General features: G+C 49.9%; 5 protein-coding genes and 2 long non-coding RNA genes across 15 annotated transcripts; 4 read left to right on the forward strand and 3 right to left on the reverse strand.

Moving 5' to 3' along the window:
- Positions 1–18233: 18233 nt before the first annotated feature.
- LOC138823972 (uncharacterized) lies at positions 18234–33862 on the reverse strand. The gene is made up of 3 exons (XR_011370966.1): positions 33692–33862; positions 21297–21386; positions 18234–18438 (listed from the first exon to the last, which is right to left on the reverse strand). It is a non-coding gene; the product is annotated as an uncharacterized lncRNA (long non-coding RNA).
- LOC138823970 (KRAB domain-containing protein 1-like) lies at positions 20495–39658 on the forward strand. 5 transcript variants are annotated; one of them, XM_070017525.1, is made up of 5 exons: positions 20495–20584; positions 36512–36592; positions 37302–37428; positions 38026–38139; positions 39455–39658. In XM_070017525.1, the coding sequence occupies exons 2-5, from the start codon at positions 36563–36565 to the stop codon at positions 39547–39549; spliced, it is 366 nt and encodes a 121-aa protein (XP_069873626.1). In that variant the 5' UTR covers positions 20495–20584; positions 36512–36562; the 3' UTR covers positions 39550–39658. The 5 variants fall into 5 exon arrangements, with proteins under 5 accessions (XP_069873626.1, XP_069873625.1, XP_069873623.1 ...); XM_070017524.1 differs by lacking the exon at positions 20495–20584 and adding an exon at positions 33676–33900; XM_070017522.1 differs by lacking the exon at positions 20495–20584 and adding an exon at positions 34091–34192.
- On the reverse strand, positions 28114–30287 carry Cyp8b1 (cytochrome P450 family 8 subfamily B member 1). The gene has a single exon (XM_070017520.1). It carries the CDS (start codon positions 30121–30123, stop codon positions 28624–28626), a length of 1500 nt encoding a protein of 499 aa, XP_069873621.1. The 5' UTR covers positions 30124–30287; the 3' UTR covers positions 28114–28623.
- A 2426-nt stretch (positions 39659–42084) lies between the features above and the next one.
- Gask1a (golgi associated kinase 1A) lies at positions 42085–56481 on the forward strand. Of its 2 annotated transcripts, XM_070017528.1 has the most exons (6): positions 42087–42439; positions 50638–51178; positions 51482–51828; positions 53136–53258; positions 54904–55007; positions 55337–56481. In XM_070017528.1, exons 1-6 carry the CDS (start codon positions 42398–42400, stop codon positions 55545–55547), a joined length of 1368 nt encoding a protein of 455 aa, XP_069873629.1. In that variant the 5' UTR covers positions 42087–42397; the 3' UTR covers positions 55548–56481. The 2 variants fall into 2 exon arrangements, with proteins under 2 accessions (XP_069873628.1, XP_069873629.1); XM_070017527.1 differs by having other exon boundaries at positions 42085–42439; positions 50638–51828.
- A 1074-nt stretch (positions 56482–57555) lies between these two features.
- Positions 57556–59628, reverse strand: Pomgnt2 (protein O-linked mannose N-acetylglucosaminyltransferase 2 (beta 1,4-)). The gene has a single exon (XM_070017529.1). The coding sequence runs from the start codon at positions 59533–59535 to the stop codon at positions 57649–57651; it is 1887 nt and encodes a 628-aa protein (XP_069873630.1). The 5' UTR covers positions 59536–59628; the 3' UTR covers positions 57556–57648.
- Positions 59629–79288: 19660 nt separating this feature from the next.
- On the forward strand, positions 79289–84439 carry LOC138823975 (uncharacterized). Its single transcript, XR_011370967.1, has 3 exons — positions 79289–79326; positions 79486–79523; positions 84317–84439. It is a non-coding gene; the product is annotated as an uncharacterized lncRNA (long non-coding RNA).
- Positions 84440–101094: 16655 nt separating this feature from the next.
- On the forward strand, positions 101095–136820 carry Snrk (SNF related kinase). Of its 4 annotated transcripts, none has more exons than XM_070017530.1 (7): positions 101095–101296; positions 114564–114625; positions 116586–117283; positions 126217–126358; positions 130314–130526; positions 132149–132283; positions 134236–136820. In XM_070017530.1, exons 3-7 carry the CDS (start codon positions 116695–116697, stop codon positions 135518–135520), a joined length of 2364 nt encoding a protein of 787 aa, XP_069873631.1. In that variant the 5' UTR covers positions 101095–101296; positions 114564–114625; positions 116586–116694; the 3' UTR covers positions 135521–136820. The 4 variants fall into 4 exon arrangements, with proteins under 4 accessions (XP_069873631.1, XP_069873634.1, XP_069873632.1 ...); XM_070017531.1 differs by lacking the exon at positions 101095–101296 and adding an exon at positions 102119–102254; XM_070017532.1 differs by lacking the exon at positions 101095–101296 and adding an exon at positions 109633–109915.
- Positions 136821–139443: the final 2623 nt, after the last annotated feature.

Genomic DNA, 139443 nt, shown 5'->3' on the forward strand with positions numbered 1-139443 from the left:
GGGGCTCACAGGGGTGGGGGAGAGGAGGGTCACAGGGATGGGGGAGAGGGGTTCACAGGGGTGGGGGAGAGGGGCTCACAGGGGTGCGGGGATGGGAGGGGCTCACAGGGGTGCGGGGATGGGAGGGGCTCACAGGGGTGGGGGGAGAGGGGCTCACAGGGGTGGGGGAGAGGGGCTCACAGGGGTGGGGGAGAGGGGCTCACAGGGGTGGGAGGATGGGAGGGGCTCACAGGGGTGGGAGGATGGGAGGGGCTCACAGGGGTGGGAGGATGGGAGGGGCTCACAGGGGTGGGAGGATGGGAGGGGCTCACAGGGGTGGGGGGGAGAGGGGCCCAGGGGTGGGGGAGAGGAGGGTCACAGGGATGGGGGAGAGGGGGCTCACAGGGGTGGGGGAGAGGGGCTCACAGGGGTAGGAGGATGGGGGGGCTCACAGGGGTGGGGGGGAGAGGGGCCCAGGGGTGGGGGAGAGGAGGGTCACAGGGATGGGGGAGAGGGGTTCACAGGGGTGGGGGAGAGGGGCTCACAGGGGTGGGGGAGAGGGGTTCACAGGGATGGGGAGAGTGGCTCACAGGGGTGGGGGAGAGGGGTTCACAGGGATGGGGAGAGTGGCTCACAGGGGTGGGGGGAGAGAGGGGCTCACAGGGGTAGGAGGATGGGGGGGCTCACAGGGGTGGGGGGGAGAGGGGCCCAGGGGTGGGGGAGAGGAGGGTCACAGGGATGGGGGAGAGGGGCTCACAGGGGTGGAGGAGAGGGGGTTCACAGGGGTGGGGGAGAGGGGCTCACAGGGGTGGGGGAGAGGGGGAGCCACACGGATGAGGGGGAGAGGGATATCCACAGGGGGGATGGGAGGGGCTCACAGGGGAGAGGGTTTCCGCAGTGGTGAGGGGGGTCCACAGGGGCAATGGGAGGGGCTCACAGGGGGGAGAGGGAGGTCCAAAGGGGTGAGGGGGAGAAGGGGGCCGCAGGGGGGATGGGAGGGGCTCACAGGAGTGGGGGGAGAGGGAGGTTCACAGGGGTGAGGGGGAGAGGGGGATCCACAGGAGGGATGGGTGGGGCTCACAGGGGAGAGGGGGATCCACAGGAGGGATGGGTGGGGCTCACAGGGGTGAGGGGGAGAGGGGTTCATGGGGTGAGGGAGGGGGGGTTCACAGGTGAGGGGGACTGGAGAAGGAAACTGCTGGACACCCCCTGAGGGGCCCCCCCTTCCTGCAGGCACCCCCCCTTGGGTTGTGTGGGTCCTGGAGCGGCCTGCCCTGGGGATGTTACAGACTGACCCACCTGTCCCCTCTTCCTCCTCCTTCCCCTCCTCTCCCCTCTCTCCTCCTGTCCCTCCTCCTGTCCTTTCCCTCTCTCTCCTCTCCCTCCCTCCCTCCCTCTCCTCTCCCCCCTGTGGCTAAACACATCTATCCTTTCTGGCTCTAAACTAAAGGATGGCTTGTCTCACCTCTAGGCCTTGATAGGGGGGTGGACAGTGCCCATCACCTGGTTAGGTACCAGGGTGGTTGTCACAAGGTGACTTACTGAGACCTAGTCTTTCTCTTACTTCACTCTCCCTCTCCTTCCTATCTCTGTCTGGCTCTCCTTTTCCCCTTCCTTCCACTCCTTCGTCCTTCTCCTCCTTCCCTTCTTCCTCCTCTCCTTCCTTTCCCCTCCCTCCTTTCTTCTCCCTCCCCTCTCCTTTCCTCCTTCCTTCCTTTCTCCCTCTCTTCTCTCCCTCCACTCCCTCCTCTCCTTTCTCCCACCCTCCCTCTCTTCCTCTTCCCCTGTGTGTGTGTGTGTGTGTGTGTGTGTGTGTGTGTGTGTGTGTGTGTGTGTGTGTGTGTGTGTGTGTGTGTGTGTGTGTGTGTGTGTGTGTGTGTGTGTGTGTATTAGTACTTGAACTCAGGGCCTGGGCCTTACACCTGAACTTTTGGGCACTCTACTACACAGGGCTACTTCCAGCTTTTTGCTGGTTCACTGGAGATAAAGAGTCTCACACACTTTTCCCACCCAAACTGGGCTTCAAACCACACCTCTTTTGCTCCAGGAGAGGGCTCTGCCACTTGAGCCACAGCACCACTTCCAGTTTTCTGGTGGTTCACTGGAGATAAGAGCCTCACAGCTTTCCTGTTCAGGCTGACTTTAAACCACGATCCTCAGATCTCAGACTTCTGAGTAGCTAGGATTATACATGTGAGGCACCAGCATTGGTCTGGCTGAAAAGGCATTTAAAAAAAAATCTCTAGTTTACATAGTCCCTTATTTTTATACCACTGGTTCCGTCAACCATGTGAAATATTTCTTTTCCATTTGTAAACAAAGTGACAGTAGGATTGATGTGTTTTATGGAGCAGGAACAAAAATGTTAGTGTTTAAATATTTTAGTCTGCAGTTGATCTTTTTTCCACTGATGTTTTAGGGTGATTTATTAGTGTTGGGACAGTGGAACTCTAAATGCCAATGAGGGTTAAAAAAATATGTAGTGTAAGCTGGCCCCCAGTGGCTTATTCTTGTAATCCTAGCTACTTAAGAAGCTGAGATCTGAGAATCACAGTTCAAAGCCAGCCTGGGCAGGAGAGTCTGTAAGACTTATCTCCAATTAACCAGCAAAAAACCAGAGGTGGAGCAGTGGCTCAAGCGGTAGAGCACCAATCTTGAGCAAAAAAAAGCTTAGAAACAATAACCAGGCCCTGAATTCAAGCCCCAGAACTGTGCCCAAAAATGTGCAAGTAGAAATGTGGCTCAAGTGGTAGAGCAGCAGCCTTGAGCAAAAGAACTAATGCACTGTTACAAGGCCCTGAGTTCAAGCCCCAATCTTGGCTTTGTAAGTCATGCAACCCAGAAGTATAAGGACAGCAACAACAGCGTTTGGGATATAGTGGACACTCAGTAAGTACATGTTGTAGTCTCTCCAACCTTCTTACTCTTGCTGCCTTGTCTTTAAGCAATAACCAGTCATACAAATTCAGGAAGATCACTTTTGGGCTGGGAATATGGCTTAGTGGTAGAGGGGTTGCCTAGGACGCAGGAAGCCCTGGGTTCGATTCCTCAGCACCACACACACAGAAAAAGACAGAAGTGGTGCTGTGGCTCAAGGGGTAGAGTCCTAGCCTTGAGCAAAAGAAACTCAGGGACAGCGTCCAGGCCCTGAGTTCAAGCCCGGGGACTGGCAAGGAAAAAAAAAAAGACTTTTTGTTTAGATGTCACTGGATTCCTTTTTTTAAAAAAATCTCTTTCCTTCCTTCCTTCCTTCCTTCTTTCTTTCCTTTCTTCGTTCCTTCCTTCCTCCCCTTCTCTTTCTTTTCTTTCCTTTTTTTTTTTTTTTTTTTTTTTTTATTGTGCCTGTACTAGGGATTGAAACTCAGGCACTTAGCTTTTTCACTCAAGACTGGTACTTCACCACTTGAGCCACAGCTCCACTTTCAGCTTTTTGCTGGTTCATTGGAGAGAAGAGTCACAGGCTTTGCCTTCCTGGGCTGGCTTTGAACTACAATATTCTGAGCTCAGCCTCCTGAGTAGCTAGAATGCCAGACAAATTAGCATGTCATATAGGTAGGTGCCAAGAAGGATTTGGTGGGGCTTGAACTCGGCCTGGGCGCTGTTCCTGAGCTGCTTTTGCTCAAGGCTAGTGCTCTACCACTTGGAGCCACAACGCCACTTCTGGTTTTCTAGTGATTCGTTGGAGATAAGAATCTTTCGGACTTGGGGGGGAGAGGGGGAGTGAGGGCTGGCTTTGAACCACAATCCTCAGATCTCAGTCCTGTAAGTAGTTAGGATGACAGGTGGGAGCTCCTGTGTCCTGCTTGATTTCTTTCTTTTTCTTTTTTTAAATAATCTATTTGTACAAGTATGAGTCTAGATTGTAGGACAGAAAGAGCCAAAGGCTCTTGCCAGTTGAAAGAACAGACCTATATACATAGATACACATACCCCACCCCCCACCCCACACACATATGGCTTGGTTCCTGGTACCAGGCATGTTGGCATAATGTTGACTACGGTGCTTATGGGTGGAAATTGCATTATCAGCCTTCTAGACACAGCACCCTTGTTGAATCCATCATTAGAGCTCCCACAGAGCCTGCTAGTGTACACCCCTCAGGAAACTTCCCCTGCATGCCGAGCAAATAACTGTGATTGCCTCTCTCTGCACAGGCGGTGTGATGGGAGCTGAATTCAAAACGCCTGGAGTTTCAGGGGCCTTGTTTTTTGTGTGTATATTTCAAGCCAGCACTGGGGCTTGAACCCAGAGCCTTGCACTCCTGGTTAGCATTTTCCCCCTCTCTAAGCTGATCACCTACCACTTAATGCCACACCACCATTTCTGGCTTTTGTTGTTGTTGGTGGTGGTTAATTGGAGATTAAGTCACTAGAAGCTGGGTACCACCGGTGGCCCACGCCTGTCATCCTAGCTGGTCAGGAGGCTGAGATCTGAGGATCACGGTTCAAAGCCAGCCTGGGCAAGAAAGTCTGTGAGACTCTTATCTCCAATGAACCACCAGAAAACTGGAAGTGGTGCTTTGGCTCAAATGGTAGAGCACTCACCTTGAGCTGAAGAGCTCAGGGACAGCACCCAGGCCCAAAGTTCAAGCCCCATGACTGACCAAAAGCAAAAAGTCACTTGGATTTCTCTGCCTTGCCTGGCTTTGAGCTGCAGTCCTCAAAATCTCAGCCTCCTGAGGAGGATGACAGGCACAAGCTACCATCACCCTGTACCATTTTTTGGTGTTTTTATTTGCGGGGAGGAGAGGGGAGTAGGTTTGCTAGAACTGGGGCCTGAACTCCAAGGTTTGATTTCTGTTCCTTAACTTTTATTCCCACTCAAGGTTGGCACTCTGCCACTTGAGCCACAGCTCCTCACCTAATGCTGGCTCATTGGAGATAAGAGTCTCACAGACTTTCCTGTCTAGGGTGGCTTCAAATCTTCATCCTCAGATCTCAGCCTCCTAAATAGCTGTGATTATAGACATGAGCCATTGGCACCTAACAAGCATTTTAACCTTCCCAGTCACCTACCATTTACAGGGCTTTCCTTCCAGAACCTCTTTCTCTTTCTATCTGTGAATAAGGACTTCTTCCACTGTGCCTCTTCCACAGTGATTTAGGGTGATTTTATTTATTTTTTTTTTGGGGGGGGGAGGTCCGGTCGTGGGGCCTGAACTCTGGGCCTGGGCGCTGTCCCTCAGCTCTTCAGCTCAAGGCTAGCACTCTACCATTTGAGCCACAGCCCCATTTCCAGCTTTTTTCTTTTTGCTTATGTGGTGCTGAGGAATTGAACCCAGGGCCTTGAGCATGCAAGGCAAGCGCTCTACCACTGAGCCACCTTCCCAGCCCCATAGGGTGATTTTAATGGTCTGCTAATCCCCTGAATAGGTGGCACTACATACTCAATGGTGATTGCAAGTAGATTTTTATTGACCCTCTCAGCTCTCCACCTCTTTCTGCCCTTGTAGCCATTAGAGGAACCATCTGCCTGCCATGGGAATTTAATGAATTGAGGGGTCATAAATGGAGCTGATATCTAAATTAGATCTGAATGACAGCAAGGGTGTGCTTTGCAAGGGATGAATGAGCAATTACTTTTATAGCTCTAGAAGAAAAGTGGATTATGCAAGCAGATACTTCTGTGCAAATTGGTGACCCTGATATGTCCATCTAGGCGAATGCTTTTGCTCTGAGACTAAAGCTTGCAGAGATTTGTGTGTGTGTGTGTGTGCCAGTCCTGGGGCTTGAATTTAGGGCCTGGGTGCTCTCCCTTAACTATTTAACTCAAGGCTGGTACTCTACCATTTGAACCACAGCTTTTTGGTGGTTAACTGGAATTAAGAGTCTCACCAAGCATGCTGGACGCTGGTGGCTCACACCTGTCATCCTAGTTACTCAGGAGGCTGAGATCTGAGGATCACAGTTCCAAAGCCAGCCCAAGCAGGAAAGTCCGTGAGACTCTTATCTCCAATAAACCACTAGAAAACTGGAAGTGGCTCTGTGGCTCAAGTGGTAGAGCACTCACCTTGATCTGAAGAACTGAGGGACAGCACCCAGGCCCAGAGTTAAAGCCTCACGACTGACTCCTACTACCCAGGCTGGCTTCAAACTGTGATCTTCAGATCTCAGCCTCCTGAGTAGCTAGGAATTACAGGTATGAGCCACCAGTACCCACTTGGAAGAGTTTTTTTAATTTAATTTTTTACATCTACTAAAATACAAATAAATGATGCCGGGCATGGTGGCTCACACCTGTCATCCTAGCTACAAAGGAGGCTGAGATCTGAGGATCATGGTTCAAAGCCAGCTCGGACAGAAACAACTGTGAGACTCATCTCCAATGAACCAGTAGAAAACTGGAAGCAGTGCTGTGGCTCAAGTGGTAGAATGCTAGTCTTGAGCTGAAGAGCTGAGGGACAGCGCCCAGGCCCAGAGTTCAAGCCCCATAACTGGGGCTTGAATGTGGCTGGGAATGTGGCTTAGTGGTAGAGTGTTTGCCTAGCATGCATGAGGCCCTGGGTTCGATTCCTCAGTACCACATACACAGAAAATGCCAGAAGAGGTGCTATGGCTCAAGTGGTAGAGCACTAGCCTTGAACAAAAGCATCTCAGGGACAGTGCCCAAGCCCTGGGTTCAAGCCCCAGGACAGGCAAAATAAATGAAAAATTAAATGAAAACCCAATGTAATCTCTGCAGTTTGGATCTTCTCCAGAAACTTCTGTGGGTTGCTGTTTAAGACTAGTTTCCTGGTAGTTTTAAGGGGCTGGGCACCAGTGACTCATACTTATAATCTTAGCTTTTCAAGAAACTGAGATCTGAAGATCATGGTCAAAGACAGCATGGACAGGAAAGTCTGTGAGACTCTTACCTCCAGTGAACAAGCAAAAAGGTACAAGTGGAGCTGTGGCTCAAGTGGCAGAGCACCAGCCTGGAGCAAAGAAAAAAACAAAGCTAAATGACAGCAGCCCTGAGTTCCAGCCTGAGTACCAGCGCAGATTTCATTTTTATATATATATATATATATATATGCATATATACATACATGCATATATACACACATATATACATATATGTATATACATACATGTATATACATATACACATATATGCATATGTACATATATATATGTGTGTGTATATATATATATATATATATATATATATATATATATATATGACTTGGTTTCCAGCCATTACCGACTTTAAAATCCTCAGAATGGAGGTTACCAGCCTCCATTCGAGGACATTCTCCCCGCCTCCCCCAAAACCTCCCATCAAGGAATTCGAAGTGAGGGAAAGGTAAATTACTTTTAGATATCACACACCCACCAATATTCCCCCATAAAAGAAGCTATAAGCCTGAAATAAAAGGATCAAACCACAGGGACAAAGGAAACAGCTCAAGTCCTAGGCTCTAATCCCACTGAGATAGGTCAAAGGATGCTTTGATTACATTTTTTTTTCTTTCCTCAAGCCACCTGTATGAAATTGCTCGTGCGAGTGGAAGGTCTCCAGATACAAGACTTGGAAAAGTTGCTGGGCAGGAACCAGTGCTCACACCTAGAATCCTTAGGAAGCTGAGATCTGAGGACCACAGTTCAAAGCCAGCCCAGGCAGACAAATCTGAGAGATTTTATCTCCACTTACCCAGCCAAAAAAGCTGAAAACGGAGGTGTGGTTCAAGTGATAAAGCAACAGCTTTCAACGAAAACACCAAGAGGCCCTGAGTTCAAGCCCCAGTACTGCCAATAATAATAATAATAATAATAATAATAATAATAATAATAATAATAATAATAATAATAATATTTAGAGAAATGAGTGCCAGTTAGACACATTCTATGTAATTAAGGATAAAGACTGAAGATATTTCTGGAGCAAACTAGATCTTTCTTACTAGGAATATAGTGTGAGGACAAAGCTTATCAAGCCAGAATATATACACTTTTTTCCTAGTAACCTGAAAATAGTTTTGTTACTTTTTTTTGTCAGTCAGGGGGCTTGAACTCTGGGCCTGGGCGCTGTCCCTCAGCTCTTCAGCTCAAGGTGAGCACTCTACCGCTTGATCCACAGAGCCACTTCCAGTTTTCTGGTGGTTTATTGGAGATAAGAGTCTCTCGGACTTTCCTGCCCCGGCTGGCTTTGAATCTTGATCCTCAGATCTCAGCCTCCTGAGTAGCTAGGATGACAGGCATGAGCCACTGGTGTCTGGTGAGACACGTATTTCTTCTTCAAACTTCTCAGAGTGTGGTGTACCTGGACTTTGGTAGCAGCATAGCATTAGGAAAATTACTGTTTATATTTTCTGCTAGGTGTGTCAGCTTTCAAACAAGGTTTGCTGGGTGCAACCAAAGTAATGTTTGTGGACTTCAGGCAACAGGTCTTGTAAGGCTGATGACTAAGAGTTCTCAGAAATTCTCTTCCCAGCTGATGCCAGTGGTGCACACCTGTAATCCTAGCTACGTAGCCATCTGAGATAAGAGGATCAAGGTTGGAAGCCAGCCCAGGCAGGAAAAGTCCATGAGACCCATCTCTTAAGTACCCACCAAAAAACTGGATGTGGAGGTGTGGCTCAAGTGGTGGAGCTCCAGCCTTGAGAAAAAAAAAGCTAAGCAACAGTTTGAGGCTCTGAGTTCAAGTCTCAGTATCAACACACACACACACACACACACACACACACACACACACACACAAGATCATACACTTTAATGTAGAGAGTCATGATTTAGAATGGGTTTTTTTGTTTGTTTTTTGTTGGTCATGGGGCTTGAACTCTGGGCCTGAGTGCTGTCGCTCAGCTCAAAGCTAGTGCTCTACCACTTGAACTATAGCGCCACTTCTGGTTTTCTGGTGGTTTATTGGAGATAAGAGGTTCACAGGCTTTCCTGCCCAGGCTGGCTTTGAACCGAGATCCTCAGATCTCAGCCTCCTGAGTAGCTAGGATGACTGGTATAAGCCACCCATGCCCGGCTTAGAATGGGGTTTTGCAGCCAGAAAGATCTGGGTTCAAACCTTAGCTCTATCATTTGCAAGTCAAATTACCTGGCTCTTATTTCCCTCACCTGTGCAATACATGGACTATCACTGAGCACTTTATTTCATTTATTTATTTATTTATCTATTTATTTATATTGTGAAAATACCATACAGAGAGGTTACAATTACATGAGCAAGGTAATGAATACATTTCTTTTTGTTGTTGTTGTTGGTCTGGGGCTTGAACTCTGGGCTTGGGTACTGTCCCTGTGCTCTTCAGCTCAAGGTGAGCACTCTACCACTTGAGTCACAGAGCCACTTCCAGTTTTCTAGTGGTTTATTGGAGAAAAGTCTCATGGACTTTCCTGCCCAGGCTGGCTTTGAACCGTGATCCTCCGATCTCAGCCTTCTGAGTAGCTAGGATTACAGGCATGAGCCACCGGCACCCGGCAATGAGTATATTTCTTATCAAGCATTGTTGCCTCCTCCTTTGTTTCCCCTTACCAACCCTTCCCATTCCCCCCTCCCTTAACTCCCCTCCTTTATTTTATTTTAGCCAGTCCTGGGACTTGAACTCAGGGCCTGGGCAGTGTCCCTGAGCTTCTTTTGCTCAAGGCTAGTGCTCTAGCCCTTGAGCCACAGCACCACTTCTGGCTTTTTCTCTGTGGTACTGAGGAATCGAACCCAGGGCTTCTTGCATGTTAGGTGAGCACTCTTACCTCCAAGCCACCTTCCCAGCCCTCTACCAAACACTTGTAGTAAAGATAATTTCCAATCCCAGCCTCCCTATGGCCTTCCCTCCCTCTTACTTCCTACCTCTCTTATCAGAGTGATTCTCTGACCTCAGCCTTTAACCTATTTTTGAGCTCTGACTCTGCACCCAGTCTCCAAAATTCACCCAGCACCAACAAGAGGCTCCAAAGAGAGGCCACGGGAGCGGTCCCTATGTGAAATCTCAGTGTGGCACTTCCTCATTTGTCCACTAGATGGGGGTCGTGTATAGTCTACTTGGGCTGACTTCAAACTATCCTTAGATCTCAGCCTCCTCAGTAGTTAGGATGATAAACTTTGTGTGTGTGTGTATACATGCACACGTGCATATGCTTTATGGCTGGCCCTGGCGGCTGGAGAAGCCTGTAGAACCATCATAGAATCATGTTTTAAAATGCCTGGGATGAAAATATATATAATTCCTAGAGATCTGATTGAAATCCAGGGCCTGGGCTCTGTGCCTGACCTTTTTTTTTTTTTGTTTTTTAATTGCCAATCCTGGGGCTTGAACTCAGAGCCTGGGTGCTGCCTCTGAGCTTCTTTTTAACTCCACCACTTGATCCACAGCACTACTTTTGGCTTTTTCTGTGTATGTGGTTCTGAGGATTCAAACCCAGGGCTTCGTGCATGTGTGAGGCAGGCCCTCTATCACTAAGCCACTTTCCCAGCCCCCTGAGCTCTTTTGGTTCAAGGCTAGAGCTCTATACTCCTGGTTTTTTGGTGGTTCATTGGAGATAAGAGTCTCATGGCCTTTCCTGCCCAGGCTAGCTTCAAACCACGATCCTCAGATCTCAGCCTCCTGAGTAGCTAGGATGACAGGCGTGAGCCACCGGTGCCTAGCTCAGGACTGGATTTTTTTTTTAAATACTGTGGTATGATGTGTATGTTGTAAATAATGTGTCTTTTTTAAGTCTTAAATTCCACAACCAGACGTGTTTCTGGAGAGAAAAAATAATTATGTCCAGGAAGTGGTGAACGTAGCCAAATGATCAGCTCTGATTGTGAAATGACACCAACGGGGGATTTATTGGTGACAAGAATCACGGGTCACATTCCAATGGAAGGAAGTGTTCAATTGCTCCAAGATTAGTGGTGGGATGTGATCTTGTTCCCACAGCCAGAAGCTTCCAAAACTCTTCCATATTAACATAGGGGTCCACTGCTGTTCAAGGGGTACCGGGTGGAGACTTCCTGAGTCTCTTGCCCCTTATTTGTCTCCTCTTGTTCTCCAGTGCTTTCCTGGAAACCTGCTTGTAAGCTGATAACTGAGAAAGAGGGCTGGGTGTGTGATAAACCCCCAAATAGGCTAAACAGGCAGAAAGTCAGTGTTTGGGAAACAACAAAAAAGTAAGCCTGATTATGAGTGAGTAGAAAAGTAGCATGGTGGACTGGGAAGGTGGTTTAGTCTAGCATGCTGGTAGTCCTGGGTTCGATTCCTTAGTACCACAGCCATAGAAAAAGCCAGATGTGACACTGGCTCAAGTGGTAGAGTGCTAGCCTTGAGCTAAAGAAGCTCAGAGACAGTGCCCAGGCCCTGAGTTCAAGTCCCAATACTAGTGGTAGCAAAACAAACAAACCCTAAAGCAAAAAGGGCTGAGTATGTGGCTCAAGTGGTAAGAGCCTGCCTAGTAAGGCTAAGGCTCTTCAAACTCTAGTATCACCAGAACTCGATCAAACAATACAAGGGTAAGTTGCTTTTTTTGTGTGTTTGTTGGTCTTAAGGCTTGAACTCTGGGCCTGAGTGCTATCCCTGAGCTCTTTAGCTCAAGGTGAAGCGCTCTACCCCTTGAGCCATAGCACCATTTCTGGTTTTCTGGTGATTCATTGTAGATGAGAGTCTCATGGACTTTCCTGCCTGGGAGGTTTTGAACCTCGATCCTCAGATCTCAGCCTCCTGAGTAGCTAGGATGGCAGGCGTGAGCCACCAGCGCGGACTAATGTGTGAATTTTTTAAAGTTAATTTTTTTTTTTTTGGTGCCAGTCCTTGGGGCTTGAACTCAGGGCCTGGGCTTCTTTTGACTCAAGGCTAAGCACTCTAGCACTTGAGTCACAATGCCACTTCTGGCTTTTCCTGTGTCTGTGGGACTGAGGAATCGAACCCAGGGCTTCATGCATGCTGGACAAGCACTCTTACCACTGAGCCACATGCCCAGCCTGGGGAAGTTGCTTTAGAGAAACCAATCCTATAACAAAACACGCGTCAGGGCCTGTGAGGGAGGGGCAAAATGGGTGAAGCTCATAATAGCCCGCCCTCTCCTTACACAGGCCATACCCACCTCCATGCCCTTCCCCCAAAATACAGTCCCCAAACTCAGGAGATCATCTTGTTCCTGTTCTGTGCCAGTAATAAATAACCTGTTTCCAGAAAGATGGAGCCAAGATGCCCTCCAGGTGTGGGACTCTGTTCATTCTGCAGACCTTTCTCAACGCTACCCCCACCCCACCAGCCCCCCTAAATCTCCCCATTTAACATGTCTGCAACTCCTGAGGATGGACTGAAGCCCTGTCTTCCTGTGGCTCATCAAGGGGTGAGTCGGCTTTCCCTAACGCACACCTCTGTCTCTCCATGTGAACTATGGGGGTGGCTAGTGCGTGGATCTCACTTGAGACTCGTGGACTTTGGACCTGGGAATCTAAAGAGCCAAGTTCTTGGTTTTCTTCTGTCTACACAGCCTTCCGCACACCCAAGGAGGGAATATAGCAGGCGGTGACCTATGTAATAAGATTTGATTTTAACCAGTGCTCCTAGGCCCCAAACCCTCTCAACCTTAACTGGGTATGTGTGTATGTGTGGGGGGGAGGATGGGGCGGGGAAGTGGGGGACTGCGTCATCGCCCACCCCCCCAGGGCTTTGAGATCATCCCTGCCTGAGTCCACAAGCCCACACCCGTGGCTACTGATTCCAAACGTTGCTTCATTTCCAGTTTCTAGTGATTTTATTTTATTTTTTCCCCTTACCTCACATGTTATCCAATTGGTGCCAAGAACCAGGTTGGGGGTGGGGGGTGGTGGGAAGCAGGTGCAGCTATGGGAAGGGGCGTGGCTTGGAGGGAAGGGGCGTGGCTTGGAGGGAAGGGGCGTGGCTTGGAGGGAAGGGGTGTGGCTTTGGAGCATATGGGCGTGGCTTCCCCACCTGGAGGTTTTAGCTCAGTATCCCTCCCATTTGATTTATACTCTAGGGTGGGTGGTGTTCCTAGAGACAAGTTTTTGAGGGGCAGTTAGATACATGGCTGTCATAATAGGGGGGACATTTGGGGAGGGGTTGTCACCCTGAAACAGCCCCTGGAGACAGACTTGAGCTTAAGTTCAAGGGTGACTTTATACGGAATTGCCATTTGTATGTGTGTAGGTGGGTGAGTGTTGCCAGTCTCTGGGTTTGAACTCAGGGCCTGGACGTGGCCCCTTCACCTTTTTACTCTACCAACTTGTACTTCTGGAGATATATATATATATATATATATATATATATATATATATATATATATATATATATATATTATTAGGGCTGGGAAGGTGGCTCAGTGGTAGAGTGCCAGCCCAGCATGCATGAAGCCCTGGGTTCCATTCCTCAGCACCACATACACAGAAAAAGCCAGAAGTGGCAGTGTGGCTCAAGTGATAGAGTGCTAGCCTTGAGCAAAAGAAGCTCAGGGACAGTGCCCAGGCCCCAAGTTCAAGAGCCAGGACTTGCGCTCTCTCTCTCTCTCTCTCTCTCTCTCTCTCTCTCTCTCTCTCTCTCTCTCTCTCTATATATATATATATATATATATATATATATATATAATTAGCCAGTGCTGGTGGCTCATACCTGTAATCCTAGCTACTCAGGAGGCTGAAATATGAGCATCACGGTTCAAAGCCAGCCCTGGCAGGAAAGTCTGTGAGACTCTTATCTCTAATAAACTACTTAGAAAAAGCCAGGAGTGGTGCTGTGGCTCAAGTGGTAGAGTGTTAGCTCTGGACCAAAAAGAGGCTCAAGACCCAGGACTGGCCAAAAAATGATTATTAATTTATTGTTATTATGGAGGTGATATACAGAGGGATTACAAAGACGTGAGTCAGGTAATGACTCACAGTGTCTTCTGTTCCCTTCCTCTCTCCTAGTGCTTCTGGCTTTTTGGTGGTTTATTGGAGATAAGAGTCTCACGGATATGTCTGCCTGGGCTGGCTGTGACTCAGGATCCTCAGATCTCAGTCTCCTGATTACCTAGGATGACAGGTGGCGTGAGTCACCAGCACCTGGCTTTCAAGCATGTTTTCCCACAAGTCTGGCCTAACTCCCAGGCAAGATCTGGAGAGTATAATTTGATAGTGAAACAAATATATTGACTTCAAAGAAACGCAGTAGTACCAAGATAAAAGTTGAAGCAACACCCATTCCCCCAAGCCCTAAGCAAAAGGCCCTGGTGTGGTCAGAAGAGGAGTTACAAAAGGAGGAAAGGAGGAAATGGAAGAAGAGAGTTCCTTCCTGTCTCCACTTCCCCCCAGCTCTCTCCATCACTGGCGCATGCTCAGAAGACATCGGCTGAGATTCTGCACATTTCATCCAAGTGAGTAACTATGCTGCTGAGCTTTTAAACTTCAGGGCAAGTGTGTGGTTTAGAAATCACCGCGTGTAAGCCGGGCGCTGGTGTACTCACGTCTGTCATCCTAGTTATTCAGAGAAGCTGAGATCTAAGGATTGCAGTTCAAAGCCAGCCCCTGGTAGGGGGGAAAAAAAATCACTGGAGCCTCTTTAATTCCCAGGAACCAGCAAAAAGCTGAAAGTAGAGAGGATGGCTCAAGCAGTAGAACACCAGGCTTTTTTTTATTGGAAAAAGACAAGCAAGAGGGCAAGGCTGTGAGTTCAAGCCCCAGCACACACACACACACACACACACACACACACACACACACACACACACACACACACACGCACGCATGCACACACACACGCACGCACGCACACACAGAAGAAATTCAGAGTTTTTCAGACTTCATAGGGGAGAACTAGATAAAATGAACTGAATTTGGCCCCAGGAAGACAGAGAAAGGGGGATGAGGTAGAACCAACTCCACACTGTCCCCCCTAGAAGCCAGTCTGGGGGTGCTGTCTGGGTAAGCTGGCAAGCAAATCAGCTGTCTGGCCTCTGTCTTTACAGTTCCTGTTTTGCTTGGGGACCATGCCAGGTACTCTGTCCAAAATAACAAGATTCCCGACTGCCAGGAATTTGTAGTCTCATAGGTAGAAAGAGCTCAAAATTAATTCCCCTATGGGAAGGTGGCATCAGTGGTAGAGTGCTTGCCTAGCACGCATGAAGCCCTGGGTTCTATTCCTCAGGACCACAGACACAGAAAAGGTAGGAAGTGGCGCTGTGGCTCAAGGGGTAGAGCGCCAGCCTTGAGCAAAAGCAGCTCAGGGACAGCGCCCAGGCCCTGAGTTCAAGTCCCAGGACTTGCAAAATAATAACAACAACAACAATAATAATAATACCCATAATCCAAGCTCCTCAGGAGGCTGAGATCTGAAGATTGCAGTTCAAAGCCAGTCTTGGCAGGTACATCCGAAAGATTCTTCTATGGAATTAACCACCAAACAAATCAGAAGGGAGGTGTGGCTCAAGTGGTAGAGCACCAAACCTTGAGTGAAAAAAGCCGAAGGAGAATGCAAGGCCCTGAGTTCAAGCATGCACACACACACACACACACACACACACACACAAGCTTCCACTTTCAGTACTTGTCTCAGCTCCATTTCCAGAGCTGGCATTTTTCTGGCTCTTTCTCTATGTTTTGCTTCCCCTTGGAGTGGGCGGGGAACAGCTGGTCACCATCCCCTGGCCGAACATTATTCCCTTTTCCATTCTGAAGGAATTTAGGCAAGTAAAGCCAGCTTTGTCTGCGGCCTGAACACCCCAGTATTGTGGTAGGAAAAGACTAGAGCAGCCATGATTTCAGAGTATGAACTAGGCCGGGCGCTGGTTGGCTCACACCCAGTCATCCTAGCTACTCAGGAGGCTGAGATCTGAGGATCACAGTTCAAAGCCAGCCCAGGCAGGAAACATCCATGAAGATTTTTTTGATCTCTAATGAACACACACACACACACACACACACACACACACACACACACACACACACACACACACACACACACACACACACACACACACGCCAGAAGTGGAGCTGTGGTACAAAGCGATACAGCTGCTAGCCTTGAGCACAAAGAGGCTCAGGGACAGCACCCAGGCCTTGAGTTCAAGCCCTAGGACTGACAAAATCAATCAATCAATCAATCAATCAGGGAGATAAGGAGCCACGCAGACTATACTTTCTAAAACTCCCTGGCTGGAGAGCTGTGATTTCCCATTTCTGAAAAAGGGCCCACCCTTGCTGAGAAGATACCTTAGGGGATGTCCATAAAGACTGTGAAATCTCCCTCCCCCAAGTCACATAACCCGCAGGCCAGACAGCAGGCGTTTGAAGAAAGATGACGGAACACACAGAGGGCAAATGATGATCTCTCTGGTTACCTGTTATGAGGAAAATAGCTCCACAGGAAACAGATGGCTTGAGATGATTTCAAGAGCAGATAAGATCAGAGGGACCGATAAGAGAAACGGTGACAATCATGTTATTCTAAATTCCCCAAAAGGATGCTAGGCCTAGTAAGTGCAAAGGCCCTGAGGTCAGGCCTCAGCACCCTTGAAGAAAATAGAATTAAAGAAGTAAATATCCAGCAGCCTAGATTGAAATACATACGGAGGACTAATCCTTAATTCTTTTCTTTTCTTTTTGGTCAGTCGTAGGACTTAAACTCAGGGCCTGGGTGCTATCCCTGAGCTGCTTTTGCTCAAGGCTAGCGCTCTACCACTTGAGCTACAATGCCACTTCTGGCTGTTTCTGTGTATTTGGTCCTGAGGAATCAGGGCTTCATGCATGCTAGGCAAGCGCTCTACCACTAAGCCACATTCCCAGCTCTGCCTAATTGTTTCTTATAGTCAAATTCCAATTCCTAAATGAGGGAAAGAAGCCTCAGATTGGTGAACTCACGCCTGTCATCCTAGCTACTCAGGACACTGAGATCTGAGGATCACGGTTCAAAGTCAGCCCGAGCAGAAAAGTCCCCAAGAAACTCTTATCTCCAACCATTCAAAAAACCGGAAGTGGCTCACGGGTAGGGCCCAGGTCCTGAGTTCAGGTCCCAGGATCAGCACAAAATAAATAAATGGATAAATAAATACTAAAAAGTTGCCACGTGTGAATGACACACGCCTGTCATCTTAAGCTGTTCAGGAGGCTGAGATCTGAGGATTGTGGTTCGAAGCCAGTGTGGATAGGAAAGTCTGTGAGACTCTTATCTCCAGTTAATCACTGCCCCCCCAAAACTCAGTTCCCTGATGCCTGTCTTGGGGGACCCCACTGCCCAATGAAGACACCCTGGGAAGGACACAGAGAGTCATGGCTAGCAGATGCAGAAAGATTCAAGTTGACTGTGTGGCCCCGCCCACTTGCCATCATGGCCAATCAATATTCACTACGCCCCTTCTCTATCCCAAGGCAGATGCAGAGAGTGTCAAGGTCCCTCTGTTTGGCCCCGCCTACTTGCCATCATAGCCAATCAGCATGCATCATGCCCCCCCCCATCTCAAGGCCGATGCAGAAAGATTCAAAGTGACTCTGTGTGGCCCCACCCACTTATCATCTTATCCAATCATCATTCACCATGCCCTCTTCTTCCCCCGCCCCCTTCCCATCCCAAGTGCCAATCAGATGGAGATGAGTGAGGTTGAGATCCTGGACCACAGAGTTAGGTGAGGCAGGCTTCCCTGGCTGCTCACAGTTGACTGACAGTTCCATTCATTCATTCATTCATTCATTCATTCTTTTCTTTCTGCTCAGCCTTAGGTTTAGGCAAATGGACCGGATAATATATATTACTACATATTATATATATGTAATATATATTATATATAATTTTTATCTAGATGAAGGCGCAGATGACAAACCTGGCAGCTGGGATGGCAGCCGGGTGGGTGAGGGGAGGAGGGGAAAGCTTAGGCTTGGAGGTTCATGGGTGGGAGTCACAGCTGAGGATAGAGACTGTGGGTGGAGTGAGGACTGGGGGGAGGTAGATCAGGTCCTGTTGGGGGAAGGTCTCCAGGATGGGGGGGGGAAGCTCAGGAGAGCTGTTCAGGTGGGCGACCAGGGTGAGTCGAAGGCCCTGGGGTCTGGACATTGGGCTTTGGTATTTTTTTTTTTTAATTTAATTTAATTTAATTTGTGAACATACTGTACAGAGGGGTTACAATTACATGGACAGGATGGGCTTTGGTATTCTTTAGGCTTGGTTGTTGATGCATTCATCCCAGAGAGGCGGCTTGGAGGCTCCTAATTCCTGAAAGTCATCCACTCGACTTCCCTTGGGGACAGGAGGGGTGTTCCTCTCTGGTTTGGGTGTGTATGATGGGGTGTCATTTGAATTTGACTCACAGGTCAACCAGCAAGGCAGCGGATGGTTCTAGCAGGGGAGGGAGGCGGAAATCCAGGGAGGAGCACATTCCCTTAGCATTAAAGCAGGAAGAGCTCACAGGCTCACAGTCACACTCACTGGAGAAAGGGTGACTGGGATGACATCTCTCCTTCTAGCGAGGCTGGGGTGAACTCTTCAGGTGAATGGGCTGTCTCTGGAGGTAGGTGATGGCAATGTACCCCAGGAAGGGTAGTTTGGGGTGGCGACACAAGTACTGGAAGAGGGAGGGATGTAAAAATGGATTATTAGTATGTGTATGTGAGTGTGCTAGTCCTGGGCTTTGAACTCAGGGGCCTGAGCACTATCCTTTAGACTTTTTTTTTTTTTTTTTTTTTTTGGTCATAGGGCTTGAATTCAGGTTTTCTAGTGGTTCATTGGAGATCAGAGTCTCACAGCCTTTCCTACCCTGGGCTGGCCTTGAACTGCGATCCTCTAGATCTCAGCCTCCTGAGGAGCTAGGATGACAGGCGGGAGCCACCAGCTCCCCCCCCCCTTTTTTTTTGGTCCCCACTCAAGGCTGATGCTCTTATCATTTGGGCCATGGTTCGCTCCACTTCTTTAGCTTTTGGGTGGGAGATAAGAGTCTCACGGACTTTTCTTTCCCGGCCGGTGTTGTGGAATGGCGATCTTTAGATCTCAGCCTCCTGAGGAGCTAGGATAGTTGGCAGAGTCTGAGGATCTGAGTCTCCCCTGTCACAACTCCCCCCCCCCCCGGTCCCCGCTGACCCCCAACCTCTGTGGACTTGCTTTGTCCTCTGTCTCCAACAGTTCAAGGACCAAGCTGTCCCTGCGTGTCTTTCCATCTTGCCAAACAGCCTGAGCAAACTATCATTTAATCATTAAGTTTACTTATGCCACAGCTGAGCCTGGAGGGGATCCAATGGCTATGCCAGGCAATTGGTTAATTCTTATTAAAAAAAAAAACAACAAAAAAGCAAACCATCTGGAGTGAGGTGAGGAACAGCTGACTCAGAAAATCAAAGTAATGAACCCAGGGCTGCTCAGCCTACCTGTAATTCCAGGTATTTGGGAGGCTGACATTCGGAGGCTCACAGTCTAAGGCTGGAGTGAGCACTAACCACAAGACCCTACCTGAAAATAAACTAACATATGGGCTGGGGATGTGGCTCAGTAGTAGAGTGCTTGCCTAGCATACATGAAGCTCTGGGTTCGATTCCTCAGCACCACATACACAGAAAAAGCGGGAAAGTGGCGTTGTGGCTCAAGTGGTAGAACACTAGCCGTAAGCTGAAGAGCTCAGGGACAGTGCCCAGGCTCTGAGTTCAAGCCCCAAGACTGGCAAGAACAAGCAAACGAACAAACAAAGCCAACTAACTAACCATAAAGTGCTTTGTGACTCCTGGATGTTGTTATGATTAGAATTTAATATCTCATGTTTCCTCAGGAGGAAGGAAGTTAGGAAACCCAAACTCTTGTCACCAATTCTTCACAGGCAGGTTTTTCTGCCACAATGTTCAACTTCTCTAATCTCTGTGGAGATTTCTCCACAGCCACACACTACAGTTTAAATCAACTCTTTTTTCTTTTTTTCTATTGTCGGTCATGGGGCTTGAACTCTCAGCCTGGGCGCTGTCCCTCAGCTCTTCAGCTCAAGGCCAGCGCTCTACCACTTGAGCCACAGCGCCACTTCTGCTTTTTCTGGTGCGTTATTGGAGATCAGAGCCTCACGGACTCTCCTGCCTTGGGCTGGCCTCCAAACACGATTCTCAGATCTTAGCCTCCACAGTAGCTAGGCTGACAAGCGTGAGCCACGGGCACCTGGCTTCATTCATTCATTTTTTTCTTTCTCCCTAGCCACAACTGGCCAAGATGGAGGAGAGCGGGGGGCGGGGGGAGTTCAAGCCTTGAAGCTTCCCTTCTCCTCCCCAGTGTTGCCTAGAGCAAGCCAAGGAGCTTCCCCGGGGAAGAGGCCACAGGGCCTCTGCATGTGACTTGAGCATCTGAAGATCTGAGCCATCAGATTCCTTGGTTACCAAGGCTTTGGGCTGGCTTGGAGCCAGGCAAATAACTTCCAGGAGGAGAGTTCTGGTTTCATGAGTGTGGCTCTTGCTGTGGCCAAGTGGAAAAGCAGGGAAGGAAAAAATGAGGCGAGAGGAGGAGGAGGAGGAGGAGGAGGAGGGCGGGAGGCAGGGAGGGAGGGAGGCGCACGCGCCCAGGCTGATGAGTTCAACCGTTTTTCTGCTGTGATTCCCTAGGTGCCAATTCTAGGAACACAGTAGCCACCTTGAGGAGACCTAGATTGTAAGACACAGAGTGAAGCCAGGCGATCTCCCACCCTGTCCGCCAAAGACGGGCCCTGCAATCTGGAGGTGCACAGAGACTGAGCGGGTATCTGAGCTGTGAGTACCTTGTAAGGAAAAACTGAGGGTGGTGGGGGCAGGATTCTAAGAAGGAAGAGATTTAGCTGTCATTTGATTGGTTTCTTTGGATGGTTGGAATAATAATTATTATTATTAATATTACTTATTATTATTTATTATTATTATTCCCAGTCCTGGAGCTTGAACTCAGGGCCTTGGCTCTGTCCCTGACCCTCTCAGTGCTCAAAGTTAATGCTTTACCACTTGAGCCACAGCACCACTCACTTCTGGCTTTTTTTTTTTTTTTGAGTCATTTGTTTGGAGTTGAGAGTCTCACAGACTTGGCTTTGAACCACCATCCTCTAGATCTCAGCCTCCTGAGTAGCTAGGATGACAGGCGTGAGCCATCACCGGTGCCTAGTCACGGGTGGATTTTGATGATTAGTTATTGATTTATTTGGGGACTTCGTTACTCAAGGCCGCTTAGTTACTCAGGAGGCTGAGATCTGAGGACAGAGATTCAAAGCTGGCCCTGGGCAGACTCCTATCTCCAGTGAGCCAGCAAAAAGTTGTAAGTAGGGGGTACGGCTCAAGTGGTAGAGCACCAGCCTTGAGCCAAAAAAAAAAAAAAAAAGATAAAAGAGAGTAGAAGGCCCTGAGTTCAAGCCCCAGTACTGGTGCATGTACGTGTGTGTGCGTGCACACACACACACACACACACACACACACACACACACACACACACACACACATATTTTGCTTCCTGGCAGGTGGTCTGTCTTTTGAGCTTCTGCTGGTGAAATTCCTGTTGTTAAGTTGTTCTTCTTCAGTCTGGTCCTTCCTGGAAACAGAGAGAGAAAGTGAAAGAGAGAGAGGAGGAGGGGGGGAAGAGAGGGAGAGAGCACCAGCCTCAGAGAGAAAGAAATATGAAAACGAGGTGCTGGTCCCCAAATAGATCAATAACCAATCAGCAAAACCCATCTATCGCCAGGCTCTGGTGGTGGCTCACACCTGGCATCCTAGCTACTCAGGAGGCGGAGAGATGTGGAGGATCATGGTTCTGGGGCTTGAACTCAGGACCTGAGCTCTGTCCCTGAGCTTCTGTTTGCTCAAGGGTGGTTCTCTATCACTTGAGCCACAGCGCCACTTCTGGCGTTTTCTGTATATGTAGTACTGAGGAATCGAACCCAGGGCTTTCTGCATGCTAGGCAAGCACTCTACCACTGAGCCACTTTCCTAGCTTGGGCTTTTTTTTTTTAAAGTTCATTTCCTGCCCATTCAGGCGTCTGGAACTATAGTCCTGAGCTCTCAGGCTGCTGTGAGTAGTTGCTAGGATGTTGGATGTTGGTTGTGGGCCTTGGAAAATTGACACAGTGACCAGGCAGGTGCCTCTGGGCTGTCACGTGCACTGGGGTGAGCGTGATGGAGGGGTGTGGGGGGTGGCTCGCTGATGAATTGGTAGCAGGTTCAAGAGGTGAGCGAGGGAGTTCCACGTGGAGGGCGAATCTTCAATAGTGCTCTGGACTAACAGAGGCCTTACTGACCCTGACCTCCGCCTTTGATTTTATTTTTCTTTTCTGCACGTGTCAGACCCGATCGTTTGCTAAGGCAAAAGTCAGGGACGGGGAGAAGTTGGGTGACCATCAAGGCCTCAGGACTGGCAGCTCAGAGATCCACTGTGGTCCTTGTCGCTGAAGTCCTGTCACAGATGAGTCCCAGTGCTGATGGGACCTCCTTGCCCTCCCTCCAGTGGCTCTGGCTGCTCACACAATCCCACCTGCTGGGGTGGGGAGGCAGGGGGGAAGGGAGGGGAGTTGAGGCTTAAGGCCAGGAGACCCCAGGACCACAAAGAAAGAGGAGGCAGACAAGCAAAGAAAGGTATAAGACCAAGTTCTTGGGTTTGTTTTTGGGTTTGGGGCTTTGCCAGTCCTGGGGCTTGGACTCAGGGCCCCAGCCACCCTTCCTGAGCTTTTGTGCATAAAGCTAGCACTCTACCACTTCTGGCTTTTTGCTGCTTCATTGGAGATAAGACTCTTACAGACTTTTTTGTGCCCTGGCTGGCTTTGAACCATGAGCCTCAGATCTCAGCCTCCTGAGTAGCTAGGAAGACAGGTGTGAGCCACCAGTGACATCATCATCATCATCATCATCATCATCATCATCATCATCATCATCATCATCATCATCATCATTATTATTATTATTATTATTATTATTATTATTATTTTGTGCCAGTCCTTGGGCTTGAACTCAGAGCCTGACCACTGTATTTGAGCTTTTGTGCTCGGAACTAGCACTCTACCACTTGACCCCCAGCTCTACTTCCAGTTTTTGCTTTTCTTTTTTCTTTTCTTTTTTTGTGTGCCAGTCTTGGGGCTTGAACTCAGGGCCTGGGCACTGCCTCTGAGCTTCTTTGGCTCAAGCTAGCACTCTACCACTTGAGCCACAGCGTTGCTTCTGGCTTTTTCTGTGTATGTGGTCCTGAGGGCTCAAACCTGGGGCTTCATGCATGTGAGGCAAGCACTCTAACCACTGAGCCACCTTCCCAGACCACCTCTTCCTTTTGAATCAACCAATGAAATAGCCAAATTATTGACAAGGGTCAGCCTGAAGGAAGAGGGATTTACTGTCGAGCAATAAGACAAAATGGCTTAAGCCCTGTTCTGGACCAAGGTTAACTCCATTTAGTTTTCATGAGTCATCACAAACAAGAGAAATCTAGGCAAGAGCCCAAAAGAGAGTCCTGGATTGGTTTGACAAATAGTGAGAGTCCAAACAGGTGTTGTTGTTGGGTTTTTTTTTTCTGGAAAGAGTTCCATAGAGCAGAGATCAATAGGGAGAAAGACCTTGAAACGTATTACAGCATAAACAAGCCAAGTCTAAATTGTTCCTAGCATGCCAGGTATGTGCCCTAGGTGAAGAAAAGCTTGGTCCTTACAGAGGTCCCCCAAGATACTTATATGTAAAGAATAACAGAAGTGAGGGCTGGGAAGGTGGCTCAGTGGTACAGTGCTTGCCTGGCATGCAGGAAGCCCTGGGTTCGATTCCTCAGCCCCACATACACAGAAAAAGCCAGAAGTGGCGCTGTGGCTCAAGTGGTAGAGCGCCAGCCTTGAGCAAAAAAGAGCTCAGGGACAGCTCTCAGGCCCTGAGTTCAAGCCCCATGACCGAGAAAAGAACAAAGAAAAAGAGTGAAGAGAGGGCTGGGAAGGTGGCTCAGTGGTAGAGGGCTTGCCTTGCAAGCATGAGGCCCTGGGTTCAAGTCCTCAGCACCACGTAAGCAAAAAGAAAAAAGCTGGAAGTGGCGCTGTGGCTCAAGTGGTAGAGCGCTAGCCTTGAGCTGAAGAGCTGAGGGATAGCGCCCAGGCTCAGAGTTCAGGCCCCACGACTGGAACCCCCCCCAAAAAAAAAGAGTGAAGAGAAAGGTCAAGGATAGTACCCAGGCTCTGAGTTCAAGCCCCCGAACACTCTCTCTCTCTCTCTCTCTCTCTCTCTCTCTCTCACACACACACACACACACACACACACACACACACACACACACACATACACACAGTGCCAGAAGTAGTGGAGAAATAAGACCATGCCAATTATCACCACATTTTTATCCTTTTTTTTTTTTTTGCCATTCTTGGGGCTTGAACTCAGGACCTGGGCACTGTCCCTGAGCTTCTTTTACTCAAGGCTGGCACTTTGCCACTTGAGCCACAGCAGCCCACTTCTAGCTTTTTCTGTGGGTGTGGTACTGAGGACTTGAACCCAGGGCTTCATGCATGCTAGGCGAGCACTCTACCCCGAGCCACCTTCCCAGCCCTTCTTAACCATCTTTTTCTTCCCTTTTTCCCTCATGTCACTGCAGAATTCCCATACTGGGAAAGGGGGGAGGGCACCTGTATCTTCTCAAGATGGTCTCCACCACCTCCCCTCTGCCAGACACCCCCAACAACGTCACGTTTGTGAATCATTCCTTCTATGATTATGACTACCTGGAGGGCATTGAGTTCCTACTCTGCCACAAAGAAGATGTCCAGTCTTTTGCTAGAATCTTCCTCCCACTCGTCTACAGTGTGATCTTCGTGCTAGGCCTGATTGGCAACTTCCTTCTCCTGGTGGTCTTGCTTCGCTTTGTGCCTGGACCGCGGCGACGGAGGGCGGAAATCTACCTGCTCAACCTGGCCGTCTCTAACCTGTGCTTTGTGGTGACTCTGCCCTTTTGGGCCATTTCAGTGGCCTGGCATTGGATCTTTGGGAATTGGTTGTGCAAATTGGTGAGCGCCCTGTACACCACCAATTTTTACAGTGGCATCTTCTTTATTAGCTGCATGAGCCTGGACACGTATTTAGAAATTGTCCACCGTCAGCCCTGCTCCAGGCCGAGAACCCCAGGTCAGGGCCTGCTCTTCGCTGCTGCTGTGTGGGCTGTGGCTCTAGCACTTTCCATCCCCGATCTGATCTTCGTGCAGATCCACGAAGATCCCCCCCATGGGTGGAACTGCTATGCAGATTTTGGGGGCCACGCCACCCCCTGGAAACTTCTCCTGCGCTTCCTGCAGAACCTTCTGGGCTTCCTCCTTCCCTTCTCCGTCATGAGCTTTTTCTATGTCCGGATTGGGTGTGCTGTGATCCGGCTGAAGCCTGGGGGCTGTGGCCGGGCTGTCAGACTAACAGTGGGACTGGTGGTGGTTTTCTTCGTGCTGTGGTTCCCGTACAACCTGACCTTGTTCTTACGCTCCCTGCTGGATCTGCAGGTGTTCGGCAGCTGCGCTGTCAGCACGCATCTGGATTATGCCTTGCAAGTGACCGAGAGCTTGGCCTTCTGCCATTGCTGTGGGACCCCGTTTCTCTATGCTTTCTGCAGTCCCCGTTTCCGCCAATACTTGAAGGCTCTCCTGGCTACAGTCCTCAGAGAATCCCCGACCTCGGGGGACTCGGTCCACACCTCCTCATCCACCTGTGCTGTCAGTAGCAGACACACAGCCCTGGAAGACATGATCACCTTGGATGACCTTGAGAAGAGCCAGGCGGGAAATCTCCCTTAACAAGGTAGAAGGGAGAGACTTGGTGGAGTTCATGAAGCTTGATTGGCGGTGGGGGTGGGGGTGGGGTGGGACAATGGGTTGGAGATTTGTACCTGACATCTGCACGAGGTGGGCCTCGAACTCCAAGCGCTGTCCTTGAGGGCTGAGTGACTATCAGCCAGTATTGGTATTTTCTCACCCTTGCTATTTTTGCTACTTCCAGGATTCGGTGTTCTCCCTCAAGTTGCTGCAGTAGTTTGCATCTGTTATACACTGTACTTCTATTTTTTTCTCCCATTTCTGGGGCCTGAACTCAGTGCTTGGGCGCTATCCCTGAGCTTCTTTTTGCTCAAGGCTAGCGCTCTACCACTTGAACCACAGCGCCACTTCTGGCTTTTTTCTGTGTATGTGGTGCTGAGGAATCGAACCTGGGGCTTTATGCGTGCTAGGCAAGCACTCTACCACTAAGCCACCTTCCCAGTCCTGGTTTCTTTATTCTCCTCCTCCTCCTCCTCCTCCTCCTCCTCCTCCTCCTCCTCCTCCTCCTCCTCCTCCTCCTCCTCCTCCTCCTCCTTCTCCTCCTCCTCCTCCTCCTCCTCCTTCTCCTCCTCTTCCTTTTCCTCCTCCTCCTCCTCCTCTTCCTTTTCCTCCTCCTCTTCCTCCTTTTCCTCTTCCTCCTCCTCCTCCTCCTCCTCCTCCTCCTCCTCCTCCTCCTTTTCCTCTTCCTCCTCCTTCTTTTTTTTTTGGAAATTAAAAATAATACATGCTCCCCGGTGCACTGTCACCCTAGCTACTCAGAAGGCTGAGATGTGAGGATCATGGTTCGAAGTCAGCCCCAGGAGGGAAATCTGTACGACTCTTTATCTCCAGTGGAGCAGCAAAAAGCTGCAAGTGGCAGTGTGGCTTAAGTGGTAGAGCACCAGCCTTGAGCAAAAAAAACTCAGGGGTGATGCCCAGGCTACCATTTTGATTTTGACTCCCATTACTTCTAGGGGGTGGAGGAAATGTTTTTCTCCCCCCCCCTTCCTACTTTATCCTGTTCCCCTGAAATAAATCCATGCTCTAATGTCCACCTGGTAAGACTTTTTTTAAGTTTTTTTTTTGGTGAGACTTTGTGAACTTCTTTGCATTGGGGGAATCTCAAGTGCCTGTGTGTTTTGTGTGGAAAATGGAAAGCTAAGGAAGCTCCATCCTGGTCCCTCCCTCCCTCTCTTCTTCCCTTCCTTCCTTCCTTCCTTCCTTCCTTCCCCATTTCTTTCTTTGCCCTCTATTCCTTCTCCTTCTGACCCTCTCTCTCCTTTCCTTCCTTCTGTCTTCCCTCATTTTTTTGGCCAGTCTTGGGGCTTGAACTCAGGGCCTGGGCGCTGTCCCTGAGCTCTTTTTGCTCCAGGCTAGCGCTCTACCACTTGAGCCACATTCTCAGCCTCCATTTCTTTTTCCTAGATTCTTCCTTCTTCTGTCCCTCTCTCCCTCTTTTCTTCTTTCCACCCTTCCTTCCTTTTTCCCCTGCCCTTTCTTCTTCTCCTTCTTTTCCCCTTCCTTTTTTCTTCTTCCTCTCCCTTCCATTCTTCCTTCTCTCCCTCCCTCCTTCTTTCCTTCCTTCCTCTCTCCCTCTCTTCTCCCATTCCTCCCTTCTTCTTCCTCCCCTTTCTATTCTTCCTTCTCTCCCTCCCTTCCTCCATCCCTCCTTCCATCCTTCCTCCTTTCCTCCTTTTCCCCCTACCCTTTCTTCTCCCTCCCTTTCCCTTCCTCCCTCCTTTCTTCATTTCCCTTCCATTCTTCCTTCCCTCCCTCCCTGCCTCCTTCCTTCCTTCCTCATTCCCTTCCTCTCTCTCTCTCCTTTCTCACTTTCTCTTTCCTTTCCCTCCTCTCCCTCTTTCCCTCTCTCCCCTCGCCTCTGTGCCCTCTCACTGAACGCTTCCCAAGTGGACAGATGCTCTGTGTCACCAAGTGCCCTGTGTCCTGTTAGCTCTCTCCTCTGCTCCCTGACCCCCCCCCCCCCCCCCGCCCAGGGCCTGCTCATAGCACACATAGCACGAGTGTAGTGAACCCAGATGTCCCCTTGCTGTCATCTGAGTTGACTTTGGAGCTTTTCCAACACTGTGTCTTCTCTTAGATCCATCCCTGCCCTCCTCCCCACCACCTCTCATCAGGTACCTCCATCCCTCCCCCCCCCCCCAAAGCTCCGATCGCTCACAGAGCCTATGAGTTTGGAGACATGGAAGGTGACGTTTGATGGTAGAGCTCCTGAAATCTTGCCCACGAGGGACTTTTGCTCTGTTTACCTGACAGCTAGCAGTGATGAAACACAGACCCTGAACTCCCAGAGTCTCTGACTTTGTACCTGTGGTGCCACACATGGTAGGCAGATAAGGGACACCAGATGGTTTGCCAATAGCGTGTGTGTGTGTGTGTGTGTGTGTGTGTGTGTGTGTGTGTGTGTGTACACGTGCATGCGCGTATGCTGGTGCTAGGGCCCTGAGTTCCAGCCCTATGACCAACAAAGGACAAAAAAGAAAGACATCAAATGAAGGAGCGGAGACTGGTGGACATGGTTCTATCGTCTTTTTAATCTGGTGGGCTTTGGCTTGGGACAGGGGACAGAAAGAAGGCATCAAGTTGTTCAGAGCCAGGAGAGGCTGCACATGCTCAGTGACAGGGGTAGAAATGTCTAAGGAGACACAGAAGGGGCTTCTGGGATGGGAAGGTGGGGGGAGATCCAGGAAGGCTTCCTGGAGTAACTGGCCAGCAGTAGCAGGAGCAATCGCTGGGCTGGGAAGGTGGCTCAAGGGTAGAGTGCTCACCTAGCATACATGAGGCCCTGGGTTCAAGTCCTCAGTGCCTCATCCACAGAAAAAGCTAGAAGTGGCTCTGTGGCTCAAGTGGTAGAGTGCTAGCAAGTCCCTGAGTTCAAATCCCACTAGTGGTACCAAAACAAACAATGCTACAAAGGGGAGGGGTGCCACAGAACCAGAAGGAGGGGTGATCAGTTGAACATCTGGAGAGAAGACCAGGAAGCCCACTGTCTGTGGCCAGGACTTACGGCTGGCTTGGCCGAGATCACTGCAGAGGCTTGAGGCGATAGCGAAAAGGCACGTCGTACGTGGGTTGGGATGTCCCAAACCCCCAGCGCTCGGGGTCCAGCGGGGGCACGGCGATGTTGGCATCGATCAGCTCAAAGTCAAAGTAGGTCACCATGAGCAAGATGAAGAGTTTCATCTCACTGAGGGCGAAGAATCGGCCAGGGCAGATGTTGATCCCAAAACCCCAAGGCATGGAATAGTGGTGAATTTTTCTCCCTTGCTTGTAGAAGTCCACTTTCCGGCTCCCATTGGGGTTGAGGAAGCGATCATACTTAAAGCGATCGGGCTCGGGGTGGATGTCGGGATCCATGTGCACCGAGAGGTAAGGGAAGAGAGCGATCTTGTCCCCTCGACGGATCAGATACTGGTGCCCATTGGCCATGTTCAAGGTGTAGTCTTCCTGGACCACTCTGAGCAGGGTGGGTGTAGCTCCCAGCCTTAAAGTTTCTTCCATCACGCTATCCAACACTGGGGTTTGCTTCAGGGCACTGAACTTGAAGGTGAAGCCCTGGTTCTGCTCCAATCGGGGCTCCCCTAACACCTCCTTGGCTTCCCTTCTGACCTCCTGCAGGGCCCGGGGGTGCTTCAGCAAGAACAAGAGCGCCCAGAAAGACGTGGGGCCTGTGTTACCCTGAGAAGCCCAAAGCATCATGAAGTTGAACTTGTCCTGCATCGCCTGCGTCCTGCCCTCCTCTCGGAGCTGCTGGAGCATGTAGTTTAGCCAGACGCTCACACCTTCCTTGTCTTCCACTGACAGTGTCCGGTGGAAGAGTCGCTGGAGCCGATTGACGTCCAGCCATTCCTGGGGTCTCAGGATGGAATAGACAAACCTGGGGAAGAGCAAATCGAAGCGACGGAAGTGCATGAACATCTCTTCTGCTTGGAGCAAGGCTTGCTCTTTGTCTTTGCTGCTCCCGAACAGACTCAGGAGGCCGGCTTTGAAGACGATGTTGTAGCAGAAATGAAAGAGGCAGTCTTCCTGCCAGCCTCGGTTGTCAGGCCTCGAGCCTCCAGGCCCCAGCAGCACCAGGGAAAGACTCTCCAATAGGGCCCCATTGAGCTCCTCCAAACCATCACCCATCAGATACCTAGCACTGGCCGTGTGGATCATCTGATGATTTTTCTCAGTGGACTGGTACCCAAAGACCTTCAGGACCAGTTCTTGGGCATACTCCCTGAAGTCTAGCTTCTTCCGTGACTCCCTGAGGAGCGAGCCAAAAGAGAGAGGGTCCATGACATAGGTGACATACTGACCCCCGAGCTGCAAGGTAAACACCTCCCCGTGTTTGGCTCGCATGCGTTTCAGAAACTCCAGCATGTTCTTCCGGAAAGCCAGCGTGTGGCCCAGCCAGGGGATGAAGCCCTTGTCCAGAGGTGGCTCTTGAGATCTCCGTTGTCGGAAGAGTCCTGGGAAAGACAGGTAGACAGCCACCAAGGTGAGCAAAGCTACCAAGGCCGGAGCCCACAGGAACATCATGACTTGCTCGTGGCAGGCTGAAACTCAGCTCTGAGCCTGAAGACTGGGGGAGGTCTTAACAAAAATGTGATGGCAAAGGTCTCTGCATCTGGACCTTGATCTAGATCTGTCAACTCTTGTGCAAACAAGCAGCGAGCTAGCACCCAAGAGGACAATATTTCTCTGGTTTCATATGTTAACCATACTTGGCCCAGACTAAAGCAGAAGTTGCTGAGGATGAGGAAGAGTGCGCCAGAGACATGGGCTGGCTCGGATCCCACAGCCTGCTGTGGCCAGCTGGAGGCTTTGCCCTGACCTTTGACCCTGCGTTGGCACCTTAGGTTGACCTACTGACCATTCACTCTTTTTTTTTTTTTTCTTGGTGTTGGGCCTGGGGCTTGAACTCAGGGCCTGGGCACTGTCCCTGAGCTGCTTTTGCTCAAGGCTAGCACTCTACCACTTGAGCCACGGCACCACTTCTGGCTTTTTTTTTTTGGTAACTTACTGCAGAGAACAGTCTCATGGACTTTCTTGTCTGGGCTGGCTTTGAACCCTGATCCTCAGATCTCAGCCTCCTGAGTAGCTAGGATGACAAGTGTGTGCCACCAGCGCCCGGCCTAAGGTGACAAATTATTAAAGTAATTAAAATAGGGCCTGGTTCAGGCTAGAGCTTTGTATACATCAATTCTTATGTTTGTGAGTTTTTTTTTTTTGGTCAGTCATGGGACTTGAACTAGGCCCTGAGTTCTTGTGAAGCACTGTACCACTTTGAGCCACAGCATGATTTCTGGTTTTTCAGTGGTTCATTGGAGGTAAGAGTCTCACAGGGTCTTTTCTGCCTGTCTGGGCTGTGTTGAACCTTGATCCTCAGATCTCAGCCTCCTGAGCAGCTAGGATGACATAGGCATGAGCCATCAGCACCCAGCTCCAAGCCTACCTTGAAGCCTTTTCTTATACTTTGGCTCCCTCTTCTGGCCTTTGTGGAAGTCCTGTGTTTGGTCTTCCCCTCTGGTCTTTTTTTGTTTTTTGTCCATCTTAGGGCCTGAACTCTGGGCCTGGGAGCTGTCCTTCAGCTCTTCAGCTCAAGGCTAGAGCTCAACCACTTGAGTCATAGCACCACTTCTGGCTTTTTCTGCTTATGTGGTGCTGAGGAATCGAACCCAGGGTCTTACGCATGCAAGGCAAGAACTCCACCACTGAGCCACCTTCCCAACCCCTTCCCCTTTGTTCTTTCTGACTAGCTTAAAACTTTGCCCAGGTTCATGTCTGCTTCTAGCTCTATGAACATTAAGTCAAGATCAAGTGAAGAATCTATGTGTGAGCCACCATAGCTCACACCTGTTATTTCTTTCTTTCTTCCCTCCCTCCCTCCCTCCCTCCCTCCTTCCTTTCTTTCTTTCTTTCTTTCTTCCTTTCTTCCTTTCTTTCTTTCTTTCTTGTCGGTTGTGGGGCTTAAACTCTGGGCCTGAGTGCTGTCCCTGAGTTCTTCAGCTCAAGGCAAGCACTCTACCACTTGAGCCACAGTGTCACTTCTGGTTTTCTGGTGGTTCCTTGGAGATAAGAGTCTCATGAACTTTCCTGCCCGGGCTGGCTTTGAACCATGATTCTCAGATCTCAGCCTCCTGAGTAGCTAGGATGACAGGTGTGAGCCACCAGCGCCCGGTTAGATTGGTATTTTTGCTCTTAATTACTCTTGATGCTGTTACACTTTTTAAGTTTCTAGCTCTTGTTTAACGTTCTATGTTTTGGGTCCAACCTAGAAAATAGAAGTATCCTCATCAGGGAGCTGGGGAATGTGGCTTAGTGGTCGAGTGTTTGCCTAGCATGCATGAAGCCCTGGGTTCGACTCCTCAGTACCACAGACACAGAAAAAGCCAGATACTGGCACTGTGGCTCAAGTGGTAGAGCGCCAGCCTTGAGCCAAAGAAGTTCGGGAGACAGTGCCCAGGCCCTGAGTGCAAGTTCCAGGGCTGACATAAAATAAATAAATAGATAATAAACAGAAAGTATCCTTGTGAGGCTTACCTTGTTTTGTATATAGCCACTACTTGTGGTTTTTGCTTTTCTAAAAGCTTTGTGCAAGAGCCATTTGGGGCCGCAGGTCTTTGTGACCAGACTCTACCTGTGGTTGCTGACTTTCCAATCAAGACTGGCAATTCAACCTTTTAACTTGTGGCATCTCTGTATCTGGCTGATCAAATTGCCATTAAACAACCGGCATGAGCCACCAGTTGCTGGCTCATGTTGGTCATTTTTGTTCCTAGTTCTTGGGTTACAGGTCAAAGTGACCTTTTGTAATTGACCATAACCCTAATAGCTCATATCAGCTTGCTTCTGAAATAAGGAGTCCGGGTCCAACTGGCACCATCTTGGCCACGTGGTGGATGAGAAGGTATTGGGTTTAACTGTAGCCATCTTGTCTTTGTGGTGAAGGAAGGGAAGTTCCACCCCTTCCCCAGGTGATGGGCGTGCCTGAATTCCTAGAGGGAGGAGCAGGGACTTGGATGATAGGTTACTGGACCTGTCAGTCCTTGTGCCTTGAATTTGTGAGACTCTACTTGCAGTCGATAGCTCTCTAATAAAGACTCCCAATTCGACCTCTCAAAATGTGGTCTCTCCGTTCCTCACGATTAGATTCACATACAACACTTCTTCCCTTGAATAGATACCACATATTCTAGCAAGACAAGACACTCGACCCCATACAACCATACTTATACTAGGCACAGGTTAGTAGAGTACCCCTACTCTCTCCCAGATACAGGACTAACCAATCTATAATACACTGCTTAAGTTTTTGGAGGGGTGGGGGCTAGTCATGGGACTTGAACTCAGGGCCTGGATGCTGTCCCTGAGCTTTTTTTTCACTCAAGGCAAACGCTCTACCACCTTTGAGCCCACAGCTCCACTTGCAGTTTTCTGGTGGTTCAGTGGAGATAAGAGTCTCACAGACTTTCTTGCCCGGGCTGGCTTTGAACCAAGATCCTCAGCCTCCTGAGTAGCTAGGATGACAGGAATGATCCACCGGCGCCTGACTTACTTGTGTTATCATCCTTCTGAAGGTATTCTTTGTATATGTAGGTCCACGCACACATGTAATATGGATTTTCCTCAGATCTGTTGCATTGCAGAATGGATATATTATAGTAAACATATGTAATAAATGTTGTATATGTGTATCATCTTTCTGAAGGTATTCTTTGTACACGTAGGTCCACGCACACATGAAATACGGATTTTCCTCAGTTCTGCTGCATTGCGGAATGGCTATATAATATATATTATATAAAAATATATAATATACATTATATATAATATATAAAACATACATATTATATTATATTGTATTATATTATATATCTTGGATGAACAACTCCGTCTTGGGCTGGTGATTGTGCGGCTGTGGTAGGTGTGAAAGACACATTCTAGGACTCCAGACATCAGCCTGTGCTGCGGGGTTAAAGGTCACAACCCCCAGGAGACGCGGGCCCGGGCCAGGGTGGGAGGTGTCACCCTCCCTGTCGCGCATGCGCAGTCAGGTCTCCGCAGGGCGCCACGGTAATGAGAGGTCAGGGGTGACAGCACCTACCTCGGGGAACCCGGATGGCAGGAGGAGCACATAGGTTGTTGCCAGCAGCCTAGTATTCCGCATCTCCAAGCAGATCAGGACAGGGCCCGGAGCTTGCCGTGGCTCCCGAGCTGCTCTCTGATCGTGGCGGCCGCCCTGGGCCGCCCTCTGCCTCTCCTTCTTCTCCCTGGACGGCTCTTCCCAGAAGGAGGGGAGGAGAGAACCATAGAGTAGGTGGGGTTGGGCTATGGGGGGCGTCTGGGTCCTCCAAGATTCCTAGAGGGGCTCCTCTCCCCTCTCGTCCCTACCATGGGCAAGGTGCACGTGGCTCCTGGCCCCCCCCCGTGGCGTGATGACGCACTTCCGGCGAGGCAGCCATCTTGGCGATTCCAAGAGAGGCTCCTCCCCTTTTGGCTCTACCCGGCGCAAGGTGCACGTGGCCCCCCTGGGGGCGTGAGGACGCACTTCCGGCGGGCAGCCATCTTGGCTCCTAACGGTCGTCCGTTGGGCGGGGCGGCCTTGGTGAGGCAGGGCGGGTGGAGGCGGCCACCACCTCAGGTGCCACGGACGCTCCGGAGGCCGCGGGGGGCCTCTGGCGTGGCGGGCGGAGGTCTGGCGTGGCCCGGGAAGGGCCGAACAGGGCTGGGGGGAGGCACGCCGCTACAACTTGTTGTTGTTGGGGGGTTCCCGTCCACCGTGGTTTTCTGAGGGGGAGCTGGGTGTGGGGGAGGGGGGCCCGGGGGAGGGCGGGCTGGGGGAGGGCGGGGGAGGGCGGCGTGTGAGGGAGGCCGGGGGAGGGCGGGCTGGGGGAGGGCGGCGTGTGAGGGCGGGCTGGGGGAGGGCGGCGTGTGAGGGCGGGCTGGGGGAGGGCGGGCTGGGGGAGGGCGGGGGAGGGCGGCGTGTGAGGGAGCCCGGGGGAGGGCGGCGTGTGAGGGCGGGCTGGGGGAGGGCGGGGGAGGGCGGCGTGTGAGGGAGCCCGGGGGAGGGCGGCGTGTGAGGGCGGGCTGGGGGAGGGCGGCGTGTGAGGGAGGACGGGGGAGGGCGGCGTGTGAGGGAGGACGGGGGGAGGGTGGCGTGTGAGGGCGGGCTGGGGGAGGGCGGCGTGTGAGGGCGGGCTGGGGGAGGGCGGCGTGTGAGGGCGGGCTGGGGGAGGGCGGCGTGTGAGGGCGGGCTGGGGGAGGGCGGCGTGTGAGGGAGGACGGGGGAGGGCGGCGTGTGAGGGAGGACGGGGGAGGGCGGCGTGTGAGGGGGGACGGGGGAGGGCGGCGTGTGAGGGGGGACGGGGGAGGGCGGCGTGTGAGGGGGGACGGGGGAGGGCGGCGTGTGAGGGCGGGCTGGGGGAGGGCGGCGTGTGAGGGCGGGCTGGGGGAGGGCGGCGTGTGAGGGAGGACGGGGGAGGGCGGCGTGTGAGGGAGGACGGGGGAGGGCGGCGTGTGAGGGGGGACGGGGGAGGGCGGCGTGTGAGGGCGGGCTGGGGGAGGGCGGCGTGTGAGGGCGGGCTGGGGGAGGGCGGCGTGTGAGGGAGGATGGGGGAGGGCGGCGTGTGAGGGAGGACGGGGGAGGGCGGGCTGGGGGAGGGCGGCGTGTGAGGGCGGACTGGGGGGAGGGCCGGGCTGGGGGGGTCACGTGTGAGGGGTGGACTGGGGGAGGAGCAGCATGTGAGGGGTGGGCTGGGAGGAGGGGTGGCGTGAGGAGCGGATGGGGGGAGGGGCGTGGGCAAGGCAGGACGTGGCGGGGAGGTGGGTGGATAAGACACGGGGTCAGGCAGGGTGTGGAGGAGAGGGGGATGAGGTAAAGGAAGAGGGGGGCCCTGCGTGTGAGGGGGCAGTGGGGGGGGGAAGGAGGGATGGAGGACAAAGGGCGTGGCAGAGTGGAGTGGGTATTGGGGTGGGGGGGAAGGGCGGGCCGAGGCCTCCCAGAACTGACACTGGGTCAGGTGGAAGTTTGTCATTGTGGTCCCCCAAAGAAATGTTTGTTGTGGTAGCTAGTGGCCCCCGTGGCCCGCGCCTGTCATCCTAGCTACTTGGTAGGCTGGGATCTGAGGAGGGTGGTTCAAAGCCAGCCTGGGTAGGAAAGTCCATGAGACTCATCTTCAATTAAAACACCAAGAGAAGCCCGAAGTGGAACAGTGACTCAAGTGGTAGAGCACCAGCTTTGATAGAAATAGCTAAGCTTCGGTAACACACACACACACACACACACACACACACACACACACACACACACACACACACACACACACACACACACACACACACACACACACACACACACACACACACACACACACACAAGCTAAGATTACAAGCATGTGTTCCCATAACTGACCAGTACTGCACATTGTCCCTTAGCTTTCTTGCTCAAGGCTGGAGTTCTACCAATCAAGCCATATCTCTACTTCCAGCTTTTTGGTGCCTAATTGGAGATAAGAGTCTTGGACTTTCCTGCTCAGGCTGGCTTTGAACCTCAGATGTCAGCCTCTTGAGTAGGTTTACAGGTGTGATCCACCGGTACCCAGCTTACGAGTCTTCATGTTTAATATCTCAGTGTCTACTATGATTGTAGAGACTCAAGTGTCTGGAATTCCAACTTTCTATTGTTTTTTTTTAATGATGTCTCCTGGATTATTGAATTTACATTTTTTCCAATATACCTTCTTGGACTGATCTTGTCTTCCTTCCTATAGTCCCCCACTCTGTGCCTACCATCTTGCTTTCCATGTGCCTAGAATTGGGATTGACAACAAGAAATAACTGATCAATCAGAAGTTGGTATGACCGAGGCTTTGGCGGAGTGTAGGCATGTAGTTACTGTCTCTAATGTTTCTCCATTGATCTGCAGCTCCTGGAATTTTTACATTTTCCCAAGACAAGACCAAAAGAGGCTTAAGTAATGGCAGAAATGTCAACCGCCACATGCCAGGTGATTTCCTTGGCTTCTATAATATCCATGTGTGTCTATATTGTTTTGCTTCATTTTGGGTTGGTAGTAGGACTTGAACTCAGGCCCTGGCACTTTGAGCCACAGCTCCACTTCCGGTTTTCTGGTGGTCCCTTGGAGAGAAGAGTCTCACGGACTTTGCTACCCAGGCTGGCTTTGAACCACAATCCTCAGATCTCAGCCTCCTGAGCAGCTAGGATTGCAGGCCTGAGCCAATTGGCTGGAAGCCCAGCTTTTATGTAGCAGGTTGAGTGAAAGCGTATCTGGTAGAAACAGCCATGTTTTCAGCTCTTCTCACTGGGGGGAGTGCTCTGATTGGCTGATGCCTTCAGATGCTGCCTCTGTCCAAACTTCACACACACTAAAACCCAGGCACTTGGACTGAATGGATGGAAGACAGAGATGTCCTCTCACTGATGGTGTGCATCAAGTTGTTAAAACTCGCAGATCTCGAAGCTCACAAGGGCTGGGAAGGTGGCTGAGCGGTATAGAGTGCTTGCCTAGCATGCATGAAGCCCGGGGTTCGATTCCTCCCTACCCCATCCACAGAAAAAGCCAGAAGTGGCGCTGTGGCTCAAGGAGTAGAGTGCTAGCCTGGAGGAAAAGCAGCTCAGGGGACAGCGCCCAGGCCTTGAGTTCAAGTCCCAGGACTGGCCAACAAACCAAAAAAGCTTTTATGATGTTGTTTTAGGTGCCAGTGACTTTTGAAGATGTAGCCGTGCGCTTCACCGAGGAAGAATGGGCCAGCCTGACCCCTGCTCAGAAGACCCTGTACAAGGACGTGATGTTGGAGAACTACAAGACTGTGGCTTCCGTGGGTAAGGATTCTCATCTCCACGAGGTTCCCTTACAGCAGGAATCACTCATGTGTCCACAGTTCAACTCACTCCACCCAGCAGGGATTGGAGGTGGGCAGCTAGGCAAAGCTCAGGGGGTTCTGGTGACCATCCGCCATGTTATTCCATCATGGAAGAGTCATGATCTATGTCCCTCCCTGCCTTCGAGGTGATGCTGTAGATACAGCATGACTTGAGATACCATCCGGGTATTTCCTATGGAACCTCTCTATTCTCTTGGGAAAGCCCATCTCCTTCCTACCATGAGAATTTAACATCCTTCTCCCTCCCCCACCCATCCTCCTCCTCTAATTGTTGTCAGTTATGGGCCTTGAACTCAGGGCCTGGGTGCTGTCCCTGAGCCTCTTTGTGCTCAAGCCTAGCACTCTACCACTTGAACCAACAGCACCACTTCCGGTTTTTGAGTGATTTATTGGAGAGAAAGAATCTCACCGGGCCATTTCTATCTGGGCTGGCTTTGAATCATGATCCTCAGATCTCAGCCTCCTGAGGAGATAGGATGACAGGCGGGAGCCACCAGCACCCAGCAATTGTGGTATTTTTGTTTCCCTCTTCAAGCAAGGACACCCATTTCCAAGCCGGCTCTGATCTCGCAGCTGGAGGAAGGGAACGAGCCTTTCATGCAGCGGCAGGGAGTGTTGTCTAGAGGAGACTGGAAAACGGCCTTCCCAAGTAAGTTATGCTTTGCTCTTCAGTTGCTCTCACCCCATCCAATGCAAAGATCTTGCTTCTTGTGTGTGTGTTTGCAGGGGGGGGGTTGGCGGAGGGATACTAGAGCTAGAACTCAAGGCCTGGAAACTGTCCCTTTGCTTTTCTACTCAAGGCTGGAACTCTGCCACTTGAGCCACAACTCTTCCTTTTTTCTTTTTTTCTTTTTTGGTCAGTCATGGGGCTTGAACTCAGCCTGGGCACTGTCTTTGACCTCTTCAGCTCAAAGAGAGGGCTCTACCACTTGAGCCACAGCACCACTTCTGGTTTTCTGGTGGTTGATTGGAGATGAGTCTCACAGCCTTTCCTGCCCTAGCTGGCTTTGAACCATGATCCTCAGATCTCAGCCTCCTGAGTAGCTAGCATGACAGGCGTGAGCCACTGACACCTGACCAGATCTGTGTTCTTTATGCCTGGCACTTTGAAGAATACCTTGGGCTCCTTGATCAAACCATTCCTTCAGACTGGAGCAGGCGGGTTGTGTTATACGCCGGAATGCTTTTGTCCTTGGGGATATGGAGAAAACACTTTCTAAATAACTGGTTATGCATGATCATTTTTTCCCACTTTGTTTCACAGCGTCAAAACATTGGCTGCACCGTTTCCTTTCTTTTCTTTCTTTTTTTAAATTTTTTAATCGGTCATGGGGCTTGAACTCAGGGCCTGGGTGTAGTCCCTGAGCCTCTTTGTGCTCAAGGCTAATGCTCTACTACTTGAGCCACAATGCCACTTCTGGTTTGAGGGTGGTTAACATTGGAGTTAATTGGACTTTCCTGCCCAGGTTGGCTTCAAACTGCGATCCTCAGATCTCAGCCTCCTGAGTAGCTAGGATTATAGGCATGAGCTACAGGTACCCAGCTGGCTGCACCATTTTCTTGTCCACTAGCCAGTAGAACTAATAGAAAAATTAATTTTTTTTTGCTTTTCATGCTTAGAGAATATGTTAAAAGATTCAGATCATTTATCTTTTTGTGCCAGCATTAGGAATTGAATTCAGGACATCTGCTTTTGCTTAGTTTTTTTTTTTTTTTTTTTGCTCAAGGCTGGTGATCTACCACTTTTGCCACACCTCCAGTACTTCAGGCTTTGTACTGATTAATTGGAGATAAGTATCTCATGGGCTTGACTGCCCAGGCTAGCATCAACCCACGATCCTCAGATCTCAGCCTTCTGAGGATCTAGGATGACAGGTGTGAGCCACCAGCACCTAGCTTAGGTAACTGGGAAATTGAGATCCTTGAAGGTAACTTACAGATACCGTTGTTTTTCTCTCCTCTAGGATTAATATTGAAATTAAGAAGATACGCTTACTTAGTTAAAATAATACAATATCCTGAGAGGTTTCCTTGCTGGGAAGACAGAAAAAAGGCTTAAATTTTGACCTTTAAATAACAGTTTTCTAAGGCGGAACAGGTACCATATGAAATGATCTGAACCATATGGTTTGTTTCTCAACTCATTAAAATTCATGTTGCTATACAAAGGAGGCTCACGTCTTTTTATTTTTCTTTAATTTTTAGTGTTAGTACTAGTAGATAGGCCTTGAAACTAACCCTTAGCTTTTTCCCGTGAGGCTGGTACTCTACCTCTTGAGCCATAACTTCATTTAAGATTCTCATGGACTTCCTTCCCCAGGCTGGCTTTGAACTACAATTCTCCGAGCTCAGCCTTCTGCGAAGCAAAGATGATAAGCACGAGTCACCAGCTCCCAGCTAGTTCCCTAAAAGTTCTTTTTACTTATTTATATTTTATCGATTTCTTTTTGCCAGTCCTGGGGCTTGAACTCAGGACCTGGCCACTGTCCCTGAGCTGCTTTTGCTCAAGATTAGCACTCTACCACTTGAGCCACAGAGCCACTTCTAGCCTTTTCTGAGTATGTGGTACTGAGGAATCGAACCCAGGGTTTCATGTATGCTAGGCAAGCACTCTACCACTAAGCCACCTTCCCAGCCCAAGGGCTTTCAATTCTTTATGTGAGATTATGAGTACAATGCATCTTGGTTAGTGTCACCCCTTTGATTATTTTCCATCTCTCCTAACCCCATACATTATCTCAGTCATATTTCCAGGATTCATCTGTCCTGTAATGGATATCAATGCATCACTATCAGGTAACATTTATTTTTTATTTCTATGGTCGTGGGGCTTGAACTCAGGCCCTGGGCACTGTCTTTAAGTTCTTCATCTCCAGGCTAGCGCCCTACCACTTGAACCACAGTGTCACTTCCTGTTTTCTGGTGGTTCATTGGAGATAAGAGTCTCATGGACTTTCCTGCCCAAGCTGGCTTTGAACCACGATCCTCAGATCTCAGGCTACTGAGTAGCTAGGATGACAGGCGTGAGCCATCAGTGCCCAACCCTTGTATTTCTTTCCCTATAACATTGGTATGAGATGGTATTGTCAGGTATTCCTCTTCTTTATCAGGTGGGAAAATCTGCTCTGAGAATGAACTCCCAATTTCCAGTAACATCAAAACCTGGTTAATTTCTGTCAAAAGCCTATGCAAGGTGGTCAGACTGGAACTGGTTCTGAAGCAAGCAGGCCCCAAATATACCCGAGTGTATAGTCCCGGATGTTGAGATCGTTGATGGATAATTGTCCTGAGGTGGTCTTTGTTTGGGCTCTGCCCATGCATTCTACAATAGCTGTCAAAGAACTCAGGGCTGAATTAAAGCACAAGATAACTGCCGTGTGGAAGGTTGAGCACCAGGGGGCGCTATTCTTTCAATCTTTGTATGAAGCTTCTCTTTATACCCTTGATGGCTGCAATCAGAAAGTGTCAGATCTTTCCTGCCAGCCTAGAATGGAAGCTTATTTATTCTGTTCTACTTCTAAGGAGGTCAGTCGTGACTACTGAGAGAAACTTAGGAAACCCAATCCTGTGAGTTCTCAAGATTCATTTTTCACGTGTATGTGCATGTGCACATGCGTGCATGCACACATGCGCATGCTTGTGCACGCATGTGCTGGGGTGTAATCTCAGGGCCTGGGCACTGTCTCTTAGCTTTTTTGCTCAAGGCTAGTGATTTAACACTTGAGCCCCAGCTCCACTTCCGGCTTTTTGGTGGTTCACTGGAAATGCTGGCTTTGACCCTCACATCTTTAACAAGCTGCAGATCCTCATATCTTAATCGGCTCCTGACCTTCAGAAGTTGCTAAGCCAACCATGGTGGCTGTATGAGAAAGCGCCTTACATTCATTATCTGCTTGAAACTTTGTAGACTGCTGTGGGTGGCTGATGCCTGCTGTCTCCTAGCTACTCAGGAAGCTGAGATCCTGAGGATCATGGTTCAAAACCAGCCCTGGCAGGAAAGTCCCATGAGACTCATATCTCCAGGGAAACCCAGCCCCAAAGCCAGAAATGGGGCGGTGGTGTGGCTCAAATAATAGAACACCAGCCTTGAATGGAAAAGCTACGGGACAGTACCTAGGCCCCTCTTACTGTAACACACACACACACACACACACACACACACACACACACCTTAGCTCCTTGCCCTGATCGTGTTAGCATGGCAACACAGCCCCACCCTCCACCCTGAACCCCAACAACTTTTGCACAAACGTGTGGATCTCTTGAGAAAAATCTGTCCATTGTGAAGTGGGCATCAGTTTTTTCCTTCCAAACCGCCTTTGGGAACTGAGCCCGAGAGAGGGAAAAAAAAAAAAAGGTAGTAGTGAAAGAGCTTTGTCTTTCTGGGGTTTTGCCGCAGACGTTGGCAGTTGAGGGGGGAGTAGAGGGAGACACCCCCCCAGGTAGCATATACACCATCTTATCTGCACACATTAGAGGCCAAATTGGGGAGCTATGTGCCAGGCACCCCTGGCTAGCCTTGGCGATGGACCCAGAGGGTGGAGCCTTCATTCCTAGCTCACCCAGCCCAGCCCTGGGCAGGACTTTTATTGTGAAGGGAGGTTCCCCTCCCTTGCTTTGCTGGGACACTCACTCCAGGCTGGGACTTTGCAAACTTTGCCAAAAAAAAAAAAAAAAAAAGTGCAGCTGATCGGCCCGACTTTGCAGCTGCTTAGAGACTCCCTTAGATCCTTCTAGATCGCAGCGATCCAGGCTTTCAGATCGCTCTGGGAGCTCTCCCACCTGCGGGGCGTTCTGTGCACCTAGCACCTTGGAACCTGACACAGGGTGTCTCTCCCCTCTCCCAGCCCCCCTCTGCTAGGCACATTGCCTGGTGGGGGGCTAGAGGAAATGAATCTGCTCGTTGGATGAACACCTCACAGCACTGGCAGCAAACCTGCAGAGACATGGTAGGGATTCCAGGAGGTAATCACTGGTGTGGGTGGGCCTTGTGTGTGTGGAGGGGGGGGCACCTTCACAGGTGGCTTCCAGGGCAGCCATTGGCTCTGGGTGTGTACAGCTGGTCTTGGGGTCCTGCCTTTCTCAGGATGCTCTACCCCTTGAGCCCCAGCACCACTTCTGGCTTTGCCGTGGTTCATTGGAGCTAAGGGTCTCATGGGCTTTTTCCTGCCTGGGCTGGCCTCGAACCACGATACTCAGATCTCAGCCTCCTGAGTAGCAAGGATGACAGGCGTGAGCCACTGGCCTGTGGCCCAAATAACTTCTTTAAAAGTTAACACCGATCATCTTAATTGGACAAAATGGACGTATTTCGTCTTAAAATCCTTGGAACTGGTTTTGTGTACATTGCTTGTATAGAAGTAGGAGAGAGGGGCTGGGAAGGTGGCTCAGTGGTAGAGTGCTTGCCTAGCATGCAGGAAGCCCCAGGTTCGAGTCCTCAGGACCACATCCACAGAAAAAGCCGGAAGTAGCACTGGGGCTCAAGTGGTAGAGCACTAGCTTTGAGCCAGAGAAGCTTAGGGACAGTGCCCAGACCCTGAGTTCAAACCCCAGGACTGGGGGAAAAACGTAGGAGAGACACCGAACCAGTAGTGTGGATGTTACCTGTCCTACTTTGCTAATGGTACCTAACTCCGGCCACTGGATTCCCTCCTTCCCAGCCTCCAGCCCCAGCTGTCCGTCACTGCTGGATGTACAGGGGTTGGCACATCTGTCCTGGTCCAGTGTTTCTCCCCACCACTGGCTTGGATTTCCACGAAAGTGGCCGCGGGACGGGGCTGTATCCCAGGCTGTTTACCTGTGGGCAGTTTTGTTTGGCTTTGGTGGGTGTTGGCTGGCAGTGAGCATACAACCTCTTCCAGAAGAACCATCCAGAGAATTCCAGTTCTCTCATCTTGGCTTGGGGTGGTTAGATTCGTGGTTCTGGGTTGAGGAGCCAAGTTGGGTAGTGAGTTTGGCTCGCTGTACTTAGCGAGCCAAGAACTAGTCAAAAAACCCATGTATGGGTATGGGCCAGGTGCTGTGGCATACTCCTGTCATCCTAGCGACTCAGGAGGCTGAGATCTGAGGATCATAGTTTGAAGCCAACCCAATAGGAAAGGTGAGACTCTTTTTTATCTCCAGTGAACCATCGAAAAGCCAGAAGGGGAGCTGTGGCTCAAGTGGTCTAGTGCCAGCCTTCTTGAGTGGAAAAGCTAAATGACCAGACCTATGTCCTGAGTTCAAGTCTCAGGGCTGGCACAAAAATAGATCAGTAAAAAGCCTAGCTCTGGGAAGGATCTTTCACCCACAGGTACTATGTGGGTAACCTCTGGAAGGGTGCCGTGCTATGGTGTGTGTGGTAGCAATTCTAGATTGTTCGTGGTAAATCTTTCTGCTGGCCTCATTGGGAAGGATCCTATGGCCAGAATGGACCCTGTACTCAAATTCACCCAGAATCACCCACCCCAGCAGCCTTCTTAGAACCCAGGGGCGTCATTGTATTCCTTTGTGTTTTTTTGTTTTGGTGCCAGTCCTGGGGCTCGAACTCAGGGCCTGGATACTGTCCCTCCCTGAGCCTTTTTTTTGCTCAAGGTTGGTGCTCTACTACTTAAACCACAGCTCCACTTCTGGCTTTTTGGTAGCTCATTCCACGTAAGAATCTCAAGGACTTTTCTGTCTGGGCTGGCTTTGAATCCGTGATCCTCAGATCTCAGCCTCCTGAGAACCTAGGATAACAGGTGTGAGCGAACTCCTGGAGCTGGGGGTGGTTCTAGCTTTATTATTCATCACTTCATTGAGCACTGAGTCCTTGAAATACTCCAGATGTCATCACTGGTCATCAAAACACGAGAGAGACTTAACAGCCACATCACTAAGTAGGAGGGGCTAGTTGCTAAGTAGGAGGGGCTAGTTGCTAAGTAGGAGGGGCTACAGTATCTAAGCATGGGCTATAGTTTCTAAGTAGGAGGGGCTATGTTTCTAAGGGGGAGGGGCTTCACGGACGAGAGCAAGACAATCCATCGAAGTTAAAGATAACCAAAGAATTTTATTTACACTAGAAAGAGAGCCTGTGACTACCTTGTCCTGCGCTGTATACCCAGAACTCAGAGCAGCCTCGACCACCAAACCTCCAAGCCTCCAGTGGGCAGCTTGGAGTTTTATTGGTTGGTCTGCAAACCTCCAACCCCAGACCTCCAAAGCTCCTAACCTCCACAGGCCCTGCTGGTTAGTACATGAGTCCTTCCACCCCAGGTGAGACGTCCTTCCTACTCAGTTCTCCAAAGGCTCCCATTTCCGTTTCTGGTCTGTGGGCATCTTCCGTTAAGAATGGATGTCTTTGAAGCCAAGCACGGTGGCTTACCCCTGTAATCCCAGCGACTAGGGTAGCAGGGATTGGGTGGCAGACGGCAGTTCCAGGGTCAGCGAGGAGATCCATTTGAGAGCCTCTCCCATTGAGTAGTTGGACAGCATGGTGCATGCCTGTCATCCTAGCGACAGAGCAAGTGAAAATAGGCGGATTGCTGTCCAGATGACACATAGGATGCTTTCAAGATCTATTCCCCCCCCCAAAAAAGGCAAGAGGGTATGAAGTATATGCCTGCCTATAACCAGAAATCTCTGACTTGAACCCCAGTATACCAATAAGTAAATAGGTATTTTCATAAAAACAAAACCAAAAGGCAATAGTGAAGTCTTAGCGATCTTGGTGGTACAAGATAATAGGGTGTGGGGCTTGTGGTAAAGTAGGGAAAGCGAGTCACAGAAGGACTCCTCCCTTTCCTCCAACCATGTTGGCAGTGCGGGTTCCAAGTTGTGTCTAGAACTTCCTCCTCTTTCAGGGGAAGCTGGCCATCTGAATTTTTATGGGAAATACCTTGGATTTTTAAACATTAGCTCAAATGGATTGAAAATGGTTCTGGCCAAACAAAACACATCTGCAGGCCAGCCTCTTTCTTTCTTTCTTTCTTTCTTTCTTTCTTTCTTTCTTTCTTTCTTTCTTTCTTTCTTTCTTTCTTTCTCTCTCTCTCTCTCTCTCTCTCTCTCTCTCTCTCTCTCTTTCTTTCTCTCTTTCTTTCTCTCTTCTCTTTCTTTCTCTCTTTCTTTCTCTCTTTCTTTCTCTCTTTCTTTCTCTCTTTCTTTCTCTCTTTCTTTCTCTCTTTCTTTCTTTCTTTCTTTCTTGCCAGTCCTGAGGCTTGAACTGAGGGCCTGGGCGCTGTCCCTGAACTTCTTTTTACTCAAGGCTGGGTGCTCTACCACTTGAGCCATAGCACCACTTCTGGCTTTTTCTGTGTCTGTGTTACTGAGGAATCGAACTGAGGGCCTCATGCGTGCAAGGTGAGCACTCTACCACTGAGCCACCTTCCCAGTCATGCAGGTCAGCTTTGACCTTGGATCTGGCTTCAAAACTTCCTCTGGGTGGAATCCTACAGAAGTCTTGATTACCTTCTGGGAATGATAAAAATCTGTTTCAAGTCTTATTATGTTTTGGTGCCAATCGTAGGACTTGAACTCAGGGTCTGGGCATGATCCTTTAGCTCTTACGCTCAAGGCTGGTGCCCTTATCTCTTGAGCCACACCTCTACTTCCGGCTTTTGGGTAGTTCATTGGAATCTCATGCACTTTCCTGTCGGGGCTGGCTTTGATCCCCACTCCTCAGATCTCAGCCTCCTGAGTAGCTTGTATTACAGGTGTGAGCTACCAGTCCTGGTTTGCAGGCTTTCCTGATTAGCTCAGCCTTCCTCCTCTTCTCTGTGGAACAGAGAGAGTAGAAATCTCTAGGAGGGGAGAAAAAAGCCACCCAGAGGTAAACAGCCTTTAATATCTATATAGTATATAGAGATATACAGTATGTTATATATATTTAGATATAGTTTGTATATTTTATTATATATTTATGGAATTTGGATATATTTTAAAATTAGATATATTTTACTATTAATATAGGACATAGAATTCTATTACATATTATTTTATTATAATATCTTATATATATATATATATATATATACACATTTTTTTTCAACTACAGCTTCCTCTCTCCCCTCTCTTCCCTTCCCCACCCCAAACCCACACCCCAGCCTGAAGAAAAATGCCTAGCTGTTAGCTCCAAGACAGCAAGAGAACATTTCTAACAAATGACAGGGGCTCTAAACTTCCCTGTGGTTTTGTGGTGTTCTCATATGGGGCTTCTTGAGAATTAAAGCAGTATGTTGCTCAAGCTGGGGGTGGGGAGAAGGGAGGGGGTCTCTTGGGGGGCTGGCAAAGCCTGCAGAGCCTGACTAGATGGGCGACACCCCCATCTCAGGGCCAGACAATGGCTAACACCCACCAGCCATTCTTATCATGGTCCCACGATTCCGTCTTGGAGAGAATCTCCAGGCATTTCTAGAACAATCACAGCTCTGTGCTGGGCTGCTGGTGACTCACGCCTGTCATCCTAGCTACTCAGGAGGCTGAGATTTGAGGATCTTGGTTCGAAGCCAGCCTGGGCAGACAAATCCCATAGCTGCTTAGCTAACAAAAAGGCAGACTTGGAGATGTGGCTCAAGCAGTAGAGCACCAGCTGTGAACTTGAAAAAAACTGAGTGAGTGCATGAGGTCCTGAGTCCCTGTTACAAACATGCACACACACACACACACACACACACACACACACACACACACACACACACACACACACACTTCTTTCTCAGGTCCTGGGACTTGAACTCAGGGCCTGGGCACTGTCCCTGAGCCCCTTTGTGCTCAAGACTAGCGCTCTACCACTTGAGCCACACAGCACCACTTCTGGCTTTTTCTGAGTAGTTTATTAGACATAAGAGTCTCAGGGAACTTTCCTGCCTGGGCTGGCCTCCAACTGCGATCCTCAGATCTCAGCCTTCTGAGTAGCGAAGATGACAGGTGTGAGCCACCAGGGCCTGGCTGCCCTGACTGCTATCCGATCTGCGGGGTGCCTGGCTCCCCACGCTTGCCCACCCAAGGCCTGCATCCTTCTAGTTTTCCCTGCCTGGAGTCTGGTTCTGGAGGCCAAGGACAGAGAGGCTGAGCAGGTCTCAGGAAGCAGAGTCATTCCCACGACATATGGTTTTAATCGAGTACTCTGACAATCAACTCGTATTCCTTTTCGCCCCAGCCCTAGGTTTGTTATGACAGTTAATTAACTAAACTTGTGTGCAAACACACATGCGCATACACACACACACACACACACAAATGGCACAGAGACTCTAAAATTCCAATCTCAGTGGCAGGGGCAGATCTGAGAGTCAATGAGTCAGTGATGGGTGGGAGAGAGGGCGGCTAAAAGAGGGCAAAGGTCAGGGAACAGAACCAGGGTAGGTCCCGTCTTTAGCGAGGATCCCAGGATCAGAGCCAAAGTCAACTTTTTCTCCCCTCCCCCCCCCCCCGCCTTTGGTACCAATCTTGGGGCTTGAATTCAGGGCCTGGGCGCTGTCCCTGAGTTTCTTTGTGCTCAAGGCTAGTGCTCTACCACTTGAGCCACAGCACCACTTCCAGCTTTTTTCTGAGTAGTGTTTGGAGCTGAGAGTCTCTGGCCTCAAAACCCAATCCTCAGATCTCAGCCTCCTGAGTAGCTAGGATGACAGGCGTGAGCCACCAGCATCCAACAGGCCCAATGTTCTGGCTTGGCTTTCTTTGCCCAAGGCTGGTGCTCTACTGCTTGAGCCACACCTTTCTAGCATCACGGACTTTTCCTACCTGGGCTGGCTTTGAACTGCGATCCTCAGATCTCGGCCTCCTGAGTAGCTAGGATGTCAGGTGTGAGCCCCCAGCATCTGGCTGACGGTGAGAATTTTCACTGATTAGCAACAGATCAACTTGGTTCCTGCCAGAGAACTTTCTAGTATATTCGACATCATTCTCTCTGTTTTGTTCCTTTTTCCAAACCTTTTAAAGTTATTCAGCTGAGTATTTCTCATCAGAGAACTTTCTTCTCTCCCTCCCTTCCTCCCTCCTTTCCTCCCTTCCTTATTTCTTTCCCACCCTCCCTCCCTCCCCCTCTCTACCTTCCTTCTTTCCTTCCTTCTTTCCCCCTCCTTCCCTTCCCCTCTCTCCTTCCCTCCTTCCCTCCTTCCCTTTCTTTCTTTCTCTTTCTTTCTTTTTTTCTTTTTTTGGTCGGTCGTGGAGCTTGAACTCTGGGCCTGGACGCTGTCCCTCAGCTCTTCAGCTCAAGGCGAGCGCTCTACCACTTGAGCTACAGCACTATTTCGGGTTTTCTGGTGGTTTATTGGAGATAGGAGTCTCACAGTCTCTCCTGCCTGGGCTGGCTTTGAACCGCGATCCTCAGATCTCAGCCTCCTGAGTAGCTAGGATTACAGGCGTGAGCCACTAGTGCCCGGCTCTTTCTTTCTTTCTTTCTTTCTTTCTTTCTTTCTTTCTTTCTTTCTTTCTTTCTCTTTCTTTCTCTCCCTCCCTCCCTCCTTCCTTCCTTCTTTCCCCTCCCTCCCTCCCCCTCTCTCTCCCTCCTTCCCTCCCTCCCTCCCTCTCCCTCCCTCTCTCTCTCTTTCCAGTTGTGGGGCCTGAACTCTGGGCCTGGTTGCTGTCCCTCAGCTCTTCAGCTCAAGGCGAGCACTCTACCTCTTGAGCCACAGCACCACTTCTGGTTTTTTTTTCTGCTTCTGTGGTGCTAAGGAATCGAACCCAGGGCCTCGAGCATGCAAGGCAAGCGCTCTACCACTGAGCCACCTTCCCAGCCCCTCCCTCCCTTCCTTTCCTTCCTTCCTTCTTTCCTTCCTTTCTTTCCTTTCTTTCTTCATTCCCTCCCTTCCTTCCTCTCTCCCCTCCTCTCCCTCCCCACCCGCCCTCCCTCCTTCCTTCCTTCCTCTCTTTCTCTCCCTCTCTCCCCCCCTCCTTCCTTCCTTCCTTCCTTCTTTTTTCTTTCTTTCTTTCTCTCTTTCTTTCTTTCCAGTTGGATCGAGGCTGTTTTTCTTTTCCCCAGCTTCTCTTGGGTGGCCTGCCTGGGTTGTCTGCTTATGGCCGAACCTGTTTTTAGTACAACTGCCAACTTTCCCAGGTTTTCTGAGGCCAAGTTACACCAAGAGCGCCAGATGAAAACAACCCGTCTTCTAGAAACATCTTTAAAAGATGATTTGTTTCTCCCAACAGTATCCAGTACTGGGGCAAATGAAGATTATGGAATTCAACTTCAGAACACATTTTTTTCCTTTTTAAAGACAAAAGAGCCCAAACAAATAGATCCATAACCATTTCCCCTTCCGGTGTTAATTGAAATGTTGGGATTCCTGCCAGCTCTTTGGTTCTGGGCAGACTTTAGCCTTCTAGGCCTTTCTGTTTTCCCAGCTGTAAAATAGGAATGGTAGATTTTTAAAAAATGTGGTTATCTATTTTTTGCCAGCTTTAGGGTTTGAACTCAGAACCTGAGCACTGTCCCTGAGCTATTTTGCTCAAGGCTAGTGCTCTATCACTTGAGCCACGGCTCCACTTCTGGTTTTCTGGTGGTTCGTTGGAGATCAGAGTCTCATGGACTTTCCTGTCCCAGCTGGCTTCAAACTGCGATCCACATATCTCAGACTCCTGAGTAGCTAGGATTACAGGCATGAGCATATTTGTGCTTTCCTTTGTCACTGATAAGAATATGTCATGAAGCCCAGTCATTTGTTTCTCTTGTAGCTGAGGTGTGACAGATGCGCACCCAACCACACCCAGCCACTGGTTGAGATGGGGTCTTGCAAACTTCTTTTTTATTTTTCTCCCTCAAGCTCACTTGGAACTGTGATTGTCGGATCTCAGCCTCCTAAGCGGTTGGGATTCTAGGCCTGCGCTACTTGGTGTGGCGTAACAATCTTGACTTCAACCCAGGACAGCTGACCTGGAACTCCTGGCTTCAAGTATAGATTTCTGTTGTTTTAAGCCATCATCCGGTGGTAATTTGCCAGCCATCCTAGCTACTGAAGAGGCTGAGATCTGAGGATCCCAGTTTGAAGCCAGGCTGGGCAGACAGAACAGAGAGACACTTATCTCCAATAAACCAGCAAAAAGCTAGAAGGGGAGCTGTGGCTCAAGTGGTTGAGCACCAGCCAGCAAGAGCACGAGGCCCTTCCTCTTCACCATCTGCATTGCTCTGGGCTTCGGCCAGTCTTTCCCAGGTCTTAGATGTTTTGTCCTTTCCCCCTATCCCGTGTTCCAGGCATCATGGCTCTGGAGAAAGCTTCTCAGCAAGAAGCAGTCGGTGGTGGCTTTCTGTCTCGCGATGACTCTGTATGTCATGGCTGTTACCCGCTTTCCCACTGATCCTCCAGCTTCTGGCACTGATAGTGATTCCAGAAAGCCCCATGAGGAATTGGACACTCCTGACCCCTGCATTGTTCAGGTTCTGAGCGCTAGCAGGAGGCAGCATATAAGAAGAAATCTAGGGTCCCGGAGAGGCCGGACTTTGCCTAGAGATTCCATCCTGCTTTGTTCCAAGAAGCCAGGGAGAGCGGACACGCGCCAACGGTCCCTGGGAGGGGACACCAAGCATCCAGGGAGAGCCAGGAGAGACCTAGCTTCAGCAGGACATCTGAGACTCAGGGTCCACCATCTTGGGCTCCTGAAGGAGGTCAGAGAGCCAGGCTATGGTGGCTCCAGCCGGGTGATGGCCACGGGTGACCTGGTCACCCGTGATCAGGAAGGAAGTGACCAGCCAGCCCCCCACGTTGGACAGATCTCTGGGCCTCTTGCATCGGAAGGTAAAGAGAGAGTCTACACTGTTCGGGGCCCCCAGCAATGGCCTGCTTCTTTTGGGGACCTCCAGACTTCTGAGTGGTGCGAGGCTGAGAGTTCTGGCCTATGGGCCAGCCCAGGGCCTGGGGGGGCCCTCCCCCCATGGTTCAGCCAGGAGGACTCCAACACGCTCCAGCTCTTGTCCCATGGGGAGCTGGTGGACAAAGCCAGAGTCCCCGCCCATGGGCAGGTGCTCCAGGTGGGCCTCTGGCTGCCAGGAGCCTATCAGGACACACCTCCCCGCGTGCTCAGCCAATGGTGTTCTTCAGGGCTCTGTGGGCTGATCAAAAGGCCGGGGGACCTGCTGGAGGTGCTGGCCTTCCACGTGGACCGCGTCCTGGGCCTGCGCCGGAGCCTGCCCGCCGTGGCCCGCCGTTTCCACAGCCCCCTCCTGCCCTACCGCTACACGGACGGCCAGGCCAGGCCGCTCATCTGGTGGGCGTCCGATGTCCTGCATTTGGGTGACCCGGATGAAGATCAGAACTCGCTGGCCTTGGGCTGGCTGCAGTACCAGGCGCTGCTGGCCCATGGCTGCCATGGGGCAGGCCGGCCCCCCTGCCTGGGCATTCGCCAGACCGAATGGGCCCGCCTCGCCCTCTTTGACTTCCTGTTACAAGTAAGGGGGGGACGGGTAGAGGGTAGAGAGGTGAAGCCTAGATTCTCCACCAATGATGCTGACTCTCCCCATTGCCACAAGCTACTCTGTCTGTCCATCCATCCATCCATCCATCCATCCATCCATCCATCCAGCTGTCTATCCATCCATCCATCCATCTATCTATCTATCTATCTATCTATCTATCTATCTATCTATCTATCTATCTATCCATCCATCTGTCCATCCATCTATTCATCCATCGAGCTATCTATCCATCTATCTCTCTCTCTCTCTCTCAGTACTGAAACTTGAACTCAGGAGCTCACATTTACTGTACCACCAGAACCACACTTCCAGCTCTTTTTGCTATTAAGTTTCTTTCTTGATAAAGTCTGATGCTTTTTTTTCCACCCTCCCCTGACCCCAGCTGTGGACTGTGACCTTTCTATCTATGCCTAGTATCTGGCTGGGATTACAGGCATGCGCTACCACACCTAACAATTTATGAGTCTCATTAACTTTGTGTGTGTGTGTGTGTGTGCGCGCGCGCGCGTGCACATGTGTCCTGGGGCTTGGACTCAGGGCCTGGGCGCTGTCCCTGAGCAGGGCTTCATGCATGCTAGGCAAGTACTCTACCACTGAGCCACAATCCCAGCCCCTTGTTAACTTTTTTATTTTTTTTTTTACCCAGATTGGCCTGGAACTGTAATTCTCCTGATCTCTGTCTCCTGAGTAGCTCTTCTCCTCATTGTCTTTTTCCTTTCCTTTTCTTCTTCCTCCTCCTCCTTCTAATTTTGAGACAGGGTTGGCTGGAAACTCAACCCTCCCGCCTCAGCCCTCCCAAGTGCTGGGGTTACAGGCATGCGCCACCGTGCCCAGCCCTGTCCTGATGTTTTACTGCACGAGAAGGTCTGGGCTGCTGGGGAGCCCAGCTGGCTGCTTCCATGCCTCTCACTTCCCAGCCACTCCTGGATTCGGAGGTGATGGGTCAGGGTCAGAATGCCCCCCATCTTCCATGGTCTGGGGTTGAGCGGCCCGTTCCCTAACTTGACTGAGGGCAGGACTTCCTGTGTCAAGAGGAAGCACTCTTCCCTCTTTCTAGCTCCTACAGGACCCTCTCATCTAGAAAATATATATGAACAGCGACTCCTGCAGGCATCCACAGACACTCACCACAGGCCCTTTGCATGATATGGGTGGCAAAAGCAAAAGCCAGGATCCCCCCCCCTCCATCATCCTAGATGAGCATGATGATGGTAGAAGATACCCCAGGACAGGTGGCCTGAGTGTCCACACCCCCACTTAAAGGCTGCCTGTGCCCCCAGGTTCATGACCGCCTGGATCGTTACTGCTGTGGCTTCGAACCTGAGCCAACAGAGCCCTGTGTAGAAGAGAGGCTCCGAGAAAAATGTCGGAACCCTGCTGAACTGCAGCTGGTCCACATCCTGGTAAGCCTGTCCAGTTCTTCAGTCCCAACCTGCGTCTTTCCGTCTCCAGAAAAACATGTTTTTATGTTCCTTTCTGCCGGTCCTGGGGATTGAACTCAGGGCCTGGGCAGTGTCCCTCAGCTCTTCAGCTCCAGGCAAGCGCTCTACCACTTGAGCCACAGCGCCACTTCTGGTTTTCTGGTGGTTCATTGGAGATCAGAGTCTCACAGACTTTCCTGCCAGGGCTGGCTTTGAACTGCAATCCTCAGATCTCAGCCTCCTGAGCAGTTAGGATGACAGGCGTGAGCCACCGGTGCCCAGCCTGTGGCCATGTTTTGAGATGATCTGTGACTCAGATTTCCCAGTCTGGGTGCTTGAACATACATCTAAGAAGTCACAATATAGAAGGAACCAGGGATCCCAGAGCCTCTGAATGAAAAAACAGGGTGGGGGTGAGCAGAGCGTGCTTTCCAGCTGTATTCTGGGAGACCAAAATTCATCATGGCTAGCAGAGGTTGCCAGAGAGGATTATGGGAAAATAGCTATGCATTTAAAAAGGCCCCAAAGAACTCCTCCTGGAAACTGAGGCTGGTCCATGTTTTTCTGGGAAAGTGTTGGATGTTCTTGGCAATGCTCAAGGGACTCTGTGTGTGTGTGTGTGTGTGTGTGTGTGTGTGTGTGTGTGTGTGAGAGAGAGAGAGAGAGAGAGAGAGAGAGAGAGAGAGAGAGAGAGAGAGAGAGAGAGAGATGGGGCTTGAGCTCAGGACCTGGGCATTCTCCCTGTGCTTTTTATTTTGCTCAAGGTTAGCACTTTATCACTTGAGCCACAGCGCCACTTCCAGTTTTGGAGTGGTGCATTAGAGATAAAAGTCTCACAGGCTTTCCTGCCCAGGATGGCTTTGAACTGTGATCCTCAGCTAGGATGACAGGTGTGAGCCACCAGCGCCCAGCCTGAGGACTTTTGCTGTCCAAGCGCAGGGGTGCAGCTGGCAGAAGAGGTGAGCATGTGTAGGGTGTGAGTGTGAATGTGTGTGATACTGACGGCCCTGATTAGTGGGTTCCTTTCACACCTGTGCTACTTCCCACCCAAGCTCCCTACCCCTTCAGCCAGGAGTCAGAGTCCCTCACCCCCACCCAGCCGTACAATCTTAGCAGGTGTTGCTCTGGCTTAGGTTTATGGGTTCAAGTTCGAATCCTAGACGTGGCTGCTTACTAAGCTATGTGAATTGATTACATTTCCAGTATATCTTTCTCTCTCTAAGTGTGATGGCTCAAGTCTGTCATCCTTGCTACTGAGGAGGCTGAGATCTGAGGATCAAGGTTCAAAGCCAGCCTGGGCAGGAAAGCCCGTGAGACTCATCTCCAGTGACTCCCCAGAAAGCCAGATGTGGCACTGTGGCTCTAGAAGTAGAGCACTAGCCTTGTGCGAAAAAGGCTCAGGGACAGCACCTGAGCCCTGAGTTCAAGCCTGGGGACATACGCACATGTGTGTGTATGCACACACACAAATAGTACTAATTTTCTGTATTGTATCTGGAAAGGTTGCTGGCAAGACTTGCTTGAGATAACATTGAGGCAAACACAGTACTGACAAGATCCCACAGGTGCCAGCCCGCTGTGGGTTGACCAGCTGTCTCTTGTGTCTCCTTTTCCCTCTTCCTCCCAGGTTCGCAGTAGTGATCCATCTCATCTAGTCTACATCGACAATGCCGGCAATCTCCAACAACCAGAGGACAAGCTGAACTTCCGGCTGCTGGAGGGCATAGATGGGTAAGTACCCAACAAATGCAATAGAGGGTCTTTTTGTTGGTCATGGGGCTTGAACTCAGGGCCTGGGCACTGTCCCTGGGCTCTTTTTTCATTCAAGGATAATGCTCTACCGCTTTGAGCCACAGCACCACTTGTTTTTTTTTTCTGATGGTTAATTGGAGATAATAGTCTCACGGCCTTTCCTGCCCTAGCTGGCTTTGAACCGCGATCCTCCAGGTCTCAGCCTCTTGAGTAGCTAGGATGACAGGCGTGAGCCACCGGTGCCTGCCTTCACTTGTGTTTTTTTGCTTTTTGTTGTTGTTTTCTTTTCCATGGGGACTTGGTTCCAGGTTTCCTGCGTCTGCAGTGAAGGTTCTAGAATCTGGGTGTCTAGAGAATCTGCTACTCAAGTCCTTGCGGATGGATCCAGTGTTCTGGGAGAGCCAAGGCGGGGCCCTGGGGCTGAAGCAGGTCCTGCAGACCCTGAGTCGGAGGGGCCACATCTTACTGTCCCACATCCGGAAGTACAACCTCACTCTCTTCCGGGATGAGGACCCATGAGCCCTGCTCAGGGATGGCCCACCACGCGGGTGGACACCGGACACATCACTCTGAGCCTCCACACACATTTCTACGAGGTCCTCCCACAGCTCATGAGGACCAACAGGAAAAGCCAGAAGCCTTGTGGGTTCCATCTTGGTTGGCTGTTAACTCCAGGGCACCAAGAACTCTCTTCAAGAATGTTCTGTGAACTTCAGGCTGGATGATTGTGTGTGTGTGAGTGTGTGTGTGAACGGTGGTTCAGAACTTCCCTGCCTTGGCTCTGAGAAATTCAATACTGAAGCATCTGTCTTTGTAGGCTGCAAGCATTCTGTTTGTAGCCAGGCTTGGTAGTGTATTTCCATAATCCCAGCTGCTTTGGGAGACAGAGATGGATGGAATGGTCACAAGTCGGGCAAAAATCACAGCCTTGGCAAAAATGAGGAAGACCAGATCTCCAAAAAACCAAGTCAGAACCAAGTGCCAGTGGCTCACGCCTGTAATCCTAGCTACTCAGGAGGCTGAGATCTGAGGATCGCGGTTCGAGGCCAGATGGCGCAGGAAACCATCTGTGAGAATCTTTTCTTCAATGAACCACCAGAAAACCAGAAGTGGCGCTGTGGCTCAAGGGGTAGAGCACTAGCCTTGAGCTGAAGAGCTGAGAGACAGCGCCCAGGCCCAGAGTTCAAGTCCTACCACCGACAAAACAAAAAACCCTAAAGTTACTGTTCCACTGACATAGTAGGCATTTGCATTTTCTGTGAGGTGTCTTTTCCTTCGAAGATGTTTGTCTTTTCCTTGTTAATTTGTTACTGATCTTTGAATCTAATTAGTACACTCAATCTCCCCCCCCCCCCCGCCCCATTAGAGATGTTGTCAGTGTTTTCTTCCCATCTGTCATCTGCGTCTTGATTTTGTTGATGGTGTCTCTTGCCAAATACAAAATTTTAATTTCCATGGAGTCAGAGCTGTTCATCTTTTCCTGCCTTCCTAGGGAAAACTTGTCACGGTTTCAGGATTTGGGGAGACTATTGGAAAGCAGCGTTTCTTTCACATTCATGCTCAAGCCCATCAGAAATGTGTTATTTGTAGCAGTGGACAGCAGAGATGAAAATGAAGTTTTAGTTGTCCCAAATGGAAAGTCAATTTGTTCCAACATTCAAGAGTCCTGAGAACTGAACCAGGAAACTTGAGGGAAGAGATGGGATACACTGGGCTGGGAGGGAGCCTAGGAGGTGGGCTGGGAAGGTGTTTTAGTGGTAGAGTGCTTGCCTAGCATGCATGAAGCCCTGGGTTTGATTCCTCAGTACCACATACACAGAAAAAAACAGAAGTGGCACTGTGGCTCAAGTGGTAGAGCACTAGCCTTGAGAAAAAAGCTCAGGGACAGCGATCAGGTCCTGAGTTCAAGCCCCAGGACCGACACACACACACACACACACACACACACACATCTAACAGTGGATGTGCATTCTTACCACAGCCCTCAGTGGGAGAAGGCTTTGTTCCCTCCCTCCCCCCAAGGTGGGCATGTGGCATTAACTCAGGTGGGCAAATGCAATCTACCCATCTGGTTGCCTATCAACCAACCCATCACGGAGACCACTTGGATCAACCTGTTCCTGGGCATTTAATGACTGTTCACAGACAACTCTCACTGGGGCTACAGGTGAACTTCATGATGACAAAGCGGATGAACCTCCCAGTCCATTTTCTAGAACCTTCCACGCTGCTCTGAAGGACCCAGGAAAAGGTACACAATTCCCTCCCCCCTCCACCTCCATTCAGCCAGGCCCTCCCCTGGCCCACTTCACTTTTCCAACTTCTGTTCCAGAGTGCGGGATGATAAAGACAGAAGCGATGTGGGGTGCTGGCCACCCCTGGTGGTGGGGGGAAGGCAAAGAGAACAACGAAGACAAGGAGGAAGGAGACAGGATGTGGAGGTCTGCTGGAGAAAAGAAGAAATGCTCCAACTTCCTGCTGCAGTGGGGGGGGGGGGAGATCCAAGGACCTCAGGAGACTGAAGGGCTGCAGAAGAGATCCCCTAAGCTGGAGAGACCCACTCTCTGCCCAGAGAGGGGAGGAAGGGAGGGAGGCCCGGCCTGGCCGCACGCCCAGGCTGCTACGTGCTGCACACCAGCACGTCTGCGAAGGGTCCCGAGAGGATCTTGTTGAAGATGCAGCGGATCCACACCAGGTAGGTGGTGGAGGGCTTGATGTTGTCCGTGAAGGTGTGGTTCTGCAGGGTCAGGAGGTGGGGCACGTAGGTGTTCTCGCCCTGCTCCTGCAGCCACACCTCGTACTTGACCTCCTTCACCTTCAGGTACCGCAGGTTCCAGGGCATCTGCCAGGACACGGTGAGGCGGGCCCCGGCGTCCCCCCGCGCCGAGCCCTGGCACCGGGCCTCCCGCACCTTGCTGGGGTACAGGCTGACGGCGCCCTGGGGCCGGCCGGGGGTCGGGCCGGGCCGGCCGGGCACGGTGCGCCGGATGGCCCGGATGAGCGACGGCACGTCCACCCGGGTGTCCTGGTAGATGCGGAAGAGCCACTCGGGGTTGCGGCAGCACAGGTGGCGGGGCACCTCGCGGCTCTGCACGATGCGCTCCTGCTCGGCGCGGTCGAGGTGGCCGATGCCGCCCTGGTCCCACGGCCGGTCCGGGTGCGTGACCGTGTCCTCGGGCCGGGTGTTGCGCCAGGCCACGTAGCGCAGGTCCATGCCGGGCAGGGTGGCCAGCGTCTTGTACGGGGTGTAGTGGTCCGGGTTGACGGCGTAGGGGAACAGCTCCACCACGGTGGCCCCGCGGGGCAGGAAGAGGGCGGTGATCAGCTGCGCCCCGTGCATGCTGACCAGCATGGAGGCCCGGCTGACCAGCCGCACCACGTCGGCGAAGGCCCGGGTGCCCCCTTTTCCCCCCTCCTCCTCCTGCCCCCCTTCCTCCTCGTCCTCCTCCTCCTCCAGGGACACGGTGAGCGTCTTCATCTGGAACTCGCGCGCCAGCTCCAGCAGCAGCTGCGCCTCGTTCAGGATCAGCCGGTTGCGGGTGCGGGTGAAGACCAGGATGTAGTCCTGATCCGGGGGTGGCGGGGGATCGGGACCCCCGAGCCCCGTGGGGACCCCGAGCCGCTCGGCCAGGAAGCGCGCGAACTGCCGCAGCTCGTGGCCCGACACCAGGATGTTGGGCTTGGGGCCCTGCGGCTGCGCGAAGCCGTACTGGTACCACGTGGTGGCCTTGCTGAGCCCCACGAAGGCCTGCGGGAAGCACAGCAGGCGGCCCAGCGCCGGGAGCTGCGCGCGCAGCAGCGGCGGCCGCGCGCTCAGCAGCTCGTACAGCCGGAAGTGCGGGCCGCGGCCCCGCCCCTCGGCGAACAGCAGCCGCGCGCCGCCCGCCAGCCCCGGGAACTGGCGCAGCGTGTAGAAGAGCGGCAGCAGGTCGTCGTGGAACACGTGCATCAGGTTGTCCGGGTTGAAGCGGTTGGCGATCAGCACGGGCTCCGGCACGAACACCGGCCGCGGCAGCAGGCGCAGCGCGGCCGCCGGCAGCTCGGCGAAGTTGAAGTACTGCGTGTTGTGGTCCTCCACCGCCGACAGGTCCAGCAGCGCCGGCTGGAAGCGCCGGGCCCCCAGGTTGGGCAGCATGGCCGACGCGTTGCCGTGGAAGAACACGAACTCGTCCGCCTCGCTCGAGTAGCACAGGCCCCGGAAGCGGCACACGCGCTCCGTGTGCGTGCGGCCCGTGCAGAGCATGCGCGTCCCGCCCTCCGCCAGCGCGCGCAGGGCGTCGGCGTAGTCGGCGGCGGCGCGCGCGGACTGCGCCTGCGCGGCGGCGGCGGTGGCGGCCTGCGCATGCTCCGACTCCGCCGCCTCCGCTTCCGGCTCCCGCTGCTGCCCGCCGCTCGCCTCCAGCGCCGCCTCCAGGCCGGCCGCGTGCTCGCGCAGCCGCACGTGGCGCCACAGCACCGCCGCCAGCACCGCCGCCAGCAGCGCGTTCACCACGGCCGACAGGTGCATCGTGACGCGGGGCGGGAGCGTGGGGGTGTGTGCGGGGGGGGGGGGCGCTAGCGGGACGCGGGCCCCGAGCACGGGCGGTGGGACCAGCGGCCTTCACCCATCCCGAGGGCCCGCGAGGCCTGCGGGGGAGGGGGAAGGGAGGGGGGAGAGGGAAAGAGTCCATTGAGAACCTTCACCAACTGGGCAAGTTCACAAAATTACATCACCAATAATGAGTTACAGGTTTTTGTCTTTTCTGCCTGATCCAGGGCTTGAACTCGTGGCCTGGGTTGGGCGCTGTCCCCTGAGCTGCTTTTGCTCCAGGCTGGCGCTCTCTACCCCTTGAGCCACAGCGCCGACTTCTGGCTTTGTGGTAACTGAGGACTCGAACCCGGGGCTTCGTGCATGCTAGGCAAGCACTCTCCCCCATTGAGCCACCTTCCCAGTCCCCCAATGATGAGCTTCACAGGCTGGGACGTGTTTTCCTCTTTCTCTCTTCCTTCTCTTTCCTTCTTTTCCTCTTCCTCCTCCCCTCTCCCCCTCCCCCCTTTTGGCTGCTAGTACTGGGGTTTGGACTCAGGACCTGGGCACCATCCCCTTCTTTGCTCAAGGCCTCACACTTGAACCCCACACCTCTTCAGTGGTTCATTGGAGATAAGAGTCTCACCGACTTTTCGGCCCAGGGCTGGGTTCGAACCATGATCCTCTGATTTCAAGTCTCTTGAGAAGCTAGGGTGACAGGCATGAGCTGCTGCGCCCCCACCCCCCCAGAAGCTCAGTTTTGACCAATGCATTGTAGTCCTACCATAGTAACTAGCAACCCCACCATTATCTTGACCCAGTGGCTCAAGCCTGTCATCCTAGCTACTCAGGACACTGGGAACTGAGGATTACAGTTCAAAGCCAGCCTGGGCAGAAATGTCCCTGAGACTTTATATCTGCAATAAACTACCAAAGAAGTCAGAAGTGGGCCTGGGAATATGGCTTAGTGTTAAGAATGCTCACCTAGCATGCATGAAGTCCTGGGTTCGATTCCTCAGTACCACATATACAGAAAAAGCCAGAAGTGGCGCTGTGGCTCAAGTGGTAGAGTGCCAACCTTGAGCAAAAGAAGCTCAGGGACAGTGGCCAGGCCCTGAGTTCAAGCCCCAGGACTGGCCGCCCTCCCCACCCCCCAAAGGACACAGGAGCCAAACGGAAGACAATTGAAGTGACAAAACTGAAAATAGTAACACATTATAACCCACAGATTAAAAAAAAAAAAGGATCCCTCAGTCGATAGCATTATGAATAAATGATTGAATAAAATGACTCAGGGAGAAGGAACAGATCTTTCTTGCAGAATTCCAACCAGTGCAAGGGCAATGGTACAAATAGAAAAAGAAAAAATCACTATTGGGCAGACCGCAACAGCAGTGATTGTTGCTGACGAGATCTGCCGACAGGTGCTAAAATTAGTAATTGAAACAGATCTGCACAGTCCCCAAAGTCTCTTCCCAAAGAGAGCCAGGTTACCTACCAAGGTTAAAGTAATAGTAATAATAATATAATAGAAACTGCAGTGGCGAAGCCAGGCAGAGCAGCCTGTACCAAGCCACCAGAGCCCAGAGCTCTGATGTCACCTGTCCCCTTGCTGACGTCACAACCCCCTTCCGGCTCAAACTCTACAATCAGTCGAGATTTCTCAGTGGGGAATTCTGGTTCCAGCACCAGTTCTAGCTCCCAGATCATCTTAAACCCAAATGGAGGGACATTTTCCAAGATCAGCTTGGAAGACAAAGTAAATTTGGGAACCTCTGATACAAATAATGGACCAGTTGTCTTATTTTACTTTTCTGGTGCTGGTCCTGGGACTTGAACTCAGGACCTGGACACTGACCCTGAGCTTTTTAATTAAGTTTTTGCCAGTCTTGGGGTTTGTATTCAGGGCCTGGGGCTCTGTCCCTGAGCTTCTTTTGCTCAAGGCTGGTGCTCTACCACTTAAGCCACAGCACTACTTCGAGCTTTTTCTGTGCATGTGGTACTGAGGAATCGAACCCAGGGCTTCATGCATGCTAGGCGAGCACTCTACCACTGAGCCACCTGCCCAGCCCAGGATTCTTGTTGATGGCCATGCACATCAGTCACCAGACAGAAGAACGTTTGGTGGTCTCACTGGGTTTTTGTTGCTGGTGGACCACGCAGGTAGGGTGCTCTGGATGGGTGGAGCCACAGGCCCTCTGGTAACCTAGCAACCTAAGGCTTCTTGCTGTAATGACTCCCTGCCCAGCCAGAGTGCTCGGGCAGCAGTTACAGGTGGCTAAGAAAGCTGTGGCCATTTGCTCAGCCAGCCATATGGTGGTTGTTATTCCAGCTGCTCTGGCGCTGTGCTGAGAGACAAAGCCACTGATAGGTAGTTATAAAACCACCACGCTAGCCAGGCGCCCGTGGCTCCCGCCTGTCATCCTAGCTACTCAGGAGGCTGAGATCTGTTCAAAGCCTGCCTGGGCAGGAATGTCTGTGAGACTCTGATCTCCAATGAACCACCAGAAAACCCAAAGTGGCCCTGTAGCTCAAGAGACTCTGATCTCCAATGAACCACCAGAAAACCCAAAGTGGCCCTGTAGCTCAAGAGGTAGAATGCTTACCCTGAGCTAAAGAGCTGAAGGACAGCGCCCAGGCCCAGAGTTCAAGCCCCACAACCGACAAAAAATAAAAGCCATCACTCTTCAGAGCAAAAAGAAACCCTAGAAACATTATTTGCTCTCTTTCTGTCCTGCTCCTCTTGTTTCTCTCTCTCTCTCTCTCTCTCTCTCTCTCTCTCTCTCTCTCTCTCTCTCTCTCTCTCTCTCTCTCTCTCTCTCTCTCCCCCCCCCCCAGCTCCACCTGACCTAAGTCTTGAACTCAGGGCCTGGGCAGTGTCCCCTGAGCTGCTTTTGTTCAAGGTTAGCACTCTACCACTTGAGTCACAGCAACACTTGCAGCTTTTTCTGTGTATGTGGTACTGAGGAATTGAACCCAAGGGCTTCATGCAAGCTAGGTAAATACACTACCACTAAGCCACCTTCCCAGTGCATCTGATGTTGTGTGTGTGTGTGTGTGTGTGCGCGCGTGCGCATGCGTGTGTACACACCAGTAATGGGGCTTGGACTCAGGGACTGAGCACTGTCCCTTTGCTTTCTCTACTCAAGGCTGGTGCTCTACCACTTGAGCCACAACTCCCCTTCCTGCTTTCTTGAGGTTGATTAGCAACAATATTCTCACAGATTTGTCTGCCAGGGCTGGCTTTGAACCACCGTCCTCAGATCTCAGCCTCCTGAGTAGCTAGGATTATATAAGCTTGAGCCACTGGTGCCTGGCTTTTTAATTTAATTTTTGGCTGGCTAACTGCAAATAAAAGTCTCACAGGTTTGTCTTCCGGGGCTGGCTTTGAACCAGGATCCTCAGATCTCAGCCTCCTGAGCAGCCCCTAGCTGCAGCCCTCTTGCTCCATGCAAGGGCCCAGTGTGTGTGTATGTTCGTCGCAGGCAGAGGGACCTTCCGCATGGGCTGACCGTCAGCTGCCCAGGGGGTTTCCATCAAGGGGGGGGGATTCAGTGTGTGTGTGTGGGGGGGTCTGAATGGGAATCCCGAGGGGAAGGGGAGGGGGAACCCGGGTCGGGATGGGGGGGGTCTCAATGGAGATCCGGAGTGGAGGGGGAGGAGGGGCCCTGGGCCTGGATCGGGGTGCAGTGGGGGGTGGGGGGGGTCTGAGGGCGATCCGGAGGGGAGGGGGTCCCGGGCCGGGATCGGGGTGCGGTGGGGGGTGGGGGTCTGAAGGGCGATCCGGAGGGGAGGGGTTCCCGGGTCGGGATCGGGGTGCGGTGGGGGGTGGGGGACTGAATGGGGATCCGGAGGGGAGGGGGTCCCGGGCCGGGATCGGGGTGCGGTGGGGGGTGGGGGACTGAATGGGGATCCGGAGGGGAGGGGGTCCCGGGCCGGGATCGGGGTGCGGTGGGGGGGGTGGGGGAATCTGAAGGCCCTCGCGCCCCGCCCACCCCGGCGCCCCGCGCACCTCGCCCCTGCGTCCCGCACCCCCTCCCGCCGCAGACACCATCCCCGGCACCCACGGGTTCCCCCCGCCGAGGGGGCGGAGAGGCCCGGGGCCCCCACGCCCAGCCTCCCGCACGCCGGGTCCGGAGGGCCCCCGGGGCCCGTGCCGCCCGCTGCGCGCCCCTCACCTGCAGCCCGCCCGGCTCACGTCCCGGGAGGTCCCGCTGCTGACCCCGCAGCCAACGCGCACGCCGTGACGCCAGCCGCCCGCACGGCCGCCACCTCCGCCGGGACGCAGGTGTCCACCGGGCCGCCCGCCCGGCTCGCCGGCCCGGGAGGAGGGGCGGAGGTGTTGGGGCGCATGCGCAGGCCACCCCCCCCCCCGTTGGAGGAATTCTGGGAATTGTAGTTTACTTAAGAGCATGAGGCTGCCTCGCTGGCGGAGGGGCGAACAGCGCATGCGCGCATATCCCGTCCCATGGTTGGAGGAATTCTGGGAATTATAGTTCTCCTGAGAGTGTGAGCCTGCCTCCCTGGCGGAGGGGCGGGCTGGGCGCGTGCGCGGACCCCTGTCAGAACCTGCTCTCTCGCTTGGACTGTTGGGTTTTTTTCCCCCACCTAATGGATTCTGGGAGTTGTAGTTTGCACCTGCCAGGGTGGGTTGTGTCTGTGGAAACCTTTAGCTAGGGGAGCAGCACGCTGGGGGAGACTGATGGATAAAGTTGAAATGTAAGTTCAGATAATGACTACCTGATATTCATACAAAGGGGAAAACACCAGGGCATGTGTAAAGATTTTACATATACATACACACACATATTGCTATAGAAAACAATACAAAAGTTCTCTGGCCTGTGCATGCATGCTTGGGTGGGTGAGTGGGTGGCTGGGTGGGGCTTGAACTCACGGCCTGGTATGAGCCTTTTTTTTTTTTTTTTTTTTTTTTTACTCAAGGCAAGCACTCTACCACCTGAGCCAGAGCTCCACTTCTGGATTTTTGCTGGTTCACTGCAGATCAGAGTCTCACAGGACTCCTCTGCTGCAGCTGGCTTTGAACCACGATCCTTCAAGTATCTCAGCCTCCCGAGTAGCTAGGACGACAGGCCGTGAGCCACCAGCGCCCAGCCCGGAGGATCCTTTCTTAATCACCCACTGCATCCTATGCCATGAAGGCCAGGACCAGAAAACAAGAGGATGTCTCTTTAAGACCTGCTGCTCCAGGGAGCTCGGCACCGACCCTATCCCACAGCTCGATTTCTGGCTCACCTGTAACCATGACAACTTCATTGATACCAGTGGCTACGAAATGTAATTCAACCTGGATCAGGTTTGTTGTTGTTTTTTTTTTCTTTCCTTTTTTTTTTGTCTTTTTCAGAGAAAGAATGGAAAAGCACTTCGCTTTGTCCGCTCAGGAGACTGAAGAATGGGGGTGTTGTGGTGATGTGTGGTTAAACTACCCTGCTTCTTTAATTACTTCTGTTGTTGATTTTCCTTGGGGAGGGGAACTATTCAAGGAAGACAGGACGGGCTGGCAGAAGGGAAGAAGAAAAAGGGTACCACTCAAGGAAATAACTGGAATTCACATAATCTTGACTTTAAATAGCTGGATGAATAGAAAATACTCAGGCATGAACACCAGCTCCTGGCAACACAGCCTAAGTGTGTGTGTGTGTGTGTGTGTGTGTGTGTGTGTGTGTGTGTGTGTGTGTGTGTGTCTCCCAGTCCTGGGACTTGAACTCAGGGCCTGGGCGCTGTTCCTGAGCTCCTTTTTGCTCAAGGCTAGCCCTCTATCACCTGAACCACAGGTGTATGTGGTACTGAGGACTGGAACCCAGGGCTTCATGCATGCTAGGCAAGCACTCTACCACTAAGCTACCTTCCTGGCCCCCCATTTCTGGCTATTTGTCAGTTAATTAGCAATAAGAATCTCTTGGGGCTGGGATTGTGGCTTAGTGGTAGAGTGCTTGCCTAGCACTCATGAGGTCCTGGGTTCAATTCCTTGATATCAAGTAAACAAATTAGCTGGGTGCCAGTGGCTCACGCCTGTCATCCTAGCTACTCAGGAGGCTGAGATCTGAGGATGGAGGTTCAAAGCCAGCCCAGGCAAGGCAAGTCCCTGAGACTCTTATCACCAATGAACCACCAGAAAACTGGAAGTGGCGCTGTGGCTCAGGTGGTAGAGCGCTCGCCTTGAGCTGAAGAGCTCCGAGACAGCACCCAGAACCCTAAGTTCAAGTCCCAGGATTGGCAAACAAAAATCTCTCTCAGACTTGTATGGTTTTGAACTACGATCCTCCAATCTCAGCCTCCTGAGTAGCTAGGATGACAGGTGTGAGCCACCTAGTGCCCCAGGATGTGAGGGAGAGCGTGGGGTGGGAGTGGGGCTCAGCACTCACAGTTTGCAGATGAGGCTTTGGTAGGGAAATCACTGATTGCTGAATCTTAGGCCCCAATAACAGACTTGAGCTCCCGAACACACCAGGCACGGGTGACCTCTGCCCCCTGGTGTTCAAGTGGGGGTATTACAGGAACGTGTCGACAGCCAGTGATTGTGTGTGTGTGTGTGTGTGTGTGTGTGTGTGTGTGTGTGTGTGTGTGTGTGTGTGTGTGTGTGTGTGTGTGTGTGTGTGTGTGTGTGTGTGTGTGTGTGTGTGTTCGTGACAGTGACAGTCCTAGGGCTTGAACTCAGGTCCTGGGCACTGTCCCCTGAGCTTCTTTTGCTCAAGGCTAGCACTCTACCACTTGAGCCACAGCACCACTTCTGGCTTTCTCTGTGGGACTGAGGAATGGAACCCAGGGCTTCATGCATGCTAGGTGAGCACTCTACCACTGAGCCACCTTCCCAGCCTGTTGAGTTTTTATTTTTCTTTCTTAAGACTGGTGCTTTACCAGTTGAGCCATACCTCCAATGTTCACATTTTGGTAGTTCACCAGAGGTCAGATTCTCACAGACATTCCAGTCCGAGCTGCGTTGTTACTGCTATCATTAGATCTCAGCTTCTTGAGTAGCCAGGACCACAGGCAGGTGTGAGCCCTGGTGCTTGGCTCCTAAACACATTTTATTTTTTTTGGTCCGGTCATGGGGCCTGAACTCTGGGCCTGGGCACTGTCCCTCAGCTCTTCAGCTCAAGGCTAGCGCTCTACCACTTGAGCCACAGCGCCACTTCCGGCTTTTTTCTTTTTTGCTTATGTGGTGCTGAGGAATCGAACCCAGGGCCACATGCATGCAAGGCAAGCGCTCTACCACTGAGCCACCTTCCCAGCCCCATTTTATTCTTTAAAAAAAACAAGCCCAGAGAATTAAAAGACAAATAGAGACGTGCCTCATTATCTCTTGAGACAGGCTATGTAGGGTTGATTATTTTGGGTTCAAAGTAAGCCGTGGTGGTTCAGGTGGGCAAACCTAGATCTGATCTAATCAGCGATTAGATCAGTTACACAGGGGAGTCTCTCCCTATCAGGAAATACCGGGCTTGTCTTACAGGTAAAATGAAATATTTATCATCTGTGGACGTGTTGGGGAAAGGGGATGACAGGAGATTGTGTTTCTGGCCTTTCCCCCCCCCCCCCCCACCTCCCCGGAAGTCACAAGTGTTAGGAGTATGTAAGAAGAGGATTGCTTTTTTGATCTTTTTATGTGTATGTACCAGTATGGGACTTGAACTCAGGTCCTGGGTACTGATCTTTAGCTTGTCAGTCTTGGGGCTTGAACTCTGGGCCTGGGTATTGTCCCTGAGCTCTTCAGCCCAAGGCAAGCACTCTACTACTTGAGCCACAGCGCCACTTCTGGTTTTCTGATGGTTCATTGGAGATAAGGGTGTCATGGACTTTCCTGCCCGGGTTGACTTTGAACCATGATCCTCCAAATCTCAGCCTCCTGAGTAGCTAGGATGACAGGCGTGAGCCACTAGTGCCTAGATGAACTTTAGCCCTTTTTTAAAAAAAAATAAAGGCGGGGCTGGGAAGGTGGCTCAGTGGTAGAGCGCTTGCCTTGCATGCATGAGGCCCTGGGTTCGATTCCCCAGCACCACATAAGCAAAAAGAAAAAGCCGGAAGTGGCGCTGTGGCTCAAGTGGTAGAGAGCTAGCCTTGAGCTGAAGAGCTGAGGGACAGTGCCCAGGCCCAGAGTTCAGGCCCCACAACCGGACCCAAAAAAATAAAAAATTAAATAAAAATTTAAAAACTCAAGGCTAGTGCCCTACCACTTGAGCCATAGCTCCACTTCCAGCTTTTTGCTGGTTCACTGGAGATAAGAGTCTCACAGGTGTGTCTGCTTGAGCTGGCTTTGATGTGTGATCCTCACTTCTGAGCCTCCCTTGTAAATAGGAATGAGCTACCAGTACCTGGTTGTAGCTGGCTCTGTGTGTGTGTGTGTGTGTGTGTGTGTGTGTGTGTGTGTGTGTGTGTGTGTGTGTGTGCGTGCGTGCGCGCGCGTGCGTGTGCGCTTGCTTTAAAATCACTTTTCTGAGCCAGGTGCCAGTGGCTCACACCTGTTATCCTAGGTACTCAGGAGGCTGAGATCTGCGGATCTCAGTTTGAAGCCAACCAGAGCAGGAAACTCCATGAGACTCTTATTTCCAATAAACTACTCAAAAAAAAAAAAAAAAAAAAAGCCAGAAGCGGCGCTGTGGCTCAAGTGGTAAAGCACTTGCTTTGAGAAAAAAGAAAAAAAAAGCAGTTCAGGGACAGCGCCCAGGCCCAGAGTTCAAGTCCCAGGACCAGACCGACACACAGACAGATACACACACACAGACACACAGACAGACACACAGACAGACAGACACACAGACAGACAGACACACACACACCAACCATTGCCTGGAAAATTAAACAGTGGGAAGGGAAAAAAATAATCAAAGAGATAAACATGAGTGTGGTGGACAGGTTGGGGTGCCAACTCTCTCTGCTTGCGGGCCTCCTTCTGGAACCTTCCAGGCCAACGCATCAGAAAGGCCCAAGAATTGACACAGAGCAGCCGAGCCAAAGAATTCTGGGAATTCTAGCCATAACTTCCCCCACTACCATCTCCCAAAGCAGGATGACAGGAAGGGTAGGGGGATGGGGGGGCGAGCAGATTGTCTAGACAGGATCTGGGATGTCTCCCCAGGGCAGCCCCTCATGGACTTGGTTGTTGTTTCGGTTTTTTAATTGTTAGTAGAAAGGTGAAGTTCAGAGGGGTTCCAGCCCCACAAGTCAGGGGACAGACATGACTTTGGGGCAATGTCGCCCCCTGGTGGACTTGGTTTTGATCACTTCTTTTCTCCCAGAAAATAATAATTATTAATAATAATAACTGGAGTCCTGTAAACCGATGGAAAAATAGGCAAACCATTTGATATTTATTCAGACACTAAAGAAATGGCAGACAGACAGTGTAAATGAAAGATTATACAAATAATATATTTAAATATATATATATGTATATATGTATATATATATATATATATATATATATATATATATATATGTTTACTCTTCTCCACTTCCAGCTTTTTCTGCATTTACTGGAGATAAGAGTCTCACAAGAGCCGGGGCGCTGGTGGCTCACGCCTGTAATCCCAGCTACTCAGGAGGCTGAGAGGCTGAGATCTGAGGATCATAGTTCAAAGCCAGCTCTGGCAGGAAAGTCCATGAGACTCTTTTTTTTTTTTTTTTTTTTGGTCTGGTCATGGGGCCTGAACTCTGGGCCTGGGCGCTGTCCTTCAGCTCTTTAGCTCAAGGCTAGCGCTCTACCACTTGAGCCACAGCGCCACTTCCGGCTTTTTTCTTTTTGCTTATGTGGTGCTGAGGAATCGAACCCAGGGCCTCATGCATGTAAGGCAAGCGCTCTACCACTGAGCCACCTTCCCAGCCCTCCATGAGACTCTTATCTCCAATAAACCACTAGAAAACCGGAAGTGGCACTGTGACTCAAGCAGCAGAGCGCTTACCTTGAGCTGAAGAGCACAGGGACAGTGCCCAAGCCCAGAGTTCAAGCCCCACAACTGACCAAAAAAAGTCTCACAGGCTTTCCTGCCCAGGCTGGCTTCGAACCGCGGTCCTCTAGATATCTCAGCTTCTCCAGTTGCTCGGATGACAGGTGTGAGCCACCGGCACCCAGCGTGGATCCCCAATTCTTTGATGTTAGCGAACACCCCCCTCCCCCGTACTTAAACCAGCGTGGATTGATGGCATTGGGTCAAATGCCTTTTATAGGCCGAGCCCTTGAGAAGAGACTTTCTCCAGTTCATCTTCCTGTTACAGCTAATGTGATTTCAAACTTGCTGCGTAGGACAGAGAGAGCCATCCCTGGACTCAGGTTATAACACTAGCAATGGAAGAAGCTGCGACAGGCTCCCTGTGGAAACCATTTTTCCCCCTTAGATTCCCACTTGCAAATGGGAATCTAAACAGCTGCCCTTTGCTACCAATGACTCTGCCCCCGTAGCTTGCTCTCTGGAGGCGCTGCTAGTTGCACAATCAATGGGTTTTAGTTTGGCTGGGTGTCCGCCTCTTCCTCGAGTCTCCCCAGGCTGATGGAAGGAGCCCAGAAATAAAAATAGAATTGTGTGAGACCAAACAAACGAAAAGAACCAGAGCCGGGCACCCGGTAGCTCCCGCCTGTCACCCTAGCAACTCAGGAGGCTGAGATCTGAGGATCAGTGGTTCAAAGCCAGCCTGGGCAGGAAAGTCTATGAGACTCTTATCTCCAATAAACTACTAATTTTTTTTCTTAAGTCAGAAGTGGACCTGTGGCTCAAGTGGTAGAGCACCAGCCTTGAGCAAAATGAAGTTCAGGGGGACTGGGAACGTGGCTTAATGGTAGAGTGCTTGCCTAGCACGCATAAAGCCCTGGGTTCAATTCCTCAGTGCCACATTTGCAGAAAAAGGCCAGAAGTGGCGCTGTGGCTCAAGTGGTAGAGCACCAGCCTTGAGCAAAAGAAGCTCAAGGAACAGAGCCCAGGCCCTGAGTTCAAGCCCCAGGGCCAGCACACACAAAAAATTAAAAACAACAACAATCACTAGACAGGAGAATTCATGAACTGAGGAGGGGTGAGCGGGCAGCATGAAGGCAGAAGCGAAGTATGCTTTCTCATAGCGGCTGCTTGCTATTATGTTGATTGTTGGGTTGTTTGGGGGGTTGTTGGGTTTTTTGACCATGTGAATGATCTAGCAAACCCAATTAAATGCAGGAGACTCAGCTCTCCCCTTCCAATCTGATTATTCGGATTGACATTGTCCAGATCTTTCTCCCAGGCAGGCAGCTCTCCTAATTTTCATCTGGAAGGAGGCCCAGTGTTAAGGGCAGCGGGGTCCTCTCCTAAATTAGCTCCATAGAGGGGGGGAGGGGAGTGGGGGAGGGGGGTGGGGAGAGGTGCTGTAGCCAGCATCTATCCACACAGCCCTCCCTCCTCCCCTCATCCCAGAGCTCTGCCTCAGTTGCCAGCAGGGAATAGGAGAGGCCAGGAAACTTGTCAACTGGCCAGGAAGGACAGCAAAGACTAGATTGCATGAGAAATCCAGCCACCCAGCTCCTCAGGAGGCTGAGATCCGGAGAATCGTGGTTCAAAGCCAGCCCCAGGCAGGAAAGTTATCTCCAATGAACCCACCAGAAAATTGGAAGCGGGGCTGTGGCTGAAAGTGGTCAAATGCCAGCCTTGGACGAAAAAAAGCTCAGGGACAGCGCCCAGGCTCTGAGTTCAAGTCCCACGATCAACAACAACAATAAAAGCAGGTTTACAACAGACCCTAATGTAGACTCACTTCTAGCCAAGTGAGCATCGCACATAATCAATCATACTGATGACCCCTGGAATCATTCTCCAGGTTAAAGGAAACACTCCAAGCTTCAAAAGAAATGGTTTTAAGAAAACAGATCTGTGGAGCTGGGAAGGTGGCTCAGTAGTAGAGTGCTCGCCTTAGCCCTGGGTTCCATTCCTCAGTACCACATACACAGAAAAGGCCCGAAGGGGCGCTGTGGCTCAAGTGGTAGAGCGCCAGCCTTGAGCAAAAGAAGCTCAGGGACAGTGCCCAGGCCCTGAGTTCAAGCCCCAGGGCTGGCAAAAAATAAAATAAAACAAATGAATCTGTGGCTCAAGTGGTAGAGCACCAGCTTGGGAGCACAAAAAGCTAAGTAGAGCATGAGGCTCTGAGTTTGAGCCTCAGTACTAACACAGAGAGACAGAGACAAAGACAGAGAGAGGCATATAGACATGGCAGACAGGCAAGCAGACAGACAGACTGGCAGGTAGACAGAGGCGGGGAGACAAACAGGCAGACAGACAGAGAGGCAGACAGACTGGTAGGCTGACAAACAGGCAGACAGACAGTCAGGCAGACAGAGAGGCAGACAGAAAGATGGACAGACAGACAGACAGACAAACTGGAAATCCTTGAACTGTTTCTGTCCCCAGACAGCAGCAAAAAAAAAAAAAAAACCTTCCTGAGCGCCCCCCCCCCCCCGCCCCCAACTGTGCTGGCTGGCTGGTGCGTTCTCTGGAGGTGCTTCATGGAAAAAATGAGCCCAGGCCTCAAGGATGACTCGGGGCCCCAGCTCCAAACAGGGCAAACATTCCAGAGATGGCTGGCATGCGCCCCGGCTCACGCGGGCCCAGCTTCCCAGCCCAGACCTGGGCACTGTACGGGAGACAAGGTCACCAGGGGAGACTCTCCACAAAGTGGAACACCCCGGGGAGGGGTGGCGGTGCCCCTATGTTTTTTGGGGGGGGCTCCTATGAGGTTCACCTTCTGTATGACATTGGTGCTGTCACCAAAGGCCAAGTGCAGCCCTGGCGGGAAAGGAAGATGAAAGAAGAGGAATGGAGTCTGGTTCCGTGGCTCACGCCTGTCATCTCAGCCACTCAGGAGGCTGAGATCTGGAAGATCACAGTTCGAACCCAGCCTGGGGCAGGAAAGTCCGGGAGACTGATCTCCCATGAACCACCAGAAAACCGGGTGGTGCTGTGGCTCAAGTGATAGAACACTTGCCTTGAGCTGAAGAGCTGAGGGGCAGCGCCCAGGCCCCGAGTTCAAAACCTAGGTCTGGCACAATAAAGACAAAAAAAATTAGAAGTGTGACCTGCAGGTATGGCACTTACCTTCCTGGCATTCTCTGAACAGGAGAAGGTGAAACGGCCTGAATTTATTCACAGACAAGAGCTTCAAAGTCAGTGCATCAAGCAGAGACATCAAAAACTTCACCAGGCAGCTTTGACCGAACTTCTCCATTTCGTATTAAAAAAAAAGAGAGATCTCAAGAAGAAAAACTTCACTTTGATTTAAATTTCCATTTAAATGAAATCAAACGGTTGGAGGCCCCTGCCTTTTCTCCCTCTACTGCCACCCAAAAGGGCCCCCAAGTTCGCCCTCTTATTTCTCCTGAAAGTGACAGAGTCTGTGATGTGCTCAAAATAAATGTCATTGGGAAAGTCTTACAAATTACATTTGCATCCCTAACATGAGGCCTAACCACTCATTGCCTAGGTATTGGTCTAAGAAAAACTAAAAAAAAAAAAAAAAGCAAAAACCACCACCAAAAGCATACATCTATACACACAGATTTTTTTGTTGTTCTTTTCCTGGTCCTGGGACCTGAACTCAGATCCTGGGCGCTGTCCCTGAGCCTCTTTGTGCTCAAGGCTGGTGCTCTACCACTTGAGCCACAGCACCACTTCCAGCTTTTTCTGAGTAGTTCATTGGAGATGAGTGTCTCATGGACACTGGCTTTGAATCACGATCCTGAGGTCTCAGCCACCTGAGTAGCTAGGATGACAAGTGTGAGCCACTGATGCTTGGCTTTCTGAAACTTTTTGTTGTTATAACTGTAGTGCACAAAGGTATGAAATTCTTCTAATTAACCACCAAAAAAGCCATAAATGGAACCGTAGCTCCAGTGATAGAGCACTCACCTTCACAGTTTAAAAAAAAAAAAACAACTACACAATTCTCAGGCCCTAAGTTCAAGCCTTAGTACCTGCACAAAAATCCCCAAATTAAGGATCACGGTTCAAACCCAGTCAGGGCAGGAAAAGTCCGTGAGATTCTCATCTCCTATGAACCACCAGAGAACCAGAAGTGGCGCTGTGGCTCAAGTGGTAGAGCGCTCGCCTTGAGCTGAAGAGCTGAGGGACAGCGCCCAGGCCCAGAGTTCAAGCCCCACAACTGACAAAAAAAACAAGTCCGAGGAATGGCAGAGACAAAGATATCTCCCTAGCAGACAGCGATATCAAAATGACTATTGAAAAATCTTCTGGCTGAATTTGAGGTTGCTCACACCAACCCGAACCCCACAGTGACAGAGGTAGCCGGGACAAGAGACAGTTTGGACAGAACGTGTGGACCAGGTGGAAAATAGGAGGGAAAAACAAAAAAACAAAACCACCACCCAGATGTGTGAATAGAGCTGATTTTCTCATGGATACTAGGACCTATGTTCAGGCTGTCAAGAGATCCAGTCATCATTTCCTTGGAGTGGGAACAGATGCAGTGTTTTGTGGTCTCCCCTTCAAAGCACTGGCCAGGGCTGAGGCCCTGAGGCTGGCCTTCAACCGCTATCCTCCGGCTCTCAGCCTCCTGAGTAGCTGGGATGATGGGCTGTGAGCCACACCAGCGGCTGGCGCCGTGTGTGGGGTTCATTTTCCTGTCTGTGAATCAGCTCTCTCCCCCCACCCAGCTCCCGGCTGTCTCTTTGAGTCAAAGTGACAAGAAGCAGCGAGCGGGACTGGAGTTGTAATTCACCCTGGCATTCGCTGGCATTATCCGCTTACTGCCGGGTGAGCCGGAGAGGAGATCTGATTGTGACCAAGGGGAAGGAAAGAAGCAATATATCAAGGACACCAGACTGGTTATTGGGCCCCAGTTCTGGCTGTCAGTGCCCATCAGTCTGTCCCTCTCTCCCTCCCTCCCTCCCTCCCTCCCTCCCTCCCTCCCTCCCTCCCTTCCTCCCTCCCTTCCTTCCTTCCTTCCTTCCTTTTCCTTCCTCCCTCCCTCCCTCCCTTTTCGTTCTTCCTCCTCCTTTCTTCCACCTCCTTTTCCTCCTCCTCCTTCCTTCCTCCTCCTCCTCCTCCTGCTCCTCTTCCTCCTCCTCTTCCTCCTCTCCCTCTTTCTCTTCCTCCTCCTTCCAATCTTAGGGTTGGAACTCAGGGTCTGAGCTCTGTCCCTGATTTTTTTTTTCTCTTAAGGCTAGTGCTCTACCACCTGAGACACAGCTTTGCTTCCAGCTTTTTGGCAATCCAGAGATAAGAGTCTCACGGTCTTTCCTGCCTGGGCTGGCTTTGAACCTCAATCCTCAGATCTCAGCCTCCTGAGTAGCTAGGATGACAGATGGGAGCCACCCACTGGCACCCAGCAGTTTGCTGGACTTTTAAAGCACAGCACCTATGGGAACCTGTCTATACACAAACACACCCATGCCCACACTACCCCACTCCCAACACACACACAGTCCAGCTGGGCCTCCATTGTCGGATCCACAGTCCACCTTTCTCCCAGTGTGCTCAGAGCTACTCAGGAGGCTGAGATCTGGAGGATCGCTTGTTTGAAGCCAACTGCAGGCAGGAAAGTCTGTGAGACTCTGATCTCCAATGAACCTCCAGAAAACTGGAAGTGGCCCCAGTGGTAGAACCCTAGCCTTAAGAGAAAGAAGCTTAGGGACAGTGCCCAAGCCTTGAGTTCCAGCCCCAAGACCAACAGATACACACACAAAAAGAGGGAGAAGCAGCTGCAGGGAGGGGAGGAGAGGATGGAAGGAAAAAGACCTAGGGAAGCAAAGTGGAGGAGAGTGCACAGGAAGATAAGTGCTTGGCAAGAGGTTATTAGAAGAGCAAAGTTCAACACCATGCCTCTTTAGAGCCTAACCTTGGCCCTCAATGGTTTATGATGAATCCTGAAACAATCTACACCAATAGGGTCATCTGTATGGCAATCAAGCCAACTACCTGTTGTTCAGAGTGTATGGGAGCTGGGCGCTGGTGGCTCACGCCTATCATCCTAGCTACTGAGGATCTGAGGATCAGGGTTCAAAGCCAGCCTGGGGCAGCAAAGTCCGTGAGACTCTGATCTCCAATGAACCACCAGAAAACTGGACGCGGCGCTGTGACTCAAGTGGTAGAGCGCTTGCCTTGAGCTGAAGAGCTGAGGGACAGTGCCCAGGCCCTGAGTTCAAAAAAGGAGGAGGAGGAAGAGGAAGAAAAGGAAGAATTATTTGCTTTGTAAATGAAAATGCTCTCTCTGGAGGAAGTTAACTGGGAAGCCATTTTGTGTGACTTCCACTTGCTGTCTCTCTCCTCCTCCCTCCCTGCCCTGACTCCCCACCTGCCCTATTTTCTTCTTCTTGCCTAGAGGTCTTAATTTGGATGATCTATGAGGTGTCAACCTCGAGGGTGCACTGCCAAAATAAAGCACTATAAAAAGGCCAATGCACGACCATGCCATCCGCAGATACCCTAGAAAGCCAAGTGTTAGAGTGGCGTTAATAATACGTGTGGGGTGGGGTGGGTTTTTTTTGTCCCCCTTTAAAGTAGGCTATGGCCTACTCCTAAGCCCCTGCAAATATCACCAACCAATCAAATTTCAGGGACATCCTCTTCCGCCACTCTCCCTGTCAAGGACAGTCTGAAAAGTTATGAGGAGACCTTCCCACTGCATGGCCTGAAACCCGAGCATGGAGAGACAAGAGCTTTTCCAAATCCTTGAAGGTGTGTGTGTGTGTGTGTGTGTGTGTGTGTGTGTGTGTGTGTGTGTGTGTGTGTGTGTGTGTGTGTGTGTGTGTGTGTGTGTGTGTGTGTGTGTGTGTGTGTGTGTGTGTGTGTGTGTGTGTGTGTGTGTGTATTGGGGCTTGAACCCAGGGCCTGGGCACTGTCCCTCAGCTCTTCAGCTTAGGGCGGGGGGCACTCTACCACACCGCCACTTCTGGCTTTTTCTGTGCATGTGGTACTGAGGAATCGAACCCAGGGCTTCATGCGTGCAAGGCGAGGATGCTCTACCACTGAGCCACCGTGCCACTTCCGGTTTTCTGGTGGTTCATTGGAGATCAGAGTCTCACGGACTTTCCTGCCAGGGTTTGGCTTTGAACCACGATCCTCCAAATCTCAGCCTCCTGAGTACCTGGGATGACAGGTGTGAGCCACCGGCACCTGGTTAAAAAGGAATAATATCCACTCAGGCTGTTCAGCTGGTGTGAGCTGTCACAGGTGGCTTAACCTCTCTGATTCGGCACCCTAGGGCTACTAAGTTCTGTTCACACTTCCAATCTGACTCTGTTTTTCTCTATTAACAATGGATCCTAGGCTGGGCGACTTGGCTCCCACCTGTCATCCCAGCTACTCAGGAGGCTAAGATCTAGAGGATCATGGATCAAAGCCAGCCCGGTCAGGAAAGTCCATGAGATTCCGATCTCCAATGAACCACCAGAAAACTGGAAGTGGCGCTGTGGCTCAAGTGGTAGAGCACCAGTCTTGAGCGAAAGAGCTGAGGGACAGCGCCCAGGCTCTGAGTTCAAGGCCCAGGACTGACCAAAAATAAAATAAGAATGGATCTTACTTCAGAAAAATATAAAGGAACAGATCCATTGTGGGAAGGGAGGAGGTGCCCGGCCCTGGACCACAGATTGTACAGTGAACTCTTGGGCCCACTTTGACGTTCTTTCAGGCTGGAACAAGGAAGGAAACACGGGATGCGTGGGAAACACATGTGTCCCTGGGGTTCACACAGAGAACAATCCTGAACCTTGTCCAAGCAGCTGGAAGTTCACCCTGGGTCATCTTCTTGGAAGCATCTGGAAAAGACTTCCAGCACATTCTTCGGGCAAGATCTCCATGTCCTGGGCCATTTCCCCACCGGAGCCACAAGTCTCTTCTTGGGGGAAGGGGAGGGGAACACAAAAGCCAAATCCTACACGAATGAAGCCAGGTAGCTAGTAGGCTCCAAGCTTGTTACTGTACTTACTCAGGAGGCTGAGATCTAGAGGATCGAGGTTCAAGGCCGGCATGAGCAGGAAAGTCCATGAGATTCTTAAGCAAGCAGCAAAATCCTGGAGGTAGATCTGTGGTTGAAGTGATAGAGAATCAGCCTGGAGTATAAAGTCTAAAGGACAGTGCCCAGGCCCTGAGTTCAAGCTTTAGTACCAGCACACAGACACAAAAGAATGGCACAGTGAATTGTCAATCTGAGGTATGAAAGAGGCTGAAAGTCTCCCTCCCTCCCTCTCTCCCTTCCTTCCTTTTTTCTTTCCTGTGTGTTCTTTATGCTAGGTCTTGAATTCAGGTCCTAGGCACTGTCCCTTAGTTTTGTTTTGTTTTTATTTTGCTCAAGGCTGGTGCTCTACTCCTTGAGTCACAGCTGTATTTCTGGTTTTGTTTGATTATTTGGAAATAAGAGTCTCACAGGCTTTCCTGCCTGGGCTGGCTTTGAATTGCGATCCTCAGATCTCAGCCTCCTGAGTAGTCAGAATGACAGGTGTGAGCCACCAGCGCCCAGCTTGCTTTGCTTTTTATCATACTCCATACCTGGCAATGACCTACATAGACCACGTGCCTAATAATAATAATAATAATTTTGGATTTCATTAGCACACAATGTTTACAGGGACTCTGGGGCTTCAAGCAAGAGCAATTTACGAAATCATCCACTTGTTACAAACAAGCCTTCAATGAGAGTCTCAGAAGCCAGTAGCTTGTAAATGTTGACAATGTAATTCTCATAGTCCTTGGCAAAGCCGGCCTTGAAAATCCACTGGTTGAAGACCAGGTGTTTGTAAATCTCTTTCAAAATATGCAAATTCTGCCAGGTACCTATGGCTCATGCCTGTCATCCTAGCTACTCAGGAGGCTGAGATCTGAGGATCGAGGTTCAAAGCCAACCTGGGCAGGAAAAGTCCGAGAGACTCTTATCTCCAATAAACCACCAGAAGACCAGAAGTGGTGCAGTGGCTCAAGTGGTAGAGCGCTCGCCTTGAGATGAAGAGCTGAAGGACAGCACCCAGGCCCAGAGTTCAAGCCCCACGACTGACAAAAAAAAAAAAAAAAAGTAAATCCTTTCTTCTGTGTCCTGAGTTTATCTCCTGTTCTCTGGGGACAGCCTTTGGAGAGATCTTACATAATTGTCACATGTCATTTGGCTTTCTTCCTCCTCCTCTTCCTCCTCCTCCTCTTCTTTTTCCTCCTCCTCTTCTTCCCTTTCTCCTTCCTCTTCTCCCTTTTTCCTTTTGTATCTGGAAATTTCTAAGACTCATCCCCAAGGCTGACAGCTAGCATTCATAATGAGTATGGCTGGCACTCTAATACTTGAAACCACAGCTCTTCTTCCAGCTTTTAGGGGGTTCACTGGAGATAAGAGTCTCACAGACTTTCCTGCCCAGGCTCCCTTTGAACCAGGATCCTCTAGATCTCAGCCTCCTGAGTAGTTAGGATGACAGGCGTGAGCCACCAGCACCCAGCCTAGACATACTGACTGCAAATATATCCAGGCCCAAACAGGTGGATAAATCCCAGATTGTTGCAGATAAAAACAACTCATCATCTTGGAAGATTTGTTTCCAGCCAGAGACTCTTTTGGATAGAGCACTTGGAGCTCAGAGCAAAATCTGTTGTTGTTGTTGTTGTTGGGCTTGAATTCTGGGCCTGGGCGCTGTCCCTGAGCTCTTCAGCTCAAGGTGAGCACTCTATCCTTTGAGCCACAGCGCCACTTCTGGTTTTCTGGTGGTCTATTGCAGATAAGAATATCACAGGCTTTCCTGCTAGGGCTGGCTTCGAACCTGCAATCCTGTAGATCACAACCTCTTGAGCAGCTAGGATGACAGCTAGGGGCCACAGGCGTGCGGCCATGGTAAGAATTTTGTATTATTATTATTCAAGATCTGGCAACAGGGATGAAAATTCCCACTGTGTGGGTAAAACTGGGCAGCCAAGCACCAGATGGTTTGGATGGAATGGGAATGAGAAGCCAAAAAATTAAAAAAAAAATTTTTTTTAAATCGCTATCTAGGTCAGCATTGACTCCAGCCTGCGTCACCAATAACAGAGGTATACATTTTGTTTTTTTGGGGGGGAGGGAGGGTAGGGACTGTGTTCAGCAACTAATGGGAATGAGAGGAGACAATGAAAAGCGGGCATCCTTGAATTTTGTTCTAATTAGGCTTCTTCTGTTTCCAGGAGGAGTTGCCTGTATCTGTATACTTTGTTTTCCATTTATTTATTTCTTTGCTATATCATAAGAGAAATGATGTCATAGTAGCTGGAAAATAGCGATTTTTATCTTAACCTAGTATCCAAAAGCCAGGCATATTCCTGGTACTAGAGTCTGGCTATAAAACTCCGCGTATCACTTGTGGGACTTGAACTCGGGACCTGGGCTCTGTCCCAGGCGAGCGCTCTACCGCTTTGAGCCACAGCAGTACTTCTGGTTTTCTGGTGGTTCATTTGGAGATAAGAGTCTCACCGACTTTCCTGCCCTGGGCTGGCTTTGAACCATGATCCTCAGATCTCAGCCTCCTGACTAGCTAGGATGACAGGTGTGAGCCACCAGCGCCCGAACTCAGTATCACAATTTTCTCAGTGTGGTGTACCAAATGAGTATTTACTTTTCTGAGCTTCATTGAAAAGCAGGTGGGGAGTGACGGGGGGGGGGGGGGGAATCAAAGATTCCTCAGGATTCTACACCATGGGCTGGAGCTAGAATCCATGGGGAAAGCAGGGCTGGCCGAGAAGAGATGACCAGAATTCTGGACCTTCATCATGAAATAGGTACATCAGAGGAGTCAGTCTCAAAGTTTCGTGGAATGACCTTGACGTTGTCCTTGGAATTGAGAAACCTCTGTGGCCCATCTCCAGCTGAGCCAAGACATCTGTGTTCACTTAGAACTGCCAGCCTGCACCAGTCACGCTGATTAAAACTTAACTGGATTAAAAGTTAACTCTTAGCCAGGCGCCGGTGGCTCTCTCTGTCCTGCTAGCTACTCAGGAGGCTGAGATCTGAGGATCACAGTTCAAAGCCAGCCCGGGCAGGAAAGGCTGTGAGACTCTTATTTCCAATGAACCACCAGAAAATGGCTCTGTGGCTCAAATGGTAGAGCATTCACCTTGAGCTGAAGAGCTGAGGGACAGTGTCCAGGCCCTGAGTTCGAGCCTATGACTACTACCACCAACAACAACAAAAAGTTAACTTTTGCTGGGTGCCCATGGCTCATGCCTATAATCCTAGCTACTTGAAAAAAGGCTAACTTTGAGGATGGTCAGCTAGAGCAAACAAATCCATGGGACTCTTATCTTCAATTGATCAGCAAAAAAGCCAGAAGTGGAAATATGGTTCAGGTGGTAAAGCGCCAGCCTTAAGCCAAAGCAGCTCAGGGACAGCCCTGAGTTCAAGTCCCAGGATGGGCACCAAAAAAATAAATAAATTTACAAAATAGAGGAAAAGGTGCCCATTCTGTCAGCTGTCTAGGAGTTTGTTGAGTAAGATAAAGAATGCATGAATCACTGAATAGAAATGGTGTATTTTTGGATCCTTCTGAGCTTTGTAACACAGGAGCAGACAAAAGACTTGAGTTTGGAGAAAAACAAAGGCTTTTCAGAATATAGGAGGTGAAATTGGGGGCGCTGTTATGAAAGGGAAGAAAAATGATATAAAATACCAGCCCTTTCTTCTCAGAGTTAGACCTTCTGACTCAAGGAGAAGTTAAAACTCCCACACAATCTGGGCGCTGGTGGCTCATTCCTGTCATCCTCGCTACTCAGGAGGCTGAGATCTGAGGATCGTGGTTCAAAGCCAGCCCAGGCAGAAAAGTCCCCGTGAGACTCTGATCTCCAATGAACCACTCAAAACCTGGAAGTGGCGCTGTGGCTCAAATGGTAGAGAGTTTGCCTTGAGCACAAAGAGAATCTGGGAGAGCTCCCAGGACCTCAGTTCAAGGCCCACAACTGACCAAAAAAAAAAAAAAAAAAAAAAAAGGCCACACCACCTCTCACACAACACCCTTGGTGATAGAAGGATTCATTTTTTTTTTTTTAACAACAAGCAATTCTAAGTGCAGATTGGTTATAGAGCCAAATAATAGTAGATAGTACACAGAAATGATGGTTGCTAGCTCAATTATTCTTCGTTGGTGGTGGTGGTGGTCGCGGGACTTGAACTCAGGGCCTGGGCGCTGTCGCTGAGCTCTTTTCCTCAAGGCTAGTGCTCTACCACTTTGAGCCACAGCACCACTTCCGGTTTTCTGGTGGTTTATTGGAGACAAGAGTCTCAAAGACTTTTCCTGCCCAGGCTGGCTTCGAACTGCAATCCTCTAGATCTCAGCCTCCTGAGTAGCTAGGATGACAGGCGTGAGCCACCGGTGCCTGGCTCTCATATACTCCTTAATAAATTGGATAAATCAAGAGACTATTTTGGAAGAACTAACCTTTCTCTTGCTCCCCGTCAGGGTAAGTAAACATTTGCAATTTGTGAAAGAATTATCTCCTTGGTTTACTTTTACTCACAAGGGAAGTATGTATATGCCTTCTTAAAATGTCCAGATTTCTTTTCTCCTAAGGTCTAGTAAATAAAGGGAGGGGGAAGGGGGAATCGGATGGACACTGGTGGCTCATGCTTTCTTCAGAACTGAGATCTCAGGATGATGGTTCGAAGCCAGCCTGGGCAGGAAAGTCCATGAGACTCTTAGCTCCAATAAACCACTCAGAAAACCGGAAGTGGTGCTGTGGCTCAAGTGGTAGAGTGCTCACCCAGGCCCAAAGTTCAAGCCCCAGGTAGAGTGCCCAGGCCCAAAGTTCAAGCCCCACGACCGACCAAAATGTATCATTGTGTGTGTGTGTGTGTGTGTGTGTGTGTGTTGTTGTTGTTGTTGTTACTACGGCTTGAACTCAGGGCCTGAGCACTGTCCCTTTGCTTTTTCAGTTCGAGGCTGGTGCTCTACCACTTGAGCCACACCTCCACTTGTGGGTTTTTTTTTTGGCTGGTTCATGGGAGATAGGAGTCTCATCAGTTTTTCTACCCAGGCTGGCTTCAAACCACAATGCTCAGATCTCAGCCTCCTGAGTAGCTAGGATTACAGGCATGAGCCACTGGCACCTAGTGCCAGGAAACTTTGAACTAGGAGAGATGGGGAGTAGCCTGTCTTGTAGTGTTACAACCAGCTTAGGAACCTGTCCTGTAAACTCTCACGGTTCTGGGACCGCGTGGCTCTATGGCTCACATTCTTCTCACCAGCTGTAGCAATCTTCTTCCTGCTTGTGTACAAGATGCTGACTTGGGCTTTTCATTGGCTTTGATTTTTGTCGGTTGGCCTTCATTATTGCCTTCCTTCCTTCCTCCCTCTGGCTTCCCAAGCGTTTGTGACGTTCAAACTCTTGGCACACAGAGCAGCCTGACATACCTTTTGCACACCAAGCTGTTATGCTCCACTTTTAGAAATAAACACAATCAAACATTTAAACACACACACACACACACACACACACACACACACACACACACACAGGGAATAGATTCCACGCCCCCCCCTCCCCCCCATCAGTTCTATCCAGCTTTTGAACTGGAATTTTTCAGTTCTTTTTTCTCTGCCTGCCTTCCTTCTTCTTCGGCTTCAATGAAACACCAAATAAAACTATGCGAAGGCAAAAAGATCTTCGTGATCATTTACAAAGAAAACAACAACAACAAAAACCTTCCTGCAATAGGTTGTGGACTGGGATGTCTAGAACCCATCCTATTTTGAGTGGTACCACTAAAAATCTCTAAAATCACCTTGGAAGAACTGAGGAATAGGCAAAATATTGCTGTCAAATAACATTACAGAAGCATGGGGCACTGGTGCTCATACCTGTCATCCCAGCTACTCAGGGGGCTGAGTTCTGAGGATCATGGTTCAAAGCCAGCCCGGGCAGGAAAGTCTGTGAGACTCTTGTCTCCAATGAACCACCTAAGAGATCAGGCACTGGTGGCTCACGCCTGTCATCCTAGCGACTCAGGAGGTTGAGATCTAAGGATCACAGTTAAGAAACCAGCCTGGGCAGAAAATTCTGTGTGACTCTCATCTCCAATAAACTACTCAAAAAAAGATGTGGCGCTGTGGCTCAAGTGGTAGAGCGCCAGTCTTGAGCAAAAGAAGCTCAGGGACAGCACCCAGGCCCTGAGTTCAAGCCCCAGGACTGACAAAAGCAAAACAAAAGAAAACAAAACGAACAGCCTATGAAACTCCATCTCCAAAATAACCAGCCATGCTGGAGGTGTGGCTTAAGAAGTAGTGTACCAACAGAGCCAGCCAGGTCCCGAGTTCAAACCCCAGCACCAGCAAGACCAAAACAAACAAAAACATAAAACAAAAACCCTGTAAGACATGAACAATGGTTTATTATCCAAGAAGAGGACTCTACCCTCCCTTTGGTAGATATATACTGTTATACTGCTAGAATGTATTCAAGTGTGTGTGTGTGTGTGTGTGTGTGTGTGTGTGTGTGTGTGTGTGTGTGTGTGTGTGTGTGTTGGGTTTGAACTCTGGACCTGGGCGCTGTCCCTCAGCTCTTTAGCTCAGGGCAAGTGCTCTACCACTTTGAGCCACACCGCCACTTCCAGTTTTCTGGTGGTTCATTGGAGATAAGAGTCTCATGGGCTTTCCTGCCCGGACTGGCCTCAAACTGTGATCCTCAGATCTCAGCCTCCTGAGTAGCTGGGATGTCAGGCATGAGCCATTGGACACCAAGCTAGAATGTGTACATTCTGATGAACCGATGTAGTATGAAACAAACAAATGTAATAACCTCAAGTCTGCCTTCCATTTGGGGGATTTTTTTTTTTTCAAAAAAACAATCTTTGTATTTGACAGGATGTGTTTACAGGACAGATTTCCGACAACTAAAGCCCAGAGAAATCTGGTACGCAGTGCAGAATGAAAGGAAGGAAAAGCTTGCGTGCATCCTATGATAAACAAAGAAGCATGAAACATCTCTATCTGGAAGGTAGTCAAATTTTTTTTTAAACAAACAAATAACAAAAAAAAAAAAATCTGTCTGCTTCAATGCTAGTAATAGAGCCAACCATGATTACAATTTTGCTGGAGAAAAGCTACCAGAAGATGTCTCTGTGGGTAGGAAGCTTTTTAAAGTAGCACTCTTTGGCATTATTATTCCTATTATTATTTGTTTCCAATTCACCCAGTGGGAAATTATATTTCAGATAATGAAGGTCAAGAATGGATTGGGGGGGGGGGCTGGGAAGGTGGCTCAGTGGTAGAGTGCTTGCCTTGCATGCATGAGGCCCTGGGTTCGATTCCTCAGCACCACATAAACAAAAAGAAAAAAGCCGGAAGTGGCACTGTGGCTCAAGTGGTAGAGCGCTAGCCTTGAGCTGAAGAGCTGAGGGACAGCGCCCAGACCCAGAGTTCAGGCCCCACGACTGGACCCCCCCCCCAAAAAAAGAGTAGATTTGGCATCATTTAAAGGGGAGGGATGCGGGGGACAGAGGTAAGGCCCTGAACAGGAAACCAACTGAGCCACCATGAGTTCTAGACTTGAACGCAGTCTGGCGATCAATAACCAGGCAGAAGAAAATCATAGTGCCCACTGTGGGCTTTTGCCCAAACCCGGGGCAAGCAATTAAACTCTGGCCATGGAAGGACTCTCCACTGCCCCCCCCCAATCCCTCCTTCAAACTAGAATACAACTGAAGCATTGTGGGTAATGGCTTAGGTCCAGAGCATTTCAGGAAGTTGTGTGAATGGTAACTAAAGTGTGGAAAGCGCCACCCTTGCTTTATGAACTTTAGACATGCTTGGAGCTGGGTCTCACCAGAGGTTCATCTGGTGTCCTAGGAGTGAATTGAGGTCAGATGAGAGAGAGAGAGAGAGGGAGAGAGGAGAGAAGAGAGAGAGAGGTAAAGGGAGGAGAGGGAGAGAGAGAGAGAGAGAGGAAGGGAGGGAGAGAGGGAGAGGAAGAGAGAGATGACATTGTCCAAGAAGAAATGGACTCTTTACCTGACTTGTGTAACTGTAACCCCTCTGTACAGCATCTATATCTATATAATAAAATGTTTTACCTGTGTGCCACATCGAATACATAAATGATGTCAATCTCTGATCCTAGATAAGAGAATTCAGAGACAGACATTTGCACAAAATAATATACCTCCAACTATAAAGAACTATGTGAATTCTATGCAAGTCAGAAATAGAAATCCCTTACCTTTAGATCATTTTCAGGAATAGCTTATTCCTTTTATTAATGGGCTGACTAGATGACGAATGTTAGATCCAAAGTTGATATGCAAAGTTTCATACATACATCATCCCGAAAAAATAGAGAAAAGATTCATCCTAGTAGTCACATATTATTTCCTTCTTTTGTAAATGGTGAACGATGTTTCATTGAGGGTAGGGACTACATGCATCCATTAATGGCATTTTTTTTCTTTTTGTCAGTTGTGGGGCTTGAACTCACGGCCTGGGCACTATCCCTCAGCTCTTCAGCTCAAGGCTGATGTTCTACCACTCGAGCCACAGCGCCACTTCCGGTTTCTGGAGATTTCTGGTTTTTCATTGGAGATAAGAGTCTCACGGACTTTCCTGCCCAGGCTGGCTTTGAACCCTGATCCTCAGATCTCAGCCTCCTGAGTAGCTAGGATGACAGGCGTGAGCCACTGGCTCACTCCTTAAGTGTTTGGATTGGGATGTTGGGGGGATCTGGATGGGGGTTCTGGCTCTGGTATATACTTACTTTGGGTTTGAATGACGACAGCCATTTGAATTTGGGGACAATGGAGACTTGGCGAGACAATGGCAGAGGGGCAAGGCAGGCCAGGCCTCCCTTGCTAGGTACAAGATGGCGGCCCAGGACCGTTAACCACATGGCCCGAGGGTGACTCAGCAAAACGCATGCGTGCTTCCTGGAACTGGGGGTGAGAGGCGGGGAGAGTGGAGGGGAGGCGGGAGGAGGAGTCATCAAGACCCAATGTCCTTTGTGGCCTACGGCCCTGGAGACAGCTTCCCAGCCAATCAGGAGCCCCTTTCTGTACTCCTGTGGAGATGAGTGGGTGGGTAGAGGTAACCAATCAGGAGAGTCTCCACAGTTCAATGTGTGTTCCTTGACCAATGGGATCAGGAGCATGCCTGAAGGGAGGGGCGGGGACAAGGAACCCTATATATAGAGGGCCCAAGGGCAGGGGATGGAGACTTCCTGCAGCCAGCTGTGAGGCTAGTATTTATGTATTGTTTCTCCTGTTCGTTTGTTTTTTTAATTTCAGTTAAAAAATATTATTATTATTATAAAGCTGATGGTCCAGAAAGGGATCCAGTCACACAAGTCAGGTAAAGAGTCCATTTCTTTTGGGACCATGTTTCCACCCCCCGCCCCTTTCCTCTCTCTTCACTCCCAGTTTTTCCCTCCCATCCCCACCCACAAGTTGGACAGTTCCCTATATAGTGTCCAAATGAGGACCCTGGCTGCATATGTCCACCATTGTCCCTCCATTTCTGTGCCTCCTCTCTTACCCTTCCATAGACAGATTAAATGAACAAACAGGACAAAAAGAAAAGGAGAAGGAAGGAAGGAAGGAAGGAGAGAAAAGAAAGAGCAATATTATTATCATTCAGAGCAATATTCTTTTGTGTAATCAGATGCACAGGCACATTTTAACACCTTTCTGTTCCTCACCTAAGAATCTCCTCTCCCCTGTTTCTTTACTGAGGGCGCAGAGGGGAATAGGGGAGGCCTAGAACAAGCTAAACCAGGTCCCCTGGCTATAGCCAGGAAGACAGAGTCACCTGCCTGAGCCCCCCGGGGCCCTCTGTTGCCTAGCAGGAAGGCTTCGCTTTGGAGTGTGAGTCTTTTAGCTCTGTGGTTGTTTGCACTCGAGTCTGGAACTAACAACAACAACAATAAAAAAAATAACAAGTGTAAGCTAAAAAAAGGAGCAGAGCCAAAAGAAAGAACAGTTCTGATTGGTGATTAGCACTAGCAAAGAGACTTAGGGCGAGGGGAAGAAAGGGGTGTCTTTAGCAATTGGCCCTGTCTGACTTGTTTGGAAGTCTTTATAATATATACACATCTATGTGTGTACATACGTACACATGTGTGCACATGTGTGCAACACATGTGTGTATACACAGGTGTGTATGTGTACATATGTATATATGTATATGTATATATATATACAAATATATGTCTGCATCTATCTATCTATCTATCTATCTATCTATCTATCTATCTATCTATTGTTTGATGCATTTTTTTGTGTGGTTAAGAGTCTTAAAAGCCAGGCCCCTGTGGCTCATGCCTGTCATCCTAGCTACTCAGGAGGCTGAGATCTAGAGGATCATGGTTCGAAGCCAACCCAGGCAGAAAAGTCCCCGTGAGACTCCTTATCTCCAATGAACCACTCAAAAACTGGAAGGGGCGCTGTGGCTCAAAGTGGGAGAGCACTAGTCTTGAGCACAAAGACGCTCTGGGACAGCGCCCAGGCCCTGAGTTCAAGCCTGATAACCGACAGAAACAATCTAAGGAGTCTTTATTAAAGACTTTCTGGCCCAGGCTGGTTTCAAATTCAGAGTGTGATGCTCACATCTCAGCCTCCTGAGTAGCTAGAATAAACAGGCATGAACCACCAGCAACAGGCTCAGAATTTTCTAAAGGACTCCAATGATACGTTACTTACCGACAAGACATAGGAAGCCATCCAATGAAGGCAAATCCTCAACATGCAGGGAAAGACAGGCATTTTAGAATTAAAACCTAGCAGGGGCACTTGGTGAGTCAATACCTATTAAATCCTTAACTAGCTAGGAGGCTGAGATCTGAGGATGAAGATTGGACCCCAGTGTGGGCAGGAAAAAAAAAATCCCTGAGATCTCCAATGAACCACCCCAAAAAAGCCCAGAAGGGAAATTGTGGCTCAAGTGGTAGAGCACCAACCTTGAAGTCAAAGGGCTTCCCAAGCCTGAGTCCAACCATGTTATTCTGGGAGGGTCTTACAAGATACAAAGCCTGGGTTTCCAATCTAATGCTTCTAACCTTTCCTGCCTGAAAGCCTTGAATATAGGATGTCCTGCTATGACAGAAAATGATTTCTCTACCTTTTTGTTTTCTGATCATGGGGGCTTGAACTCAGGGCCTGGGCTCTGTCCTTGTGCTTTTATTCTCAAGGATAGCTAGTACTCTACTACCTTGAGCCACAGTTCCACTTCTGGGCTTGTTTTGTTTTGTTTTGCTTTGGGGGAGGGGTTGGGGATAGTTGATTGGTGATAAGAGTTTCAAGGGTCTCAAACACTTTCCCGGGTGGGTTTCAAATCACGATCCTCTAGATCTCAGCCTCCTGAGTTGCTGAGATGACAGGGTGCTGGGCTTGGTGAGACGACTCCCCCTCCTCCTTCTCCTCCTCCTCCTCCTCCTCCTCCTCCTCCTCCTCCTCCTCCTCCCCCTCCTCCTCCTCCCCCTCCTCCTCCTCCCCCTCCTCCTCCTCCTCCTCCTCCCCCTCCTCCTCCTCCCCCTCCTCCTCCTCCTCCTCCTCCCCCTCCTCCTCCTCCTCCTCCTCCCCCTCCTCCTCCTCCTCCCCCTCCTTCTCCTCCTCCTCCCCCTCCTCCTCCTCCTCCTCCCCCTCCTCCTCCTCCCCCTCCTCCTCCCCCTCCTCCTCCTCCTCCTCCTCCTCCTCCTCCTCCTCCTCTTCCTCCTCCGTCTTCTTCTTCTTCTTCTTCTTCCTCCTCCTCCTCCTCTTCCTCTTCCTCCTCCTCTTCTTCTTCCTCTTCTTCCTCTTCTTCTTTTTAATGCTTCAGAGCAGGTTGGATCTGAAAACCAGCAAAGATACCCAGAATAAGTGACTTGCAACCCGGTAAATATGGTGTTTGCTTGCTTCACACCTCCGGGAGATGTCATCTGCTGATCCCTCCGCCTGGAATGTTCTCAGATCTTGCCTAAACTTGCCTACAAACTAACTGCCTGCTAGCCAAACACTTACCCAGCTGTTCTAATCACCTTCACCCCCCCCCACACACACCCCCACACCCCACCCTCTTCATGAGACTTGATCATCCCTTCCTCCCTTCATCCAGTACAGACATGCTTTGGGGTTCCTTCCAACACTTGCAGTATCTATGTGTGCTCCCCTCAAAACCAGGAACATGGGGCTAGGGGAGGGGCTGTCCAGATAGACCACCCCTTTAAAGAATTTCCTGGTCTTAGCTGCTCCTGTTGGTTTGGTTTCAAACCTCGATCTTCACGTCTCAGCCTCCTGAGGAGTGAGTGATATCCTCTCCTTCCTTTGCAAGTTGATTCCTGGGCTTAATAAAGCCATCACCGCTTATTACCACAGAGGGGTTTATAGTTCCGTAAGTCAGGTAATGAGTTTACCTTGCTTTTTGGACAATATCACCCTTTCCTTCTCTGTCTTCTAGTTTTTCCCTCCAGGACCCACCTACAAGTTGTAGAGTTCATTTTCCACCTAGTATCCAGTGAGTACCACTGCTGCGTTGGTTCACCCTTATCCTTATGAGTCTTTTTTGTTTTTGGTCTGTTGTGGAGCTTGAACTCTGGGCCTGGGCGCTGTCCCTCAGCTCTTCAGCTCAAGGCGAGCGCTCTACCACTTGAACCACAGCACCACTTCTAGTTTCCTAGTGGTTTATTGGAGATCAGAGTCTCATGGACTTTCCTGCCCCAGCTGGCTTTGAACCTCGATCCTCAGATCTCAGCCTCCGGAGGAGCTAGGATGACAGGCGTGAGCCAAAAGTAAGGGTCTGGAGAGATCCCAGACAACAACAGAAATGGGGTTTTGAGAGTCAAAGTTGGTTTCTGGCTGTCAGAGTTCTGGGCAGAGAGTTTCCTCATCAGACCAAAAGCTGCATTCAAGGCTGAGTTGTTGATGTTCTTGTTTAGGAATTGAACCCAGGGCCACCAGACTCAGCCTTAAACCCTTGTTGTGAGTAACCACACCAGAGACTCAGAAATGAAGTTGTCATGCGATGGGTTGGATTGTTAAAGCATTCTTTGTCCTCCATGTACCAGAAATGCAACAGCATTGGCTTTTTCTTTCTTTCTTTTTTTTCTTTGTTTTTTGCACTTTTTACAGAGAGGAAAAGGAAAGAAAAAAAAAGTGTGACCTTTTCTGATGAGCAAACAGCCAAAGGTGTTCTGGAAAGGACTGTCATTTTTTTCTTTTTCTTTTTTTTCCTGGTGACAAGACACCCCAACTAAATTCATTAGCAGCTCTTCCGTTCAGAGTTTGGAAATATTCTCTGACCTATATAAATCGCTTATGTTCTCAACTAATGGGAGAAAGATTAAGCGTCATACTCTAAGGTTCAAAGTACAAAGGTACAGTACCAAAGGCCGGGCAGGATCTTGGAGATCATCATTAACAAAGACACACAAATCCACATTGCTTTGATTTCCTGCCTGTAGAATGCTCTCATATATGTGTCTGTGTGTGTGTGTGTGTGTGTGTGTGTGTGTGTGTGTGTGTGAATGCACACACATATATGCATATATGTAAAGATGTCTACATATGCATATATATGCATAATTTGTAATTTTGTACCAGTATCAGGGCTTGTACTCAGGGTTTTGTACTTCTCTCAGATTTCTTGGTCATCCTGGCTGGTGCTGTACCACTTGAGCCAAACCTCCCATTACACCATGATTTTTTAACTAGAGATGGAGTTTCTCTGACTTTTCTGCTCTGGCTGGGTTCAAATAGGGATCATTTCATTTCAGCCTCCTGGATAGATAAGGTTATATGTAGGTGTGAACCTTGGTAACTGCATGAAGGCCCAGGTTACCACTGGCGTGTGTGTGTGTGTGTTTTGAACTCAGGGCCTGGGCACTGTCCCTCAGCTCTTCAGCTCAAGGTGAGCACTCTACCACTGGAGCCACAGTGCCACTTCAGGTTTTCTGAGTGGGTCATTGGAGATCAGAGTCTCACGGACTTTCCTGCCTGGGCTGGCTTTAAACTAGGCTCCTCAGATCTCAGCCTCCTTCGTAGCTAGGATGACAGGTGTGAGCCACCGGTGCCAGGCTTTATAGACATTTTTGAGACCGTCTTTCAGGTTCTTTAAACCTTGATTTCTTTGAGTGATTTTTTTTTTTTTTTTTGGTCTTCGTTTGATTTCATTTGGGGTAGGGTTAGACAGCTCATTACTGATGAGCACAGGCGCTTTTACCCAAGGTTGGTTGCTCTACCACTTGAGCCACAGCTCCACTTCCAGCTTTTTGCTGACTAATAAGAGTCTGAGGGACTTTTTCTGCCCCAGGATGGCTTTGAGTCTTTGATCCTCAGATCTCCACCACTGCAGTAGCTAGGCTAACAGGCATCAACCTTACTGAGATTGTACTAGTTCCAATCTTATTTTGGATTTGAATACTTAACGGCTCTTCTCTTGGGTCTAAGTTCCCATGAATACATCGAAGAGCCGTGGGGTTGCTATTTGGGGATTTTGATTGAATGACACATGCCATCCTCTCTCTGATTGGGATCTGCTCAATCCAGGCAGCGTGACTGCTGGGAGGGGACAGGGGACATATTAGAGATCAGAATTAGTCACTGGAAAGTGAGTCAAGTTCCTCACACCCTCCCAGGGTGTCAGAAAAAGGGGGTGCGGCTCTTGCATGACATGACTGTTCTTTTCACAACTCTCTATCCCTCCACTTTCTTCTGCTAAGAGACAGAAGAGGCTGGGTGCCGGTGGCTCACACCTGTCATCCTAGCTACTCAGGAGGCTGAGATCTGAGGATCACGGTTCAAAGCCAGCCCAGGGCAGGAAAAGTCCCTGAGACTCTGATCTCCAATGAACCACCAGAAAAATCAGAAATGGCGCTGTGGCTCAAGGGGTAGAGCGCTCGCCTTAAGCTGAAGAGCTGAGGCCCAGAGTTCAAGCCCCACAACTGACCAAAAAAAAATACAACAATGTCAATTTTCATGGGATGGACTATACAGAACATGTTAATACTTCAATTAATACTTAATAATACAATTAATACTTCAATGATTGTTTTGTGCTAATGAGAATGCAAACACGATCCACATGTTTATTTCGTGTTTGACAGTACTGAGGTTTGAACTCAGGGCCTCACACTGGCTAATAGTTACTCTCTCAAATAATAATTTCTCCTTTCCCCCTCCCGCCCCCGCCAGGGCTTTTCTGAGACCCCCAATCCTACTATCAACACATTCCACATTAAAGGCGGCAATCTCTGTATCCAGATCGCATGTTGGGATGGGGTCTCGCTAATCTGATTGCAATAGGCTGGCTTGGAACTTTCTTCCTCCAGAATACCTGGGGTTTTAGCCACAAACCATGGGGCCCAACCTTTCCCATGTAGTTCATATAAAGGATTTTTTGTTGTTGTTGTTTAAGGGCTGGGGATTGAACTCCGAGTAGACAAACACACCTCGTTGGTTTTATAGAGTATCTCACAATTGGGGGTTCAAATGGTTGATTCCTCATGGTGTCTAATTCATTCTTCTGTTTCCTGTAAGGCAGATTCAATCCTTGTTCAAATGTAACTTGTGGGCCAGTAAACATCATAGAAAAGTACTTGCTTGTGTGAATTTGCATGCATACATGTGCTGCTTTAGGGCACAGGCGCTTTTACCTAAGGTTGGTTGCTCTACCACTCGAGCCACAGATCCACTTCCGGCTTTTTGCAGACTAATAAGAAATAAGAGTCTCAGGGACTTTTTCTGCTCCAGGGTAGCTTTGAGCCTTTGATCCTCAGATCTTCACCACCTCAGTAGCTAGGCTAACAGTCATCAGCCACACTGACACTTTGGCTGTGTGCACTTTCTGATTGTTTTACTTTTAGAGATGAAAACAGAGCCATGGGTTAAGTTGTCAGTGTAATCTATTCATTGAAAGGTGACAGTTTTCTGTTACCTTGACACTTAGTGGTTATTGGTGATGGACAGATCATCATTAATAAACTTTATTTCATTAGGTGTTGCAAAGTGATTTTCCTATTTTTCCAGTCCTTTGCCTGTTACTGAACTGAGATTTTTCTGGAGAGATTTCCTCATCTCTTTGGATCAAAACCAAAAAAGAAAAAAAAAATAGTGCTTACTTCTTTCTCTTCATTTTATTTATTTATTTATTGGGTCTGGTTGTGGGGCCTGAACTCTGGGCCTGGGCGCTGTCCCTCAGCTCTTCAGCTCAAGGCTAGCGCTCTACCACTTGAGCCACAGCGCCACTTCCGGATTTTTTTCTTTTTGCTTACGTGGTGCTAAGGAATTGAACCCAGGGCCTCGTGCATGCAAGGCAAGCGCTCTACCACTGAGCCACCTTCCCAGCCCTTTATTATTTTTTTAATACAATGTCATCATTTCTTTTGATACTGAAAACTGCCCTTTCTTTGTCTAAGGGAAGTTCTTTAAAACAGCTACTCCATCTGACTTCAGATTATCTTTCAAGATATTTGAAACCTCGTGTGTGTGTCTGCGTATATGTGCATGTATGCATGTGTACGTGCACACATGCATTGATACAGTGGCTTGAACTCAGGGTCTCAAGCTTGTGCTCTTACTTGGCTTTCTTGCTTACCACTGGCACTGTACCGCTTGCGCCATGCCTTCCGCTTGGCTTTTTGCTGGTAACTTAGCAATGGAACCTTGTGGGCTTTCCTGCTTGGGCTGGCTTTGAACCGCCTGCCTTTAGGTCTCAGCCTCCTGAGTAGGATTAGCTAGAATGGGAGAATCTTGTGATCCATGACTTATTCGTATTACTTGTACCACTTAACTAGTATTTCCAGCTAAGTTAAGCGGGGTGGGCAGAACTTCCAGGTCACAGAATAGAAGTCTGCAGCAGGCTCTAGTTGGCATTTGTTCAGAAGGAACTGAGGTCCAGAGCTGGCCCCACTGGGATTCTCCTGGCCTCTTAAAGCTTTGGGTTGGCAGTCCCTTTTCCAGGCCTTGAGTTCACAGTCTGGACAGAAGGAACGGGGAAGGCCAGAGGCAGCTGCAAATGTCTTTAAAACAAAACAAAACAAAACAAAAACTGGGCCTTGTTTTCAGGGCCTGGACACTGTCCCTGAGCTTTTGTGCTCAAGGCTAGAGCTCTACCACTTGAGCCACAGCTCCTCTTCCATCTTTTTTTTTTTTTTTAACTTTTATTTAATGGTTAGAGTCTTATATACTTTCCTGTCCTGGGCTGGCCTCGAATGGCGATCCTCACATCTCAGCCTCCTGAGTAGCTAGGATCCCCGGATTTGGGGGGTTGGGGAGCTGCTTTGCATCTGTCCTTTCGTTTGAGAGAAAAAAACAACACAACAACAAAAGGTATTCCCCCAGACTGCTCTCTGAGCCACAGCTGAGTTCTCACTAGATCTTGGGAGCAGAACCAGACCCAATGGCAGCCTTTATCTGCAAAGTTGCCTGGGGGAAAGAGAACGCTGAGTTTTGCTGGTCTCTAAGCTCCAGGTGGGCAAAAGAATTGCCTAGAGCTACTATTTCTGAGAGCTTGAGTCAGAATCCTGGTTTTACTCCTCCAACTTTTATTGTTAGGTGCTGATGCCTAACATTTCCATTGTAAAGCAGACTGGGAAAGTTAAAAGGAAAAAAAAAGAAAAAGGCCAGAGGCTGGTGGCTCACACACCTGTCATCCTAGCTACTCAGGAGAATGAGATCTGGGGATTGTGGTTTGAATTCAGCCCTGGGCAGGAAAGTCCCTGAGATTCTTATCTCCAATAGACTCATCAGAAACCGGATGTGGCGCTGTGGCTCCAAGTGGTAGAGCACTAGCCATTCACTAGCCTAGTGAACTGAGTGTCCAGGATCTGAGTTCAAGCCCCATGGCTGCCAGAAAACACACCAAAAAAAAAAAAAAAGCCAGCTGGATACAAGGGAAGGGGTTGGCTGCCAGGAAGGAAGTTGATCTGTGTTAGCATCCAGGCCCTGATGACTCAGCTCAGTTTCCCCGTCATCAGATACCAAGGCTGGGCTCTGTGGCATCCTGTCTTCCTCCTGCTGCAAGGGGACAGGCCAGGCTCACTTTCATCGGGTACAGATTGTTGCTCATTTGCAGTTGACACCTCATGATGACAGACCATCCCCGTTTCCGCGGTTTCCCTAGCCTTCCTGGTATTATGGCAGAGATCAGGGATAATGACCAAGAGTCAGCCCGACTCTGACCTCAGGGCTCTGAGAAAGAATCTTGCCTCCAAGCTCATTACAGATACTGTTACGATACAATGCTTTGTAGCTCTAGGACCCATGCCCCCGTTCAGCTCAAGGCGGGCGCTCTACCACTTGAACCACAGCGCCACTTCTGGTTTTCTGGTGGTTTGTGGGAGATCAGAGTCTCACAGACTTCTCTTCCCAGGCTGGCTTTGAACCACGATCCTCAGATTGCAGCCTCCTGAGTAGCTAGGTGGACAGGCATGAATCACCCGTGCCCTGCATCCCCTGGCTCTTGACTGGGGAGTCACGTAGCTTCTGGAAACTTCTCTCTCTCATCTTTGCTATGTGGCTCTTTCATTTTCAAGGCAGTGGCATTTTGAATTCTTTTCATGAATGGAATTAGTCTGAGTTGTAAAGGGCTCTTGGAAGCCTGGTGCTGGTGGTTTACACCTATATTCCTAACGATTCAGGAGGCTGAGCTCTAAGGATCACAGTTCGAAGCCAGCCTGGGCAGGAAAGTCCATGAGACTCTTATCTCCAATAAACGACTCAGAAAAAGCCATACGTGGTGCTGTGGTTTAAGTGGTAGAGAGGTAGCCTTGAGGAAAAGAAGTGCAGAGTTAGTGCCTGGGCCCAGAGTTCTAACCCCAGGACCGACAAAATAAATAAAAATAATTAACAAATAACTGGCTTATATAGAGTTGGGTGCTAGGGGCTCTTGCCTTTAATCCTAGCTACCCAAGAGACTGAGATCTGAGGATCATGGTTCAAAATCAGCCTTGAGGGCTGGGAAGGTGGCTCAGTGGTAGAGCGCTTGCCTTGCATGCCTGAGGCCCTGAGTTCAATTCCTCAGCACCACATAAGCAAAAAGGAAGTGGTGCTGTGGCTCAAGTGGTAGAGCGCTCGCCTTGAGCTGAAGAGCTGAGGGACAGCGCCCAGGCCCAGAGTTCAAGCCTCACGACTGGACCCAAAAACAAACAAACAAACAAAAAATCAGCCTTGACAGGAAAGTTTGTTAGATTCATCTCCAGCTAACCAGCAAAAAGCCAGAAGTGAAGGTGTGGCTCAGCTGGTTAGAGTGCTAAGTCTTGAGTTTGGAAAAATGCTAACGGACAGCTTTCAGGCCTGGAGTTCAAACCCCAGTACTGGCACAAATATAAAGAAATAAAGAGCTCATCTAGAGTAGCCACCTTATAATTTTGTTCTTGCTATATTACATAATTATAACAGATTTCACCCACATTCTACTGAAAGGAGATCATACCATGTCAGGGCATAAAAAGAAGTCGTAATATTACAAACATTCATTAAAGTGTGTTGTTCTGGAAATAACAAAATAAGAATGGGGGGGGCGGAATCAATGTTGGAAATAACCGTGGAAGCCCGGCATATTAGGAAATTTAACGGCATCCTTCTAAATAAACCCATGGGTCAAAGAAGAATTACACTCAAGGAAATTAGAAAATACTTGAAATGGCTGGAAATTAAAAAAAAAAAAACCACAACCAATTAATCAATTTGTGGGATGTACCTAACTAAGCAGGTTCTCAAAGTAAACTTAGGGCTTTCAATTTTTTAAAATTTTTTATTATAAAGGTGATGTACAGAGGGGTTACAGTTACATAAGTCGGGTGAAGAGTCCATTTTTCTTTTTCTTTCTTCTTTTTTTTGGGGGGGGGGTCCGGTCGTGGGCCTGAACTCTGGGCCTGGGCACTGTCCCTCAGCTCTTCAGCTCAAGGCTAGCGCTCTACCACTTGAGCCACAGCACCACTTCAGGCTTTTTTCTTTTTGCTTATGTGGTGCTGAGGAATCGAACCCAGGGCCTCAGGCATGCAAGGCAAGCGCTCTACCACTGAACCACCTTCCCAGCCCCTCCATTTTTCTTTTTGGACCATGTCACCCCTTCTTCCATCTCCACCCACTTGTTGCATAATTTAAGTTAGAGATTTTAATGTCTAACTCAGAAAACAATAGTATCAAAAAGAATGGTAACTTAACTTTGAAACAGAAGATGGAAATATGTATATATAATATATATGTATATATCTAGAATATGTATATATAAAATATATGTATATATTATATATGCATATATTATACATTTACATGTATATATATTATATACATATATTATATATTATACATGCATATATTATACATATGTGCATATTTTAGATATATAATAGACATATTATGTATATGTATATGTTATATATACATATGTATATGTAATGCATATGAATATGTATATGTCTATATTATATATACATATACACGTGTATATATGTATGTCTATATGTACATATATTTAAGTTCCAGAATGGGAATTAAAGAACAACAACAAAAATCAATAGAGAATGACAGTGAAACCAAGAGCTGATTATTGGGAAAGTAAACAAAACTAATGAATCTTTAAGCCAGACAGAGAGGGGGAGGGCACATGATCAACCAACAGAAATGAAAGGACTCATAAGGAAATGTTATGACCGATTGATGACAACAAATTAGCTATCTTAAGTGAAAGCTATGCACACTTAGTAACAGGCGAATTGCCAAATCTAATTCGAGAAGAACTAGGAAATCTGAACAGACCTGTAAGTAACTAAAGACGTTGAATCAGGCAAAAGCCGTCTTCTTCTTGTGGAGGAAAGCCCAAGGCAGATGGTTTTACTGTAAAGTCCTACCAAATATTTAAAGTATAATGACAAACACAAACTTCTTCAGAAACCAGAGGGGGGAGAGGGGAAATCCATCCTTGCTGATTCTATAAGATCAAAGAGAGACAGTATAAAATTTCTCCATGACTATACACAAAAATATAAGGCACTGACAAGTGAAATCTAGCCATCGAGTAAAACAACCACTGGGCACTGGTGGCTCGCACCTGTAATCCAAGCTACTCAGGAGGCTGAGATCTGCCAATCAAGGTTTGAAGCCAGACCAGGCCGGAAAGACCATTGACCCAGCCAAATGTTGCCAATGACCCAGCCAAAAATATTGGAAGTGGAGCTGTGGGTCAAGTGGACCCAGTTAAGGGACAGAAGCCCAGGCCCCTGCATTCAAGCCCCACTACTACTGGCACACACACACACACAAATAATTCATTAATATATTGCTAGATGTGTGCCACCTCTTGTTTTTGTTTTGGTCGGTCGTGGGGCTTGAACTTTGGGCCTGGGCGCTGTCCCTCAGCTCTTCAGCTCAAGGTGAACGCTCTACCACTTGAGCCACAGCACCACTTCTGGTTTTCTGGTGGTTTATTAGTGATAAGCGTCTCCTGGTCTTTCCTGCCCGGGCTGGCTTTGAACTGTGACCCTCAGATCTCAGCCTCCTGAGTAGCTAGGATGACAGACATGAGCCACCACAGCCCAGCCTCTGGTTATCTTATACAAACTCAATCCCACTAACAGTGGTTCTTAAACTCAAAAGCATCTAGAAGGATTCAGAGCAACTAAATCTGAGATGGAGCAGGAGAATGCATATTTCAATGCAATTCTCAGGAGGGGTTGGTGTTGCTGGCCCAAGAAAGACACTTTGGGGACCACTAATTTTTATATATATATATATATATATATATCAACCTTATAAGAAAGATACTATTATTAACTAGCTGATAACTAGATAACTAGTATTAACTAGTATGCCCAAAGCCAGATAGCTCTTAGCAGGGACATAGATTCAAAGACAGACAATGTCCGGTTCTCTGGTTGTAAATTAGCAAAATCTTGTTAGCAACTACCAATCGAGATCTCTCTCTTTTCCTCTTTTCCTCTCTTTTTCCTCTGTCTCTCTCTGTGTGTGTGTCTCTCTCTCTCTCATACACACACACGTGCACACACATATATACACACACAGCCTTGATTGACATCTTCAGTAAGAGGTGATAATAACTGATATGAAAATAGTAATGATGGAAAAGTCATTCCAATGGAGTCTCAATTGTGGTCTTTCTGGGTTAAGCACGGGTTTAGAAATGCACAGGTATTATGTGCAAAATGACTAATACAAAAAAAAAAAGAGATGTAAATGAAAATCACATGCAACATCAAAACTCAAAGTCGAGCCTTATGCAATTACAGAATTTTAGATACTTTCATCCAGGATGAGAACTAACAATACTGAGAGAAGGTAAGTCTGTTATATCCCACTTTTAGAGTTCTAAGATGAAAATGGCAATTCTTTCATAGATCATCTCCACCTAATTTATAACCCCTTCCTCGTTTCTTCCTTACAAACAATGTCTTCCTTAAATCGTCGGCATTGTTATTTTTGAGACCTGAATCAGAGACTGTAAGACAAGCCAGCATGCTCCATCTTGTCTTCTCCAGTTCTGTATATCTAATTAAAGCTTACCAAGTCCATAAAAAGACCTAGCATTCAAAAAGCTATGTGTGTTGGAGAAAGCCTTAGGGCAGACTGGAAAAAACTCCCTCGCTTAAATCCAGTTAAGTGAGTAATAACATATTAATTTGTACATGGAATATTTTAAAATATGGCCCAAGCTTCATCAGATCATGTTAACACCTTTTACTGGGTGGAATAAAAAAAAAATGGGTCATGTGTTTGACAAGGAGCATCCTTTTGCATTCTCAGAATGATTTTGCTCTCTGGCCTATACTGTCTTCTGCCTTTCTGGAAGAGAATTGAGTTTATTGAACTTAATGTATTCATGTGTTGGTCTTCATCTATTTATTTGATTTTTTTTTTTTTTTTTTGGTTCTGGTACTGGGGCTTGAACTCAAGAGGCTGGGTGCTGTCCCTTAGCTGGTTTTGGGGGGGGTGTTTTTAGGGGGAGGGTCCCTCAAAGCTGACACTCTACCACTTTAACCATTCCACCCCTCCCCCCGTCTGGCTTTTTTTTGGGGGGGTGGTTCATCAGAGATAAGAGTCTCAGGTCCATGTCAGCCTCAGTCTCCCCTTTCCCTTCCCCTCCCAGTAGCCAGAAGGAGAAGGTGTGTGAGCCCCCAAAGCCTGGGCCCTGGTGGCTGCATTTCAAATGTCAGGGTTTTTCTGTTCTGGTTCAAATGAGCAGCTCAGGCCACAAATTCCCTTCAAACCGGGGTTCCCAGAGAGAAAACGAGAAGGAACTGTCAGGGGGGGAAAGACTGCACGGTGGCCTGGAGAAGCAGAGCTCAGGGACTGGAGCCCCAAGGCCCTGAGTTCAAGACCCAGGACCACCACCACCAAAGATTGCCTTATGCGTGACACACACTCATGCATGCTTATGTGTCCGTTTCTCCTCACAGCTCAGCTGCTTCTCCCAGCCACCGTCCCCCGCGCGCGCGTGTCCTGGGATTGCCGCCTCCCGCGTGGATCCTCCCCGCCCCGCGTCCTTCCAGCTCCGATGCACCCCCGGGGCGGGGTGTCCAGCTGGACGCTTGCAGCCCGCAGGTGCGGCGGGCCACGCCCCCTCCAGACCCCGCCCACCGCGGCCCCGCCCACACGCCACGCCCTCTCCGCCGCGCACACGTCACGTCGACGCGCCGCCCCCCCCCCCCCCGCGCAGGCGCACGGAGCCTGGCCCCTCAGCGTCTCCCCCGCCCCGCGCCGCTCCTCCCTCCCCCCCGCACCTCGGCGTCCAGTCGCCCGCCCGTCCACCCGCCCGCTCGGTATTATGATTAGCGCCGGGTGCGGGGTTCCGGCGGCCGGGAGGCAGGCGGCGGCGGCGGCGGCGGCGCGGCGGCCGTTGCTGCGGACGGTCACCCGCCTGCCGGCTGAGGTGAGGCGAGTGCGGCGCGCGTCGGGGGGGGGGCTCCCGGGAGGCGGGAGCGGCCGGGCTGAGGGGGGGGGGAGGCCCGGCCGCCGCCGCCGTCTCCTCAGAGGCCGTGGGGGGGGGGGGTCCCCGGGACCGGCGTCTCCGGCGGGAAGGAAGTTGCGCGCCCCGCGCTCCCGCGGTGTCTGGCGTGCGCGCGCGCGCGGCCCGGAGAGGACGCGGGGCCTGAGGTGCGGCGGCGCGGCCTGGCGGGCGGCGGGGCCCGAGCGGCGGGGACCCGGCCCCCCGGGCGCCCCAAGACCCACGCCCGGCCCTGGCGGCGGGGTTCCCCCCACCCCACCCCCGGGGAGCCACCCGCCATCCCCGCGGACCCCGCTCCGCACCCCGGCCCCGGCCCGGCCTGGCCTCCCCGGGCCCCCCCTCTGCCCAGGGGGTTCTCATCCTCATCCTCATCCTCCTCCTCATCATTATTAGCATTGTCAGTGTTCACGATTCCTCCCGAATTGGTGATCTCTGTTGGAAAGCGATGCAGGAAATCTGGCCACAGCCTCTGGGGTTTGGGGGGGGGGGGAGAGCATCAGGGAGGGGTGTGTGTGTGTGTGTGTCCGCTTCAGCTGCCACCTTTTACAACAGAATGGGGTGTGTGTGTGTGTGTGTGTGTGTGGTGATCCGGAGGGAAAAAGGGGGGCCCCCACCCCGCGGGTGTGCCACTCCCGAGGGGCAGCTCGAGTGATTATTATTATTGTGGTGGTGGTGCTGCTGGTGGTGGTGGTGGTGGTGGTGGTGGTGGTGGATTACGGATTGGGAAACCTATGTTCTTTCCCCTAGTCATCGCCTGTTGATTTCTTTCTGGATCGTTGTACCCTAAAGGGAGGAAAAGGAAAAAGAAAAGAAAAGAAAAAAAAAAAAAGAGCTAGTGTCTGTCCTTGTGTTGTTGTTGGGACTGACTGACTTGGGAGTCCAGGCAAGTGGTAGCTTTTGATGCTGGTTTTGGGGAGGGGGGGGTCCCTAGAGCCCAGGTGCTGGTGTGTGGGTCAAGATACAGTTGAGTAGCTTCTGAAGGGAGTTGGGGGTCAAATGTACAGGAGATTGTGTGTGTGTGTGTGTGTGTGTGTGTGTGTGTGTGTGTGTGTTGGGGGGGTGAATTTAGTAGTGAGGGACCTCTCACACTGTCAGGTTATTTTTTTTCCCCTTTGCTTTGCTTCCCCTCCCCTCTCCCCCTCCCCCCCCAATCCCCTTTTTCTATTTAATTAAGCTCACTCTCCAAGTCCGGAGAGCTAAGGTGAATCTTAGTGAGTTCATGATCAGGTGTTTGGGGAGAAAACTATTGGAAGGGGCAAGTCTTTGGTGTCCTGTTGAATCTCCTCCCCCAGATCCCTGCCAAACATCAAAATGCAGTTTCGTGTTTTTGGGTTTTTTTTGTTTGTTTGTTTTTTTCATAGGGGTTGGTTCACTATATCCCCAAATCAGACTTTGGTTTATCAGTGTCTCCTATCAGTGTACTCTAAAGCCTGGGTTGTCAGAGCTTATGTAATCAACCTGTTAATTTATAATCTTGTTACATTGCTTCTCAGATTTATAAAAATCATTCCCTCAAGGAAATCTGTCATCAACGTCTGCTTAAATATTTTTCTTGGAATGGGATTCCCAAAGAAGAATGCGCTGTACAAGTTGTGATTAAAATGTACTAATTAGACAAGGTTCTTTTCTTTTCTTTTTTTTAAGGTACCAAATTGGTAGTTCTTTTAACTATGTATTGTCCCTGTGAAGAAAACAGGTGATTTTTACCATTTAACAGAACTAGAAACTAGAGGGAGAGGGTGACATTTCCAAGGTCACATGTTGAAGGTCTGTGGAAAATCAGGTGCGCAGTGCTTCGAGTCTGAGTAAGAAAGTGCTCCACCGTTCAGTTTTTAATATTTGTACAATCAGTTGAGAAAGTTTGCACCTTCTAGTTTTTAGGATTTGCACAATCCGTTATTGTCTCATTTTGTGCGCAAAAGTTATTCTGTTAGTTTTTCAAAAAAGCTATTTTGAGTAAAACTTCATTATATTAGTAAAATCCATACACTCACAACTTGTACTACTTTTGTTCCACTTTTTCTAGCCCAGAAACTATTAGATTGGGCCCATATGATTCACAGGGCATAGTCCTTGAAGGAAGGCTTTTATTAAATCATCTTTATTTGACTTGAAGGGCATGGATGGTATTTTTTTTTTTTTTTTTGGTCCTGGGAAATAATATTTATCTCTGCTTGCTTCCTTCCTTCCTTCCCATTGAAAGTGAAACTAACTAGAAAAGTTACTTTTGGAGTGATTGAGCAATCAGGATTCTAAACACAGGCATAAGTGAAGGCAAAGCTTTCTAGCTCTTTGGCGCTTGCCTGCGCCCGAGAACTCACTACATTGTCTGGGAAGAAAAGGATCCAAATGCATTTTCCACATGGCCGGAATTTTAGGAATTAGAAATGTAAAAGAAGTCTAAAAGCTTGATTTAATAGCCTGTCAGTGTTGGCTTAATGCCGTTCTGTATGAAAACTTGTTCAGAATATAGATACCTCTCTGTAGAACCACTTGGGTAGAAAAAGTTGAGCAGATTTTAGGAGTCTTGAAGATAAACTCTCTGTGTGTGTGTGTGTGTGTGTGTGTGTGTGTGTGTGTGTGTGTGTGTGTGTGTGTGTGTGTGTGTGTGTGTGTGTGTGTGTGTGTGTGTGTGTGTATTTGCTGGTCCTGGGGTTTGAACTCAGGGCCTGAGTGCTGTCCCTGAGCTTTTTGTGCTCAAAGCTAGCACTCTACCACTTGAGCCATATCTCCCTCCACTTCTGGCTTGTTGGCATTTAATTGGAGATAAAAGCCTCACAGACCTTCCTGTCTGGGCTGGCTTTGAACTGTGACCCTCAGATCTCAGCTTCGTAAGTAGCAAGAATGACAGGCATGAGCTCCCAGCGCCGCCCTGCTGAAAATAAACTTTCTGATCGTTTTCTTCATAGTTTTCTTCATTGTTTGGGGGCTAGCTGTGGAAAAGCAAACAGGAACCAGTTCCTTTCCCGTTGCTAGGAGCTTAGAAGCCATTTGAAAATGCCAAGGTGAACTGTCACAATTGGATGTAATGGCAGCGTAGCCCATGCCAGCCTGACTCGCCGGAGGAGGAAAGGGGGGGTGAGTAGTGGAGCTGATCTTCAAGGATAGGTGTGGAGTTCCAGCTGGGTGGGGAGGAAGGCCCAGAGCTCAGGGGAATGAGAAGGTAAGGTAGAGTGGTAAGAGGACCTTAGATCCAGGTGGGTAGCTTTTCTTTCTTTAAAGCATTGGATAAGGCAAGAATTAGCTTTGGTCCGTGTGTGTGTGTGTGTGTGTGTGTGTGTGTGTGTGTGTGTGTGTGTGTGTGTGTGTGTGTGTGTGTGTGTGTGTGTGTGTGTGTGTGTGTGTGTGTGTGTGTGCGCGCGCGCACGCGTGCGCTCGTGCGTGGGGGTGGGGTGGGGAACGAGTTTTGGAAGCGTTTTCTGCTCTGGATGAACTGTCATTTCCTCCTTGGCTTTCCTGCCCATCTGCCTTGGGTGGCGGCCTCGCATCCCCTGGGGAAGTGTTCCTTGCTGTCGTTAGGGGAGGAGCCTGTGTGAAGAAGGCTTCTGCTCTGCCCTCCATCAAGTTCATTTTTCTGTTAACATCCACTGCCCACCGGGAGTCTGCTTTGGGCCTTCCCGAGTTTGGCCCCTGCTCAGGTAGGCTGTCCTATGCAAGTCAGACTTTTGTCCTGCAACCCACCCCCCCAATCTTCCACCCTGTGGAAGATTGCAGTTACCCGCAAAGTTTTAAGTTCTGGAGTGTCTCCAGGTGGGGATCCGTCCATCCATCTAAATGTGCACCCCTTTAATGACGTCTAGGCTATGAGATCGGTGTTCCAGAGTCATCGACATTTGTTGTGTACCCTGTAACTGTGGTTAGATCTCAGCCTCGCTGGGCCCTGAGTCTCTCAGCTGTTGACACGCAGCTTCCTTTTACAAATCCCAAAAGATCAGCAGCTCTTTGAGGACACCACTTCTTTGATCTAAATGGGAGGGTGTCTGCATGGTTCAGTCTCTTCACCCAAGTAAGCAGTGTCTTGATGAAGAAATGAAAAACATCTAGACTTTGTTGATTTTTTTTTTTTTTACTAGCCTGTTAATGAAAGTCATATTCATTTTTGTTGTTATTGTTGGTTGTGGGGCTTGAACTCTGGGCCTAAGCTCTTCAGCTCCAAGCTAGCACTCTACCACTTGAGCCACGGCGCCACTTCTGATTTCCTGGTGGTTTATTGGAGAGAAGAGTCTCACGGACTTTCCTGCCCAGGCTGGCTTTGAACTGTGATCCTCAGATCTCAGCCTCCTGAGTAGCTAGGATGACAGGCGTGAGCCACCAGTGCCCGGCTCCTACTCATTTTAATGTAGGTAGGCTGGCTTTAGATTGTTTTTCAAAGATACCATTTTAGAGCTACAAGCAACTCTTGTTCCCTGTGCCAAGCAAAATTTCCCCCATGCTCTGTTCTCCCTCTGTGAGGGTAACACCTCCATCTACCGCTCTCCTGCAGATCCATTCTAGAGCATCCCCTGCCACCTTACACCCCGTGCTGAAATGAGTCTCCTCCACTCTGTCCTGTCACTGCCTGGTGTGTGGCAGCCCTTGCTTGTAAGCCTTTCAGTAAGAATTTACCTAGAGACATGTCTAGCGGTCTCCTTGCCCATCTCCCACCTCTCGTCTCGCCCTTTGCGTCTATCTGGGCTGTGATTTGTTAAACTGTCATCCCTGATTGCCGCTCCCTGGCCTGGGATTGTTCTTTAGCTTCTTAGGTTGGTCTCCATGTATTCATTGAATGAAATGTGTGTGGTTCTGGACAGATACAGAGCTGGGTGAAAGGGACATGATCCTTGCGTGGACTGAATTCTCCCTCTAGTCTGGTGAGGAAGAAGGTGTGAGGATGATCAGGACAAGGCATGGATAAGGGCCAGCCAAGGCTGAGAAAGAGAAATGGTTTGTTTGCACGAATGCCTTTACCTGTCTGACCTGATCTCATGATCTGCATGAGTTTTGTTGTTGTAGTCACAGTAAGCGCTCTTTCCCAGAACACTTTTTTTTATCACCCCAGTTTTCACACTCTCTCTCTCTCTCTCTCTCTCACACACACACACACACACACACACACACACGATCCTCTTGTCTCTTCCTATAAGTGTAAGGGAAGGGTTCTTCCTAGTATATAGCCAATGGAGGGGCCAGTTTGTTGGGGGCATTTTGGGGTGGTGGGTCCTGGTAACAGTAAGTTGGGGAGCTGGATTTGCAGCCCCTCTCAAACACTGAGCCTCCTGTGAGCGAGGCCAGTTCAGGCAAGATTCAAGGGGTAGAAATTCTGGGATGAACTGTCTCCCACTCACACGCCTTGTTCCTTGTACTTGCTCTATCCCACTCAGCGTCCACAGTATCTGCCCGGAGTTGTGGCTGTGTCGTTGGTTTATGGATTAAAGGGGAGCTGGTTCATAGAAGTCGAGTGACTTCACGCCTAGATTCCGGCATCAGTCTTGCCAGTCTTGTGTCATGTGGCTTTGCATAGTTGCTGAACCAATTGAGAAGTTTGGATCTCTGTGATGAAGATAGCAAGACAAGCTGACCGTGGGCTCCTTTGAGGTGGAGCCTCTTCACACTGCTATTGCAGTTCCTTCGGAAGTTCCCTCTCCTGACCCCCCCAAACATGTCTGTGTACCCCTCTTATCCCATCACATCGTCTTATAGCGTGTTGCCCAGCTGGGGGAAATCATTGATAGAACATGTCAAGCTTGGGTTTGCCAGGTGGGTGCTGTGTTAGATCGTGTCCATAAAGTTCATTTCGGATTCTGGGAGATATCCTAACAACTGGCACAGAAAGCTACCACACACTGTATTTACTGTACTCGTGAATCTGTGAAATAGTTGGGATACTCTGCTTGCAGCAGTGAACCAGAAGCAGAGTGAATTTTAAGGTCAACTTTAGCTTTCTATTTTACCTCACGTCCTGTAGGTTAATTCTCCATTGGCCGAAATGTCGTGAATGGGACTAAGGGAATCTGCAATGAGAATATCCAGTCTACGGCACACAACTCGATTTTGTCCTTTCTCCAACTCGATTTTGTCCTTTCTCCGTCCCCTTCCCTCCCAACCCAGTTGGAGAAGCACTTATTAATCCTTTTATAGGAAGGGAATTGCTTTTTCAGGAACAAATGTTAAGAAGGTCAATTTTGTAAACCACATGAAATTTTCCGTTTGAGAGAGGACCAAGTTTGTGAGAAGTAAATAGAACCTGTCTGCTGTCACTGGAGTTGCTCACTAGGTATTGTCTCAGGACGAATCTTGCCATCACAGAATCATATACAGACAATCCTAGGAAGTTATTTGCAACGTGCCATTCCATTTTTAGATGGCCAGTGTTTATCTCAGAACGTATTTGCTTCTAACTTCCTGTCTTAAAAAAAAAAAACCACATTTTTTTAAACAGTTGAAACATTTTAAGTAGAAATGTTTGTTCATCGTGTTTAGTAGGCGATTTCTTTCTGGCCGTAGGGAATTAGCTCTGTTTAATTGATTGCTGGAGCAGGTCTATCAGAATTGGAAGCACACCAGAAATATCAAGAGAGCTTTCTTTAGTTTCTGGGAACTACAGAGGCTTAGCTAGGTAAAAGAGAAGCATTGTATCATTTCAGGAAGAAAATGCAAGGCCAGGGCTCTGATTCGGCAAGATGGCTGTTCCTTCCATGTAGAACCCAAGCAGAGTTGAGTCCTTCCATCTGCCTCTTCTTTCTGATCAGTAGAGTGGCTTCAGTTCAGGGTACAGATTCCCAATCATTCGACTGTTTCCTCCTTTTGAAGCCTGCATTCAGATGAAACTGGGTTTGCCACGGACAGGTACAGGATGGTACAGGATGTTTGTAAAGTTTGAAATGAGACGATGAAAAGTCACCTAGGATTTGCTGTAAAACTCCTTTCTGTTAATTAGGTTTTTCAGAGCAGACTGAATCTGGATGGTAAATGGGGATCTAAATGGGTATCTCATGGAACTTTGGAGTGCAAAGTAAGCTTTTCAGATCTGCCTAAATTCTTGATCTGTCTTAAGCTCTAACTTTTATTTCTATATCGTGTTTGTCTTAGTACCCGAAGGATTTTCTGTTCTCGAGAAGCCTTTCTTGTGCATATTTAACTCTTTGATGATGCTCTGATTAAACTTCAACAGAACTCAGATACAGGTATTGGTCTACTTAGTTTTCTGTTTGTGTCGAGAAGACAAAGGGCACGAGACCTTAAGAAGTCCTTAAAAGCTTTACCCTGTGGGCCTCCTCCACCCTCCCTCCGCAACCTCTCTCCATCCTCTGACAAACCCAAAGTTGACGGATATGTAAATCATTCATCTTTTCCTATATACATTGAGTTTGATCTCAGGGCTAGTGCTCTGCCACCCGAGCCGCACCTCCAGTCCTGCTTTTTGTTGGTGAAATGGAAATGGCACCTAGCTACCCCATGCCCTGTCTGGCCTCAGCCCTCGATCCTTCAGATCTCAGCCCTCCTGAGTTTCCTGATGTGAACCTCCGGTATGATTTTCTTAGCTCCTCTGTAAAATCTTGAGGACGGGGACCGTGTAGGCTTCTCTGTGGTCTGGACTCACATTGCTTGTTAATAGAGACAATTCAGTGTTCCTGTTCTTTGGCCTGAAGCAATCGTGTACCTTCATCACCTTTGGGACTTGAGAGATTTCATCAACTGAGACTCACCATTGATGAAGAATATATCAGTAGACATTAGCCAGCGCATTTTTCTGGAAAGTTGGCTTATTTCACAGATCTTTGCATGGAAAAGTACGTGAATAGGTACAGAAAGTCAATGTTTTAATAACCCCTGCCTGTCTCCCATCTAAAAGCTGCACATACTCGCTGGCAAGGATTTTTTTTTTTAAGAATGAAATCGTATACAGAGAAAAATATGTCATCTTACTACTTTAACATTTTAGAATTTTAAAATCCATGATTCTTACAAAGTATATGCTTAAAAATCACTATGATGTGTTATGAAATGGAGTGTGTGAAGTTATGTTGTTTTCCTGGGGGCAGGGGGGGAGGGCGGGGAAATGAGTAATGGATTAGCTTTATTTATTTTGGAGTGATTCCTACACATCAGCTTCTGTTTAAGGCATTACTCTGTGAGTACCTATTCAGGACTGTCACCATACCGACCGTGAATCTCATTTACCTTGGGTAGAGATGACACGCTTAGTATTTTTTAAATCATCTGTTTAGGAATTTGATGCCAATCCTTTCCTTGTTCAGATACTAAATAGTACTCTACATCCGGATTCCTAAATACCTTTCAACTTCCTCCACGTACTCCTGAACTCCATCTTGATTTTCTTAGAGGAAATCCGGATTACTTAAGCCAGCACTTCACGGATTGATCTGGATCCACAACTCGGTCACTGCTTGAGAGACAGGAGGGGGTTTCTTAGCGTGACATCGGCGGTCTCCTCTGTGGTTCGCAGCCCATTAAGATCGACTACGAGGAAGGAAACTTCTGAGAAGACTATGTTTGGGGAGACAGCTACCTTTCTTGGGGAAATACCTTCCTAGAGATCTGGAGGTACGCCGTGGTGCATCAGGATTATGAGCGATGCCTTCTTGAGACCCTCCTACGACATGATAACCACACAGGAACTGCCATCCAGCCCAGTGAAACACGCGTGGCCTATTGACCCGCGTGTGCTGTTTCTTACTCTTCGATTTAGAGCGTATGTTGTTCGTTTCCAGGAGGAGGGAAACAGGCTATGGTAGAAAAGTAGAGCATGTTTACTTTGGATAAAGAGAATGGGGGTAGTTCCGTGAGAGCTGTGTTTTGCTTGACCCAGAGGTGTCTGGTAGTCCCTGGAGGGTTTAGTTCACTGTCTTCCATTTACCTTATTTTTGGGGGTCGTGGGGCTTGAACTCTGGGCCTGGGCGCTGTCCCTCAGCTCTTCAGCTCAAGATGAGCGCTCTACCACTTGAGCCATAGCACCACTTCGGTTTTCTGGTGGTCCATTGGAGATAAGATTCTCACAGACTTTCCTGCCCCGGCTGGCTTTGAATCTCAATCCTCAGAGCTCCTCCTGAGTCGCTAGGATGACAGGCGTGAGCCACCAGCACCCAGCCTCCATTTATTTTGACTACAGGTTCAACTCGTAGTAGGAGGATCAGGTTGGTAATATTCATTGAGAGGTACTTCCACCGCTTAAGTCAGCTTTCATATTTTGGCATCGTAACAGATACCAGATAATTTCCCTGTGTAAGTCCCTTAAATACAGTTTCAGAGTAGCTCTGCCAACCTCAGCTTCTGGCTGACGTCTGTGTATCAGTGGAACGTGGGATGCAGTTCATAGAGCATTGATGTGTCGCTGTAGAATTTTACAAAAAATTCATTTAATTTCTTTTTGCATGGTTTAGTTTGGGTACTGTAATGTTGGTGGTCTTATTTGGGGGGAAAGTTTTTATAATACTCCAGACAGCATGTACAGAGGTTGTGTAAGTTGCCTCATTTTATATGTATATATTTATTCATTTTGCATGCAGCCTTTACTTAGTCACGCCCTGGATTGGTCCTGGGCCTTTCCTCCATGTGCCTTTACCCCTTCTGGGGAGGAGGGATGAGTAGGAGACATTTGTTTGATAATACCAACTCACCAGCAGTGGGGCAGATGGCACCAAAAAGCGAGTGAGTTTTAGCAAGATTAACAATGAATTCCAAATTGACAGGTTTACCAGGGCTGGTTCTACAACTGTTTGCAGCAGCTTGTACAATGTGTGTAAGGCCACCCACACTTCCTTCCTCTCCTCCAGCCACACCCACACCAGTGGCTTGTGCACTCTCTCTGCCTGGGAGAACGGCAGGATGTGTATTCTCGCAACTCGGACCGGCCCCGGTTTCTCAGGCATGAATTTCCAAAGCATGCACGCTCGTGGCTCAGCTGGCCTGCTTTCTGTAGCTCCAGCCTAGTTCTGTGTGCGTGTGTGTGTGTGCGCATGTGTGGGAGATGAGGGCTGCTTCCAGGCGGCATGCTCCGGCGTGGCTAGTGAGATACACTTGGAGCTGTGTGATTCTTAACAGTGCTGGTTGGGAAGAATTGAGTGCATGAGGAAATGTGGATTATATAAAGTTTGGGGAAAAAACAGTTAAGGACAGTATCTGATTTTGTTTGGTGTGTGTGTGTGTGTTGTCAGTTGGGCTTGAACTTGTGACCTGGACCCTGTCCCTGAGCTCTGCTTTGCTTAAAGCTAGTGCTCTACCACTTTGAGCCACAGCTTCACTTCCGGTTTTCTGGTGGTTCACTGGAGATAAGAGCTTCATGGACTTTCCTGCCTGGGCTGGCTTTGAACTGCGATGATCCTCAGATCTCAGCTTCCTGAGTAGCTAGGATGACAGGCGTGAGCCACCAGCGCCTGGCTAGCATCTTGGTTTTATAAAGAATTAATGTGAAAGAGGTCATGATGGTCATCTCTCCCCCCCACCCCCCACATCACTCCTCCTTTTCCTGTGTATTATCCCAGCTTATTATTTATAATTGTGTCTGGGCATATAGTATGGCAAAGTAATTTGAAAAGCTCTGTATCGGATGTTAACAGATATTATCCCAGAGGACAAGATGATTTCTCTTAATAATTGTAATAAAAATAATAGAACATAAGAAAGTATTTATGTTGAATGGCAAAAGGGACTATAAAGTTAGGTCTAAAATGCTCAGAGCCTTGCAAAACAAAACAAAAGAAGCTGCTCATCAATACTTGCAGGTGACCACCAGGATGTTCACAGTGCTGAGCTTGAGCGCTGGGACTGTGGATGCCTCTTTATTTTTCATATTTCCCATTCTGTGCTTTGGCAGATTTTCTACAAGAGCTGGGCCTTGTGACACAGGCCTCTGATCCCTGTGATCCCAGCATTCAGGAAGGGAGTCAAAAGGCTAGCAAGGTTGAGACCAGCCTGGACTGGTCTACAAAACCCTGTCCCAGACAAAATAAAACAGAAAATTTGCTTAGTTTAAGCTAATTCTTTGAGATTTTTGAGACATTATCAAACTTCAGTGGGCAACTAAAGACATTGTTTCAAATTCCTGGGCTGGGGGCTGGGAAGGTGGCTCAGTGGTAGAGCGCTTGCCTTGCATGCATGAGGCCCTGGGTTCAATTCCTCAGTACCACATAAGCAGAAAAGGCCAGAAGTGGCGCTGTGGCTCAAGTGGTAGAGCGCTAGCCTTGAGCTGAAGAGCTGAGGGACAGTGCCCAGACCCAGAGTTCAGGCCCCACGACTGGACCCCCCCCCCAAAAAAAAAAATCAAATTCCTGTGGCATGATTCCTCCTCTCCTTCCCCTCTCCCTCTCTTTCTCCCCCTCCCCCGCACCCAGGGCTTAAACTCTGGGCCTGGGCACTGTCCCTGAGCTGCTTTTGCTCAAGGTGAGCACTCTACCACTTGAGCCACCACTCCCAACACTTCTGGCTCTTTCGGATAGTTTATTGGAGATAAGAGTCTCCCAGAGTTTCCTGCCCAGGGTGGCATTGAAACGGTAATCCTCTGATCCCAGCCTCCTAAGTTGCTAGAATTTACAAGCGCCTGAAGTTGTAGTCTGCATTTTTGATTAGCTCTATTTTCAGAAAGGAAGAGACTTTTTAAAAAAAATTTTTGGAAGGTAAATGACAGATAGTACTAGTTCAGTGAATTTTGTTCTCTTGAAGCAAAAGAGTTAGAATTTCTCTTTGGGGGGGAACTGGAGGCAGTCCCTCCCCTCTCCTCCCCTTCCCCTTCCCCTCCCCCTCCCCTCCCTTCCCCTCCCCTCCCCTGTAGCGTATCATCTCCTCTCCTCCTTTTCTTCCGAGCACTGCTGTTTCAGGATGACCTAGGCTGGCGCTGCCTTTCGCGTGTAGTATCTGGGGCCTTGGCTTCGGTTGGTTCCCGTGTGTGGCTCATTTGCGCGTCATCTGATAGGGAAGTGCCTTGCAAAGCTCATCCTTGCAGTTGTGGGTGTTTTGTTTGGGGCTCTTGCAAGTGGGATGGGCCTTCAAGTTGGGTGGAGCCCGGTTAGACTGAGAAACTGCCACTTAACCCGCCCTGAGCTTCCTCTTACCTGCCTTGCCGGCCCACGGCAAGGAGGATGACAGCCCGGATGTAGTCTTGTTCTTAGGATTTCTTCCTTTCAGTCCATTCATCTTTGTTAACCTTGTCTATGTAGAAATTCCCGTTGATGAAAGGTATCCTTAAAGAAATCGTGATTAAGGCCTAAGGCAGGGGTGTCATGCTGGTCTAGTTCACATAAGGCCCTGAGTTCAATCCCCAGTCCTAGGGAAAGAGGTGAGGCTTGGGGGGGGAGGTGTAATTAACAAAAGGGCAAAAGTTTTCATATAAAGTTTTAATATAATTTTGTTGTTAGTGTCAAGGGGTTGTATGAGGGGTTGCTGTTTCATAAGTCAGTCATGAGTACTTTTTTTTTTTTTTTTTAAGTTGGTCATGGTTCAAACTCTGGGCCTGGGCGCTGTCCCTCAGCTCTTCAAACTCTGGGCCTGGGCGCTGTCCCTCAGCTCCTCAGCTCAAGGCTAGCGCTCTACCATTTGAGCCACAGCGCCACTTCTGGCCTTTTCTGCTTATGTGGTGCTGAGGAATGGAACCCAGGGCCTCATGCATGCAAGGCAAGCGCTCTACCACTGAGCCACCTTCCCAGCCCATGAGTACATTTCTTTTTGGGCAGTGTCACCCCTTCCTTCACTTTCCCCCAGTTTCCTTTTCTCGTCCGCACCCACAAGTTACGCAGTTCATTTTCCACATTGTGTATACTGAATAGCATGATTGCATTCGTTCGCTCTTCCTTCCTTTCTGTGAAAAACAATTTAAATAATGGGGTGGGGGATGGGGCCCGGGGAGTGGCTCACATCTGTGATCCTAGCCCCTCAGGAGGCTGAGATCTGGGGATCTCAGTTCAGAGCCAGCCCTGGCAAGGAAGTTCACAAGACTCTTATCTCCAGTGAACTACCAAAAAGCCGGAAGTGGAGCCGTGGCTCAGGTAGTAGAACACTAAGCCTTGAGCTGAAGAGCTGAGGGACAGCGCCCAGGCCCTGAGGAAAGCGAGAGCCAGGACCCCTCTTCCCCCTCCCCTTATGACCACATCATAAAGACTTTCTTTATAAACTAGTTTTATGTTTGTCTAGAATCTTAGGGCATGTGTTTTTACTTTGAGCTAAAACACATTGAACTAAAGTGAAATCTCTCTTTTTTTAGAGGAAAGAAGCGACTAACACAAGGCAGTAAGAACAAGGGTTCTTCACTGTGGAGCTTACAGGGTAAGTCTCAGAGCTAGCGCAATTCATAACCACGTCAGATGTCCAGAGTGCCTTTCAGGCCCTAGGCTATCCTCAAAGATAAGAAAGAAAAAAAAATCTCATTTGATTTTTGGTCTAACGCAAAATACACTTGATGGGAGGATAGGCGGTTTCAGAAGATAGTTTTTTTCCTTCCTGTGTTATTATCACATCCCAGTTTCTGGTGTACGATTTCATCAGAGTTTAAGACTCTGAAAAAAAGGGGTCCTTGTTAAAATAGATACTTCAGCCTGATGCCGTTGGCTCACGCCTGTAATCCTAGCTACTCAGGAGGCTGAGACTGGAGGATCTGAGGATCATAGTTTGAAACCAGTCTTGGCAGGAATGTCCATGAGACTCACTCCAATAAATTACCAAAAAAAAAAAAAAAAAGCTGAAAGTGGTGCTGTGGCTCAAGTGGTAGAGTGCCAGCCTTGAACAAAAGCAGCTCACGGTCAGAGTTCAAGCCCCAGAACTGGCCAAAAAAAGAGTGGGAGTGAGAGTCTGCCTTTGTGTGGTTTAAAGTGACATTTTAATTTATATAATTTTATACATTTGTTTTCCTCAGTCATTTCTCTTGAGTTTCCATTCGAAAGGTTAAACATTTTTAATGGAAAATGAACTTCTCTCTGAGACTCTATAAAAGTGTGTGCTTGGTGACTCTTAAAACGTGAGTGGGTCATGGTGGTTTCTATTTCAGAGCAGAAGTCAGCACCAAGAGCCAGGGCTAGTGGTGTTTATTAAGTGACTACTTGTGTCCCAGAGCTGCAAGAACGAAAAGTTGTATTCAAAAATGAAAGCGTTCTGGTGGTTGTCTGAATGTCAGGATCATTTTAGGGGTTGGGAGAGGAAAGGACAAAGTAGTAGAGCCTTGGGCTTGATGGATCGCAGGAGCTTCCGGTGTCAGCATGGAAAAATGCTATAATCAAACACCTGTAGATCCCATGGGAAGAGCCTGTCCTGAGACACTTAGAGACACAGAAAAGAGAAGCCAGTTGTGGCTGAGAAAGCTAACATCTCTGCTAAAGACTTTCTTAGGCATGAGGGAAATACTGTCAGTATTGGGGTAACAGGAGTTCGTGTTATTTGTATTTTCTTGTTGACTTGTGAGGTTTTTTTGGTTGTTGTTATCATTGTTGTTGTTTTTTGTGGGTGCTGGGACTTGAACTCTGGGTCTGGGTGCTGTCTTTGAGCTTTTATGCTCAAGGCTAGCATTCTGCCACTTGAGCCACAGCACCACTTCCAGCTTTTTGCGGTTCATTGAAGATGAGAAACGTAGACTTTGCTGCCCGGGCTGGCTTTGAACCGCAGTCCTCAGATCTCAGCCTCCTGAGTAGCTAGGATGACAGGTGTGCCACTGGTGGTCAGCCTGTCTTGTTTTTTTGACACTGACTTGACTAGCCTACTTCTTTCTGACATCAGCAAAAAGTGCTTCCCATGAACTTTCTCTTTGACAGTTTGAGAATGTTAATATGGTATTAAAATTCCCAACCTTTATATTGTAAGCTCTGTATGTTAAAAATAGGCTTTTAAAAAAATGACCTTGAATTATTTTATGACTTGAGATTCTCTTAAAAACACAAAAAGGGCTGAGGGCCGGCAACTCACGTCTGTTATCCTGGCTACTCGGAGGCTGATCTGAGGATCTTGGTTCGAAGCTGACCCAGGCAGAAAAGTCCCCGTGAGACTCTTTCAACCACTCAAAAACCGGAAGTGGGCGTGGCTCAAAGTGGTAGAGCTATAGCTAGCCTTGAGCAAAAAAGAAAGTCAGGGGCAGCGCTCAGGCCCTGAGTTCAAGCCCCACGGACTGACAAAATACGCGCGCGTGCACGCGCACACACACACACACACACACACACACACACACACACACACACACACACACACACACACACACACGGAAACTGAACAGAAGGTTGATTTTGTTTCTCTTCTTTTACAGATGTCCTTGGCAACACTGAAAATGAACTCCTTCTTTTCACCAGACACTCTTCTATGAGAAGACTCATTTCAGGCAGTCTAGGTATTTTTCCCTCCGCCGCTGCAGCAGCATGGCAGGATTCAAACGCGGCTATGACGGGAAGATTGCGGGGTTGTACGATCTGGATAAAACCCTGGGGCGAGGGCATTTTGCTGTGGTTAAACTGGCGAGACACGTCTTCACAGGAGAAAAGGTGGCGGTAAAAGTGATCGACAAGACCAAACTGGATACGCTCGCCACTGGACATCTGTTCCAGGAAGTGAGGTGCATGAAACTGGTGCAGCACCCCAACATCGTCCGCCTTTACGAAGTCATCGACACCCAGACCAAACTCTATCTGATTCTCGAACTCGGTGATGGAGGAGACATGTTCGACTACATCATGAAACATGAGGAGGGTCTCAATGAAGACCTGGCCAAGAAGTACTTTGCACAGATCGTGCATGCTATTTCTTACTGCCATAAACTCCACGTGGTCCACAGAGACCTAAAACCGGAGAACGTGGTCTTTTTTGAGAAACAAGGTCTTGTAAAGTTGACAGACTTTGGTTTCAGCAACAAATTTCAGCCTGGGAAGAAGCTCACCACAAGCTGTGGCTCTCTTGCCTACTCCGCTCCAGAAATCCTGCTCGGGGATGAGTACGATGCCCCTGCGGTGGGTAAGTACCTCCCTCCCTGGTTCACATCCACCCGACCTGCCTGTGCCAACCTCTGGCGGCTGTTTGCCTAAAAGCAGTTTTAAAGAATTTCATCAGCTGTATCTCACTTAACACATCCGTTTTCCTGAAAGGTTACATATCTCTAAAGCTGATGGCAAATCTAGCCCATTTGATGGCAAAGGTCCAAAGTGTACAAAGGAAACTATAGAGTTTATTGTCTAAGCTAACCTATTTTTGTTGTTGTTGTTGTTGTTGTCATGGGGCCTGAACTCTGGGCCTGGGCGCTGTCCCTCAGTCTTCATCTCAAGGCAAGCGCTCTACCTCTTGAGCCACAGCGCCACTTCTGGTTTTCTGGTGGTTCATGGGAGATGAGTCTCATGGCCTTTCCTGCCCAGACTGGCTTTGAACCGAGATCCTCAGATCTCAGCCTCCTGAGTTGCTAGGATGACAGGCGTGAGCCACCGGCTTAAGCTAACCTCTTAGTTGCTCATTTTACCTTTTTTCTTAGAGGTCTGAGTTCTCTTCCTACCTTCTTAGATTTTTTTTTTTCTTTTTTCCCTGGTACCAATGACCAGCAAGAGCTTTCCTCTTCCAACGAGCATCCTTCAACCATCGCTTTAGCCTCGCATTGCAGAGTTCCCCTAAGTCTTACAGTATGCTGTTAAGAAATCAGGCGTTGGCCAGGCTCCAGTGGCTCACACCTGTCATCCTAGCTACCCAGGAGGCTAAGATCTGACAATTGTGGTTCAAAGCCAGCCGGGGCAGCAAGTCCGTTAGACTCTTATCTCCCATGAACCACCAGAAAACTGGAAGTGGCACTGTGGCTCAAGAGGTAGAGTGCTTGCCTTGAGCTGAAGAGCTGAGAGACAGCGCCCAGGCCCGGAGTTCAAGCCCCACAACCGATAAAGAAAAAGAAATCAGGCATTGGAGTCGGGTGCAGCTGTGATCTTGAGCCAGTGGCTGCCCTCTCTTCTGAAACAGAATAACAGCCAATGTGGGTGTGTCATTCCAGATCACCCAAGGTGCTTTTCCCAGAGGCCTGTGCGGTGATTACTTGGTGTTGTCATCTCCTGGTTGTGATACTCAGTTCCTGACACCCAAACACAGGAAGGCAGACTAGAAACCTTGGCATGCAGCATGCCCCACCGTGTGTCAGGAGGAGGAGTCAGGGTAGTCTCGATAGCCCGCTGACCACCCTTCCCTTGTGCTCCCATGTCGTCATCGGTGGATCAGGGGAACCCCCCTCGTGGTGGAATTGTTGACTGCCTTTCGGATTGGATCACTCTGATTGCCTTGAGAGTCAGATCTGTTTGGAGGGTCTTAAAAAATGACTCTTTAATCTGTAAGGATTTGTTGATCTGAAGGTGCAGTTAGGTGATTAACTTTTTCCCTCAGTCCCCCAAGTGCTTCGTGGTCTTCCCACCTGGGCCGCATGTGGCTTCCTCGGTGACTCCTCCACGCGCACAGGGCCCGCTCATTTGACATAGCGAAGAGGAGTGACTCGAGTTCATTTAACCTCAAGAGATCGCCGTCGTTAGTTAAAGAGGGGCAATCTTTATACCGAGACCCTGATTTTTATATTAGACCATTGTGTGATGAGAAAGAGCGTTCACCAGTGGTCCCTGTCTCCTACAGATAACAGGTTTCACGGGAGTCTTTCATGAGAACAGTCAAGCTACAGATTCTCTATTAGCAGAGCCATTCTAATGGAAGCTAAGCATTTTCAGAAGCAGACACTCGAATGTTCAGACATGAAAGACACTCGGCCTCGTTGGTACAGGGAAAGGCAGATTGAAGCCACAATAAGACCATCGTGTTCTGAAGTTCTGTTCACTGAGAAAAAGCTAAAGCCAGACAAAACCGAGTGTTAATAAGACTATATCAAGAATCCCTGAGTAATTTAGATTCAGTGACTAGCTGGTGAAGAGAGGCGGTCACGTCCTGTGACCCAAAGAATTCCCCGTGTATGTATGCGTGAGAGAAATTTTCAAAGAGATGTAGCATAGCTAGGGGGAGAGGACATGGCGGAGACAGAGCCCAGGTCTCTGTGTGTGTCAGGCAAGAATTCTTCTACGCCACACTCCCTGCCCATCAAATGGCTTTTTTTTTTACACAGCATTGTTTATATCTTCAGGGAAATGAAATATTTTTCATATTGAATTCTTAACATTAGTGGAAAATAACGAACATGATTAGACTTTTGCAAGCATGATAAGAAAAGGAAATCGGTGGAGTCTCTGTAGAACATTTATGTAACAGTTTGAAGCGGATGAAACCTATGCCTTGAGGAAATTTTGTGCACGTAGTAAACTAAAGAAAGCACTAAAACTAGAGCAGGCATATCTGTAGGTTTCAACTTTACCTGGTGATACCTTGGGATTTGAGTGTCCATACATCCTATACAGATGTTCATCGTGATGTTTTTTTTTTCCCCCTTAACTGTTTATTCATTAGTACAATTTGAACGGTTATCAGATGGCAGAGAACATTGGGAAGATGTTACGTTGCTGTGATATAGGATTGGATGGAGTTCATAGGTGGCCTTTTCATTTTGTTTTTATTTCAAATCATTTTGTATAATATGTGATCAAATATAGAATTACTTTTAAAAAACCCCAAATGGACAGACAGTTATCGTTCTATGTTCTTACAGCACTAGGCAGTATGCTTAGGTCCCCATGTGTGCTAGAATTAGAAATCCTGGGTAATGTCATTTGGGCGAATTTTATCTTCCCCTCCTGGCAACATTAGGAAAGAACTTACTCTTTTTATTTTTTTTGGTCGGTTATGGGGCTGAACTCTGGGCTTGGGCGCTGTCCCTCAGCTCTTCAGTTCAAGGCTAGCACCCTACCACTTGAACCACGGAGCCACTTCTGGCTTTTTTCTGCTTACGTGGTGCTGAGGAATCAAACCCAGGGCTTCATGCATGTGAGGCAAGCACTCTACCACTGAGCCAACTTCCCAGTCCCCTCTTGTAGAATTATTAATAAATGAGTTACGCAAGGATTTAAAGGATTGAAAATGATAGGAAAGACAATTGCATTTCTGTAATATAGTGGGAAACCTGCAAAGACCAAAATCTAAAAAAACGGTATCGTTGACAGTCGTCAGAGTGAAATACTTGGAAATGAATTTTGTCAGAACACATTTGACAGGAAAAATTTGTTCTGAAAATAATGAAGAAATCAGAGACCCAACTCCACAGAGATAGATCCCATGCTATTACTTAGGAGGTACTGTGGTACAGATGTTAATCCTGCCATGGGTGATGACACGTTCCTCACCAAAAGCCCTGGGTGGTGGTTTGCACACAGAATTATTCTCAAGTTTGCAGAGAATGGAGAATAGTTGAAACATAAAAACATGGTTGTATGTTTTATATTTTTATATATTTTATATAAGTATATATACATATATTATTTTTTTATCCATAGCAGCTTGCTGCTAAACTGCTTTATTTATTTATTTATTTATTTATTTATTTATTTATTTATTTTTGGGTCCGGTCGTGGGGCCTGAACTCTGGGCCTGGGCGCTGTCCCTCAGCTCTTCAGCTCAAGGCTAGCGCTCTACCACTTGAGCCACAGCGCCACTTCCAGCTTTTTTTTCTTTTTGCTTATGTGGTGCTAAGGAATCGAACCCAGGGCCTCATGCATGCAAGGCAAGCACTCTACCACTGAGCCACCTTCCCAGCCCTAAACTGCTTTATTTTTTAATTGGCATATTGTAGTCACATCGGGGGAATTTCATTTTTACATCATCTCCACGTGAGTTTACAGTATATTCTAGCCTCACCTCTTCTGTCTCTCTGCAAGCAGTATGGGTGAGTTTCATTGTTCTGTTTGCCTGGTGGCAAACCATCTATAGTCTGGTGGGGGGGGGGCGGTTGGAGTTGGGGGAGCCCAGCAAGGAATACAGAGCAATCACTAATACAACCACTCCAGGTTATATTAGTGTTTTAAAAAATACAATCCTGCAGTTGTACTCCTGGCTGTTGATTGCAGAAAAATGAATAGCCGTGTTCACATTTTAAAAAAAAAGACCTGAATATAGGTGTTCATAGCAGCTTTAGTTTTAAAACCATAAACTGGAAGCAGATATTCATCAGCAGGTGGGTAGCTGATACTTTGCTTTTTTTTTTTAACTACAAAATTCTAATCCGTCTTAAATGGATTTTAAGGGAAAGTATGATTTTGAAATTACAGAATGTAGAAAAGAAATGAGCAGGGGCAAGGGACGTTGTGACTAAGGCTGGCGTGAAAGAGCCGCGTGTGGATGGACCACTTCTCAACGCTGTAGTCACGCAAGCCTGCGTGTGGTAACATGGCACGGGGACCATGCACGTGCACGGGCACCCATGCAGTGGGCGATCCGAAGACTGGACTGTCCCGATGGCATCTGGTACCCATTCTAGCTGTCTGGCAGCTCTTGTAAATCTGCAGTTCTTTCATAGTGGAAAAAGAAAATCTCTCCCATTGCTTGGAAGACAGATAAACTGGGAACAAGGAACGTTTTTCGTTTCCACGGACTGAGGCTGCAGTTTTAGGTAACCCGTTCCCTAAGATCAGGAATAATCATCCGTTCCTTGTAAAGCTGAGGGCTTGAACTCAGGGCCTGGGCTCTGTCCCTGAGTTTATTTTTTGTTTGTTTGTTTTGTTTTTGGCTCGAGGCTAGTGCCTTACCACCTGAGCCACAGCTCCACATCTTGCTTTTTTTGTGTTCCAGCCTAGGCTGGGTTTGAACTGTGATCCTCGGATCTCAGCCTCCTGAGGAGCTGGGATGATGGGCGTGAGTGGTGCACCACTTCCCTACATCTCTCGCCCTCCCTCACCCCACACACACCTACTCCCTGGCCGTGGCCGCAATACCACCTCCTGGCTGCATCCCCAGCGCCCGTGGGGCCTTCCCCTCTTTTGCCCACGCGTGTATGTTCACTTGTATTTAGCCTTTAGAAGCTGAGGCTGTCTATCTATAGTTAGGAATTGGTTTAATTTCTAAACTAGAGATCTTCCTTTTAAGTTAGCTTTAAAAAAAAAAAAGGGTGTTTTGTTTTTTGGTGGTTTTTTTTTTTTGTTTTTTGTTTTTGCTACGTGGTTAGTCTCTTGAAACTTCAGAAGAGCTTTTCAGATCCCAGAGAACAGCAGCTATTTGGATGCCAGAACACATACAGAAATGGAATTTGCTCATGTTCATTTTAGGTCAGAGCATCAGAAGCGTTTAGAAGACAGTCGAGCTTTAAAACAGTGTGTTTTTTGTTGCTTGAGATGAGGTCTTGCTATGTCGCTGGCCCAGAACTCGCTCTGTAGCCTCCACTGACCTAGAACTTGCCAGCTTACCATTCTTTGGCCTCAGTCGATCCCAAGTTGCTGGGATTATAGGCGCATCTGTTTCTGTTTTGTATTTGAAGGCTTGATCTTCCCGCCTCTACTGCACCCTCTAATGGCTGGGAAGATTATTACTGTTAGTGTGCACCACTCTACCTGGCTTTTTAAAGCCTTTTCAAGAAGAAAACCTCCGAAGCAAAACAAAAACTAGTGGTTAGCCCCAACCCTTTAACACAGTAAGTGGGATTCCCATTCATGATGTATGCTGCTGCACAGCCTGAGCTCCACTGGTTGGGTTGATCATGTTTGGATGATGTTGTGTGTGTAAAAAGTGTATCCACACACGAGCGTCTGTGTTTGGTCACAATGTTGCACTCGCTCTTATGGTCCCTGTAGGACTAAGTGATGGCTCTTGGTTTCTGGGGAGACCTTGTCCCATTACCAGGCTGGGTGCACACATACACACACACACATTACAGGTGCCTAATACTCTTAATTCTTGCTAGGGCAATGACAAACAACTGCACCCACGCATGCGTAAGGCACTGTAAACGGCAGTGAAGCCTTCTGTCTTCATCTGGTAGGCTTATAGTGAGATTATGTGTGATACTGTCACGTGTGAGGCCCTCCAACAAGCATGCGTACATGCAGTACTTTGATAATCTGAAAAGTAATTTAGGAAACTTAAAAAACATTATTTGGTATTTTTGAATTTTCCAGCTGAAGTGCTAATGTGGAGGGACCCTCTAAAAGTGATACCCTTCACGGAAACAAGCACGTTGATGACGTAGTATATTTTTTAAGTATTTAAGACGTAATTTTAGATGCAGGAAGATCAGTTGTATATGTTGTATTTTCATTTACTTATTTTTTGGGTGGTTGTGGGACTTGAACTCAGGGCCTAGGTGCTATCCCAAGTTTTTTGGTCTCGTTTTGGTTTTTAGATTTTGCATTTTTTTCTTCAGCGATGTATTTATCTATTTTTAAATGTACTGTAAAAGTGATGAACAGGGGTTTACAGTCACATAAGTAAGGTAATGAGTACATTTCATTTTTTGGGGGGGGGTCGGTTGTGGGGCTTGAAATCTGGGCCTATTCACTGTCCCTCAGCTCTTCAGCTCAAGGTGAGCACTCTACCACTTGAGCCACAGCTCCACTTCCAGTTTTTTGGTGGTTCATTGGAGATAAGAGTCTCACGGACTTTCCTGCCCCGGTGGCTTTGAACTGCTGTCCTCAGATCTCAGCCTCCTGAGTAGCTAGGATGACAGGTGTGAGCCACAGGCACCCAGCTCCAGTACTTTCTATTGGTAAATTAGTGGGTGTTCTTGTAATTGAAATGACACAAGTACCTTGAGTAAAAGCATGAAGCCCGCCCCTGTGGGTCTCTCTCTTGAGTCTCTTCCTACTGGGAGCCTCTTAGGTGTGGGCCTTCAAGTAGTCCTTACCAGTCGTTAAGGCTCTGCCAGTCATAGAGGTAACATTCTTTGCACAGACACTGTCCTAGAAATGACCAGATGAGTGGTACCGTTAATGTGCACGTGTGTGCATGCATGTGCATGCGTGCGCACACGCTTGGCTGGTTCTGGGGCTTGAACTCAGGGCTTGGGTGCTGTTTCTGAGCTTTTTTGCTCAAGGCCAGTACTCTGTCTCCTGAGCCACACCTGAACTTCCAACTTTTTGATGGTTAATTGGAGATGAGAGCTTCCTGCCAAGGCTGGCTACAAACTGCCGTCCTCGGATCTCAGCCACCTCGGTAGCGAGAATTCCGGGCCTGAGCCACTGCAACCCTGATGCTGTTGACCTTGGGTGGAAGAGAGAACAGAAATGAGAACAAACTGGGTGACCTGGCCACGTTTTCACAGCTAAGCTGCCATGACAGGATTTGAACCCAGAGCTCTCTGAAGCTCTAAGTCAGGCACGCAAGCTCTTCCCATGAGGCCCCGGGGAAGGAAATTGCTCCTTAATGATGGCTTCGCCGGGCTTGCTTTTCCTCTTGGTCTGTGAGATGATTGATGAAGGGAAGCCGCGTCCAGAGGCAGTCTGCCGTGGGTCTGGCTTGGGTGTGCGTGGACATGGGCGGTCCTGGGCGTGTGGCCGATAACCCTTTGACTCCTTGAACTTTTTCCTACTTTCTTTCATTTGCACAAAACCAGTTTGCACAGCTAACCTTAACACAGCTGACCCAAGCAGAGCTCAGCTTGTCACCACTGAATGAATTGTCGCCTCCACCCAGTCGCCTTGCTCTGAGGATTCTTAGTCTTTCCCTCTTTGCTTTTGTTGGTCAGTCCTGGGGCTTGAACTCACAGCCTGGGCGCTGTACCTGAGCGCAAGGTGAGTGCTGTATCACTTGAGCCACTGCACCACTTCTGGTTTTCTGGTGGTTTATTAGAGATAAGAGTCTCACAGACTTTCCTGCCCAGGCTGGCTTCGAACAATGATCCTCAGATCTCAGCATCCTGAGTAGCTTGGATTTCACGCGTGAGCCACAAGCGCCCGGCCATAGTGTGGAATTTTATATTTAAGTGTTTCAACTTTGAAGCACATTGAGGATTTTGTGGGAGCCGGAACCAAGGTGGCTGTTCTTGCCCTGGGAATCAGGTCTCCCTCCATGTGGGCACCACGTGCTGGTTTGCTCTGGAGCGCCAACCGATGGGACTCCTTGTCGCTTGGCAGGTTAATGTTGAACGGGAAAAGAAAGTGTTCTTCAACCAAATAATTTTGGGTAATCACTACTTGATATTTATATTACTTACTACATTTTTAGAATGTTGGCTTTTATAATTACGCCATCAGATGTCAGCCGCTCCAGTTTAGCACAGAGAGAGAGCGAGAAAAAAAGAGTTTATTCACAGCCCTCATGTGAGATGCTAGGGGAAATAATAGAACTAATTGCATTTTGTAAAAGCTGTTGTTTTGAAGGATTTATATGGAAAGAGATGGATTTATTGTACATCAGATGCACAAATATCTGTGGCTACAAACTACAGTGGTAGCATTAAATGTCAGCATTTGAACAGCAGAAGGAAGAAGAGTTTCTCTTCTAATTGCCTTAGATGTTAATGTGCATGTACTTGTTATTTTGTAAATCATTGAAGTCTCCCTTTTTGGGGGAAGGGAGATGGCCGAGTCTGTATTATAAAAATGTGATACTTTACACTTAATTTCTAGAGCATACCTCCTTATAAATATATAATAATAAATATAAATAAAAAATATAAATATAAATATAAAAATAAATATAATAAAATGAAGTACTTGGGAGAATTTTGAGGGAATAGGACCTGAATTCCAAGACCAGTGTAGAGGCTGGAATCCTGATTGTTTAGACACCTGGACTCAAATTCTGCCATCCAAAAATCATACATGCCCAGTCTTTCCCCTCGTGTTCAGCCATAGTTTGCTCAGCTTTGAGCTTTAATTTTCTAGGTGACCTCGTGAGCTATGGAGCCTCCCTCGTTTATTACCTTGCGAGGACTGGGGTTAAGAACGACTGAGAAAGTTGTGACCAACATGAACTAGTTTTCTGTTGTTGTTGTTGTTGTTGTTGTGTGTTTTGTCTTTTCTCTGACCTCGGTTCTCTAACTGGTCCGATGTGTGTCTGCTCTGCAGATATCTGGAGTCTGGGAGTGATCCTCTTCATGCTGGTGTGTGGCCAGCCGCCCTTCCAAGAAGCCAACGACAGTGAAACGCTGACCATGATCATGGACTGCAAATACACGGTGCCCTCCCACGTGTCCAAAGAATGTAAAGAGTAAGTAAAAGTGGCCTTTGGCGATTCACTCGTTATCAAAAGTCCAGAAGTTGTCAACTCCGGGAACATACTAGGAATGCTTCGTGTCTGGAGTTGCATGCATTTTAGAGTTTGAGTTTAATATTTCTGTCAGTGCCAGAGTGTTTAGAATGGGGAAGGGGAATATCTATAGAATCTGATTTGAAACTCAGTAGTAGAGTCCAAAATCGTGTTCTCACTGATTACTTTTTTTTTTGAGTCCGGTCGTGGGGCCTGAACTCTGGGCCTGGTGCTGTCCCTTAGCTCTTCAGCTCAAGGCTAGCGCTCTACCACTTGAGCCACAGCACCACTTCCGGCTTTTTTCTTTTTTGCTTATGTGGTGCTGAGGAATCGAACCCAGGGCCTCAGGCATGCAAGGCAAGCGCTCTACCACTGAGCCACCTTCCCAGCCCCCTCACCGATTACTTACAGAACTGTTTGAAGACCTCCTTCGCCCGCCTCTCCTTCCTCCAGAGGTGCTGGCGGAGGGGCCATGCCCTGCGCTGATGGACAGCAGAGGATGGCTAGGGCCTCTTCCTTCCTGACTGGGGTCACCGCATGCCATTTTAGTGTGTACAGAACGTGTCCTGTAATTTTATTCACCCGTTCCCCCCCCCCCCCCCCCCCCGTCGGTAAAAAGAGCTGTTTGGTATACGTAACGCTAAAGGATTTTTCTGTATGTTTTTCCCCTGAAGTTTTTTAAGTTTGTCCTATCAGCTGGTAAAGGAGGACTTTTTACTTATAATGGAGCCCCAACTTAGGTGACTGGTAAAGAAGCTAGGTGATGAGCTCCCGGGATCCAGACCCTGGCTTCTGCAGTGAGCCGTCCTGGAGGCTTGCTGAGTTACCCGCCTTTCATCGCAGACACGGGGTGAATTCGCATACGTTACACTTGTAGCCTGTTCTACAGCAAATAGGAAGTTCTCGGTGAATATTGATGAAACTGGAGGCGTTTTCTGCTCCTGGTCCTAGGAAGCTGTCTGGACTGCCTTGCGTACACATTAGATCTTTTTAATTCAAGGATTACCTCCTCTGCCCCTACTGAAAAAATCAGAGGGATTAATTTACCATATTTTAAGCTCTGTAGGATAGGATCTGTGGGGACAGTGCCTGTTGGTGTGATGCCACAAGGCCTTGTTGGCTTTAGAAGGCCTTTTCAAAGAATTACCTTTTACTTTCTATTCACTGATACGCTTTTTGGCTTTTTTGTGAGGGATGGGATGCAGTCCTGGGGCTTGAACTCAGGGCCTGGGCACTGTCCCTGAGCTTCTTTTTGCTCAAAGCTAGTGCTGTAGCTCTTGAGCCATGGCACCACATTTGGCTTTTTCTGAGTAGTTTACTGGAGATGAGAGTCTCGGGGACTTTTCTGCTCGGGCTGGCTTTGACCCGTGATCCTCAGATCTCAGCCTCCCGCGTAGTTAGGATGACAGGTGTGAGCCACTGGCACCCAGCTTGTCTGTCTTCTTTACTTTTCACTGTTTCCTCCTACCTACTCCCACTTAAATCTTTTCTTTTTCTTACCTTGGTTACTCAGGCTACAAAATTTTATTTATTAGACTATTTAAGGCTATATTCCTTCTGTTTTCTTATTTATAGCCTACTTGGTATTCAGCTGTAAATATTTTCTGCTTTGCATTGATTTGATACACTTGTGAATAGGGTTGTTCTGGGGAGGTTTTTTTAGGTCCAGTTGTGGGGCCTGAACTCTGGGCCTGGGTGCTGTCCCTCAGCTCTTCAGCTCAAAGCTAGTGCTCTACCATTTGAGCCACAGTGCCACTTCCGGCTTTTTTTTTTTTTTTTGCTTATGTGGTGCTAGGGAATTGAACCCAGGGCTTCAGGCATGCAAGGCAAGCGCTCTACCACTGAGCCACCTTCCCAGCCCGCTTTGTTTTTGTTTTTTGTCGGTCATGGGGCTTGAACTCTGGGTCTGGGCACTATCCCTCAGCTCTTCAGCTCAAGGCAAGTGCTCTGCCACTTGAGCCACAGCGCCACTTTCGGTTTTCTAGTGGTTTATTGGAGATAGGAGTCTCACGGTCTTTCCTGCCTGGGCTGGCTTTGAACTGTGATCCTCAGATCTCAGCCTCCTGAGTAGCTAGGATGACAGGCGTGAGCCACCATTGCCCAGCTAATAGGACTGTTTTTAATTTCTGCATACATAAATTTTTCTAGTTAGTTTGTTGTTGTTGTTTGTTTGTTTGTTACCTGTTTTCGTGTGTAGTCTGAAAATACAGACTTGTGGGTTACCATGTTTGTCCCGTTCTTTGAGTTTCATCCCATCACCTTTCTTTGAGATTGTTGAGTTTTCTTTTTACTCACCTTTGACTTTTTCTTCTCAACTATCTGGAAAGTTACCATCTATTATTGTAGCGATTTTCCTTCCTACTTAAAAATACCTTATATGGTGCTGGGAAGGTGGCTCAGTGGTAGAGTGCTTGCCTTGCATGCATGAGGCCCTGGGTTCCATTCCTCAGCACCACATAAGCAGGAAAAAAAAGCCGGAAGTGGCGCTGTGACTCAAGTGATAGAGCACAACCGGACCCAAAAAAAAAAAAAAAAATACCTTATGTGTTTGTATACTTGGTGTGAGAGCTATAGTTGGTCCTTACCTTTGTCATCTTGTGAAACAGCTCCTTGGAACATTTTGATTACCATCTAATATTTTAGTAATTATCCTTGTTCCATAAGCTAGATATTGTTACAAATGGTTTATAATTGCCCAGCTATTTAACAAAATCTCGCTTTATTCCCTCTGGGATGGAATCGCATTCTTCGGCCAAAATGATGTCCTAATCCTATCCTTCAGAATTTCTTTGTTGTTGTTGTTGGTGGTGGTGGTAGTGGTAGTTGTGGGGCCTGAACTCTGGGCCTGAGCGCTGTCCCTCAGCTCTTCAGCTCAAGGCTAGCGCTCTACCACTTGAGCCACAGCGCCACTTTCGGCTTTTTTCTTTTTGCTTATGTGGTACTGAGGAATCAAACCCAGGGCCTCAGGCATGCAAGGCAAGCGCTCTACCACTGAGCCACCTTCCCAGCCCAGCATCTCTTAGACTTTGTATTTTGAATTGGAAGGTTATTTTCTAGATAGAAGGTTGCTGCCTTTCAATTCACTAGTTGTCTATGCAAATAGAAAAAAAGTAAAGCATTTTCCTTTGGCTTTTTTTTTTCTTTTATGATCAGTTGTCACTTTTAGAAGCCACATTTAATTTTTTTTTTCAAGAACATGTGGTATAATTTTGTTTCTGGTGCTGTTTTCAAGCCTTTAAACATTTGGTTGTGTGTGTGTGTGTGTGTGTGTGTGTGTGTGTGTGTGTGTGTGTGTGTGTGTGTGTGTGTGTGTGTGTGTGTGTGTGTGTGTGTGTGTGTGTGTGTGTGTGTGTGTGTATGAAAATTTCTACTTTTGGCCTGTTTGCATTCTGATTGGACTGTATGTTTTCTAAGGCTTCCTATTGGTGTCCTCGTTCCCTTGGTGGATATGTGTTTTGTTTTGATTCGTGATCCTGTTTGTCATCCTACTCAGGAATATCTTTGGGGCCTGGTTTTTGTCTTCAGGAAAAGATTCGTGTATTTGCTTCTCTCCCCGGCCCCCAGGGGTGTTTTCAGCCAGAGCCACTTTAACTTCTCTGTGTCCATCACCCAGTCGCGTTATTTCGAAGCACAAGTCCTGGGGAGGAGCTCCCCCGGCCTCTCTGCAGCCCAAGGGCCAGTTTCACCCCGGCCTCCTTTGAGCAGTAATTCCCTTCTAGTCTCTCTCTCGCCCTCACGCTGGGCTGGGGTCATCACCCTGTAAGGGCTCCCTTCCCAGGATCTGCCTGTGGGCCCCCCGTGCATCGTGTTCCCTGCCGCTGGTAACCCAACTTCAGTTGATGGAACCAATTTAGCAAGCGAAATGATCCACTGTTAGGAGTCCTTGCTTCATGGGTGAATGTGTCTTCCTTTGCAGCCTGATCACCCGGATGCTGCAGAGAGATCCCAAGCGGAGGGCCTCCCTGGAGGAAATCGAAAACCACCCCTGGCTCCAGGGCGTTGACCCTTCGCCGGCCACCAAGTACAACATCCCACTGGTGTCCTACAAGAATCTGTCGGAGGAGGAGCACAACAGCATCATTCAGCGCATGGTGCTGGGGGACATCGCTGACCGGGATGCCATTGTGGAGTACGTATGGAATCTATGATGGGTAGAGTCCCCAGCACATCTTTTACCACAAGCGCTCCCCAGTCGAGTGCCCAGCATGGAGTTAGTTTGGTCCTGATGAACGAGTCAGCTGCTGCTGGGTGGGGCTCATGCTGTGGCCTTGGCTCTCCGGTCTGTGCAGCTCTGTGTGGTGAGTGGGGAGATCAGGCAGGACCAAGGACCAGAGGCCTCTCAAGTCAGGCTAGCCGAGGGCGGGTGCACACGTGGTTTTCTGTGTGCAGTTTCACTGGCCCGCCACTGTATAGTTCCTGTTTGTATCATCAGTGCTGAATGGCCGCCAGCGTGACCATACCACCCACAGGGCTACGAAAGTTATCCGGTTGTAATGTAGTCATTCTAAGGAAGATGGTTTGAAATCAGTGAAGTTTATATAATTTTTTTTCTCTGTGGTAGTATTAGGGTCTGAACTTGGAGCCTTACATTTGCTGGATAGGTGCTCTACCACTTGAGCCAGGTCCCCAAGCCCTTTTTAGTTCTTTCAGAGATAGAGTTTTGTGGTTTTGATCAGGTTGGCCTGCACCAGTCATTGTCGTTCTTGTACCTGCATGGCTAGCAGGACAGGTGTGTGCTATGCCTGGCTTTTTTGTTGTTTTTGGAGGTGGGTTCAGACAGCTTCAAACCATGATTCTCCCGATCTTTACCTCCTGAGAAACTGTGATTATAGATGTAAGCTATCGTGCATGGCTTACAGTGTTACAGGGTCGAGACTAAAACTACTAAGTATTTCCTTAAAGGAAAAGCTAAGGTGAATTAATGTGTTGAGTGACGAAGTTGGGTGAAGGAAAGAGGACAGGTTATGGGGGACAAAGAAAGAGGTTTTTGTGGGGGAGACGATCTGGTCTGATGGGGGAGGGAGGCCTGAAGTAGGGAAGAGAAGGGTGCTCTGGCTCACTCAGTGGGGGTCTCGGGTCCCTCGGAAGGGCAGCTACCCTACAGGGGCTCACCACACACGGCGGAAGACACGCTCTGAACAGTCACTCTGCCCCCAAATATCCCCTCATCCTCGCTGTCCCTTCTGTACATCTGAAAGAAGGGATCTCTGCTGTTGCTGAAGGAAAGACGGAGACTTGATTCAAGGCAGGGGCTGATGGTGGGTGATGGGCTCTCGGTTGCACGAGTAACGTCCTAGCGCCTCATCAATCTTGGACCTGATGAGAGTCTGAGCATGCGATGTCTGCATTGCTGCCACCTCTTCAGTACGCTCTTGTAACAGAGCCTCCTCGCTTCCCGTTAAGCCGGTTTACACATAACTGACAGCACTCTACATGCGCATGAAGTTCATTTCCAGTGTACCCAAAGCTGATGGCTAGCTCAGCTGCTGTCAGCATTTGCGGGGGGGGGGGGGGGTGTCCCCAAATGAGCATTTTCATTCAGTTTTAGAATTTTAAGAGTGACTTAAGTATAAGATTTTTTTTCCCTCTCTTCGTTTGCATGTTTGAAGTTTCCAGGTACTGAATTCCATTTGCTTAGACGTGTGTGTGTGTGTGTGTGTGTGTGTGTGTGTGTGTGTGTTAAATGGAAACAGAAAACAAACCCCCACTTCTCTGTGTGGCTCAGATTCGCTCCCACCTTGTTTTCCACAGAGCCCTGGAGACCAACAGGTATAACCACATCACCGCCACTTACTTCCTGCTCGCCGAAAGGATCCTGAGGGAGAAGCAAGAGAAAGAGATACAGACCCGATCTGCCAGCCCGAGCAACATCAAGGCCCAGTTTAGGTGAGAAAAATACCTCACCAGTTTTTAGTAAGTCGCGCTGTTGAAAGAGTGAACTTTCCCTCACTCTTCTTAACCCCAGAGCGAGAGGTGACTCACCTCTGGCCCCGTGGTTATGCACAAGTATGTCGCATCCTGTGTCCCCTGGGTTGTTGGGCTCCGTGGACCAGGCAGGCCAGGAGGACACGTGTGGAGAAGCCCCGCCTGCGTGGCTGCCACTTGTTCTCATGTAACTCTTTGGAGTCTTTTTTTTTTGGGGGGGGGGTCCGGTCGTGGGGCCTGAACTCAGGGCCTGGGCATTGTCCCTCAGCTCTTCAGCTCAAGGCTAGCGCTCTACCAATTGAGCCACAGCACCACTCCCAGCTCTTTTCTTTTTGCTTATGTGGTGCTGAGGAATCGAACCCAGGGCCTCGTGCATGCAAGGCAAGCGCTCTACCACTGAGCCACCTTCCCAGCATTCTTTGGAGTCTTTAACATGTCTATCCTGGGCGTTATTTTCTTGGAAGATTTCATTCCAGGAAAAAGGTTGAATTTTCTGTCCGTTCTTTTAACTTTTTTTTAAGTAAAGAGGACAGTAGTGGATTTATGAGCTTCTGGGCCTCAAGGGGACCCCTCGCCTCTCCCACTCACTTGCCGCCTCTGGGAGGTGAGGCGATGGGGCTTACTTCCCTTTGGGCTGGGTTGCATCTAGTCCTGTAAAGTACTGAGCCCCGAGCTTGGTGCTTGCCTCCTTCCTTAGGAGTGCTTACCTAGTTCCACCAGGTTCCTAGGTGCCTGGGGGAAGCTGTCCACGCACCAGCTACAAGACTGGGTGAGTATGAGTGTGTGTGTGTGTGTGTGTGTGTGTGTGTGTGTGTGTGTGTGTGTGTGTGTGTGTGTGTGTGTGTGTGTGTGTGTGTGTGTGTGTGTGTGTGTGTGTGTGTGTGTGTGTTGCTTCATCTGAAAAGGGGGATCATAAGCATTGCTCCATGGAGGAGTTGTAGGTCCCAGGACTTCAGGAGCGGCTCCCGCAGGTGCAGCTGACACGAGGAGGGGGTTGACACTGTGAGCTAGCTTTCCAGCCGATTTGTTTGTCGTTGTTTTGTTAGCCGGCTTTTCTTTAAGCCATGGTTTTCTCACCCACCATGTTGTCTGTAAAGATGACCCGCGTGGCCTCATTCTGCGGGGTGCTGCCCTGCGAGCTGTTCCGGTTTGATTTGTCACACCCAATGGGAAAGTGCCCGCGATGCCGTGGCCAGTCGGCCAGCCTTGTGTCTGGACATGGATTTTGGCTTGAAGTTGGGGATGGTGGGAAAGCGGAAGCACCTGCACGCGCTCTCTGTCTCCTGCTTTCAAGCTGCGGGGAGAGAGACGCTATGATGGAAAAGCTATGGTGTGTTCAGGGCTATAGACTGAGTTGAGCTGTATTTTAAGGGTAACACAATCAGTGGGAAATGGAAATGTCACGGTGTGAAAGTGGCGGTTTTAAATGTCTGTGGCCCCAGCGTAGCCTCCTGTGTTCCTGTTCCCAGGGACAGGAAGGGGCTGTGGAGATTCCAAGACACTTGTACCAAAATCAGCCAGAGTGCCCTGAGCCCTGCGCGGCCTCCCAGCCGAGATACCAGCAGTGCTTCTGCCCGTGATCTCATGTGGACATTTCAGTGTCCACTAGCTTCCACGCTCCCTTCACACGTGCCACAGCCCTGGTTTTTCTAAGTCCATTCTGTTTCCATTTATTTCAATGCACGGCCAAGTGTTTTGCACCATGGTGGAGACGAACCTGTGCTGGCAGCGCAGGTGAATTATTTTCACGCCCGTGCCGGCAGAGCCACGGGAGGGACGTGCGTGGGGACGTTGTGGCTGAGTGCGGGGAGTGTGCAAGGGTGGTGTCCTGCGCGTGTCCACATTCCCCTGTGGTGTGTGAGGGTGCATGACCTGGTGCATGACCACGTGCCCCCCCATCTGTCCTTCCACAGGCAGTCGTGGCCCACCAAAATCGACGTGCCCCAGGACCTGGAGGACGACCTGACGGCCACACCGCTGTCCCACGCGACGGTGCCGCCCGCGCCCGCGCGGGCCGGGGACGGCGTGCTCAACGGGCACCGCGGCAAGGGCCTGTGCGACGCGGCCAAGAAGGACGAGCTGCCCGAGCTGGCGGGGCCCGCGCTGGCCGCCGCGCCGCCCGGCGGCCTCCAGCCCGCGGCGGGCGGGCGCAAGTGCCTGTTCCGTGTGGAGGAGGACGAGGAGGAGGACGAGGAGGACAAGAAACCCATGTCCCTGTCCACGCAGGTGGTCCTGCGCCGCAAGCCGTCGGTCACCAACCGCCTGACGTCGCGCAAGAGCGCGCCGGTGCTCAACCAGATCTTCGAGGAGGGCGAGTCGGACGACGAGTTCGACATGGACGAGAACCTGCCGCCCAAGCTGAGCCGCCTCAAGATGAACATCGCGTCGCCGGGCACGGTGCACAAGCGCTACCACCGGCGGAAAAGCCAGGGCCGCGGCTCCAGCTGCAGCAGCTCGGAGACCAGCGACGACGACTCGGAGAGCCGGCGGCGGCTCGACAAGGACGGCGGCGGCTTCGGCTACTCGTGGCACCGGCGGGACAGCAGCGAGGGCCCGCCGGGCAGCGAGGGCGACGGCGGCGGCGGCCAGGGCAAGCCGGGCGCGGGCGGCGCGGGCGCGGACAAGACGAGCCCCGGGGGCGAGCACGGCGCGGGCGGCGGCGGGGGAGGCGGCGGCGGCCCGGCGGCGGGCGGCGCGGGCCCGGCGGGCGGCTCGGGCTCGGTGCGGCGCTGCGCGGGGGCCCCGGCCCCCGTCCCCGCCCCGGCCCCGGCCCCCGTCCCCGCCCCGGCTCCCTCGCCCCGCGGGCCCGGCGAGCTGGTGGAGAGCCTCAAGCTGGTGGGGCTGTGCCTGGGCTCGCAGCTGCGCGGCGGCGCGCCCTACCTGCTGGACCCGCGCCGCGGCCTGGCGCTGTCGAGCGTCAAGGTGCAGGAGAAGTCGTCGTGGAAGATGTGCGTGGGGGGCGCGGGCGGCGCGGGCCGGGCGCCCGGCGGCGAGGGCGGCCCCGGCCCCGGCGGCACCGCCCTGCGCTTCTTCTCCGAGGCCTCGGCCGACCTGCGCGGCCTGCAGAGCCGCGGCCTGAAGAACAACGTGCTGCAGCTGCCGCTGTGCGAGAAGACCATCTCCGTGAACATCCAGCGCAGCCCCAAGGAGGGCCTGCTGTGCGCGCCCAGCCCGGCCAGCTGCTGCCACGTCATCTGACCGCGACGCCGCGCGCGCGCGCCCGCCCGCCCGCCCTCCCCTGCTGCTTCGCGCCAGAGCCTCGCCCGGGCCGCAGCGCGGCTAGGCTGTGTGTTCCTCTGCCGGCCGCGCTCCCGACGGCGTGACAATGCATGGTCTTTGTGCATGCTGCTAGACGTGTCCTCCCGGCCGGAAGAGTCTCCCGCGTCCCGGTCCTGGTGCCCGGCGGGTGACGGTCGGGATTGAATTAAAACGTGTATCCAGAGCACTTGGCAATCTTGACGTCCTGCACTTATGCCCGGAGCGGGGAGAGAGGGAAAGGGAAAGGCCCTTGTCTCCTGGTGAGAACCCTGCGTGACGGCCGCCGCTGCACGCACATGCGCACGCGCGCTCTGGACTGACCAAAGCAATAACGCGGACGCCGCCGCCGGGCGCATGCGCGGGCCGGGCCGGGGTGCGGTGGCCAGGGCCGCGTGCTGTGCCGCCGCCGGGCGCGTGCGCGGGCCGGGTTGGGGCGTCAGGGCCGCGTGCTGTGCCGCCGCCGGGCGCATGCGCGGGGCAGGGCGGCCAGGGCCGCGTGCTGTGCCGCCGCCGGGCGCGTGCGCGGGCCGGGTTGGGGCGTCAGGGCCGCGTGCTGTGCCGCCGCCGGGCGCATGCGCGGGGCAGGGCGGCCAGGGCCGCGTGCTGTGCCGCGCCGCGCCGGCCGAGCTGAGGTGATGTGGGAACGGTTCGGGCTCCTCTGTAACTTCACCGGGAAAAACACGAGAGAAAACGCTTTGTCATTGTACCAGAGCTAGGTTTACACGGCAGCTCCGCGCAGTGAGGGCTCCAGCAGACAATCGGCGGCCCGTGGGGCCGCGGGGGTCCCCGGGCCCGGACGCCCCCCCCTCCGTCCGCCCTTCACCTCCCCTCCCCCCGGCCCCGACCCCCCCTCCGTCCGCCCTTCACCTCCCCTCCCCTCCCCCGGGCCTGGACGCCCCCCCTCCGTCCGCCCTTCACCTCCCCTCCCCCCGGCCCGGACGCCCCCCCCCCCCCGCCCCCCGCGGTCTGTATTTCAGAGTTGGGTGAATTAGGTGTTTATTTTCCCCTCTTCATTCCATTCCAAGCCTCCGGCTCAGCGAGCTAGGAGCATCGGCCAAGGAAGGCCCGACGTGGAAGTGTGGAGCTCAGCCCGCCCTGCCCCGCACCCCAGCCCCCTCCCCCCCGCACCCCAGCCCCCCTCCCCCCCGCACCCCAGCCCCCCCTCACCCCAGCCCCCCTCCCCCCCGCACCCCAGCCCCCCTCCCCCCGCACCCCAGCACCCCAGCCCCCCCTCACCCCAGCCCCCCTCCCCCCCGCACCCCAGCCCCCCCGCACCCCAGCCCCCCTCCCCCCAGCCCAGGCCCCCGCACCCCAGCCCCCCCTCACCCCAGCCCCCCTCCCCCCCGCACCCCAGCCCCCCCGCACCCCAGCCCCCCTCCCCCCAGCCCAGGCCCCCGCACCCCAGCCCCCCAGCCCCCCCTCACCCCAGCCCCCCTCACCCCAGCCCCCCTCCCCCCCGCACCCCAGCCCCCCTCCCCCCCGCACCCCAGCCCCCCGCACCCCAGCCCAGGCCCCCGCACCCCAGCACCCCTCCCCCCGCACCCCAGCCCCCCTCCCCCCCGCACCCCAGCCCCCCCGCACCCCAGCCCCCCTCCCCCCAGCCCAGGCCCCCGCACCCCAGCACCCCTCCCCCCGCACCCCAGCCCCCCTCCCCCCGCACCCCAGCCCCCCTCCCCCCCGCACCCCAGCCCCCCTCCCCCCAGCCCAGGCCCCCGCACCCCAGCACCCCTCCCCCCGCACCCCAACCCCCCTCCCCCCCGCACCCCAGCCCCCCTCCCCCCAGCCCAGGCCCCCGCACCCCAGCACCCCTCCCCCCGCACCCCAGCACCCCTCCCCCCGCACTCCAGCCCCCCCCCAGCCCAGCCCCCTCCCCCCCAGCCCAGGCCCCCGCACCCCAGCCCCCCTCCCCCTGCACTCCAGCCCCCCTCCCCCCCAGCCCAGGCCCCCGCACCCGGCACCCCAGCCCCCCTCCCCCACACACCCCAGCCCCCCCTTCCCCCCCAGCCCCCCTCCCCCCGCACCCCAGCCCCCCTCCCCCCGCACCCCAGCCCGCGCTGCTTCGGGGCGGACAATCATCCCGCCTGGCGTTTTCCTCCCGTAGGCCGAGGTGCCCTGCAGATGAGACAGACGGCCCGTTCTGGAAAGTCACCGGTGGCAGGTGGCAGGTGGTTCCCCACGCGGAGCCCCCCGGGGCCGGGGCCCCGCGCACGCGCTCCTGAGCAGGCCGGAGCACTGGGGAGCCCGAACCCCCGAGTCTACAGACAGGACCCGGACTCGGCCACCACCCCTGTGTTTTACTTAGAGGACTCTTTCGCAGTATACCTAACTGTACTAAAGTTAAAAAGGTAAAATAACTGAAATACTTACGTTTTCTTTGTTTCCACTTTCTAGACCTAGGCTAGCTAGCTAGACAGGTTTGGAGCCACAGCTCTTAGTTCCTTGTGATGTTTATTATCATCAGATGCTAGGAGACATAGACGTGTGGGTGAAGCCATAGAGCATATATTCGCTTGCAAATCCTTGAGCCAGGGAATCTCACAAAAGGGCCAGAAATTTAAAAAAAAAAAAACTAAAACTAAAAAATTAAAAAAAAAAGGTGTGTGGGTCACGTTGCATCTGCCATGAGACGACTGAGAGGAGTTTTTCACCGAGGGTATTGGCAATAAAACTCTCTGTTGCAGCTCTTTTCCAAGCGGTGTACATACTTTTTTCCTGTGATTATGTAGAGCCTTGGAATGGCACCTTTTAACTAACCCATCTGTGTCTGGTTTTCAATGGTTGTTCTGTTTTTTTTTTTTATATATCTATATATATTCAGATGTATATATGGTGCTCACTTTAGGATCAGCAGTGTTGGCGTTGATGGTGCGGAGCCTTATTAGTGGTGTGTGGTTGGGGGTGGGCCTTCCGGCCCACGGGTGTCTGTCTCTTGAGTGGTGTCTTCACTCAGCTGTCGGTAAGTGGATGGCTGCATGTGTTGTATGTCATCGTGTGTCCTCACGTTCAGAGGAAAGGAGCAAGAAACCCGCTGCGTTAATATCGGACCAAATGACTTCCTTGCTCCAAACACTTCCTTGTGACCCCCCCCCTTAACCTGTCCTCAGAAGTTGCATAATTAACAGTAGTGTATTAAAATATTGTGGAGGGGGGGCGGGGAAAAACAGTCTTGTATTTTTCTGTAGGTGTGTGTATATATATATATGTGTATATATATATTAAAAAAAATTATGTACTTCTGGCAATTCTCTGTGTATTTAAAAGATATGTGACAATCTCAACACGGATTTTTACCAAGAGCCGTGAGGATGGAATGGAAGGTTATCCCTGCTGAGTCAAGAGTTAAAGGGTTAAAGAGGGTGCAGAATGCTCAGCTGATCAGTTGCTTCCAATTCTTTGATTTCTTTGTTCCCCTCATTGTGTAAACCTTGGCAGGTCTGTGACAAATGGGGAAATCATCCAAATAATAAAGTGACATATTGGTGTTCAGCAATACAACCCCGGTCTCCCCTGTTGTGTTTCTTGTCGTGAAATGCGGTGTTTGTTATACAATGGCTACCCAGCCAGGGCCCCACGCCCTTGTACCCGCGCCGCAGGCCCTGCTCACCACAAAACCATCCTGACCTTTCTTCCTTTCCATGTACCAGTGCCACTACCAGGTGGGCAGGGTTTGCTTTCCACTTCCTCTCTAGGCTTCTCTGCAGGGCTTCCTCTAAAACCACCCAGTTAGAAGAAACTACAGCAGTGTTCTCTGTCTCTGCTACACCCTTCTGCTGGTTGCTGTCTTTCTCTAATACAAATGAAGAAAACTAGAGCCTCTGTAGGTCTGTCCATCCTTCCTTCCTTCCTTCCTTCCTTCCTTCCTT

Source organism: Dipodomys merriami, unplaced genomic scaffold, assembly GCF_024711535.1.
Source record: "Dipodomys merriami isolate MVZ:Mamm:240054 unplaced genomic scaffold, mDipMer1.0.p SCAF_125, whole genome shotgun sequence".
NCBI classification, from domain to species: Eukaryota; Metazoa; Chordata; class Mammalia; order Rodentia; family Heteromyidae; genus Dipodomys; species Dipodomys merriami.

Bases quoted from the DNA above. Each gene is read 5' to 3' on its own strand.
- Cyp8b1 (XM_070017520.1), bottom strand. From the start codon at position 30,123: ATGATGTTCCTGTGGGCTCCGGCCTTGGTAGCTTTGCTCACCTTGGTG.
- LOC138823970 (XM_070017525.1), top strand. From the start codon at position 36,563: ATGGCAGAAATGTCAACCGCCACATGCCAG. The intron at 37,429-38,025 runs GTAAGGATTCTC...TCCCTCTTCAAG, and splicing joins CAAGACTGTGGCTTCCGTGG to CAAGGACACCCATTTCCAAG. The intron at 38,140-39,454 runs GTAAGTTATGCT...TCTCTCCTCTAG, and splicing joins CTGGAAAACGGCCTTCCCAA to GATTAATATTGAAATTAAGA.
- Gask1a (XM_070017527.1), top strand. From the start codon at position 42,398: ATGAACACCTCACAGCACTGGCAGCAAACCTGCAGAGACATG. The intron at 42,440-50,637 runs GTAGGGATTCCA...CCCGTGTTCCAG, and splicing joins AGCAAACCTGCAGAGACATG to GCATCATGGCTCTGGAGAAA. The intron at 55,008-55,336 runs GTAAGTACCCAA...ACTTGGTTCCAG, and splicing joins CTGCTGGAGGGCATAGATGG to GTTTCCTGCGTCTGCAGTGA.
- Pomgnt2 (XM_070017529.1), bottom strand. From the start codon at position 59,535: ATGCACCTGTCGGCCGTGGTGAACGCGCTGCTGGCGGCGGTGCTGGCG.
- Snrk (XM_070017530.1), top strand. From the start codon at position 116,695: ATGGCAGGATTCAAACGCGGCTATGACGGGAAGATTGCGGGGTTGTAC. The intron at 126,359-130,313 runs GTAAGTAAAAGT...CTTCCTTTGCAG, and splicing joins GTGTCCAAAGAATGTAAAGA to CCTGATCACCCGGATGCTGC. The intron at 132,284-134,235 runs GTGAGAAAAATA...GTCCTTCCACAG, and splicing joins AACATCAAGGCCCAGTTTAG to GCAGTCGTGGCCCACCAAAA.